The sequence below is a fragment of the Bubalus kerabau genome, chromosome 4 (genome assembly GCF_029407905.1).
Source record: "Bubalus kerabau isolate K-KA32 ecotype Philippines breed swamp buffalo chromosome 4, PCC_UOA_SB_1v2, whole genome shotgun sequence".
NCBI classification, from domain to species: Eukaryota; Metazoa; Chordata; class Mammalia; order Artiodactyla; family Bovidae; genus Bubalus; species Bubalus kerabau.
Window position 1 is genome coordinate 137,450,091 of NC_073627.1, and position 144,179 is coordinate 137,594,269.

Here is a 144,179-nt window from a genome sequence, read left to right on the forward strand (position 1 = left end):
GCGACCCCATGGACTGGAGTCCGCCAGACTCCTCTGGCTGTGGAATTTCCCAGGCAAGAATACGGGAGTGGGTTGCCATTTGCTTCTCTAAAAGATTTTCTGACACAGGGATGGAACCGCGTCTCCTGCTGCTCCTGCACTGGCAGGCGGATTCTTCACCAGTAAGCCTCCTGGGAAGCCTGTTGCCTTGATGACCATAGCTTTATAGTGAGTGTTGAAATCAGGTAGTTTAAGTCCTCCAATTGTTCTCTTTTTCCTCTGAAATTGTTTGCGTTTCGATATGTTTTATATAAAATAATTTTAAAAGTCCTGCTGGGATTTTAATCCATATTGCATTGAAAGTGATGATTGACAAGAATTAACATTTTAACAATATTGAGTCTTGCAATCAATGAGATGGTTTTATATTAGACCTTTCTTACTTAATCTTGACAACATTTGGTAAGCTTTCTGTGTACAGATTGTATACATCTTTTGTAAATGCATTCCCAAATGTTTTTGATGTTACTTTCAGTGCAATGGTTGAGATTATTGGTTTTTCTTTTCAGTCCATGGGTCCCAAAGAGTGGGACGTGACTGACTGAGCATGTCTTAGACAGCTTATAATTTCAGCTTGCTTTTTTCCAGTTGGAGAATCTTAGCCTTATAAATGACATGTTTATTCTAGTTACATTCATTGTTGTAGCTTTATTCAGAATATATGATTTGCCACAATTTTTTCATTTTGCCTTTGTTTTTTTAACAATATTTTCACTGGGTATAAATGAGTAATGAGTCAACAGGTTTCTTTCACCACTTTAATTCTTAGCTCCATTGTTTACGTCAGGTCATTCATTGGTCTTTTGAATGCAAAAAAAATGTTTTTTATGCACAAAATTTTCTCTTTGTTACTATGATGTGCCCAGGTGGTGTTTTCTTTATATTTATCTTTCTTTGGGGCTTTCTAAGCTTTTTGAATTTGTAAATTGGTGTTTTGTACTACAGTTGAGAAAATTACGGCCATTTTTTTTCTCATTTGTTCAGTTATTTCTTTTCAGTCTTCGATCCCAAACATATTCCATGGTGTTGTCCCGAAGGTCACCAAGACTCTGTTCCTTGTTTTCTTTCAGGTTTTTTTTAACCTCTGCTCTTCAGATTGAATGCTCTTTAGATCTATCAAATCTCTCTTCAAGTTCACTCATTATGTCTTCTGCAGTGTTCAAACTCTGTTAATAACATTCAAGTGAATTTTTAATTTCAGATAATGGGATTTTCAGTTCTAAAATTTCCTTTTGGTTCTTGTTTTATAGTTATCACTTCTGTGCTGAGATATCCTAACTTTGTTCATTTTAATACTTTTCTACAGGCCAAACATATATTTTAAAGCTCCCCAAAAGAGATTCTATTATGAATTAGAGGTGAGAACCAGTAAAAAGATATAAACTTTACCCGGAAGGAAGAGATATGTAATGGGAAGTATCGGTAGCAGAAAATGTTAAAATCCCTCTGTCCATGGGATTCTCCGAACAAACATACTGGAGTGGGTTGCCATTTCCTTCTGTAGGGGATCTTCCCAACCCAGGGACTGAACCTGGGTCTCCTGCATTGCAGGCAGATTCTTTACTGTCTGAACCACCAGGAAAGTCGACAGAGAAGGTATTATACTTGATTGACAAAGAAGTCTAAAGGGAAACCCAAAGACAACAGAGAATAGATAAACAAGCACAACAAGGGAATTTTAGTCTCTGACAGCAACCGCTATCACAAAAATAAATAAAACCTCACCCTCAACACCTACTTAGCTCAGTTCCCTTACCAGTTACATTATGTCTAACTTTAAGCAGAAAATTATATGGCATCCTAAAAGACCAAAGCCAAAAACACTCATTGAGGTTTAAGAGATAGAGCCAGCACCAGAATGAGACACAGATATGGTGGAGATGTTGGAATTATCACATCGGGAATTTAAAACAACTAGGCATAATATGCTAATGATTCTAATAGAAAAGTGGGCAACATGCAAGAACAGATAGGAAATGTAAGCAGGGAGATGGACACTTCAGGAAAAAAATTAAAAAGAAATTCTAGTAACAAAAACCCCCACAATGTAACAGAAAAAAAAGGATGCTTTTCATGCGCTCATGAATAGAATCAGCGGAAGGGGAAGCATCAGTGAGCTTGAATCAATGTCAACAGAAACTTAGAAACCTAAGTACAAAGGGGAAAACAAAAGAATTAAAAGGGCAGAACAGAATATTCAAGAACTGTGGGACAATTTAAAAAGGAAGTAACATAAACATAAGGGGAATACCAGAAAGAAAAGGAAAAGAGAAGAAAAAGAAGTATTCGAGGAAATAATGACTTCACATTTTCAAAAATAAATGATAGACATCAAACCACATATGTAGGAAACAAGCAGAACACCAAGCAGGAAAAATGTTAAAAAAAAATTTATGCATAGGCATCTCATACCCAAGCTACAAAATACCAAAGAAAAAAAAGAGACTCTTAAAAGAGGCCTGAGGCTCAAGAGGGAGGGGATATATGCATATATATAGATAGCTGATTCAAGATGTTGTACAGCAGAAACTAACAACATCGTAAAGCAATTATACTCCAATTAAAATATTTTTTTAATTATATGGTTTCATGATTGATTGTGAATAAACTGAATTTCAATTCTAAAAAAGAAAAATCCTGAAGGAAAAAGCATTTTTCCTGCAGAGGATGAAGAATAAGAATTGTAAAAAAAAAAAACCAAGAAGAAAGTGAGGTAAAATACTTAAAGTGTGAAAGGAAAGAAAATCCCACCAACCCAGGGTTCTTTGTGGAAGAAAATTGTTCTTCAGAAGTAAAAGAGAAGTAACAACTTTCTCAGACAAACAAAAATTGAGGAAACTTGGGCCTTGCAAGATATGCTTTTAGGAAGGTGTTTTGTTTTTTTTTTTCCAGAAAGAAAGGAAATGATAGAGGTCAAACACTAAGATTTGCATAAAGAAAATAGCTTTAGAGAAGGAATAAAATAAGACAAATTTTTTAAAAAGGCAAATTAAAATCTTGTACTTAGTTTTTGAAAGAAGGTCTATATATTCAACAGTTCTTTATTGAACACCGACTATGGACCAGTAACTCTTTAGACTTTGGACAGCCAGAATGTCATCCTGGAGCTTATCCACTAGTAAATATATCCACAAACCACTTTCTGATTCTTCAGTGAAAACTATATTAATTATATTGCTATGAAGTTTGACTATTTAATCCAGATTAGAGACAAATGACATTCTAAGATTACTTATTCTCGTTTGGTCCAACAAAAACTCTGGAGTGAAGTCACTCAGTTGTGTATGACTCTCTGTGACCCCATGGACTGTAGCCCACCAGGCTCCTCTGTCCATGGAATTTTCCAGGCAAGAATACTGGAGTGGGCAGCTGTTCCCGTATCCAGGGAATCTTCCCAACCCAGGAATCAAACCCGGGTCTCCTACATTGCAGGTGTCTTTACCGCCTGAGCCACAGAGAAGCCCATTTGATGCCACAGATAATAATTTGTTCCAAATGATACTAGCCAAAAAGTATGTAGTGATGATAACTTCTTGATAAGTGAAATGAATGAAAGCAGTATTATGAAGGATGGGAGGGAGGGATTGGGATGGCATTGCTGTTGAGTACTTGTACTGCCTGTGAAGTGATAGTGTTATTAGAAAAAGGACTTGGATTAGTTTATTTTTAAGTTCTTGTTATTTGTGTACGTGGCTGCACTGTCTTAGTTGCAGCAGGTGGGCTCAGTAGTTTTGGTGCACAGGCTTGGTTGCCCTTTGTAAACCAAAGGACAGCTACTTAGAAAGTACAAAAAGAAAAAGAAGAAGTAAAACTTATATGCCAACAGAGGTTAAAAATGAAATCACATAAAGTGTTCAATTAAACCCACAGAAGCCAGAAAAAGTGGAAGTCAATACAAGAAACAAACAACAAGGCAATGAATACAGAACAGTAACAAATATTTTAGATTTATAACTCAACTATATACATAATAATTAAAACATCAGTGGTCGAAATACCCCAACTGAAAGGCAGGGACTGTCAAAGCGGATAAAAACAAACAACACTCAACTGCATGATGTTTGGGGGAAAAAAAGGCAATGGAGATACAGACAAGCAGTAAAAGTGTAGAGAAAAATATGCTAACACTAAAACTAGAAAGGTGGGATGCTTATATTAATTTCGGACAAAGCAGACTTCAGAGTAAGGAAAATTATCAGGATTACAGAGGGGCAACATGCAATGAAAAAAAAAAAAGTCAATTCTGCATAATTTTTCCAAAGACATAACAATCTTTAATGTGAATGCACCTAACAACAGAGTGTCAAAATATACATGAAGCAAAAATTGATAGAAAGGCAAGGAGAAATAAAAGAATCCTCTATTATAGCTAAAGACTTCGATAGCCTCCATCAGTAACAGATAGATCCATCAAGCAGAAAATCAGTAAGATCCTAGTTGAGCTCAACAACACCATCAGTCAACTGCATCTGTGACATCTATAGTCTACTTCATCCAAAACCAACAGAATACATGTTCTTTTCAAGCTGACATGGAATATTCACCAAGATAGATCACATCTGGGCCATAAAACACTCCTTACCAAGTTTTAAAGAATAAAAATCTTACAATGTCTGCTCTCAAACCACAATGGAATAAAACTATAGAAATCGATAACAGAAACAACTGGAAAATCCTAAAATATTGGAAATTAAATAGTGATTTCTCAATCACACATGGTCACATGAAAAAGGATTTAGAGAAATGGAATATTTTGAACTAAATGGAAGTAAAAATAAAATGTATTAAACTTTGTGGGCTGCAGCACAAGCAGTGCATGGAGGCAACTTTGTAGCAATGAATGCACAGGTGAGAAAGGAAGGCAGATCTAAAATCAATAGTCTAAGATTTCATCTTAGAAAACTAGCAAAAAGAAGAGCAAGTTAAATTCAAAGTAAGAGAAAGAAAAGAACAAATAAAAACCAGAGCAAAAATCAACACAACTGAAAACAGGAAATCAATAAAGAATATCAACCAGACCAAAGCTGGATGTTTGAAAAGATCAGTAAAATTGAGAAATCTCCCATGAGGTTCATGCGATAGAGAGAAGTGGGGGGAGGTGGTGGAGAGAGAAAGAGAAATGACAAATTTCAAGGAAGAAGCAGAGACCATAACAACTAATCCCAGGGATGTTGACAGAATAATCAAGTAATATTATGAACTACTACTATGTCTATGAATTTGATAACCCTGATAAAATGGACCATTTCCATTTGGTAGATTGGAAATCTACCAGAACTTAAACAAGAAGAAATAGACAATCTGAATAGGCCTATATCTGTTAAAGAAATCAAATCAGTAATGAATAAAATACCCAAACAGAAAGTACCAGGCCCAGATGGGTTCACTGGTGAGTTCTACCAAACATTTAAAGAAGAAATTCTACCAATTTTCCAGTCTCTTCCAGAAAATAGAAGCAGAGGGAATATTTCCTAACTCATTCTATGAGGCCTGCATTACCCTAATATCAAAATGAAAGACATGACAAGAAAAGACAACTACAGACTAATATCTTTCAAATGTCCATGCAAAAATCCTCAACAAAACATTAGCACATCTAATCAAGCATAAGAAGAATTATACACCATGACCAAGTGGGATGTACCCCAGGTATGCAAGACTGGTTTAATATCGGAAAATCATTCAGCATAATCCACCACATCAACAAGCAAAAGAAGAAAATGGTTTGCTCATATCAAAAGATGCAGAAAAGCATTTTTGAGGAGCGTATGTAGGGACTTCCTTCATACTGTTAAGATGCTGAAACTTTGAAATCCTGATTTTGCCCACATCTTCCTGGATGCTACTTCCCTGGTGGCTTTGACGGTAAAATATCTGCCAGCAATGCGGGAAACCCAGTTTCGATCCCCAGGTCGGGAAGAACCCCTGGAGGAGGGCATGGCAAACTAATCCAGTATTCTTGCTGGGAAATCCCATGGACAGAGGAGCCTGGTGGGCTACAGACCATGGGGGTCACAAAGTGTCGGATACAACTGAGACTAACACTCCCAGATCCTATTGTACTTGAATGGTTAATAAAACCACACTTCAGTCCAGTTCAGTCACTCAGCCATGTCCGACTCTGCCAACCCATGAATCGCAGCACGCCAGGCCTCCCTGTCCATCACCAACTCCTGGAGTTCACCTAAACTCATGTCCATCGAGTTGGTGATGCCATCCAGCCATCTCATCCTCTGTCGTCCCCTTCTCCTCCTGCCCCCAATCCCTCCCAGCATCAGAGTCTTTTCCAATGAGTCGACTCTTTGCATGAAGTGGCCAAAGTACTGGAGTTTCAGCTTTAGCATCATTCCTTCCAAAGAACACCAAAAAAAAGTTTCTCCTAAACCCTGTTTCAAATTGCTAGTGTCCCCCTCCTCCCTTCGGGAAGCAACAGGATTTTTTTTTTAATCTTCACTGTGAGAACCTGGCAGAGCTCCTGGAAGTAAAACTCCTCACTTGGAGGGATTCCTTCTAAGACTGGCCTTTTTGGTGTTTTTAATTTTCAGACTTATCCACATATAGTTTTTTGATACTTTGATACTGGTTTCAAAGGAGGATTTCTCTTGCAGGTGTCTGCTCTAGCAAGTGTGATTCTCTGTAGCTTATCTGTTTCCCCAGTTTTGGTGATAGAAGTTTGCCCTTTGACCTCAGTTCTCTGATGGGTCTAAGAGTTGTTCATTTATTGCTTTTTCAGATCTTTGTTAGGACAAAATGATGGCTTCCAAGTTACTTTTATGCTGGACTGGAAATATAGAACAATTTAGAAGGAAAGAGTGGAAGAGAAGACAGTGAGATGAAAAAGTGATACATTTGGATTGCCTGGTGATCCAGTGGTTAAGAATCTGCCTTCCAATGCAGGGGATATGGGTTTCATCCTTGATCAAAGAACTAAGATCCCACATGTGACTAAGCCTCAACTACTGAGCCCAGGTGCCCCAACAAAAGATCCTGCATGCCACAGCTCAGACCCAACACTGCCAAATAAGTAAATATTAAAAAAATAAACGGGGATCAATTCTTTGGAGTGAAATTGAACAGAATCACAAATGGTCACTGAGTCATTCTAAAGAGTCGTGGTTGTTAATAGGTAGATAGCAACAGCCTCGTGGTCTGGGTGCTTTGAAGAAAGAAAAGGGATTTCCCACACCTGTTCTTTGCTCAAGCTTCTCAGTCTGAACATGGAGGCAATTAAATTTAGAGGTATTTCGGCCCCAAACAGCTAAGAAACAAACAGTCATTCGAACAGATCAAAGATTCAACTATTGTATTAATACATTGTATTCAGGTAAATATTGTTATGCAATAAAGGATAACATTTTGATTAAATTGTTTCTTTATTCAGAGTTTGGTCAATTAAATTCATTCATTTATTCATTCAACAAAGTCCTCCGGATATGCCAGGCACTGTGCTAGAAACAAACATAATTAACAACACAGTCCCTAACAGGACGGCACTTCAGCTAGTCAGAGATACAGGCACAAAAACAGAAACTTAGAAAACAACATGGGGGACTTCGCTGGTGGTACAGTGGAAAAGAATCCACCTGCCAATGCAGGGGACATGAGTTTGATCCCTGGTCTGGGAAGATCCTAAGTGCCTCTAAGCAACTACACCCGTGTGCCACAACTACTTAGCCTACACTCTAGAGCCCAGGAGCCGCAACTACTGAAGCCCATGCCCCTAGAGCCTGTGCCCTGCAACAGAGATGCCACCTAACCGCAGTGAGACGCTCATGCATTGCAACGCAGAGTAGCCCCCACTTGCTATAAGGACAGAAAACCTCCCACCCGCCCAACAACAGAGATCTAGTGCAGCCAATAATAATAAAGTAAATGAAAGCAAACAATCTGGCACAATAAATGATAGGAACACAAGGTTACAGAAGGATAAGGAGCGACACCTAATCCAGCCTAGAGCAGGAAGGAAGGAAGAGGAAAGAAAGAGATTGGGAAAGTCTCCCATAACACAGCAGTGCCTGAACAGAATATTAACAAGCCTGCCTTCTCCCTCTGTAAACCTCACAGTTCAGTTCAGTTCGGTTCAGTTGCTCAGTTGTGTCTGACTCTTTGTGACCCCATGAACTTCAGCACACCAGGCCTCCCTGTCCATCACCAACTGCCGGAGTCCACCCAAACCCATGTCCATTGAGTCGGTGATGCCATCCAACCATCTCATCCTCTGTTGTCCCCTTCTCCTCCTGCCCTCGATCTTTCCAAGCATCAGGGTCTTTTCAGATGAGTCAGTTCTTCGCATCAGGTGGCCAAAGTATTGGAGTTTCAGCTTCAATATCAGTCCTTCCAATGAACACCCAGGATTGATCTCCTTTAGGATAGATTGGTTGGATCCCCTTGCAGTCCATGGGACTCTCAAGAGTCTTCTCCAACACCACAGTTCAAAGCATCAATTCTTCGGCGCTCAGCTTTCTTTATAGTCCAACTCGCACATCCATACATGACCACTGGAATAACCATAGCCTTGACTCGACGGACCTTTGTTGGCAAAGTAATGTCTCTGCTTTTTAATACACTGTCTAGGTTGGTCATAACTTTCCTTCCAAGGAGTAAGCATCTTTTAGTAAATCTCACAGGCTAAGAATAATGTATTTTCCTTCTCATTACTCTTTTTGCCAAGTCCTAATGGCTGTAAATCATAGGAATGAGAACTAGAAATAAATGGGGAATGCAACAGGGTATGCATATTTATACAACAATGATGAGGCATTGCCAATAAGCAGGAGAAATGACATGGGGCATTGTGCATCATAGAGGCATTGCAGTGTTTGAAATATCTGCAATGTTTGTACTTTATGGCTGAAGTTAGGCTGCTTCAGTATCTGGCCAAAAACATATTGGGGCATCAGTATAGAAATAGCACAGCCATGACACACTGATGTTTAGGTGATACTCTGTTCTTCAGACTCCCCAGAACCAAAGGATCTCTGCAATCACACATTTACAGGAGATACTACATTTAAAATCAGAAAGCAGGAGCTAGGAAAAAAACTCAAGATCATAATGTAGAAACCTTTACTTCACAGAGGAGGAATCTGAGAGGAAACCTGCCTCTCTGAGTGCCTGCAGCTCTTTACCAATAGAGATGAAACCAGAATGCAGGTCTAGGTGATTTCTTTCTTTCTTTTTTAATGGAATAATATCTAAGTGTTGAGCTATGTGCTGGGTACAAAATATGAAATTTATACTCACTGATACTTCTCTACTGTCCTCCACCCAACCTCCTGCCACAATATCATACAATCTCATTCATAAATATTTTTCCCACAAAAGAAACACTACGTGTTTTAGGGATACAGAATTTTTCTAAGTTATAAAATACATCACCATATACTGTGGAGAAGGGGTGTAGACATGAGCTGGAATGGGACCTGAAGAGGAAATAAAATTAAGACAAAGCTGGAGGAGGAGAGCAGATGATAAATGAGCTGCCTAGGCAGACACCTCTCTTCCCAGGAGAGTGGGGACCAGCCCCCGAGCAGACTCCGCCTTGGGATCTCTCTCTGGCATTCCCCAACCAGAAGCCCTGCTGCTGGAGGATGGAGACACCAGGAGGAAGACCAGAGATTCACCCAGTGGAGCTGTGCCTCTCAGCCTGAAGGGACTCCTGTCTCCTCGGGCCCCTGTGGAGCCTGTGCCCGGAAAGCTACCCACTCCCTTGTCCTGCTCTCTGCTCAAATGCTCAGAGAGGGGGCAGCCCCGGCAGAGAAGAGCTGCTGGCCCTGGCCCTCAGGGGCTGGTGTGCGAAGTTGTCTTGACTGCTTCTCTTCTCTCCCTCAGGTCCCAATTAATGGATTCTGACATGGATTATGAAAGGCCAAACGTAGAGACCATCAAGTGTGTGGTGGTGGGGGACAATGCTGTGGGCAAGACCAGGCTTATCTGTGCCTGGGCCTGCAATGCCACCCTCACCCAGTACCAGTTGCTTGCTACCCACGTGCCCATGGTTTGGGCCATTGACCAGTATCGGGTATGCCAAGAGGTAAGGTTGCAAGTCTATGGCCTCACTCATCTGGGCTTCTTCCCCAGGGATCTCTCCAGAGGGGCCTTATGCTGAGCTCACGGAAGCCCTTTAAAGGTTGAGTAGAGGCAGCTGAAGAGCACAGATCCTTGGGAGAGGCCTGAAGGGAGCCCACTCCAGGGGAGGAGTCCCCAGCCTTTTGTGTTTGTCTGAGCAGAAGCCTGGGGCATCTTGTGTAACATAGACCCCAGTAATGGGAAGCCCTGGAGCTGGGAAAGGGGTGGTGCTTTGGAGAGATGAGAGCTGCCAGGAGAAAAGAAACTGCTGGCTAATGATACCCAAAGACCCAAGGCTGGGAAACATCTGATGGCAGGTACAGCTGGGAACAAGGATGGGCTCCTTGGGAGATCGCATCACTCCCGTGACTGTCTGCCCTCTGGAGTCTCTTCTGTCCTGGCCAGCTCTTGTTAGGGGACTCAGGTGTTCTAGGACACACAGAGGGAGACACTAGTTGTCCCTCCAGCCCCCATGCTGTGGGACCCAGGAGTGAGCTAACCCCACCCCAAGTTGGCATGCAGGGCCCCCAGGAACCATTGCCTTCGCTTCCCTCCCCTCCCTGTCCCACCTCGCCCCCTCCCACCCCCACCAGATGCTAGAACGTTCCCGAGACGTGGTGGACAATGTGAGCGTGTCTCTCCACCTCTGGGATACCTTCGGAGACCACCACAAAGACCAGCACTTTGCTTATGGGAGGTAGGGAAGGCCCCCGCTGCCTGCAGGGAGCCAAGTGGGTGGGGTTTTTCCCCGAGGTATGAGGACACTCTGTGAAACTGAGTTAAAGGAATTTCACTCTGTGAAACTGGGAGGAAGGAGTGGAGAAAACAGCCTTGGGAGACCCTTGACAGGAAGGCAGCCCGGGCTGGGCAGGGAGCCGGCTTTGCAATCAGGAGGCCAGGTTTCAGTTCTCCCCTGTTAACCAGTAACGCTGGGACTTTGAGCAATTAGGAAGGCTGTTCTGAGATGAGTTTTCTCAGATGAGATGGTAAAAGTGGTGATGTCTAAATCTCAAGAGAGCTGTGAGGTCAACCCAAGAGTCTTTGAAAGCTCTCAAGTGCTAACTTGGGGGTATAGAAATAGGAGGTGCTATGATTAAATGTTTTGGGGAAGATCATGTGAGCCGATCCATATGACACTTGTGGGATTGCAGTGTAGGGGTGCCGTTGGGTATGTGTTCTCCCTTGTTCCAGCAGCAGGGAACCTATCACTAGCTTTTTTTGCCTATAACCTCACTCTCTCCCACCCCCAGATCTGATGTGGTGGTTCTGTGCTTCTCCGTTGCCAACCCCAACTCCCTCCACCATGTCAAGACCACGTGGTACCCAGAAATCAAGCACTTCTGCCCCCGAGCACCTGTCATCTTGGTGGGCTGCCAGGTGGACCTGCGTTACGCTGACCTGGACGCTGTCAATAGGGCCAGGAGACCCTGGCTAGGTAGGGAGTCCTGGTGCCTAGGGAGGGAAAGGTGGCAGATGGGGAAGGGGAAGAGGGGGTGGAGGGAGGTTGTGTGTCTCTCAACTCTCTGCTCAGCCCTGAGAGAATGCACAGAGCCTCACTTCTCTCCCTCCATTTGAAGCAGATTCACATAGGGGGCCAGTTAGAATGATCATTCTTTCATCCATCCATCCATCTATTACACACTGAGTGGGCAATACTGGGCTAAGCATCATGAGGAGAGAAGGAGAAGGAGAGGTAATCTTTGTATGAAAGGAGCTTATAATCTTGCTGGGAGACGAACTGGATAGGTGAATATGTTAAAAACCAGCATGCTAATTGCCAGAGAGGCAGTCAGCCCTCCCGCTACTCTGAGCCGGGGAGATCACCCAGGCCTGCCATAGAGGCCTACCTACCATGGAGGGCTTCCTGGAAGAAGAAGGGCTTAGAAGTCAGCCTTGAAAGAATGGTAGGATCTGGCCAAACAGAGGAGAAAGGGAGTGGAAATGAGCAGGGCAGGAACGGGGCTTAGACCCAGATCCTCAGCAGGGACGCCCCCAGTCAGGAGAAAAACACACAGGATCGGGGGAATGCATCTCCCTGCCCCCCAGCCCTCCACCACCGACATGAATTTGGCTTCCCTTCTTGAACGTGCCAGGCCCATGAAGCCCAATGAGATCCTTCCCCCAGAGAAGGGCCGAGAGGTGACCAAGGAGCTGGGTATCCCCTACTACGAGACGAGTGTGGGCGCAGTTCGGTATCAAGAATGTCTTCGACAACGCCATCCAGGCAGCGCTTATCTCCCGCCGGCACCTGCAGTTCTGGAAGTCCCACCTCCTCCATGTGCAGCGGCCCCTGCTGCAGGCACCTTTCCTGCCCCCCAGGCCGCCGCCCCTGCTCATTGTGGTGCCCGACCCCCCCTCCAGCAGCGAGGAGTGCGCTGCCCACCTCCTGGAGGACCCGCTGTGTGCAGATGTCATCCTTGTGCTTCAGGAGCGGGTGCGCATCTTCGCCCACAAGATCTACCTCTCCACATCCTCCTCCAAGTTCTACGACCTGTTCCTCATGGACCTGAGTGAGGGGGAGCTGGGGGACCCTCGGAGTCAGGGGGTCCCCGCTCAGAGGACCACCGGGGTCACCCTGATCAACACCACCACCACCTCCACCACCATGGCTGGGACTTCCTGCTCCGGGCAGCGAGCTTTGACGTGTGTGAGAGCGTGGAGGAGGGCGGGGGCTCTGGGCCTGTTGGGCTCCGGGCATCCACCAGCGACGGGATCTTACGGGGCAATGGGACAGGGTACCTGCCTGGGCGGGGTCGAGTGCTGTCTTCCTGGAGCCGAGCCTTTGTGAGCATCCAGGAAGAGATGACAGAAGAGCCACTGACTTATAAATCCCGGCTGATGGTGGTGGTGAAAATGGACAACTCCATCCAGCCAGGGCCGTTCCGGGCTGTTCTCAAGTACCTGTACACAGGGGAGCTGGACGAGAATGAGCGAGACCTCATGCACATCGCTCACATCGCAGAGCTGCTTGAGGTCTTTGATCTGCACTTGATGGTGGCCAACATCCTCAACGAGGCCTTCATGAACCAGGAGATCACCAAGGCCTTCCATGTCCGCCAGACCAACCGGGTTAAGGAGTGCTTGGCCAAAGGCACCTTCTCAGGTATGAAACAGGCTTAGGAGCTGGTGTCCCAAAGGCAGGGGACTTCCCTCCAGGCTCTTTCTGCAGAATCTGGGTTGGTCCGAGTAGCATTCTGAGTCATCTCAGCCACTGATGTCCTGGAGATACTGTGGCTCTGCTCCTGAAACCTAGAGTCCCCAGCTTGAGATTGTGGTCATGTGGTGCTCACAGAGTGTGGCTTCAGGAGGAAGCAGTCATCTGGGAGCAGTGTCGACCCGTGGGGCTGGTTGTCCCCTATTCTTTCACCCCATCCTCACGTGATGCATCTTCTCTCACCCAACAGATGTGACCTTCATCCTGGATGATGGCACCATCAGTGCCCACAAGCCCCTGTTGATTTCTAGCTGTGACTAGATGGCTGCCATGTTTGGGGGGCCACTTGTGGAGAGTTCCACCAGGGAGGTAAGGCTAGGATGGAAACGGCTGGGAGGGAGAGAGGTTTACTCCCTTTCCATCTGAGGCATCTGTTACTTCACAGTACTTCCTTCAGCCTTGACTCTGTACAAACCACCAAGTGATGGGCCCAAGAGAAGTTTATGAGATGGCTCCTATAGTCATGGACTTTGCAATATACCAAGATGGACCATTATGGTCACATCCTAGCTCTATAGTTGAGAAAAAACTTGTTTCTTAAAGCAGTAAGAACAGATTTTTATTCAGAAACTATTGCAATAGGGGAAGAGAGACCTCAGTATAGAAGTGGTTTTAATTCTTAATTGAGCATGATCAAGTGGGGTTTATAGTCAAGGTGTAGGGTGGGAGTCAGTGGGTAGAAAATTACTAAGAGGAAACATCAGGAGTCAGTGGGAGTTCTAGCCAAATCAAGACTGGCGTTCAAGTCTGATCTCCTTTCTGCCCTTCTCTGAACTGTGACACTGACTGTCCATCCCTCAGCCTTGTAGTTAACAGTGTCCTCCTTTGTGAATCTACTTAAAGTTCCAAGGGTCCACACCAAGTTTCTCCAGCTGATCTGAGGTTTCCCTTGAGTATGCGGATGAGGTCTTTTATTTCTGCTGAGTACCCTTCTCAGCTCTGGTCCCTTAGTCAGTGCTCAGCAAACACTTGAATGAAAAGCTGAACAAAGAATGTTAGAGCATAGCATCCTATAACCCTGAGAAGGGATTTCCTAAGATTTCTGGGTCTGGAAGATCCTTTGGAGGAGGGAAGGGCACCCCTTTCCAGTATTCTTACCTGGAGATTCCCGTGGACAGAGGAGCCTGGCGGGCTACAGTCCATAGGGTCGCACAGAGTCGGACATGACTTAAGCGACTTAGCACACACTGGAAAGGGAGTCCTTCTGGGAGGTGAAGAGGAGAGTTCGAGGTTTGAGTTGCCTCTGCTCCCTGAAGCATGAGTGGGTTGAGATGTGCAAAGTGTGAGATGGGAACTCTTCAGAGCCACAGAAGCAGCTGTAAAGTTCCAGCCAATTCCCAGTGCAGCCTGGAGAGGCTGGCGGCTGATGAGAAAGCAGTTTTTGTGTTGGTCCCGCTCTGGAGAGATCCCAGAGGCCCAGAGCTGTAGCTTCGAGCAGCCCAGAGAGACCAGCTGGTGTTCGCTTTGTTCATCCACATCCCACTTGCACTGCTCCCTGAAGGATAGAGTGGGGCTGGGTGCAGGTGACCGGCAGGACTCCTTCATGGTTCCTCCAAACCAGAAAGATGCTAACGCGAGTCCAGGTCCTTTTAAAAGCTGTTGGAGCCCTGCTCACAGGTGCTTAGCAGATGGGTTCATTGCAGGCTGTTGGTGTGGGAGATTAGCCTTTAGGGAAGGAGGGGTTCTGAGCAGGTCCAGGGACCGCAGAGGGGTGGCAGCCTGTCTATGGGAGACCAACTGTCCAGGCCAGAGCCTTCTGAGTTCTTCGGAACTGCTGCTCTTTCCCTAAAGCTGGACCTTGCTGCAGCCTGCTCCATTCCTTCCCATTCACAGGTGGTATTTCCTTAAACAAGCAAAAGCTGCATGTGGGCCATGCTGGAGTACCTGTACACTGGCATGTTCACCTCCAGCCCCGACCTGGACGACATGAAACTCATCATCCTGGCCAACCGCCTCTGCCTGCCGCACTTGGTCACCCTCACAGGTAGCTAAGCCCAGGGGAGGAGCCTCCAGGGAGGAGGAGGAGGAGTCAGGGGATCCCCTGGGAGTCATGATTTCTTCTCTCACCTGTCTCCTCCTAGGGGACAGGCCACCAGCACCAAGGGGATATGTTAACATAGCGTGAGATACATCTGTGCATATTGGGGTTGCGGTGAGGACATGGATGTAAAGAAATGTGTGAGAGGGATGCTTGGTGGGGTCACCTTATAGGTCTCTCTAGAGGTTATTGCGGTGCAGCAAGTGGGCACCAGTAGATGCCAGGGCTCGAGGTTCTCAGCTTGGCCACACTCAGGCAAGCTTAAGAAGCCAAAAAGAACAGAACACCATTCCTCATTCCTACCCTTGCATCTCCTCCTTCTGCCTTTCGTTTTTCTTCCCCTTTCTCATTTCCTTCTTCTCTTCCACCTTCCCTTTCTCTTTCTTCTTCTAGAAACACAGTAAACATTGACCTAATTGTTGGTCACTCCTAATTCTTTGATTCCTGGAAGATCCTGTGAGCTAGAGCTCAGGTTTCAGGATGGACCAACCCCAGAGGCTTGGGTGGAGCAGGGACTGGGGCAGGAGGGAGACAAGGAGCAGCACTTGGGGTGCCAGGGCAGGAGGAGAGATGGTGCAGTGCAGATGAGAAGCCGTCTGGAGCCCTTGGTGCCCGCCGACAGGTGGAGCTCCTGAGCTGGAGTCAGCATGTGCGTTCCATTGATGTTGGTGTTGGTACCTGTACTGGCATTGATGTCCAGGTTAATGTCCTTGGGTGGGTCGGCGGCAGATAGCAAAGCCTCAGATACTGAGCTGAGGTTCAGGGAAGGACCTGGTGTTAGACCTGCTGTGGCCCTTGGCAGATGATCAAGATTGGGACTTGGCTATGAGGGAAGCAGCGATCCTATGATGATAAATGAGTTGAAAAGTGGCGCCTGGTCCCTGGAAGAGGTGGAAATGATAGGCCAGAATCAAATATTAAGAGCTGAGCCTGCAGAGGCAGGCCAGGGGACACTGAGGGCTTTAGGGCAGGGAGTAAGAGGCTTCTAGAGATTTCAACTGCAGAATTCCCTGGTGGTCTGGTGGTTAAGGCTGCACTTCCACTGAAGGGGGCACAGGTTCGATCCCTGGTAAGAGAACTAAGATCCCGCATGCTGAGTGATGCCACCAATAAGTAAATAAAATAAATAAGATCACAGCTGCAACAATTTGAAAAAGTGGTACAGCATTCCCAGAACACAGAAAACAGTCTAAACTCTTAGACTAAATAACTTTTGAAAGACTTGCTGCAAAGAAATGGCCCAAATGAAAAAAAAATGTATTCAGGTGTTTCTTTAAGTTTGTTTCATCATAGCAAGCAATCAGAAACAAGTCAAACAGGCACACTGGTTAAGCACACGTGGATGGATTTTGCAAGGTAGCCATTAAAAATGTTACCTCTCACTGCTGCATGGAAAGGCTTATAGAAAATAACATTGAATGGCCTTTCCTTTGAAATGCTTCATAATCGCTAAAAATCATCTTTAAAAAATACGTTTCTATGTACCTTGTCAAGGAACAGTGGAAAATGCCAAATGTTGTATAATAAGTGACATGTTTTGTGATATAAGCTTACTATGAAGTTATTAGTTTAAGCTTAATTTTAAAATGTTAAATATTGCACAAAACATGTCATATGTGTTCATCTTAATAAATTATTACAAACCAAAGTGGCCCTTGCTCGCCACACCGGAGCCCCCAGTCTGTCCCTCTCAACCATAGGCCCTCCCCACCCCAGAGTAACCGTTCTGCCTATTGCGCTAAGATTTGATGAGAGCTTTTCCTTACTCTTCTTCATAGTTATGTCATCCAAGTGTGCATCCTGAAACACTATAGCATGATTTTACTTTTTGTATATCTTTTAAGGTTTTTTTTAATCTGTAAGTACCTTGTCTGTTAAAAACAAAAACAGAAATTTCCCTTGCGATATGTTGGAAAAACCCTCTGATCCAGGGAACCTAGATTTATTTACTGATCGCCTTTCTGTATCCACCATGTTTCCTTCCTTTCAACTGGCCTTCAGGTCTAGAGGCTAGATTAGATCCAGTCTTCTTTTGGTGAGACTACATTTTGTAGGCTGTTTCTGCTTTTCATCAAGAAACATAGATCATCTGCTTTTCTCTCTTTTTGTGGTGTTAGCAGCCTTTGAGTTTTATTGCCTGGATCCATTTATTTATTAACTGTTGTGAAATGGTAATATTCCAGGTCTTTTTTTTTCTTTTTTAATCTGTTAGAATACTTTCCAAAGGAGGGAAACTTTCCCTCACCTATAGTTTGATTTCCCAGTAGAATAGTTCATGTAGGAAAGGCAGGTGAATATGTGGCATTTTAATTTACCAGTTGTTTTTCTTTTCTCTCATATTCATGTACTTATTTGGCTGCAGTGGAGTCTTAGTGGTGGCATGAAGGATCTTTAGTTGTGGCATGTGGGATCTAGCTCCCTTACCAGGGGTTGAACCTGGGTCCCCTGCATTGGAAGTGTAGAGTTTTAGCCACTGGACCATCAGGGAAGTCCCTGTTTACCAGTTTTCAAGACACACATTTGTTTCCTATCATCCTTTGAGAGTGACCAGTTGATTTTTTGTTATTAATATTACATGTGATTATGAATTTTTGGACTTGAACATACTCTATTGGCTTTTAGTTCAGGTCACTTGCTCAGTCGTGTTTGACTCTTTGTGACCCCATGGACTGCAACATGCCAGGCATCCCTGTCCATCACCAACTCCTGAAGCCTACTCAAACTCATGTCCATCACGTTAGTGATGCCATCCACCCATCTCGTCCTCTGTCGTTCCCTTCTCCTGCCTTCAATCTTTCCCAGCATCAGGATCTTTTCAAATGAGTGGGTTCTTCACATCAAGTGGCCAAAGTATTGGAGTCTCAGGTTCAGCATCCGTCCTTCCAATGAATATTCAGGACTGATTTCCTTTAAGATTGACTGGTTGGATCTCCTTGCAGTCCAGGGGACTCTCAAGAGTCTTCTCTAACACCACAATTCAAAAGCATCAATTCTTTAGCACTCAGCCTTCTTTATAGTCCAACTCTCACATCCATACATGACTACTGGAAAAACCATAGCTTTGACTAGATGGACTTTTGTTGGTAGAGTAATGTCTCTGCTTTTTAATATGCTGTCTAGGTTGGTCATAGCTTTTCTTTCAAGGAGCAAGCATCTTTTAATTTCACGGCATCAGTCACCATCTGCAGTGATTTTGGAGCCCCCCAAAATAAAGTCTCTCAGTATTTCCATTGTTTCCCCATCTATTTGCCATGAAGTCATGGGACCGGATGCCATGATCTTAGTTTTCTGAATGTTGAGTTTTAAGCCAACTTTTTCACTCTCCTCTTTCACTTTCATCAAGAGGTTCTTTAGTTCTTTGCTTTCTGCCATAAAGATGGTGTCCTCTGCATATCTGAGGTTACTGATGTTTCTCCCGGCAATCTTGATTCCAGCTATCGGTTTTAAATCATTGCAATTAGCTTTATGGAAACTCAGATACTCTGCTGTTCCTTTAACCTGTAGAAGTCTTCTCAAGTTGGCTGCAGAGTCTCTAGAGGAGCTTTTGATGCTCTGGAATGACAAGATGTGCCAGGTTCATTGTGTACATTTCCTGCCCCATACCCGGTATCAGCCATTTCTCTAAGAAGTCTTGGCTTCCTGTAGTTGGAAATGGGATTTCAAGGCTACAGTATTTGCATTAGCAATGCTTTTGCTATTGGGATGGCTGTTCTTTCTAGGTCTTTTTCCATGGACTCAGCTGAGACATATTACTTTTAAAGATAAAATACTTTATCAGTTTATACTGATACAGTTAAAATTCAGAACTCAAAGTGTTTACTTCTTCCCTAGAAAGGTCTTAACATGAAATGCAAGGTTAGTACACAATTTGTTACAAAATTTAAATTAAAATGAACAACTTGATTTAATCCTTAGTTCTAATCGACAGTTCTCAGCAAATTTGAGATTTAATACCCCCTCCCATCAGTATCAATGGCTGATTCTCAGGGGTGGGGGCTTTCACCCCACCTGTATAACTCCTTGCTGCAACATATGTAGCTTAAAAAACTTCATAGGTTATTCTAGTCTCCGCCTTCACTTCCCACCTCCTCTCCAGTGGGAAAGTCTTGCTCCAATCCTGGTTTTCTCACTGGTAGGAGCCGACTTAAATCTCCTGTGGCCTTACCTGGCCTGTTGAGACTTGCCCTGGACCTCTCTTTGCCCTGCTGTGGGCCCCTGCTGGGGTCGGGGCGGGGATAAACAAGTGCCTGTCCACTCCTGTGGTTCTTCAGCCCATTCCTGGCTGTGTGTGTGTCACAGAGCAGTACACAGTGACTGGGCTGATGGAAGCAACTCAGATGATGGTGGACATCGACGGGGACGTCCTTGTGTTCCTGGAACTGGCTCAGGTAGGATGGCAGGGAAGGAATCTCTCCAACATTCTCAGCTCTGGGCTCTGCCTGTTGGCAGCAAATGGGGAGGGTTCGGGAGGTGATGGGTAGGAAGGAAACCCATTGACAGACTTGGTTCCCCCAGTGGGCAGACCCATCTTATCTTGCAGGCCAGAGGATTCACCCCAACATGCCAAGAGAAGAGGCTGGCTGTGGCAGGAAGGGACGGAGACTTCAGGCAACCGTTGGGCCGGAGAGGGAAACCAGAGCCCTGTATAGACGTGGTTGCTGCCTGCTGGGGTCATTTAAGGCACACTGGGGACTCTCCATCTAAGAGGGACTTCCTTCCTCCATTTTCCCAAGTGATAGTGTCAGTTGCTCAGTCATGTCTGGCTCTCTGCAACCCCGTGCACTTTAGCCTGACAGGCTCCTCTGTCTATGGGATTCTCCAGGCAAGAATACTGAAGTGGGTTGCCATTTCCTCCTCAAGGGGATCCTGCTGACCCAGGGATTGAACCCAGGTGTCCTGCATTGTGGGCAGATTCTTTACTGTCTGAGCCACCCAAAACAGGCAAGCAAAATCTCCCCTACGAGCCCTCAGGGTGCCAAACATTCTAAAGATTAGTTTATGAAGTTAAAATATGGCAGATATGCCTGGGAGGCCAGCTCTCTAAGCCCAGTTGTCAGCACCTTAATGCAGGCTGCTCTGGTCCAGCATGGAGGATGAGGGGTCAGATCTGAGGAGGGCAGACCCAGTAAGAGGCTACCTCATAGGACTGTGGGTTTCTGGGGCTGCTGGGGGCAGGTCACGGGTGAGGTGGTGGTGGTGGTGGGGCCAAGGAGCAAATCCATGTCATTCCGTCATGGTTTTGTGTGGCCTTGCCTCTCGAGGTGGGTTCTTTGTGACTCAGGGCCTTTGCCCACCTGCGCCAAAGCTCTGGCTCTGAAGGCAAAAGTAGACATCTGTGTGCAGACCTTGGCCCAGAGGTCCCAGCACAGACATGCTGCTGTCTGTTCCCAGTTCCACTGTGCGTACCAGTTGGCTGACTGGTGTCTTCACCACATCTGCACCAACTACAACAATGTGTGTCGCAAGTTCCCCCGAGACATGAAGGCCATGTCCCCAGGTGAGCATCCCCAGCGGCATTTGTCGCCTCCCTCTCCTTGGGTCCAAGCCTCTGACCCAGGGCACCCAGAGGCTGCCAAAGACCCCTGTGGGTGGGGAGTAGCCTGCAAACATGCACCCAGACCAGCGGAGGGGGTCCTGGAAAAAGCACTGGTGTGGAGGGCGGCCCCCCCGCCCCGGCCCACCAGAGACCTTGGGCAATTCACTCTGCCCCTCTGAGCTCCTGCTTTTCACAGGTACAGTCAGACTAGAGGTGATATTTTTTAGATGTTTGTGGACCAAACTCCACATTAAGAAAAACATTTTTGTTTGTTTGTTAATTTTTACAATGTTGGTTGGTTTCTGCCAAACAACAATGCAAATCAGCCATAATTATACATATATCCCCTGCCTCTTGAGCCTCCCTCCCATCCCCACATCCCACCCCTCTAGGTTATCAAGAATTACATTGTATCTTGTGACCTAGTACACATATTGAAAAATTCATCAGTTGTTTTTAATACTGTTCACGACTCATGACATTAATTTCATAACCTAGGAATGGGCACAAGTCACAGCTTGGACAACACAGATCTGGGCATCCTCTGGGGTCCCTGCAGCTTGGTCTCTGCTTAATTGATGTCTCAGGTCCTGGGGCCTGACAGGAATCCAGGGGTCCAGGATTCATGGGATCCAGGGAGAGGTGTGGCTGGCCTCCCCCAGTTTCTTCACCGGGCACCGTCTGCTCTGCTGTGACCCTCCTCCCCACTAGTGCTCTACCAGGTCTCCCACTCCTGCTCTCTCCTCGTCACCCTTCTAGCATTTTCTTTCTAAAGCACAGCTCCAACTGCCTCACTTCCCTGGCCCCAAACTTTCGTGGAGCCCCCACACCTTCTAGAAGAAGTCCAAACCCCTCAGCCTAGCCTTCCCTCCCATCTGACCTCCTGCATACCCCCACCCCCCACACCTCCCCTCTCAGAACCTCATCTCTGCCAGCTGCACCTGCTGTCGGCCCAGCCAGGCTGAGCATCTTCTTGCCCACAGCTCTTCTCACCGTTTCTCCCTCATCCGTTGTTGCAGCCTGCTTTATTCTCCAAGCCTTGATAGGATCTTCCCTCTGCCTTTGAAGAAAAACGCAAGTGGAAATGCCTTTCCCCAGTGTGGACTGTCGGCTCCACTCCTTGGGCAACTGACTCTCTTTGGGGGCTCAGTGAAGGCAGGGCTTCCGCTTCTGGTCCCCAGGGGTTGGCATGTGGGCCTAGGAAGACCAGAGGCATGTTCCATGGCAGCGGGGCAGGGTTGGGAGTCCCTCTGCCCCTCCTCCTGCGTCTTCCTCACCCAGCTCTACTGCCGTTCTGCCCCAGAAAACCAGCAGTATTTCGAGAAACACCGGTGGCCACCCGTCTGGTACCTGAAGGAGGAAGACCACTACCAGCGGGCCTGGAAGGAGCGTGAGAAGGAGGACTATCTGCACCTGAAGCGGCAGCCCAAGCGGCGCTGGCTGTTCTGGAATAGTCCGTCCTCTGCGTCCTCTTCGGCCGCCTCCTCGGCGTCCCCATCCTCCTCCTCGGCTGTGGTCTGAGATGCTGCCACCCTCTTCTGACCCTGCTGCTGTTGTCCCCACTTGTCTTTGCCCCTCTGCTCCTCCGCATCGCCCCTTCCACCTCCCAGGGACAGAGGACTCGCATAACCAGGACCCTTTGGGTGGAGCTGCCCTCACCAGCCAACATAGCTCAGCACAGAGAGGAGGGAGCCTGGCCTCGTGGACCAGAGCAGTGGCCCTGTGCAGAGGTCCTGATTCCATGGCTGGCCGGGAGACAACTCTTGGAGGCGGGCATCGGGGAGAGAGCTGAGGACTGTGGCATCTTGTCTGTGGGTCGCAGAACCCTAGCATCAAAGGGGAAACTCTCCTGCTGGGAAGCTGTGTGTCCTGGTCTGCGCAGGCGGCCCCCTCCCAGGGAGCAGCAGTGGGCAGGCAGGGTCCTACCTCTGTTGGCCCCACGTCTCCATTTATGGACTTGAAGGGTTATAGAGGCTTTGTGGGCCTTTCCACGTGGAGCCTACTCAAACCCTCACTGGAAAAGTCAGGGTAGAAATTAAGCCTTCAGAGCCCAACTCCAGGCTTCCACCTCTGTGGTGCAGCTGCCAGAAGCCGCAAGCAGAAGGCTTGCCCTCTGCCAGCATTGCTTCCGGGGCTGTGGGCAACCAGGCCTGAGAAGGTGGCAGAGGTTTTTCAGAGCTTCAGCCCTGGAAGCAGTGCTTCTTGGTGCAATGAGAAACTTCTCTTTCCCCCATCCTTTACCGCTCAGGTTTGGAGATGGAAACAAAAGGAAACACTGGAACAGGGGGAGAGAAAGTAGAGGGTGATGGGACCTGAGTACAGCAATCCCATGCTCCTTTGGGCTCCTCCCCCCAGCTGCTGGCCAGCACAGCTTCTAATGGGGAGAGGGTAAATTTTGCAAAAATACGCAGACAATGAACAAAATCACTACCGACAAAAACATTGTGGCCTCTGTCCCCTCAAAAGAAGAAAAGCAGAAAAAGACCCTGGATGGCTCTCATTCTTATAAAGCCAAGCAGGGGACCCCATGTGGATGAGGCAATGGTCGAGGTGGGAGAATTGACTCCGATGCTTTTCAGGAAAGCAGTGTCACCGGCTGTGACCGAGGACGTCCTGGCCCCACTGACTGACTCTGGAGGGCACGGTGCAGGCCTTCAGCATGCTGGGGATGAGGTTGCAGGGGCAGGGAGGGTGGGCTCGGGAATCACCATGGTGTTGGACCCATCGTGAGAATCAGTCTGTTGTCAACTTCAGCAGGTAACTCCATAGGATATGACCGTGTTGAAGGGGTGGGATGCGGTAGGGGTCAAAGGTCAGGGCAAAGGGCACTGACATGGAGAATAGGAGTCTTTGTAAAGAAGGATCATAATGAAGTACGTGACCTTACCCGGTGCTGGTTGGTGATAACAGGGAAGAATGGGGGAATTGAACAGGAGCAAAACCAAGGTCAGTCCAGAGAAGAGGAGGGAGGAGACTGGAGGATGGTGGAGGATTAAGACAGTATCTTGCAGCCCCATGGGGGAAAGCTGGGCCACAACTGACCCTGTCCCCCTTTTCTGATTCTGATTTGTATCTCACTCCACACACCCTTGTTAGATTCAGAACACAGGGTCCCTCTGATGAAGGTGGAGCCAGAGAGACTGAGCTCCTGTCCTCAGCACTCAGGAGTCATCTCATCTAAGAAAGATGCTTTAGGGAGAGGAACTGGGTTTTGGTCCCAGGGCTCGGTGTGGGGGGCTCCACCTCCAATAATCTGGCATAGAGCAAACCCCCCCCCCAAAATGGAACCTCTGCATCAATTTTGTGGTGCCAAGACCTAGAGATTTGAGGTCAAGGCCTTGTCAAGAGAAGGAGCAGGAGGTGGCCGGTAAGTGGGTCTTGAATGACTGTGACCCTTGGTGTCTGAGCCCTAGACCTCAAGGCCATGGCTGCCTGGCCTCCAAGTTCTCCAGGTGGCAGGCTTGGAAACCAGACATGTGCTGCCCTCTACTGGCTGGTCAGCTCACTTCTGCTGAGCTCAGGCTGAAGCTGAGGTGAAAGGGACAGAAGGGGAGCCTCCGAGGTGGGGTGTGCTGCTCTGCACCAGCCCCTTCACTCTGGAAAGGGTGTAGGAGGGGCCTTGGGGGCCTCTCAAGAACTCTAGGGGGATGGGAGAGCCAGGACCTGAAATCCAACGGCAGGGGAATTAGGTCTCCATGAGCTTGCAGGCCTGAGTCGTCTGGCCCAAAGATGAGGATGCAGAAAGGCCAGCAGGGACAGAAAGGAAAGGCGGCTCAGGAGTGGCAGGAGGCTCACAAGTGAGAGGCCACAGCAGGATCCCAGCAGGCAGGGTCTCGGCACCCCTTCCCAATAGCTCCGTCAGAGCCAGTCCATACCTCCAGGAGCCCAGCAAGCCCAGGTGGGACTCAGAGATACCACCTGGGGAGGCTTTGAGGGACCTGGGCCAGCCCAGTCAGGGGAAGGGCAGGGAGGAGAGGGATGGAGGAGGGGCTGAATTCCAGTCCCCCAGGAACCTGGTGCCCAGAAATCTTGAGTCAGAGCGGGAGACACATTCATACAGGGCAAGCTTGAGCCTGAGGCATAAAAGCAAGAAGGAAGGAGGAAGAACACACACACCTGCACCCGTATCACTCAGAACTCTAGAGGAGAATGGGAGGATGGGGGAGAAAAACACACACATGCCTCTTTTTATATAAAATTGCATATTTAATTTGGTCATGAATTCATAAACACATGAGTATTTTGTACCTAATGGCCTTTCTTGTACTGTTTGATATTTCCAACAGACTCTTCTAAAATAAGAACTTCCAACGGAGAGAAGAGTAAAAAGATAAACCACCACTAGTGAAAAAATTAAGTGCCTATCTTGGGTCAGGTGCTCTTTGGATTGGATATAAAACAAGGCAACTTCATGCTCTCACCAAGCTTACCTTAAATAAACATGATGAACACTGACAAGGCTAATACTTTAGGTGGGCACTAAGGAAGTCCTCTGAGAAAGGGATAAGTGACCTGACACTTGATTGAGAAGAATTCATTTCTATCTCCCTCTGAAGATGAAGGCAGAGTGTCCTCCACAAAAGGAACAACAAAAGCAAGAAACACGTGACTTCCGGGGAACAGAGGGGCAGTAGGGCAGGACCTCTGAAAGGAAAGAGGAAAGGGCTATTGCACCAAGGCCACTGAGGTAGGACCCCTACCAAACTCCACTGGAGCACCATACCCTGAATGTCCCTAAATACTCAGCCAATTCTAGTTTGGGTCCAGCCATGCCAGTCTTGGGCACACAAAGTTTTGAGATGGAAAAGATAAACTGAGGAGTACTACTTTCATAACATCATCCTGCCATGACTGGAATACTATAGAGATAGGTGTGCTGGAAGGAGGGCTGAAGTGCTTACAAAGTATTTTTTACAGTAAGAGGAAGTGATCTGCCCTCCCTGAGCTGAGGGTGCTGCAGTGCATCTTCCACACTAAGAGTACTCAAGCAAGGAGACCTCCCACCAAGAACTGGGAGGGCAAATGGAGGAGGAGCCAGAGAAGGGGAGGAGACACCAGGAGAGGCCCGCTTGCATGTGTTTATTCTGAAAACCAGATCACAATACAGACAGGGCAAGATGGCAGAGCAGAAAGACCCTGAGCTTGGGTCCTCTCACGGGCAGCCCAAATTACAACTATTTGCAGAGCAAGCACTGATAAAAAAGACAGGAACCCACCAGCATAGATCTTCTACAACTAAAGACATAAAGCAGGAACCACACTGAGATGGTTGGAGTGGGCAGACTCACACTATCATCAAGTACCATACTCCTGGGTGGACAACCCACAAAGTAGGGAATTATATTGCAGGGTTTTTCCACCGGAGAGTTCTGAGCCCCAGGTGGGCTCTCCAGCCCAGGGATCCTGCATCAGCAAGATGAACCCCCAGAGCCTTTGGCTTTGAAGGCAAGCAGGGTCCTAATTTTGCGTGTCCCACAGGACTGGAGGAAACAGACACTTCAGTCTTCAAGAGCACACACATGCACTGGGACCTAGGGCAAAAGTGGTCACTTGATGGAAAGCTGGGTTAGAGCTGCCTGCTGGTCTTAAAGAGTGTCCCAGAGGGGCAGTGGGTGGGTGTGGCTCAGGCTGTGGGTATAGACACTGGTAACAGCTGTACTTTTCACACTGTCCATGGGATTCTCGTGGCAAGAATACTGGAGTGGGTTGCCATTTCCTTTTCCAGTGACCCATGTTTTATCAGAACTCTTCACCGTGAGCCACCCATCTTGGGTGGCACTGCATAGCATAGCTCATAGCTTCATTGAATTACGCAAGCCCCTTTGCCATGACAAGACTGTGATCCATAAAGGGGATTGACAGAGGAGCCTGGCAGGCTAGTCTATGGGATCACAAAGAGTTGGACACAACTTAGCGACTGAACAGTAACAGCCATACTTGGAAACTTCTTCTGTTGGTGGACACGGGTGCTTATAGGCACTATTGTGGGATCTTCCCCCTAGCTCATTAGCCCCAGTAGCTAATGAGTTGGGTGGGGTTGATCAGCCCCACCCAACAGCCTGTAGGCACCACTGCTGGGATGTGGTTATTGTTGTTTAGTTGCTAAGTCATGTCTAATGCTTGCTGCTACTGCTAAGTCGCTTCAGTAGTGTCCGACTATGTGCGACCTCATAGACTGCAGCCCACCAGGCTCCCCCGTCCCTGGGATTCTCCAGGCAAGAACACTGGAGTGGGTTGCCATTTCTTTCTCCAATGCATGAAAGTGAAAAGTGAAAGTGAAGTCGCTCAGTCGTGTCTGACTTTTCGCAACCCCATGGACTTCAGCGCACAAGACTCCTCCATCCATGGGATTTTCCAGGCAAGAGTACTGGAGTGGGGTGCCATGTCTAACACTTTGCAGCATGCGAATGGACTGTAGCATGCCAGGCTTCTGTGTCCTTCACTATCTCCCAGAATTTGTTCAAATTCATGTCCACTGAGTCAATGACGCCATCCAACCATTTCACTCTCTGTTGCCCCCTTCTCCTCCTGCACTCAATCTTGCCTAGCATTACGGTCTTTTCCAATAAGTCAGCTCTTGCATCGGGTGGCCAAAGTATTGGAGCTTCAGCTTCAGCATCAGTCCTTCCAATGAATATTCAGGGTTGATTTACTTTAGGATTGACTGGTTTGATCTCCTTGCTGCCCAAGAGACTCTCAAGAGTCTTCTCCAGCACCACAGTTCAAAAGCCTCAATTCTCAGCCTTCTTTTTGGTTGAACTCACATCTATTCATGACTACTGGAAAAATTATAGCTTTGACGATACAGACCTTTGTCGGAAAGTAATGACTCTGCTTTTTAACACACTGTCTAGGTTTGTCACAGCTTTTCTTCCAAACTGCAAGTGTCTTTTAATTTCATGATTGCAGTCACTGTCCACAGTGCTGGGATGCTTCAGGCCAAACAACTAACAGTCCCACCCATCATCAGACAGCTGAGTAAAGACGTCCTGAGCCCACCACCACCTCTAGGCATGCCTGTAGACATGGCACTGCCCACCAGTGGGCCAAGACCCAGCTTCCCCCGCCAGTGGGCAGGTAAGGGTCCTGCCCTCCAGGAAACCTTCACTAGCCTCCGGACAGCCTCAGCCACCAAGGGGCAGAATGCAAGAAAACCACAGTCCTGCAGACTGTGGATGCAACCTGTACACAGCAGGTGACACCCTGTCCTAGGACCAACTGGGCCCCAACCCTGCCTGTTAGCAGGCCAATACAAGCTTCAGGACATGCCAGATTCGATCCCCAACTGTGTCAGGAACTACCCCCAACCCCCACCCTGCCCCAGTGATCTGACCCCAACTCGGGATACCTGGGCCCTGTAGCCAGACTCCAGGGCATGGCTCTGCCTGCCAGTCATCTGGCACTAACCCCAGGACCTGGCTTCACCCACCAGTGGGTGGGCAACAGCCTTGGCGTTCTCTGGACCCTGGCCATGCCCACCAGTGAGCCAGCACTAGCTCCAGGTCCCATGGGGCTCTGCAGCCAGCTTCATGGGACCAGGCACCACTAATGAACCGCTGGCAGCCTCCACACAGGGTAGGCCCCAGCAACCAGGCCTGTGACACCGCCTACAGAGCCCACCCCCAACAACAGAGGGAACACCCCTAGAGCAGGGGTCCCCAACCTCCAGGATCGAATGCCTGATGATCTGAGGTGGAGCTGATGTCATAATAGCCAAAATAAAGTGCATAGAATTGCCAATAAGATATTGAAGAGAAGTAGTAAAACAGCGCATCCTGGTCTTATTCTCGATCTTACAGGAAAAGCTTTTTGTCTCACTACTGGAGAAACTCTTTGAAAAAGCCCTTTGATTTTTTTTTTTTTTTTGATGATTACTTTTTCCTTCTAAAACCCAGGAACAATATTAAGCAAAATGAAGAGGCCAAGCCTCAGAGAAACGTGGCTCGGTATTTTAAGAAGTATGAATATATAGTTGGTCCCTCAGAGGACTTACAGAACAAGGGAGCTTGACCACAGCTTAGTTTGCCACTTCAAGCAGAGCTGTATTGGAGAATCCCAGAAGTTTTAAAAGCAGATAAGTTTTCTGGACTCTTGGAATCTCTTACCAAAACTTCGAGATCAGCTTCGAGAAGTCTTACAATAAGTAGGAATGACTTGTCAATATTACAAAACTTATTTCCTAGCTTCCCTTTTATTCTGGTTTGAAAACCAATAGCCAGGTCAAGATTCTAAAGTAATGGAAAAGTATGTTTAGTCACTGGAAAATTCTTTCAGGGACAATATAAGCATATGTATCGTACAAAGCAACCAATTATCTATTTCTTTCTTGGGAAAGGTAATAATATGAACAGACTTGTTCACAAAGGAAAAATCGATCAACGTTTTAAAAAGACTGCTGCTGCTAAGTCGCTTCAGTAGTGTCCGACTCTGTGCAACCCCATAGATGGCAGCCCACCAGGCTCCTCCGTCCATGGGATTCTCTAGGCAAGAATACTGGAGTGGGTTGCCATTTCCTTCTCCAGTGCATGAAAGTGAAAAGTCAAAGTGAAGTTGCTCAGTCGTGTCTGACTCTTAGTGACCTCATGGACTGCAGCCTACCAGGCTCCTCTGTCCACGGGATTTTCCAGGCAAGAGTACTGGAGTGGGGTGCCATTTAAAAAGACAGCTGATATGAATTCCTTGTGGCAGAGTGGAGATGCACAAAAGGAGGGAAAAGCCCAAGAACTTTTGCTTTGGTTCAAGGGACGAATGGAAAATAATTGTTTGTGCAAGGATATAGATCAGTGGAAAAAAATTACAATACCCATCATACCTGCTTTTTTGGATCAACTTAGAAGTGGTAGAAGCATAGAAAAAATAATCTTTTTATAATACCTGGGGTTTTCCACTGGAGACCCACAGGCTTCTGACAGGTTATGTGAAAGTCTAATCTTCTCCCTCCAGTTATGTGGACACAATAGCACTTAATTTTTTTTAGACCCAAGATCTATCCTTTAATTTGACAGATTTATAGATACAGCCTCTGACTTTTTGCCCCTGTATGTGCAATATTTATATTTCTTCTTAAGCATGCTATGAGTCCCATACGGACTGTGGTGAAAAAGGAAGGAATGAGAGATGTGGAAGCTATCAAATGTCTTCCTTGGTTTGGACAACACCACTGAAGGCAAACTAAGGGGGAGTTCTGGATGGAATTGAGCTTCCCTGGTGGCTCAGATGGTAAAGAATCTGCCTGCAGGGCAGGGGACCCGGGTTTGATTCCTGGGTCGGGAAGATCCCCTGGAGGAGGAAATGGCAACCCATTCCAGTATTCATGACTGGGAAATCCCATGGACAGAGGAGCCTGGTGGGCTACAGTCCATGGGGTCACAAAGAGTTGGACATGAATTAGCGACTAAAACAACAAGCTCTTCCCTTTTCCTATCCTGACACCTTGACGAGCCCACATTGTACATGAAAAGGAAAGGCACAAGAACCTTTCCTGTGATGTGAATGGAAATTAAACCACAATACTGTGGTGCCCCATTTTTACTTCTTAGACTAGCAAAGGATTTAAGTTCAATGTGGCGAGGGTGTAGGGAGACAGGGAAACTTGTTTACTCTTCAGTTCAGTTCACTTGCTCACTCGTGTCCAACTCTTTGCGACCCCATGAACCACAGCATGCCAGGCTTCTCTGTCCATCACCAACTCCCAGAGTTTACTCAAACTCATGTCCACTGAGTCAGTGATGCCATCCAACCATCTCATTCTCTGTCATCCCCTTCTCCTCCTGCCCTCAATCTTTCCCAGCATCAGGGTCTTTGCAAATGAGTCAGCTCTTCACATCAGGTGGCCGAAGTATTGGAGTTTCAGCTTCAGCATCAGTCCTTCCAATGAACACTCAGGACTGATCTCCTTTAGGATGGAGTGGTTGGATCTCCTTGCAGTCCAAGGGACTCTCAAGAGTCTTCTCCAACTCCACAGTTTAAAAGCATCAATTCTTCAGTGCTCAGCTTTCTTTATAGTCCAACTCTCACATCCGTACATGACTACTGGAAATACAATAGCCTTAACTAGATGGACCTTTGTTGACAAAGTAACGTCTCTGCTTTTTAATATGCTGTCTAGTTTGGTCATAACTTTCCTTCCAAGAAGTAAGCGTCTTTTAATTTTCATGGCTGCAGTCACCATCTGCAGTGATTTTGGAGTAAAAAAAAATAAAGTCTTTCACTGTTTCCACTGTTTCCTCATCTATTTGCCATGAAGTGATGGGACCAGATGCCATGATCTTAGTTTTCTGAATGTTTACTCTTAGCGTGAGTTAAAATGGTCCAGCCTTTTTTTTTTTTTTTTTTTTTTTGAGGGCTTTATCATTATCTGAGAAAAAGTATAAAATTCTCTAACCCACTGACACAACAATTTCACTTCGAAGCATTTACCCAGTAGACAATACACATACATGTATGACTCATACAAGTATATGCTACCCACTCCAGTACTCTTGCCTAGGAAATCTCATGGACAGAGGAGCCTGGTGGGCTACAGTCCATGGAGTCACAAAGAGTTGGACACGACTGAGCGACTGACACACACACACACACACACACACACAGACAACAGCTATTATCTCTCCTACTCACTTGACACAAGCATGCATTGTTGCTGTTGTTCAGTCGCTCAGCCGTGGGCAACTCTTTGTGACCCCATGTACTGCAGCACACCAGGCTTCTCTGTCCTTCAGTATCTCCTGGAGTTTCCTCAGACTCATGCCCATTGAGTTGATGATGTCATCCAACTGTGCATTACCTTCTATTTTATTTTCGTTTTGTAGACTGCTTGTATTCTGACCAGACAATTCTGTCAATATAATAGCTTTCTCATTCTCCCTTCCCATTTTTTACTTCCGAAGTCTTTTTCTTTTCCATACTGTGTCTTACATATGTTGTCTAACACAGAGTTTGTTCAGTGGTCATCGATCTTGATTTTATGGAGACATTTTTCATTTCCTGGGTCTATTTAAGCTTCCCATATGGCTATTATTAGGCCTCCCAGGCTGAGTCAGCTGGGGCTGTGTCTGCCGTGCAGAGAGGACAGTAGACTGGAGCAGGTGTGCTGCGTCTGCAGTGAAGTGGGTGCGAGTTTCCCAGGCTGGGTAACTTGAGATGTCTGCCTTTACTCTGTGCTGACGTATCAGCTGGAGTCGGGTTCCTCTGTAATTCCACTCCGTCCCCCTTGTGCCCAGATCAGACTCAACCCAGAATGACAGGGCTTTTCACTCATAGCCCAGCACCTGCTTGAGAGAGGGGCGCCCCCCACGACCAGAGTGTCATCCCTGCTTCCTGCAGTGTTCTGCCTGGTGCTGACTGTCTAATAAGAAATAGAGTCTCGTCAGTGTAAGACCAAGGCCAATCTGGGGGAGAAAGCTGTTTTGATCAGAAAGTTGGGAGAATCGCTAAGCTTTCACTCTGGCCACATTTTTGGAAGAGTTTGCTCTGACTTCTTAGTGATGAAGAGTCATGCTGGGGGATCCTTTGGGTGCTGCTGCCTCCATGTTCCCTTGTTGATGTTTTCCGGGTGAGACCCCTGAAGCTGCAGATGGGTGGTCTCTGCCACAGGTTTTTGGAGGTCGCGGTGCTCTGGATTGGCTGTTAACTGTGGGCATTGGATCCAGCCTGGGAGGGAGAGAAAGTAACAGCTCCAGACTGGAAAGTGAAACCTGTTTTGCTCCCCGGCTGTGGAAGAACGCGCTCCCTGAGCTGCCTGCAGAGTTGTCAGAAGTGGTGATGACCCTGTGGGGGTTGGACCCTAAGCTGCCGCTGAAGTTCCAGATAAACAAGTGGGAGAGGAGTTGGTAGTGGGCCGGCAGGCCCCTTGCTTTATTGTAGGAGGGAGCCAAGGTGGGGGTGACCCCCTAAGTAGGAACTAGGCTTTGGACGAGCCGCCTCCTCGCCTGGCATTGGTCATGCGTCAGTCATCTGTCCTGTGTCCTCAGTGTGCACAGAGAGGTCCATGACCACTCTCCATTCTGCCGAGGGAGCCTGGTGCCTTCCTCTAAGGGTCGGGCCTGGGCAACTAGAGCAGCACGGGGCCACTCAGGGCTCGGGGTGTAAATATTTTTAGCTTCCTGGCCACCACAGGGTCTCGGGTGGCTCCTGAACTAGCTGTAGTGTCTTGACACAAAGTTAGGCATCGATTTTCTGTAAACGAACAACTGTTCAGAAACATATGTATGTTCCAGAAAGCTTTATTTACAAAGAATCTCGGTGCTGGATGTGGGCATGGGCCATGGCTTGCTGACCACACAGCGCAAAGCTCGGGGTGGACTGCTCAGTCAGCATGTGGGCTTCGGAAGTCACCAGACCCACTTCCCTGACTGGGATCTGATGAGGCGGTGGCAGGCCCCACTGCACACCTGGGCGGGCTGGATGTGTGGCAGGTGTTGACCCTGAACGTGGGGTGTGCCTGAAGCATGTCATCCGTGTTCCAGTTTGTGCCCTGATTCCTGGGTCACGTGCTTTGACAGTGTCCCACCTGAAGAGGGTGATCACTGCCAGCAGTCTTCCTGGAAGTGGGCTTAGGAGTCGTTGGCAGGCTGCTGGCTCTGTGGTTCCGGTTGGGGGCTGGCCTCCTGTTTCTTCATGCTCAGGCACCTCAGAAGGCTCTCTATGGCTGGGGTTCTTGGGAGACTTCTGGGGAGCCTGGTGTGGAGAGGGTTCAGGAACACCTGACTAGGGGGCCCTGGTGTTGCGATGCCTCCTGGAGTTACCTCCCTCTGGGCCGGCTTCCACGTTGAGTGATTTTGTTTGCATCACCCACACTGAGCAGAAGTGCAGGCTGCCTCAGGGTTGGGGGGCGGGTCCAGTTTGGCAATGCTGGTGGCGTCTGATGCTTCACTTTTGCCCCTGTTCCAGTCAGCTGTCGGCCATGAATACCAGTCAAAGCTCTCCAAGCACTGCTTTCAGGTCGACTCCGTCTGGGGGTTTGGAGGCAAGTTTGGTGTCCAGGTGGACAGGTGAGTGAAATAGGTGAGTGAAGCGTTGTGAGCAGACAAGAATCGGGGTAGTGGCTTACCTTGGGGATCAGGAAGGGGGCTCCTGGGTGCTGGCCGTGTGCAAGTGCTTCATTACCAAAAAGGTATCGTGTGTGCCTGTCTCTGGCACATGTGTGAAGCTCCCACAAGATGGTTTGAAGACATCAGGAGAGGGCAGTGCCGGAACCCACCCCTGCTTCAATCTACCTCCGCATTCTCACCAACCATGTAATCCCACCATGGAATTATCCATAACATGACTTCTGTCTACACGGGGTATCCTGTGTTGAGCTTGCTGCCAAACCCTACACAAGGGTGAGAGACCAACGGCAGGGCGGTTAGGACAGATGTCAGGCAGCTTCCGGGGTCTTCTCTTGCAGAGGTTGTAAAAGAGCCTTGGTCAGAGACCTGCTTCTCAGGTACAACACCAGTCTCAGACACCAAAACTCACTCTTTATCAAGCAAAGAGTTGGCATATGTTTTAAGTAGGGTATCCAGTAAACTAAGAGGTCTATGCTAGTGGGATCTTAGAGCAGAGAAAACTGTGCCAGAACCTTGAGTCCATGAAAGAGAACAAGTTGACATGGATGAACTGACCACCCAGAGCCACCATAAGAAGTATATTAGTTAGCTTGCACTGTGTAACAAACAACCTCAGATCCTAGTGGCTTAAAATAACGTGTATTTGTTATCTCAGGTTCTTTCGGTGGGGTCAGAAATTCAGAAATGGCTTAGCTGTGCGATTCTGGCTTGGGAGTCCCTCATGAGGTTATCGTCAAGATGTCATGGAGGGCTGCAGGTTTCTGAAGGTCGTTCTGGGGCTGGAAGATCAGCCTGCAAGATGGCACACTCACAGGGCTGTTGGCCGAGCCTCAGCTCCTCCCCACACGGACCTCTCCTCAGGCTGCTTGAGCGTCCTCACAACATGGCGGCTGGCTTTGCCCAAGGCAGGAAGTCCGAGAGAGAGTGAGGAAGAGTCTGAAATGCCTCTGATGGCCCTCTTTTCAGTAGTTACATGCTGTCATTTCTACCTTATTCTATTCATTAGAAGCGAGTCACTAAGCTCAGTCCATACTTAAGGGGAGGGAGATTGGGTTCCCTTCTGAGCAGAGGAACACCCCAAAACTTGAGGACATAATTTAAAACCACCTCAGCAAAACCCCAGGGACAGCAGTATTCTGGGAGCTTCTTTCGGCTTAGACTTTGTGACGGACTACGGGACGGTACCAACTGTCGCTAGCCCCCCTCCCTCCTCCCCAGTCAGAAAGTGGCCTCAGCTGGCTGTGTCTACAGGGCCTAAGACCTCTGGGTGTCGGCCACCGTGTCCTCACTCTGGAGATCACACTCATTCTCCTCTAAGCATCGCACACCTGGAACCCAGCATCCTGGGCAACCCAGGGAGCATACCACATCCTCTCCCACAAGTTGGCTCCAGCACCAGTTTTTAAATATTTACTAATTTGGCCATGCTGGGTCTTAGCACCAGTTTTTAAAGAGTTACTTATTTGGCCACGCTGGGTCTTAGCTGCATCGCGCTGGATCTTTTAGTTGCAGCATGTGGGATCTTTAGTCGTGGCATGTGGGATCTAATTCCCTGAGCAGGGATCAATCCCAGGCCCTTTGCATTGGGAGCATGGGGTCTTAGCCACTGGAGCATCAGGGAAATCCCAGTAGCATCATTTTTTGAAGCAATAAGACAAATGGAGCCTTCGATTTGATAAAGTCTCAGCCAATTCTGATAAAGAGTGCCTGATCACATTTCTGAGTTTTGGGCAACTCGGCAGGATGTCAAAAAATTGGGCCCAATCACACGTACAGGCTCATTCTATGATTTCCAGGACACAACAGTAAATAACAGTTCATGTTCAACAGGCCCAAAGAGAACAGCCATTGTGGGTTATCTACTGTTGCACAGTGAACCACCCAGAACTTAGTGGCTGCAAACAGCCACACATTCTCTCTCATCAGGCTGTGGGTCGGGGGGCTGATGGGGGCCTGATGTGTGGTCGATCTCCAGTGGGGACACTCCTGCGTCCACAGTCGGCTGGTGGGTTAGCTGAGGTTGGCTGCTCCAGGGTAGCCATGGTTCATGATGGACAAGCTGGCTGTTGGCAGGGATAATGATGGGAGTCTTGTCCTCCAGCAGGCTGGCCTGGGCTAGTTCACAGGGAAGTGGCCAGAGAGCAATGCTCTCAAGGCCCTGGAAGCTTGTCACTTTGCCTCTTTCTGTTGGCCAAGCCAAGTCACAAGACCAGCCCAGAAGCTGTAGAAATATGCCATGCCTCTTTACAGGAAATGTTGCGAAGTAATGTGGCAAAGGGGGCAGTTACAGGCCAGGGCAGGAGAATCATGGCCTCCTACAATCCCCTCCATGTGTGGTCTTCTTGACTTGAAGCTGAAGAAGAGATTGGATAGAACGCAACATCTTCCCGCTGTTGTTATTGTTGTTCTGTTGCTAAGGCGTGTCTTACTCTTTGCAACCCCATGAACTGCAGCACCCCAGGCTTCCCTGTCCTTCACTATCTCCTGGAGTTTGCTCAAACTCATGTCCATTGAGTCTGTGATGCAACCTGACCATCTCATCCTCTGTCTCCCACTTCACTGGATAGAACTGAAGATCTTCCTGCTAAAAACTCTTTAAAAGCAAAAAAGGCAGCTTTGAAACAGAGTTAGAAAGATCTATTTCAAGCCAAGGGCCAAAATCGCACTGAATAGTGATGTGTTACTAGTGGTCTCATTAAAGTCAGGGACAAGTCAAGGATGTTGTGATCACCTCTGCAAATTATCAATGCTCTGAAAGTTCTAGAATGTGCTATCAGAGAAGAAAAGTCAATAATAATTGTAGTTGCTGAAAGAGGGAAATAAAATAGCCACTGATTGAAGATGATATGATGGCCTACCTGAAAAACCCGAAAGTATCAGCTGAAACATGGTGATAATAGAACAGCTCTGTCAGGGAGTCAGATGCTAACAACTCTCCAGAGTTATTGTTGGCAAAAGAATCAGTGTACCTGCTGGAAACTGCAGCGGAGAAAGGATGCAATCCAAAAAAGCAAGGTGCTGGGAGAAATAGAAATACCCTATGATTAAACTTAAGAGGAATAAAATACCAATATGCACAAAAACGTAAAGTTCTACTGAGGAACGAAGGATGGAAGGAAAGGATTGGGGGTGGGAGGGAGGAAGTTTGTATAGATGGATGGATGGATAAATGAACAGATAAATGGATAAATGAACAGATGATTGGATGGATTAATGAGTTGATGGGTGGATGGATGGATGGGTGGTTGGATAGATGGATGGACTGATAGACAGATGGAAGATGGATGGATGAGTGGATGAATGGATTAGTGAGTAGATAGATGGCTGGACAGATGACTGGCTGACTGGATGGACAGGTGGATGCATGGATGGGTGGATGGATGGATGGATGAATTACTGAGTGGATGGGTGGATGGATAGATGAACAGATGGCTGGCTGGCTGGAAGGGTGGATGAACGGAGGATGGAATGAATAAAGCAGATGTTTACACTCCAATTCTAAAAACATATTCTACAAAATTGAGTAGGAGCTGGGCAATAATTGTTTTCCCCAGAACAGTGACAAGTGTTTGGAAACGGCCTAAGTGCTCATCAGTGAGCGGGGAGGTACAATCTGTGGATACCCCACAAGGAACAGCCCTCCCCCTCCTTCCTGCCACCTTCCCCATCCCCAGGAGCTCATCAGGATTCTTCGCATGCCCCACCCCCAACCCCATCCTCACGGGGGTGCTGCTTGAGTTCACCACCTGTTAAACTCAACTCATAAGAAGCTCCCTTTACTGAGATACTTTAATAAAACCTCCGGGGAACCCTCAGCACCTTCATTTCTAAAAAGGTGGCTCTGGTGAACCCTCGGGCACAGAGAGCAGAGCAGACACGCTAGGAACAAGGGTGATTGACCACCCTCACGCTCACACTTAGAAACAAGGAAGACAAACGGACGAGAAAGCCTTCACGCTTTTTGTGTAAAATAACTGTGAGCCTGAGTCAGGCTCCACCTGCTCCTCAGGGCAGGTACCTCTGGGAGGTCACGTCTCCTCACCAGGGTTCCTCTCCAGAGTGGACACACCAAGCGTGGGGACTGAGCTGTGTCCTGAGTCTGCACTCGAGAAATGAGGAGCTGGCCGGCCCTGATCTCCTGGCAACAATCCACGTTTCCACCAGATTCGTTTTAATTTTTCCAACTAGGAGGACCCTCTTACAGGACTTTCAAGGTCTTCCCACGTGGAGGAAACTTGGATGAGCATGACACGACTTGGTGCGACCTGGCGGATGTATGGACTCTTAAACCCTGAGAGCCCAGGGTCTACAGCTCCTGAAAAGGAATCTGCTGAAGAGGACAGGCCTGACAAGTCAAATGAGGGAAAAACAATGCAGCCTGGGGGCTAAGCCTTTTCTCTTTCACTTTCTTGACATTTATATTTACATTTCTTTTAATACATTTTCAAAAACTTCCTTTTTTTTTTTTTTTTTTTTTACAATTTTCACGTTTGCAGAAGTCCCTTTTTCATGCTTTCAAAAGCTCCCGTTTCTCTATTACACTGCCACTGCAGCCCAGCTGTTACAAAGGTGATCTGTCTGAAGTATTCAATCATCTATCTTTTAACAATACAACTGCCGCAAATGAAAAGCTGTCATGGTTTTGAATGCTAGAACCTTATTTAAGCTGGAACAGTGGACATCTGTATAGAGAACCCCGGAAGCGACACAAACGGGGCGCGAACTCTCCCTACGGAAGGAGGGAGGTGCACCGTTCTGGACGTGGGAGGGGCGGAGGGGCCGGTCAGGGACATGATCTCCTGGATCGCCAGCGCAGCTTCAGCAGGTGCAGCGGGTTGCTGATGCCGATCTCACGCTGGATCTCCGTGTCCAACAGGGCAGGCACGATGACGCCGCTCTTCACGTTGGCTCGCAAGCAGCCACGTACCAGGCTGGCATCCCGACTCAGAACTGGGACGGGAGACAGGAGGCAAGAGGTTATGCATGGCCGTGGAGGGACTGACACACGGGGCCCAGGACGGGGGTGCGGGTGCGGGTGGGGGTGGGGGGGCGCATACATACCTCCAGCCAGACCACAACAGTTGGCCCGTCCCACTGTGGGAAGGCACGCCTTGTCTCCAGGCTTCCTCCAGAAACTCATGCCTACAAGTAACGAAACATTCAAAATTCAAGAATCACTACTACACACGGGTATAAAACAAGTTAACCTAAGTATTTATTCTCTTTATAAATTTGCAAAAGTGAAATAGTATGCATCTCATCATTTTCCTTTAATCTTCTAAGCCATCTACTTAATGAGAGTTCAGACATATTACAAAGAACCCTGAGTCATGAAATGCTGAATGAGTCCCCGCAATTCCTTATAGAATCACATCCTTCCCGATGAAAGAGTTATTGCCAACCTTAAAGGATTCAGAAGTCTGCACATCCAAGGGAGGAGGGTAGTCAAGGAAAAACATCCACTCTTCCCTTTCTAAACAGTGAGGACAGATACATAGAAGAAGAAACCACACCGGGGTCTGAGCAGAGGAACCTGTCCCTGAGAGAGCTTCAGGGATGCACAGCATTTCACACCAGACACACAAAGAGCAGCGCAGACTTTCAACACAGAACACTCTAACACAGCAAGCAAGGAGAGGGGTGGATGGGGGCTGTTTCTATCCTACACTGCTGTTCAGCCAATTAGCTATGTGCTAAATTAAGATACTGGTCATTCTTTTTTGACTAGGCCCCTGTGTGGCTTGTGCGACCCTAGTTCTCCAACCAGGGATCAAACCCCAGGCCCCATGCAGTGGAAGTGCAGAGTCCTAGCTATTGGACTGCTAGGGAATTCCCTAAAGGTACACAGTGGCTTTTCAATACACTCAAATGGCATTAGACTTTACTTAAGATTGTGAAGTCTATGTGTGGTTAAAGCTCGAAATGGTTCACATCAAATTTCAAGTAACTGTTCCTTTAAGTCAACCTTAAGTTTCCTAGAATAGTAAATATTCTGTTTTCTAGGAATAATTATACCAGAAAACACAACAGGTATCTTAATAGCTCAAGAAGTGAAAGTGAAAGTGAATTCACTCAGTCCTGCCCAACTTTTTGCAACCCCATGGACTGTAGCCTAGCAGGCTCCTCCACCCATGGAATTTTCCAGGCAAGAGTACTAGAGTGGGTTAGTTACCATTTCCTTCTCCAGGGGATCTTGGATCTCCCAGGGATCAAACCCAGGTTTGCCACATCGGTGAAGGCAGATGCTTTACCGTCTGAGCTACCAGGGAAGCCCCTTAATAGCTCAGGGAGAGTTTTTAAAAAAGGCAAACTTTTTAAATTCCCATATCCCAGGGGAACAAGGCATGTATCACGTGCCTGGAGTTTGCGTCCCAACCACAACCACCATCCAGAAGCAAATGGAAGACTCGCTTGGCTTCTGCTGGGGTTTATTTCCTTCCTCGGCTATAGGATACTGCATCACTCTGCTGTCACCGGCTCACTCTCAGCTGAAACCTAGCTTTACAGAGACAGCTTCAGAGACGAGCCTGGGGGGCTACCTGCTCTGCGGAACGCTGTGATGACCCTGCTCGGGCCACCCTGCGGGGCTACTTAGCTCAGACCTCCTCTGCCCCCTCGAGGGTCAAATTTGAGACCCCAAGTACAATTCGTTAAAACACTTGCTTAGCAGTCAACTGACGTGGCATGCTTCCTTGCCTTAAAGTTAGAGTCACAGGAGAAAGACATTCGGAAATACCGTGAATTCTATGGGGAACAGACACGCCCGAGAGAAAGCCACACCATCTGTGGATGACAACGGGCACTTTAAAGCAGGACATGAGCACCAAGGTCAAGCTGTCTTTCCTAACAAGATGGCTGTGTGAGCTTCTTCCCATCAAGTGCTACACACGTGGCACCACCCAGACAACAGGTGTGGCCTTGTTTTCAGAGACTGACCGTCCACACAGCCCAGCACCTCCTACGAGGGTTCGCTGGGCTCCCCTTCACCAACACCATGCCCCACTCCTGCAGCGCTGCTCAGCTCAGAGCCTGGAGCTGGGGACGAGCCCCACGGGGAGGCTTCAGGACACACACAGCTCAGCACACCTGCTGACTCGGCTTCCCCTGGAGCTGGCGCGTGACAGTGTCCACCAAGGGGAAGAGGAAAGACAGCATTTAGAGCAGGAGGTACGTGATGCCTGAGGGGAGTCCCCGCACGCCCGGGACACTGCGATGACCAACAGGGATGCGGACGGTCCCGCGGCCTCGGCCTCCCTTCCTCACGGAGCGTGTCAAGCACGTGGTGAGCCTGCAGTGCTCTCCCTGCGAGTTTCCACACAACGTGAAAATCTGAGATTCACCAACCCTCAAAAATGCTCTGAAAGTGGATGCGTTGGCTGTGTACATTTAGCAATTAAAAGAATAACTTTGAGACAAATTGGGCTTAATAGAAAGAAAAGAGTTTTGAGAAACAAACTGATTCTCACATCTATAATGCCAAAAATGTTAAACTATATTCAAGTGATTTTTTTTCTGGAATACTAAAACATTTTTTCACGTTTTATAGATAAGGCATTTTACCTGAGTCAATGTTGTCTCTGGTTGACTGACAGAACTAAGATTATCCTCTGTGGTCAGAAAATCTTCGTACTTTGAATTGTTCCCTATGAAGCCACCAGAACCTCCTAGAGTTTGCCACGTGTAGCAACAGAGCAAAGAACAACCCACTTGTGCATGTGCGCACACACACACAGAGTTAGACATCCACCTTAACACCAGATCCAGAGAAACCTGCCTACCAGAAGACACACACACGCACACACACACCCCTAGACACAGGCACCAAATCCACTGGGATTCCTTTAAAATTATCCTACCATCACTTTCAAGAGGCACAGGGCTCCTGAAACTGACGACGAGGCGCACAGGCTCCTTACTTGCGGGCGTCCCTCAGGTCCCCGTGGCTGGCCGTGCACAGCACCCCGTCTGCAGCCGGTCCAGCCGAAGGGACCGCAGAGAGGTGGGGGTCGAGGTTTCACATTTGATGGTGGTCTTGTCATCTCGTACCTCTTCCCGTAAAGCTGGCAGCTGAGGGAATGAGGTAAGTGTAAAACTGGGTAACAATAGACTGTGTCGAATATGTGAATCTGGAGCTCTGTGAATCTGGAGGTCTCAGGAGAGACTGGCAGCTAGCTGGTCACGTGGAGTAGCTGTCCCCATGACGGCGTTTCTGTCATCGAATGTGCCGGTGCTGCTCTAGTGTGACCACCCCGCCCCCCCAGGTGGCAGGGACCCCCACGTGACAGCCCCCAGGCTCGCTCTCTCCGCCTCATCCACCCTCTAAAAGTTTCCCCAGACCCTCAGTAGGAGTGGGCGCTGCTGCGGGTGTGAGTGTGAGTGTCCTTGTGCCCCATGTGACGTTCCACGACTAACCGCAGTCTGTGTTTGCACGCTTCCTCCCGCACTCTTGGGACCAGGAAGCGTGGCGGGAACGCAGAGGCTGGATTCTGCTACAGTCAGGACTTACTCCTGCTGAGTTTCGGGGTGAGTACAGGCTGGCCTGGTCCCGCAAGGGCATGGAGGCGACACCCTAGGACTGGAGGGTCAGCGGGTCTCTGGAGGTCAGCCCGGGAGAGCCCTCAGCAGCAGAGAACATGACCTTGGCACCTGGCTGCCGCCGGAGTAGTCAGAGCACGGCCCGAGTCTCCCTCGCGTCCGTGCACACGGGTGTCCCTCCCACAGCAGCAGTGCTGCTGGCCACGCCCTGCGTGCACGTTCTCAGAGGGCACAGGGCCCAGAGCATCAGGGTTCACGAGGCTGCCCTGCCCTGGGCCTCTCCGTCCGGAGGCCAGTGTTTAACACTGAAGTGCACCAGCATTTGGGGGTCGGCCGCCGCTGAGGGGCCACCGTCCCTTGCAGGTGCTGCTCTGGGTGGTCCTCTGGTGGGTCCAGCCCGGGAGCCCAGCCCTGCTCCAGCCGCTCTGAGAGCACGAGGCTGTCTGCTCTGTCCTGTTCAGGGCTCAGCTGGAAAGCTGGATTGAGTTTTAAGTTTTTTTACCAGCAGCGTTTAGCTATATGTCAGAATAAAGTCAGCCACAGAGTTCTCTCCTTGATCTGCTTGGTCCTTCGTGTTTCTCTGGATTCTCAAAGCAGCTGAAGCCCAGAAGGGGGTGGGGGTGGGGTGTCTGAAGGGGCAGGGGCTCCGGCACCAGCCGCCGTCCCTGGACTGACTCGTCTGTTTGTTTCCAGTTTACCTGCACTAATTCTGCAGGCGATTATACAGCGTCCAGAATACGACAAAGACTACATTTTGAACTCAATGCAATCTTTAATCTGTTAATACTTGTTATATGGACCCTAAGATATTTTATTACAGAGTTTTTAATTAGTGAAAAATTCATGAATACCACAGAGAAAATATTTTAAAATTTAATGTTTCTTATATTTATGTAAACTTATGACTTCATTTATATACTTACTTTTTCTTGTATATCCGGGCTATGAATCTCCTTTCAGATCAGTTCATGTTCTGATACCTGATTTTAGTCTTTCAAATGAATGTACTGTAATGCTTGTCTGTATAAATCCTATGAACAAATATAGGGCTTTTGTAAATGATGCATTTCTTGTAATTATTCTTGTTTAATTTTTAAATGTTAAACCATGAGAGAAGGGGTTTTACTGCGATTGTAAAATCATCATGACACGGTGTGCATTATCCTTCCAGAATGTAACCAAGCTGTCCAACAATCACTCTGAAATGAGCGAACTTAATTTCAACCAATTGTTGTATTTTAACGACTGACTTAAACTGTACTTTTTTTTCTAGGAAGACATGCTTTTTGTCTGCAGTGTGAAGCGATTTAAAAGTACTGGGTGTTAAATGTGAGCTTCTAATGAAATTTGGGCTGAAAGGATGACTAGAAGACGACTATGAAAATCTCTCCTGTAACCTAGTCTCTGTGGACCTGGATCCCTCGCCTCCAGTGAGACTCTTCGAGGACCAACCGCGGTGCCCTGCACCCGCTGCGGAGCCATCGAGCTGAACACTGAGGGCGCCACATCCCAGACAGACAGACAGCAGAGTGCAGCTCTGACAAAGGCCTTATTTTTCTTGTGTAAATCATCTCTTTACATCTGTTTGTAAACATGTTTAAAGAATGGACCTAGGGGTACATTTTTAGATTTTGATGACATAGCCATTTTGGATAGTTTAAGTAGCAAAGGTAACTTTTACTTTTTCGGCAGCACATTAAAAAAGCTAGTAAGAGATGCGTTCAGATGATGCTGCCTTATGCAGCTGATATCTCGGTAGACAGAGACAGCATGTCTCTCTACATGTGGGTTCTGCCTTTAATTTCCTTGTACAATTCATTGTTACCATTCTGTTTTTCTATTAATCTTTTGTGATCTTCCTGAATATGTGACAAAGTATGTCCAGTCTACTTTTGAACTATTTTTATCACAGTATTATTTATTGTTTTCTTTCAATAAAGTCAGAGCTTCCCTGGTGGCTCAGAGGATGAAGCGTCTGCCTGCAATGCCGGAGACCCGTGTTCGATCCCTGGGTTGGGAAGATCCCCTAAAGAAGGAAATGGCAACCCACTCCAGCATTCTTGTCTGGAGAATCCCATGGACAGAGGAGCCTGGCGGGCTACAGTCCACGGGGTGGCAAAGAGTCGGACACGACTGAGCGACTTCACTGCACTCACTGCTTCAATAAAGTACTGGAGCAAAATTTCCCGCTGCCAATAGAGAGTGCCGAGGGTAAGCTGTACTCTCAATGAGAACAGACCAGAGCTGGTAATGGGAGCCCGTGTCATCACACGGACATTCTGTTAAGAGAAACGGATGGATACAATGGAAAGGCTAGAAGGCGGAAGTATAGGTGTCCCCAAAGGACGACCGACTAGGTGTTCGTACCCTTGGCTCCGGAGACAAGAGGCTTCATCACTTCAGCATCTGTGGGGACAGGGCCCCTCTGCTGCTGAGGCGTGGGCAGCGGGCCGAGGGTGGGAACAAAGTGCAGGTGTCAAGGCTCACCGTGGATCCCAGGGCGGGGTGGCCGAGGGCAACCCTGATGCGGACCCGAATGATGCACTAGGGAGTGTGCGTGTGCATGCTTGTGTGTGGGAGCTTTTTATGTTATTTTAGTCAACAGTCTTTATTATTTATATATCCATAGAAACAAGAATGTAGCAAAGGGAGGTGGGAGGGAGATTCAAGAGGGAGGGGATATATGTACACCTATGGCTAATTCATGTTGATGTATGGCAGAAATCAAATCGATATTGCACAGCAATTATGCTTCAGAAAAAAGAACATAGCAAGGTGGTCAGGAAAGTATGAAAAAAAGATTTCTCATATTTATAATCAACTCTGCGTACATCTGGGAGCAGGCTGCCCACCATCATCACACCTCCCACCAGCATTAGACGTTTGCCCCCAGCATCAGGCCCTAGTCCAGGATCAGGACCTCCCCCAGCATCAGGCCTTAGTCCAGCATCAGGGCCTCCCCCAGAATCAGACCCTAGTCCAGCATCAGATGTTCCTGCCCCATCATCAGGGCCCTCCTACAGCATCAGGTCCTCCCCCAGGACCAGGCCCATAGTCCAGCATCAGACGTTCCTGCCCCAGCATCAGGGCCCTCCTCCAGCATCAGGTCCTCCCCCAGCATCAGGCCCTTCCCCAGCATCAGGCGTGGCAGCCCCACTTGTTGGACACTCCTGAGCACACTTAGGCAGCCCCAGAGCAGCAGGACGATAGCTCTTGCAGGAGGTGCATCTTTAGGAATCACCTGCGGAACAACAGTAGCAGCTGGGGTCTGTTTCAGGCCAAGGAGAGGCAAAGAAGAGGCACTTGTGCCGGAAGAAGCGGTGGGTGTGGGCACGTTTCAAAGCTCTGCTTCCTCCCCGAGGGGGCTTTGCTCTCCAGCTCTCTCACGTGGTCACTCGAGGGCCCCAGGGCTGTGTCCTTCCAGATTCACGGTCTCCTCGATATCTCAAGCCCAAGTCCTGAGTTGAGTCCCGGTCTGGTGTGGCAGAGGGCTGGGAACACAGAAGCTCAAGGGCTGAAAGGATCCCAGGGGAACAGTCGGGCCCCAGCGGGTGGCAGAGCAGGGGATGAGGGTGGCCGCCCACAGAGGGCCCCGCAGCAGCACTGGAAGGAGAGCAGGGATGCCTTAGCTCACTCGGGGACGTTGCCCGGCCTCAGCGCCCAGATGTTACCACCAGCAGCTCTGGGGACTCAGAAAGCTCACTCGGGCCGTGTGAGTGGGCTCTGCTGACCATGGCCTCGGTTTTCATTCCGGTTCCATTCCGGTTCCAACTGTCCCTCCAAGGGCTCCTCTTCCGAAGGGCGCATTTTCTTGATGTGGGTGAACGCATCCCTGCTTGTTTCTGTCAGCACTGTTGTCGGTCATCGTGTGTTTTCCTCTTTACAATCTGTGCTTGCTGCTCTTCTAACTTAGGAGCAGCCCTTATTTTCTGCATTTCCTAGTTGTCAGCGTTCACTGGGGCTTTCCAGGTGGTTCTAGTGGTAAAGATCCTGCCTGCCACTGCAAGAGATAACAAGAGATGGGGTTTGATTCCCCTGGAGGAGGGCATGGCAACCCACTCGTCTTCTTGCCTGGAGAATCCCATAGACAGAGGAGCTAGTGGGCTACAGTCCCTGGGGTCACAGAGAGTCAGACACGACTGAAGCAGTTCAGCACACACTCAGGTTTTAGTTCAGTCGCTCAGTTGTGTCCGACTCTTTGCCACTCCGTGGACTGCAACACTCCAGGCTTTCCTGTAATTTACTATCTCCTGGAGTTTGCTCAAACTCATGTCCATCGAATCAGTGATGCCATAGAACCATCTCATTCCTGTTGCATCCACCAGAGAGGTGGCTGGGGCTCGGCAAAGTGCATGGTCACACTGCATGGGTGTGAACCTGCCCTCACCACTCCCTAACCGCATGACCATCACTGTCTCCTCCTCTGTAAATAGGGAGGTGGCAGCACCTGTTTGGTAAGGGGCACACACAGCATCTGGTATATAATCAATGCACCATCCATCTCAGCGTTATATTTATTAATAATAAGGATAGCATTTAATAATCTGCTTTTTCTCTCTTCTCACTTAACTGTGCTCCAGACCATATCTGTTTTACTTACCCCTATACATCCCACACCCAGCACAAACAAGACACTCAACAAATCTCTGGCTGAAGAGGCAGGAACATACCCTGTCCTTCAGGAGATGAAGCCGAGTGAGATGGGGGCCTGATAACACTGTGTGATGAGGAGACGCCAGGAGGACCTGTGTGGCTGTGGGATGGAGTAGGGGGCATGGGCAGAACCCATGATGAGCTCCTGGGGATGGGGAAAGTGGCAGGAAGAAGAGGGTGCTGTTCCTTGTGGGGTGTCCACAGATTTTACCTCACCCCTCACTGATGAGCCCTTAGGCCGTTTCCAAACACTTGTCACTGTTCTGCAGGAAACACTCATTGCCCAGCTCCTACTCAATCCATTTCGTAGAGTATGTTTCTAGCACTGCAGTATAAACATCTGCAATATTCATTCCGTGCTCTGTTCATCCACCCATCTGGCTAGCCATCTGTTCATCCATCCGTCCACTCACTAATCCATCCATCCTTTAACTCTTAATTCTTCCATCCATCCACACATCCATTCATCAACTGATCCAATCATCTCGGACCCTAAAGAAGACAGACGCCTCCTCTGCTCCTCCCAGGAGGACACCCAGCGTGAGTGACAGGAGCCTCGTGGGGACAGTGGGGGAGACACAGAAGAGACACGCATGCAGACCCTCCTCCCTCTGAACGGTGAGGCACCCACCTGGTCCTAGCGCCTCCTTGCCGGGGTGTCCAGGCCGGCCCTTCTCCTTCTTGCCAAACAAACGACCGATGGAGGACTTGATGCCCTTCTTCTTTGGGGCTTTCTGCAGTGAGTCCTGGCTGCTGCTGGGGTTGCCCCCGGGGCTGTCTTGAGAGCCTGTCGAGCTTTGGGGAGAGAAAACAACCTTTAACCGGTGCCCTTGTGCAAACACACACCCCTCCACAAGACCTACTGATAGAACTGGCCACCCAGCAACACCCGTGCCTCAACCTCACAGCAGACAGTGGAGTCTGCTTCACCAGCCACACTCCACACGAGCAATGCAGGCTTCCGGCCACAAACAACGGCCCTGGGAAGCTGAGATTCTCTGCCTGGAGCTCTCCCCTGAGGAGGGCTTCACTCCAGACGAGCTGGTGCAGAGGGCCCTCCAACCCTCCCTCAGGGTCGCTGCTTGCAGGTGACGACCCTCCCAGAGAAGGCGAGCTCCCCTGCTCTGGGCAGTTCCCCCCGCCTCTCACAGGGTGACCATCCCCGGCCGTGGCAGGAGAGTGACGGTCACCGTGCGCAGGGCTGCAGGTCAGGTGACCACATGTGCCCTCCATCGAGTGCTGCCTGGCTCACGACGGGAGCTCAGCAGGTGGGGGTCTGAATGAGGACAGGGTCAGTCACAGGAGGTGACAGACAGTCTCCTGAGAGGAGACCCCTGAGAAAAAGGGAGGGACCCTCAAGAACAAATCCGAGAGGCACGGAGCCATAACCATCAGGAACGCGTCCCAGACTGGGCAGACCTCTAGCAAGAGCAGGAAGAAATCTCCCACAGGAGTCAACACATAGAGACGGATGTTTTTTAAAATCACTGAGGTCACTGAACTCTTCTACCCCGGCACCTGAAGTTCACCACTAAACACAGGCACCGAATCCAGTGGGATTCCTTTACAATCATCCTTGCAACTCTTTGAAGACAAGAGGCGCAGGGCTCCTGAGACTAACGACGAGGCGCACAGGCCCCTTACTTGCGGGCATCCCTGATGTCCTCGTAGCTGGCTCTGTGCTGTGACCCCCTGTCCAGCCGGTCTAGCCGAAGGAACCGCAGCAAGGCGGGGGTCGAGGCTTCACATTTGATGGCGGTCTTGTCATCTTGTACCTCTTCTGGTATAGGTGGCAGCTGAGGGAGTGAGGTAAGTGTAAAACTGGCTAACGATAGACTGTGTCAAAAAAGGCAATCACACAGGCTTTACATTATAACCAGAAACTTATTTGAAAACATATTAGCGATGCTATCCGCCAAGTACAAAAAAATGTGTTGTTCTAGCTTAATGCCATCTTAAAGGACTGTCTTGTTCAAGAGAAGCAGGGCCATGGGGCAGCGAGAGCACCCTACTGAGTGCAGAGATCCTGGCCAGGAGCCTCCCTGCAGCCAGGCTCCGCCCTCCTTTGCATCCAGAGACCAGATGGCCCCGACAGGCAGGACAGCGGAGCCACGCCAGCACTGTGAACCCTGCATGGCATGAACTGCCCTGATGAAAGGACTGTGTTCATCGCCAGATGCTGCTCAGGAGCACTACTAGCAAGAGTAAGAAACCTCTCAGCAAAGCCGTCCAGACCTTTCTGTTTGAAGGAGAAAAGGAAACAGCTTGTACCACCACCCAAAATCATGTTTAGTGATGATGCAGGTTACTGAACCCATGACAGCAAGTGAAGTACAGAAAAGGTACCTAACCCCTCCATGCGAACACCATGTGTCTGGCTTGTATTTCTCAGTAACATACAGACTGGGGGCTACACACTGAAGTACTTGCAGTTTGAGTGTAGTTCGCTCACTGTGGTTTACATAAAGTAAACTGCTGCTGCTAAGTCACTTCAGTCGTGTCCGACTCTGTGTGACCCCATAGACGGCAGCCCACCAGGCTCCCCCGTCCCTGGGATTCTCCAGGCAAGAACACTGGAGTGGGTTGCCATTTCCTTCTGCAATGCATGAAAGTGAAAAGTGAAAGTGAAATCGCTCAGTCGTGTCCGGCTCGTAGCGACCCCATGGACTGCAGCCTACCAGGCTCCTCCGTCCTAGGTCTTCACTAAGAACTGATTGGTTTCAACCTAGAGGGGTGGGATGGGGAGGGAGATGGGAGGGAGGTTCAAAAGGGAAGGGATGTATCTGTACCTATGGATGGTTCATGTTGAGGTTTGACAGAAAAGAACAAAGTTCTGTAAAGCAATTACCCTTCAATTAAAAAATAAACTAATTAAAAAAAATGATCTCGCCTGGACTCCCAGCTTTTCCGCTGGTCCTGGGTCTGAAGACAGGAAAGACAGTGGTGGCAACAGTGTGGGGAACAGATTAACCCCTTCGGGGTCCAGACAGGTCTCACTTATACAGTTGCTACTGGGTGTGCGAGCCTGGGCACGGTGCCCGGCCTCTCGAAGCCTCAGTGTCCATGTCTGCTGAATGGGGATAACAGCAGCCTGGACCTCACCTGGGTGTCTGCGGGATTACATGACAGACTCGGAAAGCATTTGACACGGTGCCTGGCGCACAGAGTCACCTGCACACTGCTACCCACCATCATTAAATTGGCTTCCTCCAAATCTAACATCTATGGCTCTGAGTCAGTCATTTGTTTTTAAAAAACTCTAAGCGGAGATTCCATGGTAGTCCAGACATTAGGACTTGGCATTTTCACTGTCGGGACACCAGTCTGATCCCTGGTTGGGGAACTAAGATCCCATAAGCTGTGCAGCATGGCCAAAAAAATAAGTAAAGAAAATTTTAAAAGTAATAAATAATACTATGTCTACTATAAATAAGCATGAGATGATTAGAAGGCAAACAAGTGGGATATAGGCAAACTGTTACAATGGTCCCAACGAATGACCTATTTCCAACAGAACCATCAACATATTTTAAGTGGTGGGTGAGTTTCATTACTTCCATTAAAATGTCAATTCTTCACCAGTACATAACCACACAGTGTTCATTCACGTAAAATGATAAGGACTCTCTAATACTTCACAGAGAAACAAAGGCATGCTAAATTACTAAATAGTTTACCTTTTAACAATGCTTCCTTAAATCACTAGGCTGATAGATGCATGCAAAGAAAGGAAGAGAAACCAGATTTATTGTGACTTTGAAACTAAAACTTCAAGAATCAGCATAGACAAACACAGTATAGCAAAAATGATGGCAAACATAGAAGTGAGATGACGATTTAGAGAACGTGTAACTGGAAACAGAACATTTTTTTTGACCACAGAAATTAAATAAGCTATTCAAGATTTACTAAACACTATAAATTATTACTCAGGAAGATACAATTCTATTACAACATCATGATTTATTAAAGCACAGCATTCTCTACAATAAAGGGCCTTAACAGTTGTCTCTTCTCAGCCAAACTTCTCTATACGTTAGTTTCTCTTAATAAAAAAGATGTTATACTTTAAAATAGTGATTTAACTGATGAGGAAGTTACCATAATACCTATTTTAACACTGAACAAATCTAACCACCTATTGGATATTAATGTAAAATGCTTACCTAGAATTTGATTTAAAATTTCTCAAAATAAATTGATTAAAGCAGGTGCCCTGTGAAAATATGTAAGAATGGAAGCTAGCATAATAGCAGGTGCAGTCTTTACATTTTATTCACCAGAGAAGATAGTTTTTTAAAGAGTCTAGTAGAGACATTAACTGTGCAAAAGCTGATGAGATTTATAGTCTTAAATACAAGCACCAACATAGAAAGGATATTGTGTCAAAAGTCCATTAATTCTACACTTAAGAAGATCATTTCTATAGGTAAGGATAATCTCATTTATGAATTACACATGATATGTAGTTGAGGATCCATCTACATTACGCTTCTAAGTACATAGTGATAGGCTAATTCAAACTTACTGCTCTGGGGGAAAAACACCATTTAATGAGACATGAAGACAAAGCACAAACCCGACTAAGCACACCCACAGCATTGCTATGACCAGAGCAGGTGGGAGGACGGGGAAGGGGAGATGGATGGGTAAACTACAGCCTCGGGGGCGAGGGGGGGCAGTGGTGGGAAGCTGCGCTCTGAATTGACAACCACTAAGCAGACAACAGGATGAGCCAGGAAATCAAAACCAATGATGAAAGCAGACGCACCGTCAGAGAACTCCAACAACAGGACAAAATATACACAACTGTTCTTTTACAAATACTCGGAAGGAAATCAAGCATGAAACCACAGAGAAATCGTCAAAGAATTTTAAATATCAACGAATTAGCCAATGATGCAAATTAGAAAAACAGTGTCTCCAAAGACCACACAATGGACTAGTTACCACTTCACATGCCGCTACAATGATTCACACTTAATTTAATGATATGCTGACTAACAATGCAGCTAACATGAAGTGGGTGGAACACCAAAAAAGGGACAATACAAGTGCAGTGACAAAGCAGAGTGTTGTGAACCTGATTTCATGGGTAAACAGCGATGCACTCACAAAACCTAAGCAAGCAGGGAAGAAAGCTGGGACACGTGCTTCAGAGCTGCACACTCTGTCACCAAAAGCCCTAGGTCGTCATCCCGTTTTCAGACTCGGAAGAGTGAAGAAGCCCGACCTCTTCCCTGGGGCCCTGGGGCACGGGCTTTTAACCTGGTTTCACACGCAGAGCTGGCCTGAGCGCACGGCCAGGCCCATCAGCAAGCAGACCAGTTTAGATTCCTGGTTTGGTTCCCGCCGCACGCCCTGCACCCTGCAGCCAGGCATCCCCAGTGGGAAATGTGCTGCCCGGTTTCCACACGCCGTGAGAGCTGCCTATGGTTACTCTCACGAAGCGGTCTGCTCCCTGAGAACAGCAACTTCCTGCAGCTGCTGTGCCCAGCACAGGCCAGGCCCAGCGTTACAGAGGCAGGCTCTGGCTGAGTTCATGATGACGTGCTAAGCCGGTGGTCCAAATATCAAGACTAATTTGTCGCTGTGCGATTATGGAATGATCTTGCTCAGTTGTGTCCAACTCTTGGCGACCCCATGGACAGTGGCCTACCAGGCTCCGTGGTCCATGGGATTTTCCAGGCAAGGATACTGGAGTGGGCTGCCATTTCCTTCTCCAGGGGATCTTCCCAACCCAGGGATCATACCCGGGTCTCCTGCATTGCAGACAGATGCTTTACCGTCTGAGCCACTAGGGAAGCCCGATGAAAGACTAGGCAGTTTTAAAAATCTTAGACCTCTGAGCGTAGCAAATGTACCTGATTTTCTTCTGGGTAAAAAGAGAAAAAACAAACAAAGAAAAGAAAAATAGTGTGCTCGGGGAGGGACGCGGCATGGAGGAGGCCGACACATACCAGAGTCATGATGCCCTGCTTGTCTACCTTCCGTGCAGGGCTGTGCCGCCTCCTTCGGGGCTTGGAGCGCCCTCTGATGCGCGTGCAGGAGCCGGCATGCGAGGAGGCGGGATTCAGGTTGAGGGAATTCAAGGATTTCAAACGACGAAGGTTGCTTGAGCTCCCCTTGCCCACCCTGCTCTCAATCCCCTTGGCCCGCTGCTCTGTGTTCTCCTTCTTTTCTTGGATCAACCTAAAATAGAATAAAATCATCACCTGCCTTTGTCAGCAGAGGAATGTGTCTGGACAACAAATTTGGGCTTGCATTCTGTGTCACGATTAGCAAATTCCAGGAACAGTTGCTCAATTAACATCTCAGCAAAAAGGTTCAACTCTCCCTCTTTGGAATATTCTCAAACTTAGAATAACTTATCATTGAGTCTTACAAAGTGGCCCCCGATCATTCACGTTTGATTTGACTTATTTACTCTATCTAACATTCTGATGGGGTCTGGGTGGTGACTCTCTCTGTGTCAGAAGACACCTGAATTGACAACCTTTACCTTCCCTGCTCTCAGGGCAGAGATGCACGTCAGTGCTTCAGGTCTTTTCCATTGGGAATCGGGAACTCTGTATAACCAAAACAGCGATTCACGAGTAAGCTGGAGTTTCTAATCACGAGTCTCCAGACCAGATGAAGGGTTGAGTTGATCTTTTAATTTTTTTTTAAGGTTGTATATGTACAAACGCATCACTTGATGAAGTTCTCCACCAGCTTTGTGTGAGTTTCTGGATTCATGTCAATGTGCTGCATTAACCTAGAATTCACAGTTACTGCTCTTCTCCCCTAATGTGTCGTGGATGATTTTATATACAGGTTAAATACATGATTATGCAAATAAAATGGTTTTCAAATTAAAATACAAGATCCTTACAGGTAGTAAACTCTTCAGTTTCACTTCTACTTATACATCTTGAAAGTTTTTCACTGTTGACAAGCTGATAGACAGAATTTACCTTTTACATCAAGTCAACTTGTTGCATAAGAAAAAATCACTTTTACCTGACCACTTGCTGTAAAAACAAAAATATTAATATATAACCGTTCCAAATTTCCTATGGGGATGGGGAAAGACAGTCTTTCTGAGCTTGTCTGTGGCTCAAACACGGCCCATAAGGCAGTCTGTCTCGGCATCAAAAGTGCAGGCGGCACCATCTGCGTTTGCTGGCTGTGCCGTTCACCCCTGCCTTTTGCCCGAGCCCCCCGCACTCGACCGGCAGAAACAGGCACCTCGGCCAGGGCTGACGGGACGAGAACAATCTGAGCAGCAGCTCTGCCAGGTCCTGTGCAGGGTCACCGGCCTGCGGCCACTCTGAACGTGGACTCGGGACGGGAGGCACAGGTGCGCGGGTGTGGCACCAGGCAGGCCTCAGGGCCCCCAGCCACCCCGCTGCACCCAGACCCAAGGCCCCCTGCTCACCACAAGGCAGGCCTTTGGGTTCTATCCTGTTTTGTAAACTGTTAGAACTGCCAAGACTGTGTCTAAAGAAAACATTTTAAATATATTGATGAGATGAGAAAAACTCAAACACATGTCCTGAGAGTAACATACAGTAACATATCACTATCTTACAACAAGCCAATCTTCACACTGTATTAAGTTAAAAAGGAAATGCAGATCTGAGTGGGAATTTGCCAACCCCAGAACCCCAGCTTTTCTGTTCCAGGTTGCTTTTCACCAGAACGTGGGAGGCTCCGAGGGACACACGAGGGCGAACCCTCAGTGCCGGAGGATGCACGGGCCGCAGGAGACACCGCCTCGGCACCTCACCCACCTTGGGGCCCAGAGCCGAGAGGGGGACACCCCACAACACCCGCCCCCGCAGAGTGCCGACACCACACTGTGGACAGAATGCCCTGGCTGACTGAGCTCTATAATCAAGGGCAAGCTCAGAACTGAAACTTCTGGAAGCAGACCTGAAGTCCGTTTTCTTACTAAGGAACACTCAGACTTCTCTAAGCAGAAGACAGCTCCTCAGAGGAACCGAGTTTCTGGGGAGTTGGGCTCAGGCACACCCACCGGATCTCTTCGTTGATCTTGTCCAGCTGCTCCTGAATCAACACGGCCAGAGTCTCGGCATCGGCCTGCCCGCTGGGCGACAGCAGAGAGGCCGAGCTGAAGAGGGTGACCCCGTCACCCTCGCCGTCATACACTCCCTCGTCACTCTCGAATGCCTGGGCCACGTTGGCTAGCACGCTGGCTTGCTGCCCGTGCTCCCGGTCCTGATCCTTCAGGGGCTGCACCTGGGCACGACAGGACCACGTCTCGTCAGCGACATTCTGGGCAGCTCAAGTCTATCAGGAACTGAACACAATTTTACATGGAAGCCCTGACTTTGGGCAAATGGGCCATGCTTATGAGACACTGCCATCTCTTAAGCGAGCAGTACTGAAGAAACGGGCAGGAGGAGAATCCAGTTCCTAGATGGCCTGGTGACACTCAGGTCTTAGTGTGGACAGAAGGCAATCCTATGAGGTTATTCACAAGGGTGGGCTGATGGAGTCAGAGACAAAAACCGAAAATTAAAAAAATACATTCATGCTTCCGTCAGCCAGGCTGAAGGAAAATTAGAAAAAAATCCTTCAGCTCTGCAGCCGCTGGGTCCCCCTCAGCGGTCATCACTGGTCCTAGTTCACCGGGGAGTGCCGTCCTCGCGGGTTCCCAGCCCTCCATTTCCCAGGCTGGTCTGAACACGCACAGACAGGAGCGAGCAGGGGCAGCCAGGGGATGGGAGGGCCAGCCCCCCGCGGCTCTCTTCTCGGGGCACAGGCCCTTGGGCTGTTCTGGGGATGGCCCCTCACACCGCGAGGGTGGCTCTGTCATCTGAGATGCACGGGAGAGTGCCTGCTGGGCCCCGTGCCGCCCTCTCGCTCTCAAACCTCACACCCTTCTCTCCACAAGTCTCCCCCCACTGCCCCACTCTCACCCACGTCCTGCCTTGATTTCCCAGATATGACCTCAAAGCAACCAAGGGGCAGCCTCGAGGTGCTGGCTTGCCGGCTCCCTGTCCCCCGTGGCCAGTACCCGCACCCGCTGTCTTTGTCACGACCCCTCCCCAGGGCTGGGCCACCCCTTTTTGAGCCCATGGAAATAAAACCTGTCACGGCTTCCCCAATAAGGCATCGGCATTCAAATATTTTTAAAGCAAAACAAAAATTGACTTTGAATTGGCTTAGTCATAAACAGCATCCCAATCGCAACAGCCTCTGAATAGCAGTTCTGAAAGTAAGGAAGTGCACCCCCGATCAGGAGACCTTGTCCTCTCTGCCTAAGCAGGGAGGGAGCCTCACTGCAGGTCTCAGGATGGGAGTCAGAACCACAGCCCCCCGGGAGCCCGCGTGTGAGGCTCTGCAGTCAGGCCCAAGAACACAGGTATGGTGGGGACAGTACTGACACTTGAGGCTGGACCTGGGATCCCCACTCCATTTCCTGAATGGTCTGCATCACTGTGTGGCCAACCCTTCTGGGAAACCTCTCTCAGGACTCTCTGATGCGAGCCCCCACCATCGCCCTTTCCTGACAGGCCTTCTGTCACAGCAGAACTATGGTTCTCCTCCTGCCTAGGAGCAGCCATCCTACACACACACACCATGTCTGGACCAGCAGTTGGGCATGTGGGACTCCAGCGCCATGTCCGAGGCAAGCACCTCCACAGCTGGGCACCATAGGCCTCAGGCTGTCACCCTTAGGTTTGTCTGAGGGGCACTAGTAAGGTCCAACTGTATCCCGAGCAGCTCCCCGGCCTGGCTGGTCAGAGCAACAAGCAGCCTCTTTGAACGTGGGGACCCCCTGGCCCCTGCCCACCACCTACGGGTGACCACATCTGGCCCTGCTCCCAAGGTTGGGTGCCTGGACCAGCAGACAGGGCTATACACACACACTCGACGGCAGAGACCTGAGCGGCAGAGACAGCAGAACTGGCCCCCGCCCAAGCCACGTCTCTGGCCCGGACGCGGCCTCCCCATCAGCACACGCACCCACAGCAGCTCCTTCTTGTTCTCCTCCAGTTGGGCCTCCATCTGGCGCAGCCTCTCCTTGATGTTACGGTGTCTCTCTTCCACCTGTCGGCCAAGAACAGCGTCAGCTCCGCTCGCAACGACCCTGTCCTGATGACACGCGGGCTGTGACCGCAGGGGTGGCAAGCGGGCTATGCTCTGTGCAGACCACTGGCTCCGGGTTCGCGGGGGGCACGCCCGCTCGCCTGCTCACGCAGCCAGCGCAGCTTCGCGTGTGACACGTGGCTGACGGAGGGTGATGGTGACCGGCTCGTGAGAGGAGACGTGCTCGCCCCCGCCCCGGGCCCCGCACCCGCGGCCGCTGCACAGCCTCCTCAGACTGCCTGTGGCGAGCCAGCGCGGGCAGGGCAGTGGCAAGCACGGGACGCACAAGAGCACACATTCTACCTTCCTAAGCTGGGAGGTCAGTTCCAACAGTTTAGCCTCCTTAGTGACAGAGCTTCCGGAAGACCAAAGTTCAGACTACAAGGCCGACCGGGGACAGACAGCAGAGATGTCAGGGGAGAGAAGAAACCAACCCTTGAGAGGAAGATCACAGGCAGAAGGGTGCCCCCTAGGCGGCTGTTAGTGATCCTGCTCTGGGAGGGTTTGGGAGCACCCGGCACCACCGGCCTCCCGCGAATGGCAGGCCCCTCAGCCGCTCACTGAGCTCTGGGCAACGCTCCGGACAGCCGCACCAGCACAGGCCCACCTCTCCATGCCCAGCCAGTACCCACCAGCAGTGTGGGGCAACACCTTTCCCACCAGAAGGACGGGGTGGCTGGCGGGCTGTGGGGAACATGCCCCCAGCAGCGCCACGGGTCCGGGACGCGGCCTCTCACCCGTGGGCTCCCGGGGACTGCAAGCTGGGAGTGGGGCCCCGGGTCTGCACCGTGCCCCGCTGTGACTTACTCAACAATGTATGAATCAAGACTTAAAACTGTGTTCATTACAGAGCTATTTTGGCCATCTCTTAAACGAGAATGGGATTTTTCTAGCTCTCTATCCTGCTAGGCTTTGAGGTGCTGACTGAACTCTGAGCAGCAGTGACTTGGAGCTGAAGCGTCCTGGGGACACTCAGAACACAGGACAAAACTGGAGGGAAATTAACGGAGGGATGACACGGGAGCCGGGACTGTCTGACACTCAGGGCGTGCTCCCATCTCAGCCGGGCAGCACGCTCCCCGCGGCTGCGCTCCTTTGTGGACTGAGCAGCACGGGGAGGGGCACGGTGGGACAGCATGGAACAGGCCCTCCCCGCGCCAGCCCCGCAAGGACCCAGAGCAGCACCTTGGAGAGCGCGGCCACCCGCTGAGCCAGCTCAGCCTCCACTTCTGGCAGCGTCTCCGCCCTGGGCAGCGTCTGCTGCAGCTTCTGCTCCTCCAGCTCCAGGTGCTCCTGCAAAGGTCGGTTTTTATCCTCCTCCTACAAAGGGAGAGCAGAGCATCCAAACAGGCCAAGTGGTGTAGCCGCTGCCGTTTTTAGTAAGCTGAGACAAAACCTAAATGCACGTGTCTACTGGATTAGTTCTGTTTCGGAAGCTGCGTCACGGGAATTTTTCTCTCTGTTCCTGGGCTTGGTCTCAGTGGGCAGAACACCTCCTGCCAGAGTATTTGCTTTTCCTAAACGTCCCCATGAATAGTATGAAAAGGCAAAATGATAGGATACTGAAAGAGAAACTCCCCAGGTCAGAAGGTGCCCAATATGCTACTAGAGATCAGTGGAGAAATAACTCCAGAAAGAATGAAGGGGTGGAGCCAAAGCCACAAGAATATCCAGCTGTGGATGTGACTGGTGATAGAAGCAAGTTCCGATGCTGTAAAGAGCAATATTGCATAGGAACCTGGAATGTCAGGTCCATGAATCAAGGCAAATTGGAAGTGGTCAAACAAGAGATGGCAAGAGTGAATGTCGACATTCTAGGAATCAGCGAACTGAAAAGGACTGGAATGGGTGAATTTAACTCAGATGACCATTATATCTACTACTGCGGGCAAGAATCCCTCAGAAGAAATGGAGTGGCCATCATGGTCAACAAAAGAGTCCGAAATGCAGTACTTGGATGCAATCTCAAAAACGACAGAATGATTTCTGTTCATTTCCAAGGCAAACCATTCAGTATCACAGTAATCCAAGTCTATGCCCCAACCAGTAACGCTGAAGAAGATGAAGTTGAACGGTTCTATGAAAACCTACAAGACCTTTTAGAACTAACACCCAAAAAAGATGTCCTTTTCATTACAGGGGACTGGAATGCAAAAGTAGGAAGTCAAGAAACACCTGGAGTAACAGGCAAATTTGGCCTTGGAATACGGAATGAAGCAGGGCAAAGACTAATAGAGTTTTGCCAAGAAAATGCACTGGTCATAACAAACACCCTCTTCCAACAACACAGGAGAAGACTCTACACATGGACATCACCAGATGGTCAACACCAAAATCAGACTGATTATATTCTTTGCAGCCAAAGATGAAGAAGCTCTATACAGTCAGCAAAAACAAGACCAGGAGCTGACTGTGGCTCAGACCATGAACTCCTTATTGCCAAATTCAGACTTAAATTGAAGAAAGTAGGGAAAACCACTAGACCATTCAGGTATGACCTAAATCAAATCCCTTATGATTATACAGTGGAAGTGAGAAATAGATTTAAGGGCCTAGATCTGATAGACAGAGTGCCTGATGAGCTATGGAATGAGGTTCGTGACATTGTACAGGAGACAGGGATCAAGACCATCTCCATGGAAAAGAAATGCAAAAAAGCAAAATGGCTGTCTGGGGAGGCCTTACAAATAGCTGTGAAAAGGAGAGAAGCGAAAAGCAAAGGAGAAAAGGAAAGATATAAACATCTGAATGCAGAGTTCCAAAGAATAGCAAGAAGAGATAAGAAAGCCTTCTTCAGCGATCAATGCAAAGAAATAGAGGAAAACAACAGAATGGGAAAGACTAGAGATCTCTTCAAGAAAATCAGAGATACCAAAGGAACATTGCATGCAAAGATGGGCTCGATAAAGGACAGAAATGGTATGGACCTAACAGAAGCAGAAGATATTAAGAAGAGATGACAAGAATACACAGAACTGTACAAAAACGATCTTCATGACCCAGATAATCACGATGGTGTGATCACTGACCTAGAGCTAGACATCCTGGAATGTGAAGTCAAGTGGGCCTGAGAAAGCATCACTACGAACAAAGCTAGTGGAGGTGCTGGAATTCCAGTTGAGCTATTCCAAATCCTGAAAGATGATGCTGTGAAAGTGCTGCACTCAATATGCCAGCAAATTTGGAAAACTCAGCAGTGGCCACAGAACTGGAAAAGGTCAGTTTTCATTCCAATCCCAAAGAAAGGCAATGCCAAAGAAAGCTCAAACTACCGCACAATTGCACTCATCTCACATGCTAGTAAAGTAATGCTTAAAATTCCCTAAGCCAGGCTTCAGCAATATGTGAACCGTGAACTTCCTGATGTTCAAGCTGGTTTTAGAAAAGGCAGAGGAACCAGAGATCAAATTGTCAACATCCGATGGATCATGGAAAAAGCAAGAGAGTTCCAGAAAAACATCTATTTCTGCTCTTTTAACTATGCCAAAGGCTTTGACTGTGTGGATCACAATAAACTGTGGAAAATTCTGAAAGAGATGGGAATACCAGACCACCTGATCTGCCTCTTCAGAAATTTGTATGCAGGTCAGGAAGCAACAGTTAGAACTGGACATGGAACAACAGACTGGTTCCAAATAGGAAAAGGAGTACATCAAGGCTGTATACTGTCACCCTGTTTATTTAACTTATATGCAGAGTACATCATGAGAAACGCTGGACTGGAAGAAACACAAGCTGGAATCAAGATTGCCGGGAGAAATATCAATAACCTCAGATATGCAGATGACACCACCCTTATGGCAGAAAGTGAAGAGGAACTAAAAAGCCTCTTGATGAAGGTGAAAGTGGAGAGTGAAAAAGTTGGCTTAAAGCTCAACATTCAGAAAATGAAGATCATGGCATCTGGTCCCATCACTTCATGGCAGATAGATGGGGAAACAGTGGAAACAGTGTCAGACTTTATTTTTCTGGGCTCCAAAATCACTGCAGATGGTGACTGCAGCCATGAAATTAAAAGACGCTTACTCCTTGGAAGGAAAGTTATGACCAACCTAGATAGCATATTCAAAAGCAGAGACATTACTTTGCCAACAAAGGTCCGTCTAGTCAAGGCTATGGTTTTTCCTGTGGTCATGTATGGATGTGACTTGGACTGTGAAGAAAGCTGAGCGCCAAAGAATTGATGCTTTTGAACTGTGGTGTTGGAGAAGACTCTTGAGAGTCCCTTGGACTGCAAGGAGATCCAACCAGTCCATTCTAAAGGAGATTAGCCCTGGGACTTCTTTGGAAGGAATGATGCTAAAGCTGAAATTCCAGTACTTTGGCCACCTCACGCGGAGAGCTGACTCATTGGAAAAGACTCTGATGCTGGGAGGGACTGGGGGCAAGAGGAGAAGGGGACGACAGAGGATGAGATGGCTGGATGGCATCACTGACTCGATGGACATGAGTCTGAGTGAACTCTGGGAGTTGGTGATGGACAGGGAGGCCTGGCATGCTGCGATTCATGGGGTCGCAAAGAGTTGGACACGACTGAGCACTGATCTGATCTGATCTGATCTGAAACGTCCACAAAGAAGTCTTTAAAAAAAAAAAAAGTTCTTATATATTAAAGAAGATCAGTTTTCTGTACAAGCATATTCATTCTTATTGACAAGTTAAGGGAATAAGGGTTCAGTACTGACCCTTCTTAAAACATCACCAGAATCATCATTTGAAGGGAACCCTACCGACCGCAGATGGCCACGGGCTTGTAAGCCACAACACGGCTTTCATCTTCTCTGAAATACAGACCTGATCAGAGTGTGCCTGGTGAAATGCCAGTCAACTAATATTTGTAAATGCACGATTATTCTTTTAACAGATCTTCTTACTCTGAAAAACTTTCAATGTAGAACATTTAGATTCTTGTTTGAAAAAGAAAAAAAATTAAGTTATCTATACGCTCGGGTTCCTGAGAGGTTAGCATTTGCTTCTAAGCAGTTTTCTTATGCTTTCTGTGTGGGTATTACTCTATGTACACACATAAACAATATGATATGCTTTAAAACCCTCAGAAAACAACAGCATATGGTACATAGTATTTTCTTATCTGCCTTTTACAGCCATTATTTTGTATATCGTAATGCTCTTAATTAGCATTTCGCATCATAAATTTCAATGGCTTTCTAGGATTTTATTTTTGTGGTGGGGCCAATGATACACTTTGTCACACACACCAGACTGACTCACTTTGTTTTGGAGAAGCCAGATTTGGTTTTCCTGGGTAAGTCCTGATTATCTGAGACCACACGGGAACAGGAGCGAGTAAAGCTCACCAAACCATAGGAAGTACACACCCTAATCAGACTGGAGCTCTAACCCTGCCTTTTGTCACAGAGACCCCAGTTCCCAACAGGCAGCCAGCTGCCCTGAAGTTCCCTGCTGCTCTCTGCTCTTTCAGGAAAAATGCTAACAAGCCAACAGATTCAAGTCAAGTAAAACAAAAGAGTCAGGAGTGGAATTCCACAAAATGGTTAAACCAAATCCCAAACCATTCAAACCTGTAAGTTGCAGTCACCCTCAGTTTTTAAACATTGTATTTCTTTTCAGTACAGTTGATTTATCATGATGTACATCCACACTTTCGAGCACAGTATTTTCAGGTCATAAGAACTTTACACTGGGACTTGATTTCCAACATGGGAGTCACATGAAAAGGTCTTTACCTTCCTTCCTCAGTATTCACTACTATAAAAGTCAGACACAGGTCAGTAAAGGCCATTACCTGTCGATGCAGAGAATCCTTATTTGTGATTTCATTTTCAGGTTTATCATCAAGGTCATGCACAGAGGAGGCTTTGCGCTGTGCGGCAAGGTAGCGTTTCTCAAGTGTAGTGATTCTCTTCTCCATGTCCTCCTTCTGGGCCATGGCCTACACCGGGCATTACAGAGGAGAAAAGTAAGTCATTATCATGGAATACTCCAGCACACTTAAGAGTAAAAAAGCTGGACTAAATCCTAAGTTTCAAATCAAACACAAAATTAGCATCCTCAAAAGTAAACTACTAGACATGGCAGTTTTCTTAGACGTGAGCAAAATCGCGCGTACCTCAAATGTCACATTTGCCACAATGGCACCCATCTGTCTTAATGTCTGTCTGGCCACTCGATTTACCAAGCTTCTTTTCTACATAATAAACCCAAACAGCAAACAAAAAGTACACTAAACTACCCTGTCATTGCAAGAATTCCAGGAGGGAAGGGATCTGGCATGAAACGAGGACCTCTGTCTCCTACACCATACAGGCGTGCTTGACCCAGAACAGGGAGGGACCTTCAACAGATCCAACAGGGAGCTCTGAGGTTCATTTCCTCAGGTAAAGTGGGAAAAATCTCATGCAATTTCCTCAAAATTAAAGTAAGAATATCAATGAGTGGAAACACAAGTCAAAGTGTAACACAACTGGAAGCAGCCTTCTCAAGCCTAGTTCTTCTAAAGCAGAGTTACACCACATGTGTGAAACGCTCACACCAGGACCAGAACTTGCTGCCGGTGCAGCTCCTGTCCGCCAGCTCAAACTCCATTTCAGGTCCCTCCGTAGTCACTAAGTAACCAATGTAGTCCTGACATTAAAAGTGAAAGGTTCTAAAAACGCTTTTTCCAGAATTCTCTACATATTAAACTCTGCCACCTAATCTCCTCCTATTGCCAAAGAGTAATGTGAACAGGTTATACAAAGATGTGCAAATATTTCTGTTTTGAGTTCTCACACAGAATTACTCACACCAAGCTACTAAACAAGTCCACCTGCTGGAAAACATGTTGGAGGGGTTCTCTCTGAGACGGTCTCACGGTGGAGGGGTGGGGCAGGGTGGGCTGTCTGCCTGTGTACAAAGGAAAGCTGAGGAGGAGGCCTGAGCCCCCAACACTCTTCTGTTTTCACAATCACTGTTAGGTAGTTTCTCATAAATCATGATACCCGCAGACATGACCACCAGAAGCATCATGATTCTACATGGTTACACAGCACGGGCCTGAGGATCTGAGGGTGAGCAAATGCCACTCGTCTTGTCTGACCGCCGTATCACTGTCACACATCCCTTCAAGGAGCGGAACCTCAGAAACTAGAGAAGATGGCCAGGCAAGCTGCCTCAGCAGAGCCCACACAGCATGCTCCCATCTCTCCGAGAGAACGGGCTCCACAGACGTCACCAGGCTCGCCTGAGTGAATCAGAAGGAAATTTCAGCATCATCGGGAATACATTCAACAGGCAGGTAGGGGGATGAACTGGGAGACTGGGGTTGACACATATACACTACTGATACTATGCATAAAGTCAACAATGAGTAAGGACCTACTGTACAGCACAGGGAACTCTACTCAGTGCTCTGTGGTGAAGTTAATGGGTAGGAAATCTAAAAAAGGAGATGTGTGTGTGTGTGTATATATATGTGTATATTTATGATTGATTCACTTTGCTGTACAGCAGAAATTGACACAGCAGTGTAAAGCAACTATACTCAAATCAATGAATGAATGGATGAATGAACTTTTTAAAAAGGAACACACTAGGCCCCCTAGAACTTGTAGAAATGAGCAGCCCACACCCAGGGTGCAGCACAGCGCTAGGGCTACCCTTATGTTGGTCCACTGCCAACGGACCGCCTGGACCAGGCCTCTTCTACCCCGAGACCTCGACGCAGAGGTGGGGAGGCAGCCAGTTGCGGTCTCGCCAGAGCTCTGCTCTTGCTCACGCAGCCATCCCCAGGCTGAGACCACCGGGAGAACAAGGGACCCACATTCCACCTCAGGACAACAGACACGTCCACCGTCACTCACTTCGCGCAGGTCCCGCTCTAGTTTCACGTTTACTTCCTCGGACTTGAGGAGGTCCTTCCTGGCCGTGTCCAGGTCCTCCTCCATCTCTGTCACCTGGGCAGAGAGGGCTGCCAGAAGCTCCTTCATCTGGCTCAGGAGCTCCTTCATCTGGCTCTCCCGCAATTGGTTGTTTATGATTTCCTGGAGCTGGATCACCCGAGCCAGAGAGCCGTCGCGGGTTCTCTAAGGGGGAAAGGAAGCCTTAGACAGCCTTGTTTTGGGAGGCAGGGAACACAGCACTTCCGGGCAACCGGTGAGGTCAAAACTGCCTTCTGTGCTCTGGAGCTCACACGACTGCCACAGTCTCACAGAACTACATGGTGCTTTGGTGAGAGGTCCCAACAGCCCTGCACAGACTGGATGGGAAGACGAGAACCAGATCGAGTGGGACCGGGGACTTGCCTTTCCATCGGCGCTTGGCATGTTTTCTTGCTTGGGATTTACATCAAGCACCCCGTCCATCAGTATCTTTTCCGGGTTTTTCTTCTCTTTAAGAATCATCAGCTAAAACCAAAAGTTTGAATCAGAATAAAGAAATAAGTCAAGACAGCAAAACTCCATTTGGAAAAACTCAACTCAAAACTGAAATACAGCATAAAAAGAAAATACATGGTGATGCTATCCATCCCAAAGAGAACCAGGTGATTAGAGTCAGAATTTTGTCTTCTACTGGACAAAGGGGTACTTAAGAGATCCTGCAGCTCTGAGCCACAAGTCTAGGTTACTAGTCATTAAAATAACCCAAGTGGGAGGGTCCTCAATCAGAAAGATAAATAACATCTGATGTCCACTACAGCCTTCATACTTCTTTTAAATGAAAGGATACAAATGACAAACCCTTCACGGAAATTACACGATGACTGATCAAACTTATCTCTTTATGTGTGGCACCTAATTCTTCTTCTAACAAACTACACCTTTCAAGTGCTCCTCGTAATCGCTCTCAACTGAAATAAAAGGGGCCGAGTCACTGTGTGTTGAAGTGTGTATATATGTTAGTGCATGTCTTAGTGTACACTCACCCTAATTTAACACGGCTACTGTAACAGAAGACATTTAATACATCTCATTGATCTTAACGTCAAGAAAATCTGCTTATTAACAGCTTTAAATTCTAAGTTAGAGAGGGAAAAAAAAGGTCCTAAAATAATCCTATTACCTAGTTTTTAATTGCAAATTGATATACAGAATACAATAAATCTTGAGACATTTATGCCAACTAATACTTTTTACCTGGGGCTTCCCAGGTGGATCAGTGGTAAAGAATCCGCCTGCCAATGCAAGAGGGCAGGTTCTATCCTTGGGTCGGGAAGATCCCCTGGAGTAGAAGATGGCCACCCACTCCAGTATTCTTGCCTGGGAAGTCCCAGGGAGAGAGGAGCATGGTGGGCTACAGTCCACAGGGTCGCAAAGACTTGGACATGACTGAGCATGTACACAGGCAACACTTTTTAACCATATAACATTCTGACTTCTTACAGAAAAAATGTATTTACAAGAATTCAAGAAGCTCAAAAGTCAACCAGTTACATAAATACATGCATCATCCACCTAACAAGGCAGCAAGTGTCCAAATCCAGGACGGCCGGGTGGCGGGTACCTTCTCGTCCAGGGCCTTGTGGTACTCAAACAGTGATTTCAGGGCCGTGAGCACCTCCACCTTGCTTCTCATGCCGGCCGGGGACTGCGCCTTCTGCTTGCCCATCTTCCTCCGGAGGGACGGCACATAGCGTGAAACCAGGCATTCCAGGTGCTCCAGCAGCAGCTGCAGGGCGGGGCCAAAGGAACACCTTCAACCTCATACTTGAATTCAGGGCCGATAACTCCTCTCAGCCTCATGCTAACACCGAAACCATGCTAAGGCAAGTCGCAATCCCGCCAGTTCAGTCGAAAGTTAGAGTGGACTTCCCCAGTGGCCTAGTAGTTAAGACTCCACACTTCTGCAGGGGTCCTGAGTTTTAATCCCTGGTCGGGGAACTAAGACCTCACACACACTGTAGCATGGACAAAAATGTAAGTTAAGAGAACTCCCCCCTCAAATGTACTAAAATTATATTAGCTCTCATCATCAATTTGAAGCAAAGTATGAGAACCCCGATCTGATCCACCCCGGTCTGCTCAGTGGGAAGATGTGAAAAATGACTTGAAAACCAGACAGAGTTTAAAGACAGCAACACGGAACCCAGTGGTGACCCCCGTGGGGCAACTGTCCACACGTGAGAATCCCCCTACTGACCCTGGTGTTGTTCCTTTCAGCTCTCATCTCGGCAATCTCTTTTCCTCTTGCTAGAAGCTGCTCTTGGCATGCACTGACTTCTTCCGTAGGTGATGCCAACTCCTAGAAAACAGTTAAATGAGTAAGTAACTAAATGCAAACACAAATTAAAAAGAGAGCGAGACTGAAGACTGACCCTGTCAAGTCTCTCCAGCCTCCACACAGAGGGTCTCCCTGCCCCTCCAGAGAAGAGGGGTCCGCTGACCCCAAGACCACACAGACCACCACAACTCAGACCAGCCTTTAGCCTCCACCTCGATCTGGCAGGCACGCGGCAGGGGAGAACCTGGAATCCAAGCCTGCCTTCTCAAGACCCAGGGAAGTCTGAGAAACTTTCCTAAACATAAACCTAACAACAAACTGGACAAAGAGGTTCTTAAACGACACACAGACCAGTGACCTAGAACCACTGGGGACAGGGCAGAAGAAAGGGAAGATCTACAAGGCCACCAGGCTTTGGAGTGTTCCTCTGGGAAAAAGGCTGATGGCACCCCACAGCCATCTGTTAGCCTGACCCCACTGAAGTCACACAGTCATTCAATAAACTGGTTAAAGGGTTAAATTCATGTTTTATGTATTTTATCACAATTTTCGTGCACACGGTGCCATCTACGTGGTGAACTTGCTCAAACTGAACCACACGGCATCTTTCATTCTTCTATTTTTCTTCACACACATAAAAAAATCCTGGGCTGCATATCCTCTACTACACACAGCATTCAGCACCTAGAACACTGCCCAACACTTGTAAGAGGCATGTAGTAGACATGTGAACTATGAGGGTGTATGTTATACATGTAAGCAGTAGGTAGCCATCATTAAAATACTGGACACACTGTTCTGTGCTTTGTAAGATGGGAGACGATAAGGGGCTTAGCCTTTCTGCTTCAAGGACTGACTCTATAGCTCAATCCACGTGCCCCAGTGACTCCTCCAGCCAGCGTTTCCCTTCAGAAGGTGGGGCCCCCGGCCATCCTCCACGCAGCACCTGCACAACCACTTACAAGGTCAACCTGCTGGGGTCGATCTTGCCCAGAAGACCAAAACGCCCTGGCTGGCAGGGACCCCCGGCAGGGCCCACAACCATGCTAACAAAATGAAACACAGCCCCAGTGCTTCACTGGGTAAGGGACAATCCCACGGGCCCAGCCCCCAGCTGTTCTCACGTCAGTCCGCTCCGCTTCCAGAACTTGGGCCGAGGCCGAGGTCTTCCTTGTCTTGGCTTTTGCCTTGGGGTTGCAGCGCTGGAAAAGTGCCCATAGGCGGGCCCTTCTGCGACCCATCCTCGCGTATGGGGGCAGTCCCCCACTCGGGGGCAACTGCTGTTTCACGGTTAGATAGCTCAGCACTGGAGCTATCACCACTGATCTCACACTACGGCCACTGCTATTCACACTACAACCACTGCTCTCACACTCACCACTCTCAGACACCACTCTCACACACCACTCTCACACACCACTCTCACACACCACTCTCACACACCACTCTCACACACCACTCTCACACACCACTCTCACACACCACTCTCACACACACCGCTCTCACACACCCCGCTCTCAGACACCACTCTCACACACACTGCTCTCACACTATGACCATCAGCACTGCTGTCTCTAGAAGAAATGGCATGAAGGCTCTGCCTCCAGCATGTCTCCCAGGAGCCCAGAACCTGAAACCCACTCAGTCACAAGGGGCTCCATGGCAACAGGGGGGCTGGGCTCAGGCCCATCATCAGGGGTGCACAGAGGGGGGAGGGGCTGCCAAAAAGACGTCAGGGGAGTGTGGTGTGTGGGAGAAGGAAAGCCATGCCCACAGCTCAGGCCCACCGTCAAACATAACCCTGCAAGGATACTGGTTCACAGTCGAACCAAATAGTATAAACTGCTTCAGAAACCACCAGCACTAGGAATGAGCATGTCTTCTAAGTGGGCTTCTGCCTCCTTCACCCCCCAAACAAGTCTCCAGTGAGGCTACTGAAAGGGCACCCCTGAACTCAAGGGTGCCCCCAGAACCCACTCAGGTGAGGAGGACTCACCGCGCTAGCTGCCCCTCACTCTCACCCTGAGCTCGGTCCTCCCTGACTGACTCCCTCACTCGAGCTCAGCAAGGGCTTGACCAACCTCGCTCCAGGCACTTAAAATGAACCCACAGTGGATACAGGAGTTCCGTCAATCTGCTGTGAACTCGCCCTCTTAACTTCGACCCTGGGATGCCAGACAACTCTGCCCTGTGGTGGCTGCACGGTGGAGGTTCAGGGGTGTCCCTGCCTCGAGCCGTGACAGCCCGCGCCTCCCAGACCCAGCCAGGTGCTGCCCCTACCTCCGCGCCCGAGTCTCCCACCCCCTCTCCTGGCCCCACTCCCAGCCTCGCGGCTCTCCACTCACCAGGGCACAGGCCACACTGCTCCTGGCTCAGCTGGGACCTCAGCTCTCAGTTGAGGACCTCGGTCCCCAGGGTGCTTGGGACCCTCTATCCACCCATCTCAGCAATTACAGACTCTGGGAGGGACAGAGTACAGTTTGGGGTCCCGCCCGCAGTTCACGCTGAACACATTCTCTTTTTTTTCGCTTTATCTGCTGGAGTTCTCGGAGATGTCTTTTTAAAACCTCAACTGTTGCTTTCAAAAAGACTGTAAAATCACTGTGCTCAACTTTAAGAATAAAATCTTCATTTTCAACCTTAAATTCAAACTGGAGGGAAGACTAAAAGCAGTCATTTTTTCAAACTGAAAAAGGAAACACGCATGTGACCACGTCACAGAATACAGTTCATGCAACCCTTGCCTCCTCAGCCTTCTCCTGGACCACAAGCAGCCCGTCATCACAAGGCCTGCCCTGGGCCGTCAGGGGCAGGGGAAGAGGGCAGACCGGCTCCTCTGTCCCCAGGCCGCATGGGCCGCTTGCTCCACCTTCTTCCCAAGTTGAAGTGGCACTGACACAGCCCAGGGAAGCTGGGGATTCTGATCAAAAACACAACCGTGGGTACTAAGCATGGACCTCTGGTTCTTGTTTTCCCCGGTATCAAAGATGATCAATATAATTACTGTGCATTTTACATGTGGCTTCAGATGAGAGAAGACACCCAGGGCTTCCCCACTTCCAGTTATAGACACAGGCAGCTTGTGGGTCAGCCTACCAAGAGCTAGAGAAGCTAAATACACTTTAAAAAGAGGTCCTTAGGCAGCCACAATCCAAGATTTCAAACAAAAGCCCAGTGAGGGAGCTGGACACTGAGAGGGCCACTCCTTCCCTCGCGGCATCTGAACAAAGCTGACTCTTGGAAGAAAAGGCAGGGGAAAAGTCAAGCAGAGGGTACTGGCTAACACAGCTCTGGATGGTTCCTTGGGCTGGGAAGACAAAAATTCGAGCTCAGGCCTGACAAGTCAGTCCGGATGTTAGAGACTAAGCTCCCCAAGAAAAGGGAGGCACAGAAAACGTACCCAACACTCTGCCCAAACCGGCTGAGCACTGAGTATCAATCACCTCGTGATGCTCGGGAGACAGATGGTGGGCCTCAGGACTGGCCGAGAAGAGGCCATGGGAGGCATCCCAGGCTTCCAGATGGACATGCTGGAGGGCTCCTCCCTGCGGTCGGGGGGAAGGTGGGTGAAGGCTGCTGAGACTCAGCTTACAAGGACACCCCAGCCTCAAGTCACTCAGGCCCTGAGTGAACAGACGTCTCTGTCCCCACTAGAGGTCTGCCTCAGAGGAACCTCTGGGGAAGACAGCATCACCAGAAACTCTAGGGTTTTCCATAGATAATGTCCAACATGCAACCAAAACAAGCAAAAAGGGTGTAACAACAAACAGGACCAAGAGAAAAAGAACTGAAACCGATCCAGAGGTATCAGATGTGTATCAGCATATCAGAGGTATGCTAGAGGTATCAGATGCAAACTTCACCAGTTCAAAAATATACTTGACAAAAGGAAAAATTTCTGAGAATCAAACCCGATTCTAGAACTTTCAAATAATAGTGACTGAATTTAAGAACCCAGTCTCTGGGCTTAACATCAAATTGGACGTAGCTGAAGAGAGGATCAGTGAACTGAAGAACAGATAGGTTAAAATATATATATATATATATGAGGGAAAAAAGTATAGAATATAGCGAAGGAGCCTGTTGTTAAACCACATTGTTAAAATGTGGCCCCTCATGGTAGAGAAAAGACAGAAAGGGGAATAAGAAATGCCTCCAGGGGCTGAAACTAAAGAGCCTCTTAATGAAAGTGAAAGAGGAGAGTGAAAAAGCTGGCATAAAACTCAACACTCAAAAAATGAAGATCAGGCATCCAGCCCCATCTGCTGCTGCTGCTGCAAGTCGCTTCAGTCCTGTCCTACTCTGTGCGACCCATAGACGGCAGCCCACCAGGCTCCCCCATCTCTGGGATTCTCCAGGCAAGAACACTGGAGTGGGTTGCCATTTCCTCCTCCAGTGCATGAAAGTGAAAAGTGAGAGTGAAGTCGTTCAGTCGTGTCCGACTCTTAGCGACCCCATGGACTGTAGCCCACCAGGCTCCTCCATCCATGGGATTTTCCAGGCAAGAGTACTGGAGTGGGGTGCCATTGTTTTCTCCTAGATCCATCACTTCATGGCAAATAAATGGGGAAACAATGGAAACAGTGACAGTCTTTATTTTCTTGGGCTCCAAAATTACTGCAGATGGTGAAATGAAAAGACGCTTGCTCCTTGGAAGGAAAGCTATCACAAACCTAGACAGCATATTAGAAAGCAGAGACATTACTTTGCTGACAAAGGTTCATTTAGTCAAACCTATGGTTTTTCCAGTAGTCATGTATGGATGTGAGAGTTGGCCCATGAAGAAGGCTGAAGGCCAAAGAATCGATGCTTCTGAACTGTGGTGTTGGAGAAAACTCTTGAGAGCCCCGTGGACTGCAAGGAGATCCAACCAGCCAATTCTAAAACAAATCAGTCCTGAATATTCATTGGAAAGACTGATGATGAAGCTCCAATACTTTGGCCACCTGACGCGAAGAACCGACTCATTGGAAAAGATCCTGATGTTGGGGAAGACCGAAGGCAGGAGGAGAAGGGGACGACAGAGGATGAGATGGTTGGATGGCATCACCAACTCGATGGATATGAGTTTGAGCAACCTCCAGGTATTGGTGATGGACAGAGAAGCCTGGTGTGCTGCAGTCTGTGGGGTTGCAGTGGGTCAGACACCGAGCGACTGAACTGACTGACAGGGACAGTGGCAAGAGTTGGTTCAAGAATCAGAGCATTGACTCAAAAATGAAAACTACACATTGGTTTCAGCAGCTCTGTGGGTGTCTAAGGGAAGAAGAAAATGTTCAAGCGCTCAGAGGAAAAAAGGAGTGGCTTTTAATGGCACAGCAACACTGAAAGCTGACTTTTCAAGTCAAAGGAAGTCAGAAGATAATGGACTGGCATCTGTAAAATGCTGAATAAGAAATAACCACCAACCTGGAATTCTATACTCAACAAAAACACTCTTCGAAAGTGAAAGCAAAATGAAGACTTTTAGGGCAAATGGAAATGAGACAACTCATCACCCACAGGCATGAACTAAAAAAATATCAAGGCAGTGCTTTGGGAGAAAGAAAAGTAGTCTCTGACTGAAATATAAAAAACAAGGAAAGACCAACAATGAGGGAACTGTGAGGGTAAATATTAACTCTACAATGATGATAACGCCAAAAATATATCTAAAATTTTAAAGGATAGCAGTGACAAGGAGGAAACAGTCGTGTCAGGGAGGCAGTAAAAGTGCTAAGTTAGACTTCAATGTAAAACACGCGCTGTGTGTGCGAATGTGCCCCCAACAACCTGACAGAGGAGCACAGAACCAGAGAAACACCTCACACTTCTAAAGGACGGCAAGAGAAAGGAGCACAGACTAGGTGGGGCGAACAGAAGACACACAGTCACATGGCATCTACAGACTGAAATATCAACACTATAAATAGAGCAAATATTCTCATTAAAGGATAAAAAGTGTCAAACTGAGGAAAATGAAAACTATACACTATTCACAGAGGTACATGTTAAGATGGAAGACCACAGACAGGTGAAAGTAAAAGATACCCAGGCCAACAAGGACAGAAAACTGACGTGGCAATATCACCGTCAAATAGTGTCTAAAGTAAGAGGCATTACTAGTGATAGAGAGGAGCATCTCATACTAATACAAGTTCAGTCTACCAAGAAGATGAGGATTCTAAATTTGAATGTACCTAATAACATAACCTCAAAATATCAATACATAAAAACTGACAGAAATAGAAAAGGAGTGACAGCCAAGTTCATAATTGCAGTGGGAGACATTAAAGGCACATATCCCATGCAGCTGGGCTCCCTGGTACGTAGTCACCTGCAGCCACGAAGTACCTGAAATGCGACTGGCTCGACAATGAGATGTGCTGCAAGCATGAAACACACACTGGATTTGAAAGGCTTAGCATGAAAAAATGAATGTAAAATATTTCATTAGGTTTTATTATGTTGCTTACACAGTGAAATAATCATATGTTGAGAGTGTAAAAATAAAATATATTACAGGTAATTTCGCCTACTTCTGCTTTATTCAACATGGCTACTGAAATCTGAATTACGATTGAGAAACCTGATCTAACTGATAGGCACGTAACACTGCATTCCTACTGATACATATTATTTTCAAGAGCCCAAGGACATATAACAAAATGAATATGTATTGGGTCCTTAGGAAAGCTCGAATTATTTCAAAGCACTGAACGAATGCAGGGTATACTTACGGATTGCAATGGGCTGATGGTTTATGTGCCCTCAAATTTCACCCTGCACGTGGTGATGATCCTAGGAGGCAGGGACTCTGGGAGGGGTCAGGTGAGGAGGGAATGGGCTCCCGTGCTGCGAGGACAGGGAGAAGCAGCAGGCAGTCTAGGAACCAGGAAACAGGCCTCACCAGACGTGGCACCTGCTGGTGATCTTGGGACTCTGCAGCCTCCAGGACTATAAGAAACAACTTTCTGTTTATCAGCTAGTCTATGGTATTTATAACCGTAGCCCCAAAAGACTAAGACGGGGCTCTTCATGGAATTCATAGAGATCAAAAAAGGGTCACTAGAAAAACCTCCCCAAACATTGGGAACATAAATGACATACTTCTTGTAGAATTTCATGAATAATCTTTAAAAACACAATGTAAATTAGAAAATACTTTTACATAAAAGATAATGAAAATTTGGCTTATTCAAGCTTGTGGGACCCAGCGAACTGTGTTTAGATGGTAACTTAAAGCCTTAAACACATATACTGGAAAAGAAGGAAGGCTAAAATCAATTGAGCCTCTCCCTCAAGAAACCAGAAAAAAAAGCATAGCCAACGAAACACAAGGCAGATGGAAGAAAAAGGAGTAGAAAATAAGGAAACATAAAGCAAATATGAAATTTTTTAAAAAACAAAGCCAAAAGTTGGCTCTTTGAAAGGACTGATAAAACTGATAAGCCCCTAGACAGACTGATTAAGAAAAAGCGACAAAGCACAAATCACCAGTATCAAGGATTTTTAAAAGGGGAGACAACACATCTTGCAGATAAGAAAGATATCATGAACCACAGTTCACTTACTAATAGGAGAGTCTGCTGCCTAGCAAAGGGGAAATGCTTTACCTAAATATACCCAAGAAGACATACAAAATCAGAACATTTTATTTGCATGAAAAAAAATAAATCTGAAATTAAAAGCCTCCCCACAATGAAACCAACTGGTTTTGCCAATCAATTCTTCCAAAAATCTAGGGACAAAAACAGCAAGCTCACAGGAACTCTCAGGGTAAACAAGGAACACTCTCCACCTTGTTTTATAAGACTAGCATACTGCTACTGCTGCTAAGTCACTTCAGTCGTGTCCGACTCTGTGTGACCACATAGACGGCAGCACACCAGGCTCCCCCGTCCCTGGGATTCTCCAGGCAAGAACACTGGAGTGGGTTGCCATTTCCATCTCCAATGCAGGAAAGTGAAAAGTGAAAGTGAAGTCGATCAGTCCTGTCGGACTCTTAGCGATCCCATGGACTGCAGCCTACCAGGCTCCTCCGTCCATGAGATTTTCCAGGCAAGAGTACTGGAGTGGGGTGCCATTGCCTTCTCCATGGATTATAAGAACTTTAAACATACACAAACACACAGAGTTAACTGTGTGAGGCGATGCATATGTTGGGCAATCATTCCATGATGTCTATGGGCATCAAGTCATCACAATGTAGACCTGAAATACACAAAAACTGTATCTGTCAGTGACTCCTTAGTGAAGCTAGGGTTCTAAAATCAGGGCCTGGCACCTTATAGCTGGCAGGTGTGGGAACTCGGGTTCATGTGCAGGCTGTACACACTCTTAATCACAGGTGAGACCTGAAGCAACCAAGCCACTCTCCATTTTTCTTTTTCTGTTTTTCTTTGTTCCCCTTGCCATTTGTATTTAACAGATTCCCAGTATGGAGTGAGCAGTGTCAATGCAGCAATAATGTTCCCCATCTAAGGCAGGAGCCTGTAACACCAGCAGACTTCCCAATCGCCCCGAGAGTAACTGGGGTGCTGCATCACACAAAAAAGCAAAGAAACACAACATTTCCCGAGACAGAGCTGCCCAATGGCAGTGGGGACTATGGTCCACCAGATGTCCCAAGGGGACCCCCAGGGGCTAGGAGCCCACGCTGGGCCCCCCAGCTTGAGGCCACACTTGCCTTTCCACCATTCTGAAGGTCCTGGCAGAAGAAAGCCAGGCCATGGAAGGGGGATGGTGTGGCCGAGCCGTGGGACTCAGGGCAGGACTGACTTGGGTCTGTGCTGGGCTCCACATCCAGTCACCACCACCCTTGGAGTGTACAAAGTTCTTGGGATCATTGTAGGTTTCTGGCAAAAAGCAATGGAGCCAAAGTCACTTAGGATGGTTTTTAAGGAAAAAACCTCACTGAAGATTCACTCAGTGCCAGCCTCGCCCCTACTGAGATGCACACTCCTGGTGGGGAGTCTGGGTGGGGAGTCTGGAGGCCACAGAACCGCAGGGACCTCGAGCCTTGGCGTGGGCATGGGGAGGGCCAAGAGGCTCGGGGAAGGGACAGGGTCAGGGCCCTTGCAATGGACCGCCACCAAATGCTGGACAAAGACAAGAAATAACAAACCCCACACCTTAAAGTTCCTAAAGAGCCAAGAAGGCCCAGAAGAGTGACCAGGACTGTGCCGTCCGAGGTGGGGGAGGGGAGGGGGAAGGCTTGCCCATGGCAGACTGGATGGGGTTCAACCTCTGCTCCCAGCTCAACTCACCGGAACAGCGACCTCACCACAGTCATTCCCAGCACTTTCCTTTTAGAAGGAAGAAGGGAATCACAGGACAAGCAAAAACTTGCCCGAGGGGGATTCCTGGTGGCCGAGGATGCCAAGGCTCCCTCTTCATCCCCACGGCTGCCTGAGCCGGCGTGTTGTGTGTCACGGTCACCCGTTTCTGCTAAAGGGCAGCCACCTAGGTTGTTGGAAGGTTGGCCTCAGTGAGGCCGAGCCTGGGGTCCCTAGCTGCCCCCAGAGGGCTCCTGGGCAGCACACCTCTCCAGCCCAGCCTGACCCCACAGCTGCCGCCCACCACAGAGGGCCCTGTCACTGCCATCAGGGAACTATGGGTGCCAAGTCTCAGGCCCGAGGGTGGTGTGGGAGCCTCCATGGCATCCTGTGTGTACACCCGTCCCCGGCTCATGGTCCAGCAGGAGCTGCGGGGAGCGTGTGTGCACGGCAGGTACACACAGGACGGCTCCCGAGCACCGCCGGGCCAGGAAGCCACGGAGCCCCAGTGGGAGGCCTGGGTCGGACTTCTGACCACCACAGGGGCCTGGTCAACTTCCCCCCGTGCCCTCGGCTTCCTCAGCTCCAATGATAATACCACCACTCGGAGGGCCTCTGATGCCAGGGCTCCTCTGTTCTCCCCAGACGTGTTCAAGGCACGTGATGCCTGGTCAGTCCCTAATGACCGGGTGCATTCTTGGTAGCCCTGGGTCCTGCCTGCTCTTCCTGTTGGCACTGGGGTCCCACATGGGTGTGAGCTGGAATGCTGGTTCCAGGCTGGGTCTGTCTGCTTAGGTGACCGACGGGCCCCCCAAGAGGGAGAGTGTCTGGCATGGGGTGGGCCTCACCCCCTCCTTCTCCTGATCGGCGCCAGGACCACCCTCCTTCCAGTTCCCGGAGTTGGAAGACAGGGGCCCTTTCTGGGTCACTGAACGTGTCATCTCATGGGAGCCTTGATTGATGATATTTGCTGAGTGATCCAGGGGGCCGGGGGGACAGTCCTGCTGAGCTCCTACTGTGTGCTGGCCAAGGATGTTCCTGCGGTCCTTCCCCAACCTCTGGCAGCATCCTCGAGTTCATTTTAATACTCATGGACGAGGGGGCAGGCTGGGACTGCCACTGGTGGCTGACCCTGACTTGCTCACGCCTGCCCTCCACCTGGACAGCTCCTGAAGGCGACAGCAAAGTGCTCAGTCCCTGGGCAAGGGTCTGCAGGGAGGCATTTCTGCACCGTGGTTCCTGCTGACCATGTCTGCACCCCCCGGGAGGAGCGGTCACATGGGGTGCTGGCATAAGCATGCCTTCTACACATCCTGGACATGGTACCCTCGACTGTCTCCAGTAAACCAGGACCCAGAACGTGGTCTCTGAGGGAGCTGGGGCTGCAGGACTGGCTAGGGCGGACTTACCCCTCAGCTTCGGCATAGGGTCTGGCTCTCAAGGCCTGGCTTGTTGAAGGAATAAAAGACATGTATTCATTCACAGTTCTGCTTTGATGATTGGTGGGTAGGTTACTCAGATCCACCCTCTCATGGAAAACAACAACAACAAAAAGTGTCACGCCTTTAAGTTGCTGAAGACCTGAGAAGACCCAGAGGGGCAACTGCCAAGAGGAAGAGTCTAACAGAAGACCCCTCCCTCCCCATGGAGCTGGACTCCCAGGAGACGACACTTTCAGGTGACCCAGAAACCACCTCCCTCCTCCAGCCACGGGAATTACAAGGAAGGTGGTTCCGGTGCTGAGCAGGAGAAGGAGTGGGTGAGGACCCCAGGGGGTCCAGGCATGTCACCTTGGTTCAAGGTGATCCTATTCATAACACCCTCAGATGAGTGGAGAATGCAAGTGCCAAGTCTTTCTGGATAAAGACACCTTCTTCCCAGGCTTGGGAACTGCCCCACGGGTTATGGAAGGGTGGTGGCCATTGTGGAAGAGCATCAGGCACACCAGGATGAAAGACAGCTGGAGGAGAACCAGCAGAAGTGACCCCTCAGCTTTGGGATTCTGAGAGGATTTGATGGATAATAAATCTAACCAATCAGCTAAGCTCACCTCATTTAGAGAAATTAACCTCAAGATAGAAAGGTCCTGCACAGGACAGGAAACCATTAAAGAAAATCACACAGCCAACTTGGAAGAGAACCAAACAGAACGCGCAGAAATAAAGAAGTGTCACAACGAGAAGCGAAAATACAACAGACACGTTTGGAGACACTTGACCTCTTCAGGAAAAGGAGACACGTGGCCACACAGCAGGGGCATGCTGATAACGTATGCAGCCCCCTGCCCAACCCCTTGCTCTCCAGGAAGAAAAACCAACTCTGATCTGTAGCTACATCATTTGCCAGTTTCCGTGGTGTAAATACTCCTGCCGTGGCCTGTTTCATGTACCAAAGGGTTAACACCCAGCTGGCAGAATTCCCCATGAGCCAGAAAGAGCTGACTCTGGCACACAACGACCTAGAGACATGGGAGGACGTCAGAACCGCAACCAGAGGGGCACAGATGTCAGCCCGACTACCTGGGACCGGGAAGAGCCGTCCTTAGGAACTTTAAAGACAAGACTCTTAAAACATGTCCAGAATTCACTTTATAACTTTGCCATTTCCTTCTCCAGTTTATAACAAGTACGCTTCCACAAAACCAAGAGAGGCCCAAAGGAAGCCAGGTGGGGTGTATAAAAGCCTCAGCACTTAAGACTCAAGAGACATAAAAACGTTATGGCCAAAGAAATGAATGTGTAATGGTGGAATTATGAATAGAGATATGAATAGCTTCGGGACTAGACAATGGCCCCTGAAACCTCAATGTAGGAGAGGCTCATGGCATAGGCACTAAGCCTGGGGGTAGGAGTGAGATGCGGGCTGAAGACCACATTTTGTTGTTTTTCAGTCACTAAGTCACATCCAACTTTTGAGACCCCATGGACTGCAACACACCAGGCTTCCCTGTCCTTCACCACCTCCCAGAGCTCACTCAAACTCATGTCCATGGACTCAGTGATGCCATCCAACCATCTCATCCTCTGAAACCCACTTTTCCTCCTGCCCTCGATCTTTCCCAGCATCAAGGTCTTCCAATGAGTCAGCTCTTCACACCAGTGGGCCAAAGTATTGGAGCTTCAGGTTCAGCATCAGTCCTTCCAATGAATATTCAGGGTTGATTTCCTTTAGGATTGACTGGTTTGATGTTCTTGCAGTCCAAGGGACTCTCAAGAGTCTTCTCCAACAACAGAGCTCAAAAGCATCAATTATTTGGTGCTCAGCCCTCTCTGTAGTCCAGTTCTCATGGTTCAGGGAAAAGAGTCTTGACACGAGGACCCAGCACCCAGGTTCAAGTGCTGGCTCTGCCCCTGTCGGGCCCAGTGGCCTTGATCTCCTTGCCCCACCTCTCAGAGCCTCAGTGCCTTCCCTCGGTAAAGGGATCTGACCCCTGTACCACAGGCCAGGTCAGGATGCCCACAGAAGGTGGGGTGGGGATGCAGCTTTGCATCCAGGCTGACAAGTCCCTGAGAACATCTGTTGCTGCATTATCCTTACATACGGAGTTGTTGAAATTAGACTTGAGGTGCCTCCAAGTCGAGAACCCCCACCCCAATGTCCAGGCTATGAGGAGGGACCCCTGCCCCCCAACTCCATGCTTATCACCACACTTAGCCAAGTCTGGGAACTGTCTCGGACACCAGCTCATGCCCACTAGGCCTCAGCTGGAAACTGCAAGAAACATCCCCCTCTACCTTGTTCCATGTCCATGGCAACCCTTCCCACCCCCAGCAGATGAAAGCCCCTCCATTCTAAGATGGAAAAACCAAGGTCCCAAGTGGGGAAGCCACTTGCCTGAGGCTGCTCAGCCCCCAGGAAGTGGCCAGGCTGGGTCTGGACCCACACACGTGGCCTCAGAGGGGCTGTGCGCGGTCTGAGCCTCCCTGGGAGCTCAGGTACCCTCACCGCCTGACCAGCCATCCTGGAGTCTGGTGTGGAGGCGGCTCCCATCCTCCAGCAGGTAGTTGCTCGCTTGCTTTTCAAAAAACAATATCCACGAAGACGGGAAACAGATACCGCCACGGCCCACACCAGCTCCGGGGAGGAATGAGGAGAAACTACAGCGTGCCAGCCCTGGGGTGCCGTGGCGAGCCCTGAACTGCAGCTTGAAAGTAAACTGACCGTGTAGGGTTCACGTGTCTGCGGCCTTAACAATTCTGCCAAATCTGGAGTCAAGTTCAACATCAGGGAGGTGTGGACCTCGGTCACCCCCAGTACACAGCCCCAGTACACAGCTGGGAGTTTCCTGTGTGGCCTTTTCGGCAATTACCAGTGGACATAAAAATGCCCTGGCTTTGAGTTTGCACTTGAAAAATGCTGATGGGTTTCAGTTACAAGGAAACATGTTGGCCCACAAGCTGCTCCTTTTTTTTTTTTTTTTTTTGAGTACTTGGGCCCCCATGGACCAGACGTGGTTGATTCAGTGTGTGAGAAAGGAAGCTGCAATACTTTGGCCACCTGATGCAAAAGAGCCAATTCATTGGAAAAGACCCTGTTGCTGGGAAAGACGGAAGGCAAAAGGAGAAGAAGGCAGCAGAGGATGAGGTGGTGAGATAGCATCACCGACTTAATGGACATGAATTTGAGCAAACTATGGGAGTTAGTGGAGGGATGGAGGAGCCTGGCGTGCTGCAGTCCATGAAGTCACGAAGAGATGGACAGGACGTAGCGACTGAACAAGTGAGGAGGGCAGAAAGGACACAGGTGAGCTCACAAATAGGCCCAAGGACTCCCCAGGGCTGTCAGAGCCTCTCTTAGCTCTGACTCCTTCCAGCCCCTCCCTGCCCTCAGGGAAGACTGCAGGGTCACTGGGCCTCATGGCTTAGGCCCAGGGCAGGCAAGGATGAAACTCCAAGCCAGCTAGGCACAGTCCAGGGGTGGGAAGAGAGCCAAGAGCACTGACCCACGAGGCCCTACATGGCAATGGAGCCATCCCGGAGTCCGTGCTCCCGACGAGGATGCTGACCACAGCCGGGGGGCTCTCTTGGCACCGCTGCTGGGCGTCACGCACCCTGACCACCTGATCCTCACTCTTGCGTGAGAGCAGCAAGCCCTGGGCCCCCAGTCCCTGGGCTGCCTTGTGATAATCAGTGTAAGCCAGGCTACAGGCCACATTGCTGCCCAGAGAGGGCACCTGCTTCCTGGAAATCTGGGTCCAGCCAGCATCATTTCCTATCAAGGCCATCACTGGGATCTTGTGTCCAACGAAGGTGTCAAATTCGATTAGGCTATAGCCAAACGCTCCATCCCCAAACAGGCACCAGACCTCAGCATCCGGCCGACACAGTTTGGCCCCAAGCGCAAATCCGGCACCAACCCCCAGAGTCCCGAAGGCCCCAGGATCAAGCCAACACAAGGGCCCACGGGGCTGCACCAGGTAGGCAGCTGTGCCCACAAAGTCCCCACCATCGACCACCAGGATGGAGTTGTCAGGCGGAGTGTCCTCCACCAGCTGCAGGACCCGCACTGGGTTAAGATGCTGGGCTACGGGCATCACTGCCTTCTCCCGAAAGTTCTGCTCCTTCTGTTGGTCAGTTTGCCGAAGCTCCTCTGCCCAGTCTGAGGCCCACATCCGACTCTGGAGGCCCTCCACCAGCTTCACCACGAGGAGCCCACATCTCCCTGCACAGCCTCTTGGGGCTTCCAGAAAATGTCTGAGTTGATCAGCATCTCCTTCCGGTCACGGTTGACAACAATGAGTTTGCTGCTGCAGCTGAGGACACGCCCACAACAGGCGGAAGTCACACACTGCTCCTGCCAGGACAACCACGTCTGCCTTCAGGGCGGCCCTGTGGTTCTGCCGGAAGTGGAGGGGGTGGCTGCGGCCCAGCAGTCCCTGTGCCATCCCCGCCAGGAAGCAAGGGATGCCCAGGGTCTCCACGGCAACCCGAAGTTTGTCTGAGGATGTCGAAGGCAGCAGGGCCTGGCTCCCAATTAGCATGAGGGGCCTTTTGGCCCGACTCAAGATCTCCACATATTGCTGAACCTGCTGGGGGGAGGCCTGGGGAATGTCCAGGGGCAGAGGCCCCTCAGGCTGAGGCTCCCAAGCTCCTGCAAAGAGGTTGGCCAGGGAATTCGCTAAGTACCAGTGGACCGCTCGACTCATGAGGCCCTTGGGCGGCTTACCTGGCACCATCTCCTTCTGAACGAGGAAGTAGGGGTACAGCACATCCAGAGACAGTTCCACAAACACCGGGTCGGCGGTGCCCGACTGTGCAGCGGCCATCGCGGTGCTCAGGGTGGGGATGATATCCCGCACTCTCCACACAGAAGCACAAAACTTGCAGAGCGGCCTGAACAGGGCTATCTGATCAACTGCCTGGAGTGCACCCTGATTCGGCAGCAGGGTGCTGGCCCCACCACCCAGGAGCAGGACTGGGGACTGGGCTACCGAGCATTCTTCACCGCAGTCGCTGCGTTGGTGAGGCTGGGGCCGGCCGTCACTGCTGCCACGCCCACCGCCCTGGTCAGGTGGGCTACAGCATCAGCGGCAAAGACAGCTGTGACTTCGTGGCGGGTGTCCGCCACGCGGATGCCCAACTTCTCACAGGCCACCAGCAGTGGCGAAATGTGCCCGCCGACCAGCGTGAAAAGGAAGCACACACCGTGGGCCTTCAGCACGGCTGCCACATTCTCCCCACCATGCCGGATGCTTGCCGTGTCCACCTTGTGCATCAACTGATAGAAGAGCCCCAGGCGGTGAGCGGCGCCCAGCAAGGCGGCCACTAGCGTCCCAAAGGCCAGGAGCAGGAAAGAGGAGAAGCAGCCCCAAGTTGGGGCGGCAGCTGCCGCGGTCTCCATGAGCTGACACCTGCTTCTCAATGGGTCGGCGGGAAGCCCCGCCTCTCTTTGATATCAAGGACCCGAATCTTCGTCCTAGTGGTGAGACCACCCCACGACTACACCCCCAAGTCAGCGTGCCCCTTCTCCTGAAGCCGAACCCTCCGCTGCAGCGAGTTCCTGGACTTCAATCTGACTCCGGACCCCAGGCCCTGAGTCAAGGTCAGATCGTTTCAGGATGCTCCTCCTACCCCCGTGGCACTTTACCCTTCATCCATAGGAAATGGCGCTGGCTCCAGAGGAATTCCCCACAAGCTGCTCTTGTCCGTTTCCTGGGAACCCTGGCCACTAACCCCACCGCCATCGGAGGGACAGAGCAGTGGGGGATGGGCGGAAGAGGCGCTTCTGCAGAACGCAGGCCTGGGCCGCCTGCCTCCAGGACCTTTCCCCACCATTTCCATCCTGTCTGCCCCCCAGGGGTCTCTGGTATGACACCCCTCCTGGACCTTCATGCATGAAACTGACTTCGGGGCCATCTTCTGGATCAAGGTGTCAGATCCTAATTTGACAATGAGGGCCCCTCTTGTGGGTGGGTGGGGAAGCAATTTTTAAGCTGAGTTCCTCTGGGCCCACAGTGCCTGGCAGAGGGTGGGGGGCAAGTGGATCACCTGTGGTCACAGCCAGTCAGCCAGGCTCAGCCTCCATCTGTCCTATACGCAAAGTTATGAGCACATTTCTTCCAGACCCACCACTTCCCCCTCCACTGGGTTCCTGGCCCGGGCACCCAGTGTTGTGTACAGGTCTCTGTCTGGGGTACCTCTGGGGCACTGGACAGGGGATTGGGGACTTGCGTGGACAGTTAAGGGGGGGCTTCCTTGGGGAAGTTTCTGACAGCTCCTGGGAAACAGGCCTGCACGCTCCTTGCACCTCTAAGCATGGACCAGGGTCATCAGTTTATACACCCTGGGAGCAGGTGAGAAGCGCACTGTGGGGCACTCCTAGACCTGCTAAAAGTCAGAACCTGCATCTTGATGACATCAGGGGATTCCATGCACAGCCGGGGACCCTGCACTGAGGCAGCCAGGCCAAGGCTTGGTCCCCGACAGACCACCTACCCTGCTCAGCCCTCCAACCACGCACCATGTCTCCCCCACCCATGGCTGTACTCGAGGGGTCCCGTGTGAGCTCCCCCTACTCCTGGGATAACCGCTCGTGTGTAAGGGCTCAGCTTTGTGGCAGGGTGAATGGTGCCCTCCAAAAGAGACACCCACATCCCAACTCCCCATATTTGCCAGGGGGCCTTTTTTTGGAAATGGGGTCTTTGCAGATGAAATCAAGTTAGATAAGGTTACAGTGGATTAGGTGGGCCTTATGCAGGATGATGGGTGTCTTTATAAGAAGAGGAGAGGCACACAGAGACAAGGAGGCCGTGTGAGGAGGAAGCAGAGGTTGGGGGATGTGGCCACAAACCCAGGAACACCTGGAGCCCCAGAAACTGGAAGAGGTGGGAGTGATGCTCCTCCAGAGCCCAGGTCGGGGGGCCCGGTCCTGCTGACCCTTGACTTTAGACTTCTGGCCCCCAGAACTGGGAGAGAATCAATTAGTATTGTTTTAAGCCTTCCTGCCACCCCAGTTTGTGGTCGTTGGTATCAGAAGCCCCACCTGGGACACTCAATGTTCTGTGTCCCTAAGATCCACCAATCGACCACTACCTCATCCAGGCCAGTCTTCCCCCGGTCATCGTGGGGTGTCTTCTCAACAATAAATCTCCTGACTCGGGAGAAAGGCTCACGCTGCACACAGGGGCCCCATCTGTGTGGGGCTTGAAGCCCATGTTGCCTCGGAGCGGCTCAGCCTCACACACCTGCTGGCCCAGAGGGAGCAAAGGGGGTCACAGACCTCTGAGCCCCTGTGACCTCCACACCCTGCCCAGTCATAACTGCAGACGACCGGGCCAGCAGACATTTCAGGAGGGCAGACTTGCTTATCTGCCCCCATTCCTCTTGCTTCACTGTCCTTTTGCATCCCCCTACCCCTGCTCCTGGGCTTCCCTTGGGCCTCCCTTGGGGCTCAGCGGGTAAAGAATCTGCCTGCAATGCAGGAGACCTGGGTTCGATCCCTGCGTTGCGAAGATCCCCTGGTGAAGTGAAAGGCTACCTACTCCAGTATTCTGGCCTGGAGAATTTCATTGACTGTGTAGCCCTTTGGGTCACCAAGAGTTAGACACGACTGAGCAACTTTCGTTTCATTCATCCCTGCTCCTGGTCCAGCCTGTCGAGCTGGCCCTCATGTTTGGGTCCGGGGGACACTGGTGACATCTGGGGACATTTTCAGTTGCATTTATGAATGCTGCAAGATATTAAATGCCAACAACGCCAAGGCTGAGAAATCCCACTTTAAGACTCTTCATCTTTTGGGGGTCATTGTTTGAGGATCCAATGGAGCCCATGGATTTCTTTCTCCCTGGGGAAGCACGCATAAGCCCCAAGTTTGTTTCACAGCGGGCAAGGTCGTGTGGCTGGGCTCTCTCCGAGGCTATCTTGTTCCCCAAACCCTCTCACTTCTTGGAATCAGAGCACACCTGGGAACGAGTCATCCCGGACATCTCTCCGCTAATCCGGCTGGTGTGGACCTGCACACACCCCGCACGCTGCCTGTGCCCAGCGGCCCCTGAATAGACTCTGGTCTCGAGCAGGGGCAGGCAACAGGCTTCCTGGGGCCTGACTCATCTCAGGGGAAAGCTCGGGGTTGCAGGGGCCATGGAAAAATCGGTAATGATCTGAAGACACCACAAGAAGATGGCTCATGCTCAGCTCCAGCTTTTCAAAATCTTGAACAATTTAGTTTATGCCACGATAACAGTTTCACCTAAAAAGGGCCCAATCAGGGACTTCCCTGGTGGTCCAGCGGTTAACACTCTGCCTTCCAATGCAGGGAGTGTGGGCACAATCCCTGGTTAGGGAACTAAGATCACCGCATGCCTTGAGATGTGGCCCCAAAGTTTTTTTTAAAAAAGGTCCAATCAACTGCTGAAAAACTTTTAAGGCTACAGAACCAAATCATCACTGACATTTGGGGTCACTGGGAGCTTGTGATTTGTATTAATAATAAGAAATACATTTTTGGCCTTTGTCCCCCGGTCCTGGCACAGGGCTCCTAAAACTCTGGGAATTATCTAAGTGGGGAGAACAGTCAAGGTGTCTCTTGTTAGGTGAATGAGGTGACTTTTCGAAGAGTGCCTCCTTTCCAAAGAGGGGCACTGCTTGCCAGGGTAACTAAGCACATGGTTAGACGACTGAAACTTTCGGTCCCTCCCCTGCCCCCGCCCACTATGTCTGGGAAAGCCAGAAGGGCTTCTGCTTGAAGCAATCACCAACAGCCAGTGATTTAATCAATTGTGCTTGTGTGATGACTCCTCCATAAAAACCCCCAGAGTCTGGATAGCTTCTGGGTTGATGAACACATGCAAATTTGGGGAAAGTGAGGCTCAGAGAGCGTGAAGTTCCGTGCCTCCCCCCCACACACCTTGTCCTGTGTATCCCCCTCCATCTGCTGTTCCTGAGTTTATTACGTTTTACAATAAGGCTGTGATCTACCAGGCAACATGTTTCTCTGAGTTCAATGACCATTTGACAAATTAATAGAACCCAAAGTCATTAGAATCTCTGAACAGGTAGCCACTGGGTCAGAGCGCAGGTGACAATCTGGGCTTGCAAATGATGGCTGGAGTCGGGGGAGGGTCTTGTAGGGCTGGGCCTTTAACCTGTGCGGTCTGGAACTACCCCCAGATAGGCAGTGTCCACACTGAGTTAAGTTGCAGGACCCCCAGCTGCTGTCACAGAAGTGCTGGGTGGTGCTGGGGAAACAACTCATGCATGTTGGAACTGGAAGAAGCCTCGTCACTGATTAGTACAACTCGATCTTTCCTGGTGGCCATAACCAATGTCTTTAAGCTTGATGTTTATTTCAAAGTCAGAAGTTTTAAAGAAGATATGTGTGGTGAAGGATTTAATTGGACTTGGAAAGGCTATTCTTTCTCCTTTGTGAGCATGGCCATTCCATTATCTATGAGCAATAATGACATATGACTGAATATTCACATCACCAGTGAGAATGTCCTGAGTGCCAGACTCTAAGTTAAGTCCTTCAGGATACCCCGTGATGTACTGACTTGTTTCCCAGGTGGTTCAGCAGAAAAGAACCCACCAGCCAATGTAGGAAGTGCAGGAGACCTGGGTTCAATCCCTGGGTGGGCAAGATCCCCTGGAGGAGGAAATGGCAACCCATTTCAGTATTCTTGCCTGAAAAATTCCATAGAGGATAGAGGACCTTGGTGCTACAGTCCACAGGGCTGCAAAGAGTTGGACACGAATGAGCAACTGAACATGCACACTGTCGAGCAAATACTGTTGGTATCTCTGTTGCACAAATGGTGAAACTTCATGGCTGTTGGTGTTCAGTCATCCGATTTTGTCTGATTCTTTGCCACCCCATGGACTATACACTCCAGGGAATTCTCTAGGCCATAATACTGGAGTGGGTAGTGTTTCCCTTCTCCAGGGGATTTTTCCGACTCCCCACATATTGTAAGACTATACTTGAGAATTCTTGTTTTTTATTTCATTTCAAACAGCCTTTGGGTATCTGAAAGGACAGTGTAGGTACTTTCAAGATGTCTTCTGCAAAACAAAGCCCTTTTGGCAAATATGCTCATGATATCCAGGTAAGTGTTGCTGTTGTGTCACATCTCAGCCAGAAGGCAGATCCTAAGCTCTTCCTCTGGCAGAAACAAATTCACAAAATAAGCCAGGAAAGACAGCTGGAGAAACAAACCACACCAACAACTGGAAAAGCATTCCTCATGAGACAAAGCTAGAGAAAAACCCAACATCCTGGTGGCCCAAAAACCCTCTTGGCAATGAATGTTCAGTAAGGAAGAGATGAAACATATCAAGTTCTAAGGAGAGGAAATGCCCATGGCCAGTGTAGTTTAGAGATGGCCTGACTGCTCAGATGTAGACACACACCAATGTAAACCCTTTGCAGACAGGAGTGATGGTCATCACCATAGTGTTTACTCTGGTGACAACCTGCCCTGGGCACCACATAAGACAGCAGACCTGATGCTCTTCCTCTGCCCCCACACCACTCACTCATGAAGGCAGCTCAGGCGCTATCGTGCCCTGCCTGCCTGTCTGGCTCGTCCATGAGCTGTGACCACCTCCAGGGAAGGACTCTGCCTTCTCTTCTCTCTGCACCATGAACCTGCACACAGGGGGCCTTCAGAACCTCAGGAGATTCACCACACCCCAAGTATAGCCAGAACCCTCCCCAGGCATTAAAACGGCTATGGAGTCACTTTGGCCCAAGCCCTGGTTATGGATCCCTGGAACCTACTACAGCCTCTACAGTGTGAATAATCAGGTCCTTTATGCACAGATTCCCGGCTGTGAGATCTGAGCTTTGGATTCATTGTCAGCTCTGTCCCTCCTGTGGCAGCCAGGTGGGCCGTGATATAAACAAAGGAGCTCATGAGCTGAGTTTCAAGGGAGGCATTGAAAGGACAGTGATGGATGGAACCTGTTACAAACTGAGGGAGGGGCCCTACATGTCTCAGAAGAGGCCTCTGGTGTGCAGGTGTGGAGGAGGGCCCCCACACTGCAAAGGAAAGAGAGGTACTCAGGGGCAAAGGCTCGTGGCCTCTCCTGTAGCAGCTCCAGTTGGTAGCTCGTGCACAGTGGACAGCCAATGTGGTCACATGAGTGTGACTCTTATTCCCTCACAAAGCAAGAGAAAGGGGGCAGGGTGTGGGAGTACCTGGAGGGTGTGGTGGGGTGGATGAAGGGAGGTGTCCTTCTTCTCTTCAGTGCAAATTGCTTTTGTGAGTCTCAGAGCTGCCAGAAGGCAGTCAGCAAATCAGGTCCCCACAGTATCCAGTGTGGGCTGGGTGCCTTAGCCCCTGTCAAGCCACACCATATGGCTTCCCTGAGTTCTAACAGCAGGATCTGGGGATTTTGTCTAGGTACACACTTCCTTGCTGTAGCTGTGTTACCTGTTACCCCCTTCTTTGAGCCCCAGTTTTGTCCTCTAGAAAAAAGACATCGATTGCTACCTTAGCAGGTTGCTACCTTAATCCTGTGAAGTCTAATTAGGGTAATCCTACAATTAATAGCTCGCCTTAAGAGATATCAGTGAATAGCTGGCCTTAAGAGATACTGGGCTTCCCTGATAGCTCAGCTGGTAAAGACTCCTCCTGCCATGCAGGAGTCCCCGGTCTGATTCTTGGGTTGGGAATCCTGATCCACTGCAGAAGGGACAGGCTACCCACTCCCGTATTCTGGCTTTTCTTGTGGCTCAGCTGGTAAAGAATCTGCCTGCAATGTGGGAGACCTGGGTTCAATCCCTGGACTGGGAAGATCCCCTGGAGAAGGGAAAGGCTACTCACGCCAGTATTCTGGCCTGGAGAATTCCATGAACTCTATAGCCTATGGGGTCACAAGAATCTTCCACGAATGAGGGACTTGCACTTCACTTGCAAGACATATGACCTGAATCCAGATTAAACTGGAGTCTCCAAGTGTCATCTGGCATTTCTTCTCTGAAGCCAGCCAAAACCCACACAGTTGCATTTCCAGGGTCTCCACTTAGCCAGCTGGACAGAAAACCCAGCGTGGTTCAAACAAGCTGACAGACAAGCAGGAGAAGACTCACAGGCAGAAGGCTTCCCTCCGGTTTCAGGTGGAGCTCCGGGACCACAGCAGGAACCGGCGCTCTCAACCCCTGGGCTCAGCAGCGGCCTCATTCTCAGGCCAGCAGCTCTACCCTGAGGGGCTCAGGAAGGCCACCAACCGCCCCAGGCTGACCTCACGCCCCTCCCACTGCTGTAGCCTGACCTCATCCAGCCCCACCCCTTCTGGCAGAAGGCCAGCTCCTCTTCCCTTGATTCCAGCGTGAGGCCCGGCCCTGGGCCCCGATTGGTCATCGCACCAGTCCTGAGCCAATCACGGTGGCCAGGGGGGAGAGAACACACCGATTGGCCAGGGCCAGGTCATGGGCCCATACTCTCCAGGACACGTGTGAGGTGCTGCCCTTGTGGCCGCGGTGGAGACAATGCGATACCCCCAGAGCAGAGCTGAGAGTCCAGTCACTGTGTCCATGTGCTCAGTGTCCTGGGACGTGCCTGCTCATCCTCTCTCCACACCACTTTGTCCTCTGCAGGCACAATACTCATGACACACCTCTAACCTTCCCAAGTGCTGTTTCACGCACCCACATTCAAGGGAGCAGGTCCTCCTGTTGGAAGATAGGTTTGGAGATCCTCTCTTAACCTCTGGCCTTGTTTCTTCTGTCATGGTAGAATAATTTATTCATTCTAAAAACCCCCACAAGCACCACCACAGGCTGCTTTGCGTATTCAGGATTCTTAGCTGTTGTGAGTGGAGGACATGGCCCACGGGCCTCCCAAAGGGAATGAATTTTGTCCAAGGAAGCACCTGAGAGGCTAAATCAGTGAATCACTTTGCTGTACACCTTAAACAAACAAATTATTGTAAATCAACAATATCTCAACTTAAAGAAAAGATATTCCTTCATCAAAAATTGTTCAAAATTTTGTAAAATTTTTCTTTCAATTGTTGGTTCTTCAGTTCAGTTCAGTCACCCAGTCGTGTCCGACTCTTTGCGACCCCATGAATCACAGCACGCCAGGCCTCCCTGTCCATCACCATCTCCCGGAGTTCACTCAAACTCACATCCATCGAGTCCATGATGCCATCCAGCCATCTCATCCTCTGTCATCCCATTCTCTTCCTGCCCCCAATCCCTCCCAGCATCAGGGTCTTTTCTAATGCGTCAACTCTTTGCATGAGGTGGCCAAAGTACTGGAGTTTCAGCTTTAGCATCATTCCTTCCAAAGAAATCCCAGGGCTGATCTCCTTTCGAATGGACTGGTTGGATCTCCTTGCAGTCCAAGGGACTCTCAAGAGTCTTCTCCAACACCACAGTTCAAAAGCATCAATTCTTCGGCGCTCAACTTTCTTCACAGTCCAACTCTCACATCCATACATGACCACTAGAAAAACCATAGCCTTGACTAGACGAACTTTGTTGGCTAAGTAACGTCTCTGCTTTTCAATATGCTATCTGCTGCTGCTGCTGCTAAGTCGCTTCAGTCGTGTCCGACTCTGTGCAGCCCCATAGATGGCAGCCCACCAGGCTCCCCAGTTCCTGGGATTCTCCAGGCAAGAACACTGGAGTGGGTTGCCATTTCTTTCTCCAATGCATGAACGTGAAAAGTGAAAGTGAATTCGCTCAGTCATGTCCAACTCTTAGCAACCCCAAGGACTGCAGCCTACCAGGCTCCTCCATCCATGGGATTTTCCAGGCAAGAGTACTGGAGTTGGGTGCCATTGCCTTCTCCAATATACTATCTAGGTTGGTCATAACTTTTCTTCCAAGGAGTAAGCGTCTTTTAATTTCATGGCTGCAATCACCATCTGCAGTGATTTTGGAGCCCCCAAAAATAAAGTCTGACAGTGTTTCCCCATCTATTTCCCATCAAGTAATGGGACCAGATGCCATGTTGGTTCTTAGTATGTGTCTAATTGGTTTGGTGGTGTTTTGTGAGGTAGGGATCCAACTTACTTTTCCATATGGATACCAAATTGTCCCAATGGGACGATTCCTTTGTCCTTTCTCCTGGAAATGTCCTTTCTGGGTTTACATATTAAGAAGCTTTTTTTTAAATGCCAAGTATCAAGAACTTCAGAATTTTTTTAATTTGTAGAGCACCCCAGAGACATGTTTCCATTTCTGTGTCTTCTCTTTGCATTTCACCATTGCCAGTTTCTAGTATACACAAGTACCCTCAGAGGGTTCTCTGTAGTGAACCGTGTATGTTTCTGTGAGAACAGAGGATGTGAGCATGGAGGAGGGTCTGAGTCCATAGTGACCATGTAACTAGGCTCAGCAACCCCAATATTAAGTCTGGCTGAGACTTCCTAAGGCAAGGTCTGTGTTTCTTCCTCTCGGTGTCTGGATACGGAAAACGATGTTGGTGGATTGGGACTTGGGTCTCTGGGTCCAGCAGTGTAGAGATATATGCATAGCCTGCTTTTCCATTATATTTTCCTCCTGTGGGCTCTGCTGAGATGGTGTGGAGATATTTCTGCTAAAGGCTTGAGAGGTAGTCAATCCTTCTGCTTCTCATCCCCTGCCTCATCTGTACTTCTGTCATTTTTTTTTTTATATAGCTAATTTTCAATGTTGTTAGTCCTTGTGTCATTCTGACACTCAGGCACCTGTAGTTTAATAGACCTCCAGCTCCTGAGAGCTTTTTGCCTGGTGGAGACATGGAGAACTCAGGGAGCAGCACCACATCACACTGGAGCCTGGACCAGAGAGAAGGTTCTTGCCAGGAAGGCTCCATCCCTGCTGTGGGGGGTTCGGAGTTATCACTTCTGATTGTGCATCCACCGGGGCCTCGGTGCAGGCCCCACTCTGAGATCTGGAAAGGAGGTGGCTTGCCTCATTGACACAGAACTAGTACTTTTTGTACTCGTCCTTGTCCAGTCCCATTTGGTTCCCAGGCTCTACCCTTAACCCTCACCCACCGGATCAGGAGAGCCCCGTTCTAGAGGAGTTTCATACAAGGAGAGACTCCTGGAGACACTCTAACCCCCAGGCCTAAATAAGCATCTCCTTGGACTTTCACAGCCCTGGAAGGAGATACTGGGTTTGTGTCCATTTTACAGTTGAATATGTTGAGCCTCAGATCATGGTGCAGTTTGCCCTGGGTCACTCTGCAGGTCAGTAGGTGAGCTGGGATTTGAACCCAGACTCTATGTCTTGGAGCCCATAACTGTACAGGTGTTTCTGCCCCTCGGTTAAATTTATTTCAGGTATTTTTTTTTTTTTTTGGATGCATTTGTATATGGGACTGTTTTGTTCTCTCTCTGATGGTTCATATCTTGCTATATTGCTGAGTTTACTAGTTTTAATAGTTGTTACTGGTGGAGTTTTTAGGGTTTCATATAAATCCTGTCGTAATTGAATAGTGACAGTGTAACTTCATCTGCTCCAATGGGGATGCCTTTAATTTCCTTTTCTCGCCTAGTTACTCTGGGTAGGACACTTCCACTACTATGTTGAACAAGACTGGGGAGAGTGGACATGCTTGTTCTTTCCTAATCTTTTAGGAAAATCCCTGTTGGCTCAGATGGTAAAGCGTCTGCCTACAATGTGGGAGACCCAGGTTCGATCCCTGGGTTGGGAAGATCCCCTGGAGAAGGAAGTGGCAACCCACTCCAGTACTCTTGCCTGGAAAATCCCTGGTAGGGGGGTGGCCAAGAGTCGGGCACAACCGACGGACTTCACTTTCACTTTTCACCTCTTTGCCACTGAGCTGGATGTTAGCTGTGGGCTTGTCTTATATACCCTTTAGTATGTTCTATGTATAACCACTGTATTGAGAGATTGTATCAAAATTGATGTTACCCTTTGTCGAAAGCTTTTTCTGCAATTATTGCGAAGATCATGGGATTTTATTCTTAATTTTGCTCATATTGTGTATCACAGTGATTGATGTACAGATAATAAATCATGCTTGAAGGCACGGAATGACTTACATTTGATCATAGTGTATGATTCTTTTAATATATTCATCAATTTGGTTTGCTAATATTCTTTTGAGGATTTTTACATCCATGTCCACCAGGGTCAGGGTTCTCTGGTGGTTCATATAGTAAAGAATCTGCCTGCAATCCAGGAGACCTGGATTTGACCCCTAGGCCAGGAAGATCCCCTCAAGAAAGGAATGGCTACCCACTCCAATATTTTTGCCTGGAAAATTCTCTGGACAATGGACCTGGTGGGCTACAGTCCATGGGTCACAAATAACTGGACATGACTGAGTGATTCACACTTACAAGACTGCTTCTTGACATTCTTAATATCTAAATTTAAGATTTTATCTCAGTCAAAAATTACAGTCAAAGGCAAAATGTCAAAAGTCCAAGAGTCCTTAGAAATAAATGACAATAAGGCATAACAGATGAAAGCAAGAAGGACTCCACATAATTTACTTTTCATAAGAATTTTAGATCTTCAGAGGAATTCTCATTAAGCTGAATTAAAATGCAAGCTTTAGTTTACAATGGAAACCTTTTTTGGTATTACGTTTCTATGTGGAGACTGAAATTTCATTATTTATGTATGATATCTTAAACAATACTTTGTGGCTATTAAAATCATATTTTAAATACCTTTAATGACATTTCTAAGCACTTATAGTGGAAAAATAACTAGGAATAGAAAATGATCCCATATAGCTTTAGATGACAGTACAGATGTGTTGAATGATAGTTTTCAGATTGTATTTATTTTTAATCGAAGAATAACTACTTTACAATGTTTGGTTGGTTTTCCTCATACAACAACACAAATAAGCCATAAGGATATTATCCACTCTTTGGTGAGCCTGCCTCCCACTTCCCGCTATCCCACCCTCTAGATCGTCACAGAGCTCCATGCTGGGCTCCCTGTATTATATAGCAACTTCCCACTAGCTAGCTATTTTGCATATGGTAGTGCCTATGTTTCAATGCTACTCTCTCAATTCGTCCCACCCTCTCCTTCTCCAGCTGAGTTCACGAGTCCTTCCTCTACATCTGTGTATCTATTCAGTTCAGTTGAGTTCATTTCACTGGCTCAGTGGTGTCTGACTCTATGCAACCCCATGAACCACAGCACGCCAGACCTCCCTGTCCATCACTAACTCCGGGAGTTTACCCAAACTCATGTCCATTGAGTTGGTGATGCCATCTAACCATCTCATCCTCTGTCATCCCCTTCTCCTACCTTTAATCTTTCCCAACATCAGGGTCTTTTCAAATGAGTCAGCTCTTCGAATCACATGGCCAAAATATTGGAGTTTCAGTTTCAACATCAGTCCTTCACACCCAGGACTGATTTCCTTTAGGATGGACTGGTTGGATCTCTTGCAGTTCAAGGGACTCTCAAGAGTCTTCTCCAACACCACAGTTCAAAAGCATCAATTCTGTGCTCAGCTTCTTTTTATAGTCCGACTCTTACATTCATACATGACTACTAGAAAAACCATAGCCTTGACTAGACAGACCTTTGTTGACAAAGGAATGTCTCTGCTTTTTTAATATGCTGTCTAGGTTGGTCATAACTTTCCTTCCAAGGAGTAAGCGTATTTTAATTTCATTCCTGCAATCATCATCTGCAAGGAAAGATATAAGCATCTGAATGCAGAGTTCCAAAGAATAGCAAGGACAGATAAAAAAGCCTTCCTCAGCGATCAATGCAAAGAAATAGAGGAAAACAATAGAATGGGAAAGACTAGAGGTCTCTTCAAGAAAATTAGAGATCCCAAGGGAATATTTCATGCAAAATGGGCTCGATAAAGGACAGAAATGGCATGGACCTAACAGAAGCAGAAGATATTAAGAAGAGGTGGCAAGAACACACAGAAGAACTGTACAAAAAAGAGCTTCATGACTCAGATAATCACAATGGTGTGATCATTCACTAGAGCCAGACATCCTGGAATGTGAAGTCAAGTGGGCCTTAGAAAGCATCACTACAAACAAAGCTAGTGGAGGTGATGGAATTCCAGTTGAGCTATTTCAAATCCTGAAAGATGATGCTGTGAAAGTGCTGCACTCAATATGCCAGCAAATTTGGAAAACTCAGCAGTGGCCACAGGACTGGAAAAGGTCAGTTTTCATTTCAATCCCAAAGAAAGGCAATGCCAAAGAATGCTCAAACTACCGCACAATTGCATTCATCTCACATGCTAGTAAAGTAATGCTCAAAATTCTCCAAGCCAGGCTTCAGCAGTACATGAACCGTGAATTTCCAGATGTTCAAGCTGGTTTTTGAAAAAGCAGAGGAACCAGAGATCAAATTGTCAACATCCGCTGGATCATCAAAAAAGCAAGAGAGTTCCAGAAAAACATCTATTTCTGCTTCATTGACTATGCCAAAGCCTTTGGCTGTGTGGACCATGATAAACTGTGGAAAATTCTGAAAGATATGGGAATACCAAACCACCTGATCTGCCTCTTGAGAAACCTATCTGCAGGTCAGGAAGCAACAGTTACAGCTGGACATGGAACAACAGACTGGTTCTAAATAGGAAAAGGAATACGTCGAGGCTGTATATTGTCACCCTGCTTATTTAACTTCTATGCAGAGTACATCATGAGAAAAGCTGGGCTGGAAGAAGCACAAGCTGGAATCAAGATTGGCGCGAGAAATATGAATAACCTCAGATATATAGATGACACCACCCTTATGGCAGAAAGAGCAGAGGAACTAAAAAGCCTCTTGATGAAAGTGAAAGAGGAGAGTGAAAAAGTTGGCTTAAAGCTCAACATTCAGAAAACGAAGATCATGGCATCCGGTCCCATCACTTCATGGCAGATAGATGGGGAAACAGTGGAAACAGTGTCAGACTTTATTTTTGGGGGCTCCAAAATCACTGCAGATGGTGATTGCAGCCATGAAATTAAAAGACGCTTACTCCTTGGAAGGAAAGTTATGACCAACCTAGATAGCATATTGAAAAGCAGAGACATTACTTTGCCAACAAAGGTCCATCTAGTCAAGGCTATGGTTTTTTTAGTGGTCATGTATGGATGTGAGAATTGGACTGTGAAGAAAGCTGAGCGCTGAAGAATTGATGCTTTGAAACTGTGGTGTTGGAGAAGACTCTTCAGAGTCCCTTGGGCTTCAAGGAGATCCATCCTAAAGGAGGTCAGTCCTGGGTGTTCATTGGAGGGACTGATGCTGAAGCTGAAACTCCAATATTTTGGCCACCTCATGCGAAGAGTTGACCCACTGTAAAAGACTCTGAGGCTGGGAGGGATTGGGGCAAGAGGAGAAGGGGACGACAGAGGATGAGATGGCTGGATGGCATCACGGACTCAATGGACATGAGTTTGGGTGAACTAGCGGAGTTGGTGATGGACAGGGAGGTCTGGCGTGCTGCGATTCATGGGGTCGCAAAGAGTCGGACATGACTGAGTGGCTGAACTGAACTGAACTCAACTGAATGTGCTGAGTGTGCTATATCTAGATGATGGAAAAACAGTGAGGGTTCTATATATATGTATCATTTTAATCTTCTGCAGCAAATATGTCTAACAAAACATATAATAAATATTATTTTAAAATATACAATGTTTGACCCTGTTTATAAGAGAGGTCTTTTTAATATGATTAAATTTACTTTAGTGTAATTATTTCTCCCAGCAAACCAAATGCTTGTAAGCAAGCATTTCCTTGAACAATGCTAATTTTTTTTTAAACATGAACTAATCTTTTTTTATTTTTTCACGTATTGATTTATTTTTGGCTGCACTGGATCTTATTGCTATGCTCAGGCTTTCTCTAGATATACTGCATGGGCTTCTCATTGATGTGGATTCTCTTGTTTTGGAGCATGGGCTGCAGAGCGTGTGGGCTTCAGTAGTTATGGCACACCGGCTTAGTTGCCCCATGGCATGTGGGATATCCCTGGACCAAGGACGGAACCTGTCTCCCCTGCATTGGCAGGTGGATGCTTAACCACAGGCCCAACATGGAAGTCCTAAAGAAAAAAAAATTTTTTTTGAAAGGGGAATTCCAGCCAGTTTCTACATTTGCAGTAATCACAGTGATTCAACAGTAACAGAGTGAATTTATTCAATGGTCCCATACACTGAGCATCCAATGTCCATGACCTTAATCCTCATTTGTTGCTGTTGTTCCATCACTCAGTTGTGTCCGACTCTGTTACCCCATGCACCGCAGCATGCCAGGCTTCCCTGTCCTTCACTCTCTCCCAGAGTCTGCCCAAACTCATGTCCACTGAGTCAGTGATGCCATCCAAGCATCTCATGCTCTGTCACTCCCTTCTCCTCCTGCCCTCAATCTTTCCCAGTATCAGAGTCTTTTCCAATGAGTCAGTTCTTCCCATCAGTTGGCCAAAATGCTTGTTGTCCAAAGGACTCGCATGAGTCTTCTCCAGCACCTCAAATGATCTAGAAAAATAATTAGGATGAAATTATTGCCATTTTAACCATCTCCTGAACGTGCCTTGCTTTATTTTAGAAAACTCATTTCCAGATTTTCTGCTTTTGCTTAGAAGAAGGTAGGAGAGCAGGCTGACCAAGAAATGCATCCTGGCCTAGGTCTCTAGCTAGGAACTGGGGTTTCTTTTGTGGGGTGAGAAGGTGGAGCTCTGCAGAGCCTTTGTGTAATTGTGGCTTTATAGGGTAGTCACGGGTCTAGAACAAGCTTGACTTTCGGCCAAAGCACCTCATGTTATTTTCAACTATTATAAAAGGAAATGAAAGGGAATAAGATGTAGTGTTCTGGTGCTATACTCTGTTTTTTAAAAGCAGGATGGTTATGCAGAGTCTTTGAGCACAGCAAAAAGGTTTTCTTATTTATTTATTTATTTCCTCATTTCCTCCTCCTATTTATAGCTAGATCAAATTCTTGAGAAATCTAGGTAAGGGGCCGAAGTTGAGGTTAATTGGTGTTAAATCCAGGAGAACTGGAGGAAGCCAGGAAGATGGAAGAAGTGGATGGGGCTGCAATCAGTAAAACCGGCACCCTCCTCCTGCAGCACACCCCTCTGAAGTGTAACCCACGGCGCTTTGTCTTCAGTCAGTCCCTCCCGCTGGCCCCACGAGGACAGGAGAGCGATCAGCTTTGCCCACTGAGCACAGGGGTGGTTGGCCCAGTTAATCTGCCCTGTGTTAAGAAATTGGGCCTGCAGCCCAGCACACAGGGCACCAGACCCATTCATTCTGCGTGTTTTGGCAAAAGTGGCTGAGGATCACAGTCCTACAAATACCAAAGCTGCTTCTGTTTCCAGACTCATTCCTGAGTGCATTTTCTTTTAAAGTATAATCAGGCTCCCTCCTGATTGCACTTTGTCTCAGATTGCATAATAAACATGCTTTTGTTGAAAAAATTGCTTTGCATTGTCACTTCTGAACTATGTTGATAATATCCTATCTGACATAGCAACAGAGTTTGGTTTTTTGTTTTTATTTTCACTCAAGAAGGGTTCTGTCTTCAAAAGACAGAAGAATGACCTGAGAAGTGTCACTCTTTTGGAGGCCAACGCTAAGGTGAAGGGTATTGCAATATCCAGGGACAGGAAAATTCTAAAAGATGAACTTCAATAAGGTACTTTTGAGCATATTTTCCATGGGGTTTTAGTAGATGAAAAAGATCCAAATATGGAGAAGGAATGGCAGCCCACTCCAGTGTTCGTGCCTGGGAAATCTCATGGACAGAGGAGCCTGGTGGCCTATAGTCCATGGCATCACAAAAGGACAGACACAACTTAGCAACTGAACAACAACAATACAAAATCAGCAGATTGTGATTTGGGGAAACACTGCTTGATGGAAATGTAGAATAAAATGGAGAGCGAAGTGACCTAGCAATATGGAGCATAGAGTTTTGGAAGAAATTAAAAGTGTGTAGAATAATAGTTGGAGAAGGCAATGGCACCCCACTCCAGTACTCTTGCCTGGAAAATCCCATGGACGGAGGAGCCTGGTAGGCTGCAGTCCATGGGGTCGCTAAGAGTCGGACACGACTGAGCGAATTCACTTTGACTTTTCACTTTCATGCATTGGAGAAGGAAATGGCAACCCACTCCAGTGTTCTTGCCTGGAGAATCCCAGGGACGGCGGAGCCTGGTGGGCTACTGTCTATGGGGTCGCACAGAACCGGACACGACTGAAGCCACTTAGCAGCAGAATAATAGTTGCAAATATTCAAACAATAAAGTCTGTGGCTAAAGGAAAAAAAGAAAAAGATTCAAATAAAGAAAAGCAAGTATTTGTAAAAACAGTTAAAGATCAAGCTTCTGAAATTCAGGTGACAATGATGCTCACTGAGAGTTGTAAGCTATGAGGTCTTCATCACAGAAATCTTCTTCCTATCACCAGGGTGTGTATAGAAGGAGAAAAGCCCATGGGGATATTGGCTTACATGAATTGGGGGAATCTTAGATTGTTTTTACGGCAGTGCCAATTAGTAGAGGCCCATAATCCACAGGCGATTTCTTAACAAGACTTGGTTCACATGACTGTTCAGATTGCCTGAGGAATGAGCTGTCTGTCCAGCAGGGAAGTCATCCACCAAGATGTGGCTGTTAGGACCTGTATCGCTGAGGACACACTTCAAGTTAAGATCGCACACAATGCCGTCTGCAGAGACTTGTTCCCCGTGGACTATGTCATTGCCTGGGGGACAATGAAAACAGGCGGGTTTGGTGGACGGCCCTTGAAAGTCTGGTTAATAATGAGTTCTCCAGTGCCAGTGACCTGTGGGCCTTCAGAGTGATGCTGTGGGAGCTAGCTTTTGACTCTGGGCCAAATGCCCTACGTGGACATGGACCCCTTTGACATGGCTGTGTGCCCTAAAAGACGGTTACCGCACTGTCCTGAGGACCTGTTTGCTGTGCTGGCTTGTTGCTGGCCCTTCGATCTGGAAGGGAGAGCCCAGTTCTAGCAGCTGGTCATGTATAGCCACCTCTGCCATGTCCTGATGATTACAGATGAGTCACTAATTGCACCACATGTTCAGCTATATATCTTGAAAGAAAAAGATCAAAGAATTTGTGCACCTGCCTTAAAACCACCACAGGTAAATACTATTAATAATCTTGTTTTTCCTTCTTAACCTTTTTAAACACTTTTTTAAAAACGTTTTTTCATTTCATTAATTATTTTGCTACGTTACTTTTGATAACTCCCTAACATACTGTATGGGTCTAACACCAGTAACTTAACCAGAATCCCATTGGGAACATTTTAATTATTTTGAAGTTTTTGACATTTGAAGAATACTACAAAAACATTTTGTCACATAAATGTCTATATGTGTCTTAGTCACTCAGTTGTGCCCAATTCTTTGCAACCCACCAACTGTAGCTTGCCAGGCTCCTCTGTCCAGGGGATTCTCCAGACAAGAACATTGGAATGGGCTGCCATTCCCTTCTCCAGGGGATCTTCCCAACCCAGGGATTGAACCCAGGTCTCCTGCATTGCAGGCAGATTCCTCACCATCTGAGCCAGCGGGGAAGCCCAAATGTCTCTATAATCCATGATTATTTAACAAGGCTAATAGGTAGACAAATGGTCATTAGTGTGGAAATGGTTTCAGCAACTCAGAGAATGGAGCAAAAGCCAAGCGCTTAATAAGACATCGTCTGGACACTCTCCAGGGAGGGAGGGGTGGAAATCCTGGGAAGTGGTTTGCATCAGGAAGATTCCAGACTCCTGTGGGATCGTAGCATAATGGAGGACAGAGACAGCTGTCAAAGCCGGAGGCCTATTGCTGTGATTCAGCAGGGAGAGCATGAGGTGTGCCCGAGGGGACAGAAAAGACAAAAGAAACCAGAGGAAGAGCAGTCAAGTGCTGAGACACGGTAAAACCTGAGTCTGAGGAGTCAAGAAAAAACAGGCCAAGATGACTCAGGACCCAGGAAAGGGATGGGTGAAAAGTCACTTCATGTTCTTGTGGAAATCTATTCCAAAAACTGAGTTTTGTATTTTCTATTTGTCCAACTCAGACTATTGGGGGATGTCAAAAAATCTTTAAAAGTTTATATGTATTTAATGAAATTCCATAGAGTGAATGTTTAACATCCAGGCAGAGAGACTGTGTGCACCCTGCTTATCTTTACTACTGGGGACAAATTTCTGGCCTTTAATCCTATTATCTTCAGTTTATAAAATGGACATGACATTTTTCAGATTTGCTTAAAGTTTAAGTTTTTTGAGCAAAGATTGTGGGCAACTTTGCTTAAAGGCTGTTTGAATGGTTAACAGGACTTTTCAGGTGGTGCTAGTGGTAAAGAACCCTCCCTGTCAATGCAGGAGACCTAAGAGATGCTGGTTCCATCTCTGGGCCAAGAAGATCCTCTGGAAGAGAGCATGACAACCCACTCCAGTATTCTTGCCTGGCGAAGCCCATGAACAAAGAAGCCTGGTGGGCTAAGGGCCATAAGGTTGCAAAGAGTTACACATGACTGAAGCGACTTAGCATGCAGCAAGCACAAATGGTTGACAGGCCTTAAAGGGAGAAGTTGGCTACTGCCCTGTAGGGACTAGAGGTTGTCCCCTGCCGATCAGGGCCGTGTACTCACATTCTAGGCTTCTTTCCTCCAAAAGAGGCTTTGTTTCTATTCCAGAAGAAAATACAGGATCTTTCTTACTGAGGAGAAGAGCAGGAGTTGATGTGTCAGCCATCTATTTAAGCTCTGAGTTTCATAACCTGGAATTGATGCATAAACCCCACTGCACACAGGTACACGTGCCTCTACCCTCTCCCGCTGTGGGGAACCAGGGCTAAGTGTACTCGGCAACGAAACAGTCTGATCCTCGATCCAGAGATCTCACGACAGGATGGTGTGTGCACAGTTGGCTAGCATGTATGTTTGTATGCATCCATATGCACTTGTATACTGGTATATACATGCTACCCAGGTGTACATGCACACTCATAAAGACTCACATAAATAATGTGGTAAGGTAACTCAATAACTCACAAGTAGGATCTCAGACCTGTCAGAATTTCAGACAAAATACCGAGAAATGGATCAACAGAAGCAGTGGCATGTCTCAAGATCAGGGTAAAAGGATGGTGACTCCTCCCCAGCTCCCACACCCCACCCTCCTTTGCCGAGTTGCTCACTTGCTCTGATGAAACAAGCTCCCATGTTTTGTTTAGCCCTATGGAGAGGCCTGGGCTTCCCTGGTGGCATTGGGGGTAACGAACCCACTTGTAATTGCTAGAGACCTAAGAGATGCCAGTTCAATCGCTGAATCAGAAAGATCCCCTGGAGGAAGGCATGGCAACCCACTCCAGTATTCTTGCCTGGAGAGTCCCATGGACAGAGGGAGCCTGGTATAGGGTCACAAAGGGTCTGACACAGCTGAAGCGACTTAGCATGTACACACACACATATGGAGAGGACTGGGTTCCCTGGTGGCTTAGCCGTGAAGAATCCGCCTGCCAATGCAGGAGACTTGGGTTTGATCCCTGGGTTGGGAAGATCTCCTTGAGAAGGAAATAGCAACCCACTCCAGTATTCTTGCCTGGAGAATTCCATGGACATAAGAGCCTGGTAGGCTACAGTCCATGGGGTTTCAAAGAGTCTGACATGACTGAGCAACGACTAAACAATAAATGGAGAGGCCCACATCACAAGGACAAAGGACAGCCTCCTGCCAACTGCCCCCAAGAACTGAATCCAGCCCCCACCTCACGTGTAAGCTTGGAAGCACGTCCTTTTCCATTCAGGCCTTGAAGGGACCACAGCCCCAGTCTGGTGAGACTCAGTATCAGAGAACCAACCTACACTGAACCATTAGAAATGGTGATGTAATAAAGGCTGTGACAAACCTAGACGCCGTTTTAGAAAACAGAGACATCACTTTGCCGACAAAGATCCGTCTGGTCAGCGCTATAGTATTCCCAGTAGTCGTGTACGGATGTGAAAGCAGGACCATCAAGTAGGCTGAGCACCGAAGAACTGATGCTTGTTTAACCGTGGTGTTGAAGAAGACTCAGGAGAGTCCCTTGAACAACAAGGAGATCAAACCAGTCAATCTTGAAGGAAATCAACCCTGAATATTCATTGGAAGGACTGATGCTGAAGCTAAAGCTCCAATACTTGGCCACCTGATGGGAAAAGCTGACTCACTTGAAAAGACTCTGATTCTGGGAAAGACTGAAGGCATGAAAAGAAGTGGTCGACAGGATGAGATGGTTGGATGGCATCACCGACTCAGTGGACATGAGTTAGAGCAAACTCTGCGAGATGGTGAAGGACAGGGAAGTCTGGCATGCTGCAGTCCATGGGGTCACAGAGTCGGACATGACTGAGTGACTGAACAACAACAATAAGGCTGTAGTGTTAAAACTCTATGTTTTAGGTTAATGTCCACTAATACGTGCTCTTACCTATCCTGTAAAACTGCTCAGATGCATCCCATATGTGAAATGTTAGTCGCTCAGTCATGTCCGACTCCTTGTGACCCCATGGACTGGGACTTGCCAGGCTCTTCTGTCCATGGGATTCTCCAGTCAAGAATACTGGAGTGGGTTGCCATTTCCTTCTCCAGGAGATCTTCCAGACCCCGGAACTGGACCCGTGGGTCCTGCATTGCAGGCAGACTCTTTATCATGTAAGCCACCAGGGAAGCTCAAGCCTGTTGATTATATAATATTGCCCCTAACACCCTCAGCCCCCCACCCCTCAGCTTCTCATAAAGTGTTAACAGACACACAAAAAAATGGAGGCCCAGTCACTCTTCTCCATTCAAGGACAACATAGGTGATCTGATATAGGGGTCTCACACAGGCACCACTGCTTCTCAAGAATTTATTTTCAAGTAATTATGAATTCACCTCTTCCTCCTGATTTGTGATCTAAAATATTTTTCTTCCCACTCCTGATGTAATATGTTCACAGGCAGGAGTAGGGGCAGTCAGGGGGTGTGCAGCTCTGCTCGAGCACCTTTGCTCTGGGAAAGGGGACAGGGCTGGGACCACGGGGCTCCCCCAGGAAATCTAGGTGGGTGGGGGATCCTACCCTAAGGTCCAGGGGAAGGGAGTTGTGTCTCCATGAGGTTGCAGGGCTGAGCCACCAGACCCACTGTGACGAGGATGCAGAAAGGACAGCAGGGACAGAAGGGGAAGGTGGCCCCAGAGTGGCTGGAGGTTCACAAGTGAGGGGCCACTGAAGAACCCCAGCAAGCAGGGCCCCACCAGCCCTTCCCAACAGCTCTGTCAGAGCCAGTCTGCACCTCCAGGGAGCCCAGCAGGCCCAGACAGGACTCAGAGACACCACAGCGGGGAGGCTGTGCAGGAGCCTGGCCAGGCTGGGGCCTCTCTCCCAGGGGAAGAGCAGGGAGGAGGTGACAGACGAGGGGCTGTGTTCAGGTCCCCCAGGAATCTGGCATCTGGAAATCTTGAGTCAGAGCAGGAGACACACCCATGCAAGATGAGCCTGAGGCATAAAGGGAGAAGGAAGGAGTGGGTCACACAGCAAGAACACACCCCTGTACCCTTCACTCAGAACTGCTCCAGAGAACCAGAGGATGGGGAAAAAACACACACATGCCTCTTTTTATATAAAATTACATATTTAATTTGGTCACAAATTCATAAAATTGTATATTTCATAACAGTTTGATAGTTTTTATACTTTTTATAACATTCCACATTTGTCAAAATGTATAAAACTATATAAAATTATAATATTTGTATATAACATCACATATTTAATTTAGTCACAGTCATAAAATTGCATATTTATATAAAATTGCAAAATGTTTATGTAACTGCCATGTAATTTGGTCACAAATTCATCCAATTGCTTATTTATATAAAATTATAAAATTTGTATATAACATTGCATATTTAATTTGGCCACAAATTCTTTAAATTGCATGTTTATAGAAAATTGCAAAATTTGTATATAACACTGAATATTCAATTTGGTTCAAAATCATAAAATTGCACATTTACATAAAATTATTTGTATATGACATTGCATGTTTATTGATTTTTTTATATTTAATGAATTTTAATTATCCAATTTTTAGATGAGATATAGTATTATGGTTCTTTTTTATTTTTTAATTTAAATTTATTTATTTTAATTAGAGGCTAATTACTTTACAATATTGTATTGGTTTTGCCATACATCAGCATGAATCCACCACGGGTGTACACGTGGACATAACATATTAAAATTGGTCACAAATTCATTACTGAGGAGAAACCTGAACAGGCATCCAGTCTTCAAGTAAAACTTTAAATTGTCACATTTGCACTGGCATAAAGCAGTAATGCTTCCCGGATGGCTCAGCAGACAAAGAACTCGCCTGCAGTGCCGGAGACACAGGACACGCGGGTTCGATCCCTGGATCGGGAAGATCCCCTGGAGTAGGAAATGGCAACTCACTCCAGTATTCTTGCCTGGAGAATCGCATGGACAGAGGAGTCTGGCAGGCTTAGTTCACGGGGTCGCAAAGAGTCAGACACGACTGAGCGACTAAGCACCCACCGGGAAGCAACAAAGGAGTCAAGTTTCACGTTTCTTGAAGGTTCTCATTAGTAAAACACACAAGAAACGGGTACAAATGAATACACATGACAAATACTGACAAGGCTGATACTCTAGATGGGCACTCAAGGAAGTCTTCTGCGAAAGGGACAAGTGACCTGACACTTGACTATTTATTTTCTTAAACTGTTTTACAAATGCACATGCTTTTTGTAACATATAGGTGACAGTTTCAAATTTTATTGTATCTTATTTATTTTAGCTGTGCAGACTCTTCACTGCAGCACACAGGCTCCTCTAGCTGTGATGTGCAGGCTCTACAGCACATGGGCTCAGTTGCGGAGCACATGCTTAGTTATGGTATGTGGGATCTCAGTTCCCCAACCAGAGACTGAACCCGGGCTCCTTGCATTGGGAGTGCAGAGTCTTAACCAATGAACCACCAGGGAAGTCCCAAGAATTCATTTCTATCTCCTTCTGGGGATGAAGGCAGAGTGTCCTGCACAGAAGGGACAGCAAAGACAGGAAACACCTGACTTCCAGGAAAGGGAGGGACATCAGGGCCAGAGGGATGTAGCACCAAGACCACGGGGGTCAGCCCTTCTAAAAACACAAGTGAACTCCACCCACTGTATCCATTTGTACCTAAATTTTAGGCAATTCCAGTTTTGACCACACCAGTCACATCAACCTTAGGGAAGACAACATATAAGCCTTGAGATGGACTAGACCAAAAACCTCCCTGAGAATTGCTTCTGCCATTAAATTATCCTGCAGTGATTGGAATACTACAGAGAAGGGTTTAGCAGAAGGCAAAAAAAAAAAAAAAGTTTTTAATTAAAAAAAAAAAAACCTAATATAGCAGGCATTTTAGGTCAGTTCTCACAGTATTTAAGAATCAGCGTTTCTGTGTCTTTTCTGCAGAACATCAAAGCTTACAGAGGGGCTGAGATCCTTAATCAGCCAATTCAAACACAAAAAGGCAATTCTGGGCTCAGAGCACCAGTATCAAGGGGGGCCCATCTAGTGCGGAGCAAGCCAACACTGAACATAACCCAGGAGCCCGTCCATTCTTCCTCCCAAAAACTATGGCAGATCCCTGTCCTCTCTTCCTTGAGCCCAGATGCAATGAAGGTCACTGATAAGAGCAGACATGACACAGAAACTATCTGACACTCATATCTAACCCACGTCCCACCCTAACCTCCCAGATGAGCAGGAGGAAGCCCAGGGAATGACAGCCCAGTTCACGGTCACCAGACACAGCACGGGGGTGCCACTTCCCCTCCCTCTCTGCTCACTTGTTAACATCTCCCTAGGAAAAATACAAATATTCACCCAACTATAAAGTTGACATGTTTAAAGCCTGGACCCTAAAGAAGTCGCCAGGCAATCCCAAAGTGGTCAAATTCCCCCAGCAGTGGGCTTGCTCTCCTTTATTGTTGTTGTTGTTTTGTAGGTTTTTGTTTGTTTGTTTTTGCCTCATGGCTCGTGGGATCTTACTTATTTTTTTTGCCTCATGGCTTGTGGGATCTTACTTTCTGACCAGGGATTCAACTCAGGGCTCTCAGCACAGAGTTCTAACCACTGAACAGCTAGGGAATGCCCTCCTTTTGTATTTCTAATTGCTTTGGATTGCCAGTACTCAACCAGGTAGCCCACATAAACCTAGAAATTATATTTGCAAAATGTTTTTCTACACATATAAATATATGCACAAACATAAAAGTACCAAGACATACAAGATGTTTGCACTTTAATCATGTATATTACAAGTTACAGGGCCTCCCTGGTGGCTCAGTCGGTAAGGAGTCTGCCTGCCCAATTCCCTAAGGTTGATGTGACTGGTGTGGTCAAAACTGGAGACCTAGGTTCCATCCCTGGGTAGGAAAGATCCCCTGGAGAAGGAAACGGCAACCCACTGCAGTACTCTTGCCTGGAGAAACCCCATGGACAGAAGAGCCTGGTGGGCGACAGTCCATAGGGTCGCAAAGAGTTGGACATGACTCAGTGACTAACACCTTCATTATAAGTTACATCATTAAATGCATACATACTAACATGAATGACAAATTTCAAACAAATACAAATAAAAACTAGAAGTCTATTAGGAGTGTGTCCTGAAATGAAAGATTGACATCCTCAAACAGTCAGGGCACAGCAGAGCCTGTCTCCCTTTCTTCATAAACATGTTAATACTTTCCTGAGTTCAGCAGGCGCTCTTGAATTGTCTCTTTTGTCAACCTTTGCCCCAGAATTTCCAAGGCATCCATAAGGGTGTTGACTGAGGTCCCCTGTCCCTTCTTGGTGACCGGCAGCATTTCACACAAGGCATCTGGAGAGACCCAGGCCTATTCTCTGGTCACAAGGATCTCATTTCATGTGAGGCCCAACTGCATCAAGAGCGAATCACAGAAATCACAAGGAAAAGATAGCTGCAAAGTCACTGAAGAATAGCTTCAGGCCTAGGTTGGGGGAAAGTCACAGAGACAGAGTTGGAACAGGCTTCCACAAAGGCCAAGGACCCTCAATTCAGGCCTAGACTTCAGGATGGGAACCTGAGGAGCTCCCCCTGCTGGTAAGCCTGCTGCTCTGCGCCCCTGACCTGCTTCCCAGCAGCAAACAAGCCACACAGGCACTGGGCATTGGACTTTGCCAGCACCCAGAGCAGTTGGGGACAGTCCAGGTCAGCAGAGAGTCCTGCCCCAAGCAGGGGATGAGGGCGCATCTGGAAGAGGAGACTGCTGTCACAGAGGGAGAAGGCATCTGTGAGAGGAGACAGAGGGTGGGACAGTGAGGGGCAACAGACCTCAGAGGAGGGCACCTGTCTTTCTCAGGAGGGTGGGGCACCTGCCTTTCTCAGGAGGGTGAGGCCCCCTGGCTGCCACCTCTGCACTGGGGACAAAGCAAAGGCCTGGAGGGAGGAAGGTCTCCGGCCTCACACCCCGCTCGGCCTCACTGCCTGACACTGCGGTAGAGCTGGATGGGGACAGACTCTGAGCAAGAATTTAACCCTAAAATGGAGCAAACACCACCTGCCTCATGGACTGTGCTGCAGATTCAATGCTGTGTGTGTGAAATGCTGTGCACACCACCATCCACAGTACATAAGGAGGGCACCCGACACAAGTTTATATTCTCTAACAGTTACACTGAAAACATGAAACATAACAATACTACTTTTCATGAAATATGGTACTAACTCAAAGTATTCTAAAAAATTTCATTTCAATATGTAATATAGATAGCTAATGGGAAGTGGCTTTATAACACAGAGAGCTCAATCCGGTGCTCTGTGATAACCTAAGGGAGGTGGGATGGGGGTGTTGGAAGGAGGCTCAAGAGGGAGGGGATATATGTGCACCCATGGCTGGTTCAGGTTGCTGTACAGCAGAAACAAGCACAACATTGTGAAGCAATTATCCTCCAATTAAAAGTAAGTTAAGAATTTTTTTCACTGCAATACGTAGTGTTAGCTGCTCAGTTGTGTGTCTGACTCTTTGTGACTTCATGGACTGTAGCCTGTCAGGCTCCTCTGTCCATGAGATTCTCCAGGTAGGAATACTGGAGTGGGTTGCCATTCCCTTCTCTAGGGGATCTTCCTGACCCAGGGACTGAACCCTGTTCTCTTGCATTACAGGCGAATTCTTCACCATCTGAGCCACCAGGGAAGCCCCTCAACATGTAATGAATATACAAAAAAAAACTGTTAACGAGACAAATTACAGTCCTTTTTTCTACCAACTCCTTGAACTACAGTATCGAGTTATATACTACAGTTCATCAGATTTAGCCACAGTTCAGGCGCTCCTCAGGGCTTCCCAGGTGGCACCAGTGGTAAAGAACCTGCTTGCTAATGCAGGAGATGTAAGATATGGGTTCGATACCTGGGTTGGAATGATCCCTGGAGGAGGGCATGGTAACCCACTCTAGTATTCTTGCCTGGAGAATCCCATGGACTAAGGAGCCTGACAGGCTACAGTCCATGGGGTTGCAAAGAGCCAGACATGATTAAAGAGACTTAGCACGCATGGACAGGGGCTCCACAGCCTCCCTGGGCCAGGAGGTGCCCTGCTGGACAGCACAACCTCTCGGATGTCTCAGAGTGGGTCAACCTGGCCCTGAGCAACCAGGGAGGAGAGAGGATGGTGGAGGAGGGAAGGACCGGGAGGTGTTAGGGGCCACTGTTAGAGGACAGAGGGGTGCAGGGTGGGAAAAAGAGGAGGGGGCAGGGAGGGAATTAGAGTCCCGATGGTTCAGGGACAAGCCATCCCCTCTCTGAGTTGCCCTAACCGCTATGGAGACAGAAATTAGGACACTGTCCCTCCTCCCTCTACTCCTGATCCCCTGCCCAGGAAAAAAACACTTTCAGTGCCGTCTGTTGGAACCAGCAGCCATCTTCTCCTCTGAGATCCTTCAGGTGCTGCTGGTTTCTGTAAAACACAATGGAGAGCAGCCTTGGTCTTAACCGGGGTCCTAGGTTACAGAACTGAGCCTAGTAAACCTTGTTCTGAAATTCTGGCAGATGCAGCCGTAAGCAAAACAAAACCAATGCAGGATCTTTGAAGGGAGCGGACAGAAGAGTCATTATTTTATATACGATTGTATTCTTATAAAACTCTAATGGTTCAACAATAATACGTAAATGTGAGTGTGTGGATGGTGAATGTTAAAAATTATGACAATAAATTCTATAATGAATTATGAGTTGGATAAACTCATAAGGTTATAGAACATTGTAATACAAAGATACAGCCTCAGCAAGAAATGAGCAATTTACCAAAGGAAAACACACATGGAGTTGAGGTATTATAAAACTCTTAACTTAAAATGCTAACTCTTTTCATAAGAAAAATATAGAATAGCTAAAAGATCTCAATTCCTCCTAGATTAATTTATAAATTAAGGTAAAACTCAAAAACCTCAAAACTATTAAAATGATATGACCCCAAATTGTAAACGTCTCTGTATGTGTGTGTGTGTGTGTGTATGTATACATATATAATATACGTATGTTTAGTCACTCAGTCATGTCTGACTCTTTGCGACCCCATGGGCTGTAGCCTGCTGGGCTCCTCTGTCCATGGGGATTCTCCAGGCAAGAATACTGGAGTGGGTTGCCATGCCTTCCTCATACATATATATATATATATATATATATATATATATATATATGTACACACACATACACATAGTGAAAATACTTCTATATGTTGACAAAGAAATTTTACTTCAAGTAGATTCAACTTAACAATACTTTTGAAATAAATGTGAAATTCCCACTATGATGAGGAATGGCTTAAAAGTATGTAACAGTCACATAGAAAATTATTATGTAGCTCTGACTCCATCACTGGGTCAGTCATGGGAGGAGTGATTACCCTTCGCCTGCCCTGTTCTAGACGAGGGATGTGGTGACAAGACAGATGAGAAGTAGCATCAGAGCTGCCAGTGGACCAGAACACGGGTTGGGGCTCCCTTCCCCTCCATGCCCTGGTCTCTCTCCAGAGCAGGGGGTGGGCTCCCTTCCCTCCATGCCCCGGTCTCCCTCCATCACCACCTGCCCAGAGAAGAGGAGACCTGACCCACTGCCTCTCCCTGTCTCTACCACAGTCCCAAGCAAGCAGAAGGGCCAGAGCCCCACACTCACCAACAGGCAGTCTGCTTGCTGCATCTCGGGACTGGGCGTTGTTTTCTGCAGCTTCTTTTTCTGCCAAGGGACCAAAATGGAAAGTCAATCTCCATTGGTCAGCCTGTTGTTGTGTGCATGGTCCAGAGCCCCAGACCTTCCTGGGGGACATAAGTGCCAGAAAAGGGCCTCGAAAAAGCAAGGCACTGACCCAGGAGTCACAAACCCACAAACCCCTACAGCTTCTGAGGGGACACAGTAGGTTCTGCCTTCCCACCTACACCTGTGCTGTGCCCCCCAAGTGGGCATAGACTCAGCACATCTGGGCTCTGCTGATGGCACCCAGACTCTGGTGTGATGCTAAGGGGAACTGAGCACCCCTGTCTGACAGCCCCCACACCCCAGGGCTACAGAGTGAGGGTGTCTCAAACAGTAAGGACAGGGCCAGCGCTGCCAACCAGCCTTAGGACAGCTCTCAGCAGGCCAGTCTCCCTCCTACATTCAGCCTAGAGCCCCCAGGCCAGTTGAGAGACTCAGGGACAACAGCATAGGACACACCGGGGACCGTGTCCACCCTGGGCTTTGTTGTGATGCAGTTACTGAGGGTCTGAGGCCACCAGATGCTGGAGAAACCGATCACCTTGTGCCAGCACTCATTAAAGAGACCTAGAAGAGAAGAGACATCCACTGAGTGGTGGGGAGGGCGCTCTTGCCGCACCTCCCTTCCTAGGGACAGGGTGCAGGGTGGGGGCTCAGACACTGAACAAACAACCCCGGGCCTGTGACTGCAAGCGGGATATTCTGAATCTGGAGAGCCCTCAGGGAGGAGAAGAGAAGGGAGAAAATGAAGTAAAATGAAACCCATGTAAAATCTCTGTGCAGTGCTACTGAACCACCCTCTTCTCCTGCCTCCTCCCACCAAACTCGGCCAGGGGGAAGAGGGGACCGTCAGCTGAGTTGGGGGCCCGATGTGATCAGTTTTGTAGGACCAGGTGAGGTGGGAGGAGGAGGGGTTTCCTGGGGAACAAGAGCAGAGACAAGCCAGGAGGAACAGGAGGATTGGGGAGATGGAGGAGGGAGCCAGCACCTCCTCCTTCCCTTCTAGAATCTCACCTGTAAAGTAGCACCATACACATCCGATTAGGACAGCAGCAATTACAGATACAATTTTAATCACCAGCCTTGAAAGGCCTGATGAGGGAGAGAGTGTGATGGGTAGTCTCTGGCTCATGGTTGCTAGCTCTCCAGGAACTGGGGCCTCCCCATGGGGCAGGGTACTTGATTCTTGGTCCACACACTTGATGTTGCTCCAGGGGGTACATTTCATGACCATGACCTTCCCATCAGGGCACCTGGGTACAGACACAGGAGGACCCATCAGGGACAGCTGGCTGGATGAGGAGAAAGAGGGGGCAGCCTCCCGTCCTGGGTCCCCTGACAAGACAGTGGAGGGGAGACAGGCTCTTGCTGTCTGCAGGGGAGGGTCCCCTCACTCCCCATCCCTGGGCGGGAGAACGATCCAGGATTGTGTACTGCGGCTCCCGGGCTCCTACTGAGTGTTCAGAGCTGTCCTTCAGGAGCTGGGCTTCCTCTGCAAGGCCCGCCTGGCTTCCCTGGGCTGCACGGGAAGCTCTGTGGGGGGTGGGGGGGGGGCCTCATCCAGGTCAAGGGTCACAAGTTTGACTCATCCTCCAGTTAAATTGGAATATGAGGCCCTCTCATCCACCTGTTGACTCTTCCTACCAATCTCAGCCAATACTGGAGCATCAGAGGATAGTGAATTACTATTGGCCACCGAGTCCCCAAATAGGAAAGATTCAGGTGCTACTGGGGAAAAAGGGGCTGGGTGTGAGGCCTGTCGAGTTGGCTCCGGTTTTATAGGAACCTTGAAGGAACACACACGTGGCCTCCTCATGACTTCTGTCTGCTGTTAGCACTTCGGTCTTTCTAGGCCCCTCCCGAGGAGACGTGGGAAGGGGCCACTGGGAAAGCCGTGCAGGACAAACAGTGGTGGTAGGGAGCACTGCTGCAGGCTCAGGAGACCCCACAGGCACAAGGGAGCTCTGGGAGGTGGGAGGGGCTTCACGGAAGCAGGAGAGAGAAATGGGTACAAGGAAACTCGGGTCTCCTGTGGGTTGGAAGCCCCCCTAGGCTCCTGTGTCTCACCCGGTGCTGCATTTTTGACAGAATTCAGGGGCATCTTCTCCACGGAAAGTGCCAGGTTTGCACTGACACTCAGTGTCCTTGGTCGGGGTGCAGCCATTTTTTTCTTCTTCTCCTAGGGACCAAAGATAAGGTTTTGAGGGTGTGTTTCCCTCATATGTCTCTCAACCCTTCTTCACCACCCAGATCTCCATCCACTCAGTTCAAGAAGTAATTCGGAGGGCTTGCTGGGTGGTCCAGTGGCTAAGAATCCGCCTGTCAAAGCAGGGGACACAGGTTCCATCCCTGGTCTGGGAAGACCCCACATGTTGCGGGGCAGCTAAGCCCGTGTGCCACAACTACTGATCCTGTGCTCTAGGGCCTGTGCACCACGATGAGAAGCAACAGGGAGTAGCCCCCCTCACCACAGCTAGAGAAAGCCCTTGTTCCGCAACGAAGACCCAGAACAGCCAAAAATAAATGAGTTAATCTTTTTTTTAAAGTAATTTTGGGGGCATTTTCTGTGGCAACACACATACACCATCCATAGAACAGCCACTGTTCACGTGTCACCAACCGAGGCATACAAAAGGCACTGTGCATCATTACAGATTGCATCAGGGTTAGGAAGCAAAATGTTTTAGATCACAAATAAGGAGCAAGAAGTGGGCTGGGGTGAGGTGTAATCTGAGATGCTGTGGATGGAGAGGAACCCTTGGTTGATGTCCCAACGGGTGATGCCCTGCTGGAGAGGCAGAGGGACCTCAGGTCATGAAGGCTGAAAGAGGCTGAGACCCCAGAGTAGAGGGCATGGCGCCCGCAGGAGCCTGGCCCAGGATCAGACACATCACACAGCTCAAACCCAGCCCTGCCCCACTCCCCCAGGCCTTCTGCACTCTTACCATCCAGCCCCCTCCATCAAGGGACACATTATTCTCCTCTTTCCAGCTGATGTTCTGAAAGACTTCCCTACCAGTTGAAATGCGTTATGCAAGTAACTTCTGTTTTCATTATTTTACTGACCTAAGACAGGATGAAGACCTAGCTGGGCTGGAAATCAGGTCTCTGACTCCTCGTCCCATTTAAATCCCATCTCATCACCCAGCACCCTAACTGCAGGCATGCGGGACCACAGGCTCTGTACCTGATTTGCAAGTCGTGCAAGGTAAGCAAGAAGGGAGGGTGTTTGAATGACTGGTGTAGTCTATCCCATCGGTGCATGGGGCACAACCTCCAATGGCTTCTTCCATATAGAATCCTGGGAAGGAAGGGAAAAGCTGGTGAGAAAATCCCCACAGCATTCCCTGAGGCTGGCAATGTGGCTGCGGAGGCCTCTTTTGGCCATCTGTGGAATCCACAAGGGGAACTCTCCTCAACTGGGCTTTCATCTTTTGATTCTTCATCTAACACATACCCTAGACCAGTACTGCCGACAGAAATATATTACAAGCCACACATCCAAGTCACACTCATAGCTGGCACATTAAACAGTAAAAAGAAAGGTCAGGAGCTTCCCTGGTGGCTCAGTGGTAAAGAATCTCCCTGCCTATGCAGAATACATGGGTTCGATCCCTGGTCTGAGAAGATCGCACATGCTGCAGAGCAGCTAAGCCCACGTGTCACACTGAGCCTGCACTCTACAGCTCGGGAGCCACCACCACTGAGCACACAGGCTGAAACTACTGCAGCCCGTGCACCCGAGAGCCTGTGCTCTGCAACAGGAGAAGCCCTCCAGGGAGAAGCTCAAGTACCGCAACTGGAGAGCAGGCCCCGCTCTCCACAACTCGAGAGAGCCCATGCAGCAACACAGCCTCAGCACAGCCAAAAATAAATACACAGACATGAAGACAAGGGTTGGAGACCAGTCTTATAATCTACCTGGTGGACATAAGTTCTGCTGGGGGCTCCGTTCCAGTGGGGCTGATGACTGCTGGTGAATTTCATCCTTCCTTACAGATATGGCTGAAGCAGCTTTGACCTATGGGGACAAAGAAGGGACAGGCATGAGTGGCTTCCACACTCTCACCCCTTCTAGGATCCACCCCACATTTCCTTGACCACTACCTGCAAAATGAAACAGAACTGGGACCTTTCTTCCCAGCTCTCAACTCTCATTCATGTTTGTTCTTTGGCCTTTTGTGCTAGCAAGTAACTTACACTTAAGTTTTTTCCCCTGTATTTTTTCCTCTTAAAATGTTTATTCCAGAAAGTATGTGCTCAGATACGTCCAACTCTTTGCAACCCCATGGACTGTAGCCCATCAGGCTCCTCTGTCCATGGGATTCTCCCAGCAAGAATTTTGGAGTGAGTTGCCATTTCCTCCTCCAGGGATCTTCCCGACCCAGGGATCAAACTTCAGTCTCTTGCATCTCCTGTGTTGGCAGGCTGGTTCTTTACCACTAGCACCACCTGGGAAGCCCAGAAAGTATGGGCAAGGAAAATTTTTTTTATAAGGACACAGAAACCATAGAGATCCCCTTGATTAGAGAAAACATCCATTATTTTGTGTCTTGACTTCTTCTATTTGACCACGTGTGAATACTCTCAGGCTCTCTCTTTCTTTCTCACAGTGCGTGCACACACACACACACACACACATTTTCACAAATGAGGGTTCTGCCATGAATACAATTTTTCATAATCAGGATATAGAATCACATATTGAGTAATGGACTTATGGCTTTAATCCAACAAGCGGTCCCCAAAAGGCAGCTGTCAGTGTTCCACAAAATACCAGAACCACATGGAGAAAGAAGAAATTGCAATATAGGGTTTTTAGCCAAGTCTCTGTGCTAAAAATGACAGAATGGGGCCAGTCTGAAATCACTGGAGTCTGAGGATTCCACCAGGATTAATGTGTTGATTATAGTGTTCTGACGTTCAGGATTGTCTTGTCATTTGGGGGGAGACTGCCCTCATTTGTGGGAAATACACATTCAACTGTCCAGTCATGGGATCTGTCATGTCAGCAGCTATGTTTCAGATGATACAGGAAACAAAGGGTTTTGTATAGTTTTGTAACTTTAATCTGGGAGTGATTTAAAGTAGAAAATGACATGAAGAGGAAAAAAAAGAAAGAAAAACAAAGTGAAAATGGAAACAGCTTATGTTGAGCCCAGTTCAACTGCCTGCATCTAAACAAGATAAAATGCCACCAGTTAAATATTTGGGGACAGCTAAGCTCATATGTGTCCCCTAATCATCCTTTCCCCAGTCTGGGCCTCCTCCGAGTCACCCCAAATTGGTGGACTCTCCCTTCCCTGCCCTCACAATCCTATGCCTTCCTTTCTTCCCTGGTTCTCCTCTCACAGACTCTCTCCCTCAATGTTTTGTTACGAACAGTTTCAAACATCCAACAAAGTTCTAAGATTCATTCATTAAACTCTTATATGCTCACCACCTAAGTTCTGTAACTTAGGTGTATCACATATTTCTTTCTCTATCCATCCCCCTCTGTCCATTCTCCTGTCTTATTTTTATGATGAAATTCATATCTGCAACTCTTAATACATCGGCATTATGTCAGTAACTCAAGCTCAATATTTCTTTACAGTTTACGTCAATGTTAAGATTTCCAAAGAAAGACGTGCACAATCTTACGGGAACCATTCAAAGAGTTTTTTGTTTTTTTTTCAATGCATACAGTTGGGAAATCCAAACCCTCTATCTAGATCATGGAAATTAGCTTGCTTCAAAACATTCCCTCATGCCCCTTCCTCAGTTATCCTAATCTCTAATGTGACCCCAAGAGGGAGTGGCCTTCATCATATGGAGGAAGGTCCCTTTTCTGACAGTAAAGAATCTGCCTGCAACGCAGGAGACCCAGGTTCAATCCCTGTGTCAGGAAGATGCCCTGGAGAAGGGAATGGCAATCCACTCCAGTATTCTTGCCTAGAGAATTCCATGGACAGAGGAGCCTGGCAGGCTACAGTCCATGGGGTTGCAAATTGTTGGGACACGATTGAGCAACTAACACTTTCCCCTTTTCATTACAGGGGGTTAAGTGTCAGTTCAAATTCTTTTTCTGCATCTGTTAAGCTGTTCGTATAGTTTTTCTCCTGTACACTGGGGTGTGTGTGTGTGTGTGTGTGTGTGTGTGTGTGTGTGTGTTTTAAATTTTTAATTAGAGGAGAGTTACTTTATGTGACGTTTCTGGCATAGTTTTTAAAGATCTATTTATTTATGAAGCCACTGCAATGAGAAACCTGGGCACTGCACTGAAGAGCAGCCCCTGCTCACTGCAACTAGAACAAGTCCACGTGCAGCAATGAAGACCTACTGCAGCCAAAAATCTAAATAAATAAATGGATCATATGAAATATTTTTTCAGTTAGGAAAAATAAAACAAAGACCGACCCACAACATCAGATCAAAACTACTGAATTCCAGGAACCAAAGCTGGATGCACCTGTGCCCAAGTGTGTGTGTATAGCTGGGTTACAGTAAAAATACACTTGTATATTTACAAGTACAAAATATGCTTGGTGGGTTGACCCAGATTCTACCCTTCTAGAAAGTCACCTACTAACGTCATCAGAAAACATATATGGTTTTGTTTTCAAATATATTCAATGTAATAATTTTGAAAAAAATCAGAAATGTTTAGTTTTAGGAGGATTATTACTAAATATTATAACCACCACACAGTGGAATACATGCAGCCTTTATTCAATCATACAACAACCATAGGAGCACCCGCTCTGTGCTGCCTGCTTGAGGTTTCAGGAATATATTGACAGCTAGTGAAAACAAGACAGGTAATAAGTAACACAACATCTCTTAGAGCAACCAGTCTACCACAGCTGGCTCCCTTCCCCTCCATGAACCTGATCTCCCTCCTTCACCACTTCCTCTTGGGGCAGAAGATCGAACCAGAACAGCCTTTTCCAGTTTCTACTGCAGTCCTGGGCAAGCAGAAGGGCCAGGGCCCCACGAGGTCCATCACACGCTCATCAGCATGGACTCTGTTGTTTTTCTAGCTTTAGTTGCATTACTTTCTGTTCGAATCTGTACTACTTCCTTCCTCTGTTTACCTTTAGTATGTTCTTCATTTTCTAGTGTCTCACTGTATAGTATTAGGTTATTGATTTGAGATTTTTCTTCTTCCTGAATGCAGTCATTTATAGGCATAAATTTCTTTCTAAGTTTTCAGCTGCTTTAGCTATATCCCATAAGTGTTGGTATACGGTATCTTCAGTTTCATTCATCTTAAAAGATTTTACAATTTCTTTTTTGATATCTTCTTTGACTAATTGGTTATTTGAAAGTGTGTTGTTTAAATTTGATCATAGCTGTGAAGTTCCCCAATTCCTTCCTGTTTGTGATTTCTAATTTCATTCCATTGTGGTGGGAGGGTATGTGTTCTATTATGGCTCTCCTTTTAAATATATTGATATTTGTTTTATGAGCTAGTATATGGTTTATTCTGGAGAATGTTCCATGCACACTTGAGAAGAATGTATTTTGTTATTGACTGGAGTATTCAATAGATGTCCGTTGGTCTAATTGTTTTATAATGTTGTTCAAGTCGACTATTTTCCCGTTGATCTTCTTTCGGTTTATTATGAATCCTTACAGATTAAGGAAATTACATTTCTAAGTGTGATTTGTGTTCTGAGTACTTTTTTTCTAGTTTGTTTTTATCTTTGTCATGATTTCTTCCCTTTGGCTTTCTTCTTAATTTTTATATAGCTTTGGGCAAGTTTTATCATTTGTTTTCATACTGAAGAAGTTCTTCCCCTCTCCAAAGTGGTAAGACATTTTTTCTCATATTTTTGCAGTACTCTTCTGGTTTCATATATTGCAATTCATTCATTGATCCACCTACTTTTAATTATCCAATAAGAAGAGCATAAGGAAGAAACATCATTCTTTTTCAGAAGGCATCCTAGTTGCTGTATCATCATTATTGAAGAGTGAATTTTTTATCATTAATAGGAAGTGTCATCACCATAACCCATTATTAAGGAAAGGTTTTAAAGGTTGGGTGTTTTAAAGAGCATCTTTCATTATTAATAAATATGAGTTAGATGAGAGAGACAGATCCTGCAAGGAAGACTGAGGTCATCTGAAGGAGGCGAGCCCAGGAGGTGAAGGTCAAGCCTAGGGACATGGGGTCCCGGGTTGCGACAGCTCTTCCACGTCTTCAGCTCCGTTCCAGATCACAGAGCCCCTTCCTGTGGGTCACTGTTTGACTCGCTACAGGTCGGACCCATTTTTCCTCTTGTCTTCCCGCCAGGGCCCAATGGCATGAGCTTTGTTTGAAGGCTCTTCCCTCATCACTGTATTTTTTCTGTGCCTCTTTGTGTCTCTTAATGACTAGGAGCTCCTTGAGAACCAGAATTAGGACTTCCTTCTCTAAGTTCTAGAGGCCCAGGTGGTGCTGTTCAATAGAGTAATCACCAGGTCCTTATGGGAATGGAGCACTTCAAACAGCTTCTCTGAATCAGGATGTGTTGCAAGTGAAAAATACATTCTGAATTTCAAAGACAGTATTTAAGAAAAAAAGTCCAGCAATGTTTTATATTGATTGTTGTTGTTTAGTCACTAAGTCATGTCCAACTGTTTGCGACCCCATGGACTGTAGCCTGCCAGGATCCTCTATCCATGGGATTCTCCGGGCAAGAATACTGGAGTGGGTAGCCACTGCCTTCTCCAGGGGATCAGGGGATCATTCCCTTCTCAGGGGGTTTTCCCGACCCAGGGGTGAAACCTGGGTCTCCCGGGTGGCAGACAGATTCTTTATCATCTGAGCCACCAGGGAAACTCCTGAGCTTCCCTGTACCCCATTTTCTCCCCTCTTCCTATAGAGCCCCAACCGCCCCCAGGCTTTCCCATGCTGGTGGGCTCTTCTGAGGCTGCAGAGGCCCCTCCTCATCCGACTGTGTGGCCCCACACTGCCCCTTGCAGTGTCCATCCCCACACCTCTTCAACACATTTCCCCTTAGGCCAAGCTAGCTTCTCCACTGGGCACAGCAGGCTGCAGGTTAGAGCCCATGATCCCATCAGTGGCCCATGAAAAATTTTTCAGTATATATGTACAATCTAGAGAAATGGTACAGATGAACCTATTGCAGGGCAGGAGGAGAGACACAAATGTATAGGACACACATCTGGACATGGGATGGGGGTGGAGGTGGGGGAGGGAGGGATGGGATGAACTGGGAGATTGGGATTGACATATATACACCGCCACGTGTAAAATAAATAACTAGTGGGAACCTGCTGCATAGCACAGGGAATTCAGCTTCATTCTCTGTGATGACCTAGAGGATTGGGGAGGTCCAAGAGGGAGGGCTATGTGTATACATATAGCTGGTTCATTTCATTGTACAGCAGAAAATAATACAATATTGTAAAGCAATTATACTCCAATTTTTTAAAAAAATCTTGAAATCATACAAAACTATTTGCATAGAGTTCAGTCTCAGGTATATTCATCTTTATACCTATTGAGTCCTAAATATAATCTTTAATTATTTTTGTAAGCAAGAAGGGGCCTAGAAAGACCAAAGGTGCTGACAGCAGACAGAAGTCATAATGAGGCCACGAGTGTGCTCCTTCAAGGTTCCTATAAAACCCTGAGCCAACTTGACTGGCCTCACACCCAGCCCTGTTCTCCAGTAGCACCTGAATCTTTCCTATTTAGGGACTTGAAGGTCAATAGTAATTCGCAGTCCTCTGACACTCCAGTGTTGGCTGAGGTTGGCAGGAAGAGTCAACAGGTGGAGGACGCGAGGGCCTCGTATTTAAAGCTTGACTGAAGCATGAAGCTCAGCTTGTGCCCACACCCTTGTGACCCTTGACCTAGATGAGGCCTCCCCTCACAGGACTCCTCCTGCAGCCCAGGGAGGCCAGGGTGGGCCTTGCAGAGGCCCTGCAAGGACAGCTCTGAACACTCAGCAGGAGCCCGGGGGCTGCAGGGCACAAGCCTGGATCCTCTTCCCGCCCAATGAGGGGGAGTGAAGGGATCCTGACCTGCAGACAGCAGGAGCCTGTCCCCTCTCCACTGTCTTGTCAGAAGACCTGGGACAGGAGGTTGCCCCTTCCTTCTCCTCATCCAGCCAGCTGTCCCTGATGGGTCCTCTACGTCATCCCTGTGTCTGTACCCAGGTGCCCTGAGGAAGCTCGTGGCCATGGCCTATACCCCCTGGAGCAATGTCAAGTGTGTGGACCAAGAATCAGGTACCCTGGCCCATGAGGAGACTCCCTCTCCCTCCTCAAGCAGTTCACACACACATACACACACTCACACACACACTTTTACAAATAAGCATTATACATAGTGCAAACAAACAAAAAATCAGATTACAGGATCAAATGTTAAGGAACTATCCTCAGGTTTTTAAAAGACATTGATCTTTTGTGTATTAACTATAGGTTTTGTTTTGTGAAGCCCAAGAATACTGAAGTGGGTAGCCTGTCCCTTCTCCAGGGGAACCTCCCAACCCAGGAATTGAATCGGAGTCTCCTGCATTGCAGGGGAGTCTTTACCAGCTGAGCTACCCAGGAAGCCCCACATATGACAACTTATATCTATAACAGTCTATTTTAAGTTGATAACAAGTGCGACCCCATTCTAAAGCTCATCATTTTTAGTCTCCTACGCCCAACATTGTACATTTTTGATGTCACTTTTCACATCTTTTCATCTTGAATATTCCTTTGTTAATTACTGTAATCCTAGTTATTTTTACTGCTTTTGTCTTTAAGCTTCATATTAGCTTTATAAGTAATCAAACCAGTACTGTTACTAAATACTTACCTTCCAGTGAAATTTATTCTTTCTTATCTGTTCTTGTTATTATTTAATGGCTTTTATTTTCAGCTTAAAAAAATTTTTTTTAACATCTGTTTTAAGGCCAGTTTAGTGATTAACTCCTTTAGCTTTTGTTTGGTAACCATAACCATAATGTCCTCAGTCATGTCCGACTTTTTGGAGCCCACCAGGCTCCTCTGCCCGTGGAATTTTCCAGGAGAGAACACTGGAGTGAGTTGCCATGTCCTCCTCCAGAGGATCTTCCCCACCCAGGGATGGAACCTGCATCTCCCGAGTCTCCTGAATTGGCAGGCGAGTTCTTTACCACTCTTGACCATTCTTTAGGGCCAGCTGTCTGGAAAACGGTTTCTCTCTCTTCGATTAATGAATAATCACTTTGCCATGTAGAGTATTACTGGTTAGATGTTTTTTTCCTTTTAGCATTTTGAATATATTGTGCCACTCCCTTCTGACTTGCAATTTTTGTGCTGAAAAGTCTGTTGATAGCCTTATGGGGGTTCCCTTGTATGTAACAAGTTGTTTTTCTCTTGCTGTTTTTAGTATTCTCTCCATTATCTTTAACTTTTGACATTTTAATTATAATGTGTCTTAGTAAGGATCTCTTTAAGGCAGCAGCAGCAGTAGCAGCAAGGATCTCTTTAAGGTCTTTATTTTGAACTTTCTGAGCTTCCTGTATCTAGATGTCTGATTCCTTCCCCACATTAGGTAAGTTTTCAGCCATTATTTAATCAAATAAGTTTTCTGCCCCTTTCTAGTTCTCCTTTGGAGCCCTATAATGTCCTTTAATGTTGTCCCATAAGTTCCTGAAGCTATCTTCACTTTATTTCATTCTTTTTCTTCTCTGATATTCTGATTGGGCAAGTTCCACTGCTTTGTCCTTTTTTAAAACATTTTGAAAAATATATATTTGTCTATTTGGTTGCATCAGGTCTTAGTTTTGTCACGTGGCTCTTTTGTTGCAGTGCATGGACTCTCAGGTTGTGGTGTGTGAGCTCAGCAGTCGCAGCGTGTGCTTAGTTGCACCGTGGCATATGGGACCTCAGTTCCCTGACCAGGGATTGAACCTACATCTTCTGCATTGCTTTCTGGTAGCTCAGCTGGTAAAGAATCCATTTGCAGTGCAGGGGACCTCAGTTCAATTCCTGGGTCGGGAAGATCTGCTAGAGAAGGGATAGGCTACCCACTCCAGTAATCTTGGGCTTTCCTGACGGCTCATCTGGTAAAGGATCCGCCTGCAATGCGGGAGACCTGGGTTTGATCCTTGGGTTGAGAGAAGCCCCTGGAGAAGGGAACGGCTACCCATTCCAGCATTCTGGCCTGGAGAATTTCATGGACTGTATAGTCCAGTTCAGTTCAGTCGCTCAGTCGTGTCCAACTCTTTGCGATCCCATGTATTGCAACACGCCAGGCCTCCCTGTCCATCACCAACTCCCGGAGTTCACTCAAGCTCATGTCCATGGAGTCAGTGATGCCATCCAGCCATCTCATCCCCTTCTCCTCCTGCCTCCAATACCTCCCAGCATCAGAGTCTTTTCCAATGAGTCAAATCTTCGCATGAGGTGGCCAAAGTACTGGAGATTCAGCTTTAGCATCAGTCCTTCCAAAGAACACCCAGGACTGATCTCCTTCAGAATGGACTGGTTGGATCTCCTTGCAGTCCATGGGACTCTTAAGAGTCTTCTCCAACACCACAGTTCGAAGGCATCAATTCTTTGGCGCTCAACTTTCTTCACAGTCCAACTCTCACATCCATACATGACCACTGGAAAAACCATAGCCTTGACTAGACGGACTTTGTTGGCTAAGTAATGTCTCCGCATTTCAATATGCTATCTAGGTTGGTCATAACTTTCCTTCCAAGGAGTGTCTTTTAATTTCATGGCTGCAATCACCATCTGCAGTGATTCTGGAGCCCAGAAAAATAAAGTCTGACACTGTTTCCCCATCTATTTCCCATGAAGTGATGGGACCAGATGCCATGATCTTCGCTTTCTGAATGTTGAGCTTTAAGCCAACTTTTTCACTCTCCTCTTTCACTTTCATCAAGAGGCTTCTTAGTTCCTCTTCACTTTCTGCCATAAGGGTGGTGTCATCTGCATATCTGAGGTTATTGATATTTCTCCAGGCAATCTTGATTCCAGGTTGTGCTTCTTCCAGTCCAGCGTTTCTCATGATGTACTCTGCAAAGAAGTTAAATAAGCAGGGTGACAATATACAGCCTTGACGTACTCCTTTTCCTATTTGGAACCAGTCTGTTGTTCCATGTCCAGTTCTAACTGTTGCTTCCTGACCTGCATACAGTTTCTCAAGAGGCAGGTCAGGTGGTCTGGTAGTCCCATCTCTTTCAGAATTTTCCACAGTTTATCATGATCCACACAGTCTATGGGGTCGCAAATAGTCAGACAGGACTGAGTGAATTTCACTTTCACTTTCCCCTGCACTGTAAGCTGGAGTCTTAACCACTGGACCACCAGGGAAGTTTCCACTGCTTTGTCTTTGAGATGACTGATCCTTTCTTTACTTTACCTAGTCTGCTGCTGAACCCTTCTATTGTTTTTCAGTTCAGTTATTGTATGTTTCAGCTCTGTGGCTTCTATTTGACAGTTTCTTATATTTCCCATCTCTTTCTTGAAGTTCTCACTGTGTTCATCCATTCTTCTCCCCAGTTCAGCAAGCTTCTTTATGACCATTACTTTGAACTCTTTATCAACTAAATTATTTATCTCCATTTCACTAAGGCTTCTTCCTAAGGCTTTATCTCATTTAGTGACTTGGAACAGGTTTCTCTGTTTCTTCATTTTGCTTGACTCTCTGTGTTTCTTTCTATACAGTAGATGAAACCCCCTCTCTCCCAGTCTTGAAGGAGTTGCCTTGTGTAAGAAATGAATTTTTCATTCAGCCTGCTCTTAGTCATCTCTCAAACTCTTGGGATTGTTGAAGCAGCCTACTATATTTTTTAAGAGTTCCCAGTAGTTGAGCATGTGCCAAGACCTGTCCTATTGCAACGGAGCAGGACACTATGGTCCTTGCCCCTCCCCCGACTACGTCCTTTGCCTGCCTCTTGTCTATGGAAAACTTCAGTCCAAGAATAAGTTTCATCAAAGAAGTGAGAAATGCAGAAACTAAAGAAAATAGTCAAAGGAGACCAAATAATAATAATGTAGTCATTAAGCTTAGTCAAGGATCTTTCTTTCTTTCTCAAGGGCTATAGATAATATTCTGAGCCATAACCTGTGAGCTGTCTTTTTTTTTTTAATTAATTTAATTGGAGGCTAATTACAATATTGTAGTGGTTTTTGCCATACATTGACATGAATCAGCCGTGGGTGAACATGTGTTCCTCATCCTGAACCCCCTCTCACCTCCTTCCCCATCCCATCTCTCAGGGTCATCCCAGTGCACCGGCCCTGAGCACCCTGTCTCATGCATCGAACCGAGACTGGAGATCTAGTTAACTATGATAATATTCATGTTTCAATGCTATTCTCTCAAATCATCCCACCCTCATCTTCTCCCACAGAGTCCAAAAGTCTGTTCTTTATATCTGTGTCTCTTTTGCTGTCTCCCATACAGGTTATCGTTACCATCTTTCTAAATTCCATATACATGTATTAGTATACTCTACTGGTTTTTTTCTTTCTGACTTACTTCACTCTGTATAATAGGCTCCAGTTTCATCCACCTCATTAGAACTGATTCAAATGCACTCTTTTTAATAGCTGAGTAAGATTCCATTGTGTACCACAGCTTTCTTATCCATTCATCTGCTGATGGACATCTAGGTTGCTTCCATGACCTAGCTATTGTAAACCGTGCTGCGATGAACATTCGAGTACACATGTTTATTTCAATTCTGGTTTCCTTGGTGTGTATGCCCAGCAGTGGGATTGCTGGGTCATATGGCAGTTCGATTTCCAGTTTTTAAAGGAATCTCCACCCTGTTCTCCATAGTGGCTGTACTAGTTTGCATTCCCACCAACAGTGTAAGAGGGTTCCCTTTTCTCCACACCCTCTCCAGCATTTATTGTTTGTGGACGTTTTGATAGCAGCCATTGTGATCCGTGTGAGATGGTATCTCACTGTGGTTTTGATTTGCATTTCTCTGAATGAGTGATGTTGAGCATCTTCATGGTGAGCTGTCTTACAGATACTGAAACCCCAAGTGGGGAAGTTAACTACATGATGACCAGACTGTACCCAGGATATGAGCTGCCACAATTCCAAGAACTGGCCTCAGAGAAATGGAAACAAATGGACCCTGGAACTGGACCTAAAACAATCAAGATGATGCTGGTCAGACCACCGATGATCAATTTGAAGATGACTATCAGAGCTGACTCTGCTGTTTCTGTATGTGGCTCCCTCCTCACTTCTGTCTATAAAAGCTCTTGCCCACAGGCTGCCGGTGGGGGCGGGGAGTTGGCCTTCGGAGAGATGTTCACCACTCTCGCCCCCAAGTTGTAAGCATCTGAAATAAAGCAAACTTTCCTTACCACCAACCTGGACTGTTTATTGGCTTTTGGGCAGAGAGCAGCCAGACCCACACACACACTTGCAGTACCACTATCCCAAAGGGGAAGATCTCAGTGCCTAGATTCAGGTTGACTGGAAGTCAGCCACATACACACACAAAGAAATTTACAGGCCAATATTCTTGATGAACACAAATGCAAAAGTCATCAACAAAATTTTAGAAAGCTGAATTCAACAATACATTAAAAGGACCATACAACATAATCAGTGGGATTTATTCTAAGGATGCAAACTATGGTTCAAATTTTACAAATAAAAAAAAAAATCACAGTCAATGTGATATACCACATTAGTAAAATGAAGAACAAAAGTCATATGATCATCTCAATGGGTACAAAAAAAGCATTTGACAAATTCAATATTGATTTATGATAAAACTCTCAACAAAGCAGACATAGAGGAAATACACCTCAACAAATAAAACCCTATGTGACAAGGCCACAGCAAACACCACATTCCATAGTGAAAAGCTGAAATTATCTCCTCTAAGATCAGGAACAAGATAAAGACACTCACTTGTGTCATCTTTATTTAACATAGTATTAGAAGTCCCAGCCAGAGCGATTAGGTAAGAAAAAGAAATAAAAAGCATCCAACTTGGAAAGGAGGAACTAAAAGTGTCACATTTTGCAGGTGACATGATATTATGTATAGAAAATGCTAAACACTCCATTGAAAAAAAACCTCTTAAGACTAATAAATGAAGCCAGTATAGTTACAGGATATAAACATCCATATGAAAACATATGGTGCATTTCTTTACATGAATAACAAACCAGCAGAAAGAGAAATAAGAAAACAATCTAATTTACAGTGGCATCAAAAAAATAAAATTCCTATGAATAAGTTGAATAAATTTAGCCAAGGAGGTCAAAGACCTGTACATTGAAAACTGCACAAATAAATGGAAAAATAGTCCATGCTTATGGATTTGAATAATCAATATTTGTAAATGTCCATATACCCATAGAAATCTAGAGATTCGATGCAATTTTTATCAAAATTTCAATGGCACTTTTCACAGAAATAGGACAAAGAATTAAACTTTTTACAGAACCACAAAAGACTCTGAAGAGCCAAAGTAATTTTTTAGAAAAGATGAGGAAGGCTGGTGGCATCTTGCTTCTTGATTTCAAACTATGCAAGTGAAAGTGTTAGTCGCTCAGTTGTGTCCAGCTTTGCGATCCCATGGACTGTAGCCAGCCAGGCTCCTCTGTCCATGGAATTTTCCAGGCAAGAATAATGGAGTGGGTACCCATTCCCTTCTCCAAGGGATCTTCCCAACCCAGGGATCAACTCTGGGTCTCCCCCACTGCAGGCAGATTCTTTACCATCTGAGTCACCAGGGAAGCCCTGTATTGGAAAGGGAGAGTCTTAACCACTGGACCACCAGGGAAGTTCCTTAATGAAGGATTTTTGCGTGTATAATAGATGTTGGTCAGTATTTTTTTTTTTTTTGGTAATGTCATTGTAAGTTTTTGATACCAGGGTTGTGCTGGCTTTATAAAACAGTGAAGAACTGTTGCCTGTTCATATTTTCTGAAAGAATTGGTATAAGACTGATATTATTTTTTCTATGAATATTTATAGAATTCCTCAATGAAACTACATGGGCCTGCAGTTTTCATTGCTGTAAGATTTTAAGTGATGAATTCTAATTCATAAAAAGATAAAGGATTAATCAGATTTTCTTTTCATCTTGTATTTGTTTTGCTAAGTAATATTCTCAAGGAATTTGTCCATTTTATTCAAGTTCAAATTTATTTGACATTAAATTATTCCTAAGTTCCCCTTATTGTCCTTTCTATGGCTGCAGAGTTTGTTATAATATCTTATCATTAATTGTTGATACTGGTATTTTTTGTTTTTTTGGCCTTTTTTCTTTTAAAATTTGGTTTGTTAATTTTGTTCATCATTTCAGAGAATCAACACTTGGTTTGTCAATTCCTTTCATTATTTGTATTCTATTTCATTGATTTCTACTCATAGTATTACTTTTTCCCTATTCTTCTGAGTTTAATTTACACTTATTTTATGGTGATTTAAAAATGTGAACCTTCAGGTCGCTTTTTTTTCTTTACTTTAAAAAAATTTTACTCCCCACTTCTCCCAACCCCCTATTCTTTTTAATAGAACATCTTTAATTGGAAGAGCTTCCCAGGTGGCACCAGTGGTAAAGAACCCACCTGCCAATGCAAGAGACTTAAAGACTTAAAGAGATGTGGGTTCAGTCCCTGGGTCGGGAAGATTCCCAGGGGGAGGACACAACAACCCACTCCATTCTTGCCTGGAGAATCCCTTGGACAGAGGAGCATGGCGAGCTACAGTCCATAGGGTTACAAAGGCTAGGACACAACTGAAGTGACTTAGCATGCACTCACACTTTAATTCGGAGAAGGTGATGGCACCCCACTCCAGTACTCTTGCCTGGAAAATCCCATGGACGGAGGAGCCTGGTAGGCTGCAGTCCATGGGGTCACTAAAGAGTCGGACACGACTGAGTGACTTCACTTTGACTTTTCACTTTCATGCATTGGAGAAGGAAATGGCAACCCACTCCAGGGTTCTTGCCTGGAGAATCCCAGGGACGGGGGAGCCTGGTGGGCTGCCGTCTATGGAGTCGCACAGAGTCGGACACGACTGAAGTAACTTAGCAGCAGCAGCAGCAGCGCACTTTAATTGAAAACTGCAGTTTAAGCACTGTGTTAGCAGCTTTTCACAAGTTTCCACTTAGTATGTATTCATTACTATTTGTTTTTAAATTCAAAAAAAATATTCTTTTGATTTCATGTAAGAACCATAATGATTTGAAGGATGTTGCTTAATAGTCAAATTTTGGAGTCCTTTTCTAGAGATCATTCTTGACTAGCAATGTAATTTCATTAAAGTCAGAGAATAGAGTTTATATGATTTCATTGCTTTTAAACTTATTTAGACTTTTTAAATTGTCTAGAATGTGGTCTATCTTAGTGGAAGTACCACATTCATCAAAAAAGAATGAGTCTTCATTAGATGTTGCAAGCGTGCTCTCTGAATGTCAATTAAATCAAGATGGTTGATTTTTCTTTTTCTTTTTTTATTAATTTGGTCTCTCTGTGCAGCTTCGAGGATGTTAGTTCCTCAACCAATGAACCTGCTGTGCCCTCCATAAGACAGCAGAGTCCTAACAACTGAACGGTCAGGGGAATTCCCGTTATGGTTAACAGCATTACTTTTGCTGTTGTTTAGTGGCTAAGTTGTGAGAGACTCTGAGACCCCCTGGACTGTAGCCTGCCAGGCTCCTCTATGGGATATTCCAGCAAGCATGCTGGAGTGGGTTGTCATTTCCTCCTCCAGAGGATCTTCCCCAGCCTAGGGATCTAACCTGTGTCTCCTGCATTGGCAGACAGATTCTTTACCGCTGAACCACTGGGGAAGCCCGATAATGTTACTACCCTTTTTCATTTTCATTAAAGGGTGATATGATAGTCCTTTGATTTCATCCATTTTTGCTTTATGTATTTTTAAAGCTCTTTTATTAGGCACAATATATTTATGGTTAAGATGTCTTCCTGATGAATTGACACTTGTAACACTACAAATACACGTTTAAAAAATCTTTGGTAACATCAGATGAAAACTTGAAATAGTCTTCTATGGACCTGGGCAATCCTTCAGCATTGACATTCAGTTATCTCTATTCTGTCCCCAGCTTGCCGGTCACATTTCCCACCACCCAGATCAATACCCTCCATGCCCCTCAGAGCAGGACACAACACTAACATTAGTGCAGGCATCTTAGAACCCACACCACCCACGCATTCAGGGGGAGTCCTGTCTGCAGCCTGCTGAGTAGCCCTGTGCAGGGGCTGTGGGGCACCGGGGACAAGGCGAGGTCCTTGCTTTCCTCAGGGCAGTTCTGGCCACAGGAACCTGAGGCAGAGACAGCGATTCCCATAAAGTCACCAAGGTGAAAAGAGCCTGGAAGGGCTGCAAGGCAGATGGGACAAGACTCCCAGTGGCAGAGAACAGGTGTGGACATGGAGGGAAAAGTCCCACAGTGCCAGGATCACAGACAAGAACGAAGTCAAAGTAACGGGAGTTGGGGGGGGGGGCTGGGATGGACGAGGAGGAGGCTTCCTGGTGTGTAATCTCCATTTCGGGCTGTTGGAGAGACAAACACTGGGGTGCACCGGGTGCGGTGGAGATGTGAGACTTTGCCACTCACAGACTTGTGGTGTGTGTGTGTGTGTGGAGAGTGGGTTGGGGGTGTGAGAGAGAGAGAGGAGGGAGACAGGAGGGCTGCGGTGGAGCAGCAGCGTGGGACAAAAGAGAGAGGGAAACGAGGGAACTTCCCTGGTGGTCCAGTGGTTAGGGTGCCGCACTTTCACTGTGGGGGTCAAGGCTGGATCCTAGGTTGGGAACTAAGATTCCTGCAGCCTTTGAGCCTTGGCCAATTAAAAGAAAAAAAGGAACTGAGAACGGAGGATGGGTCGTGGAAGTGTCTTCAGTTCGGCTCAGCAATTTGTCCACCGCTACCAAGCTGGTGAAGTTAGAGCTGAGTCCCGAGTAGGGATTTCCTTTCCTGCTTCTTACCACTTACTTCCTGCAAGTGATGCAATACTGTTAACTGGGTTTGCAGAGTCTAGTTGGACCTTGCTGTGTTCCCATGTGACTTCCCGGAGCTGATGTAACTGTTTTAGGGTCTAGCTTGATTTTCACTATCCCTTGATAGGTTACCCAAAACAACACTACTCTTTCCTCCCTGGGGACAAATGGGCCCTAAAAGCTGCACCGTTTCGTTTTTTTGTTTGTTTTGGTTTGGTTTTTTTTGAACAAAAGATTCTTTAAATTCTATAGTGCTTTACAATTTTCAAGCGATTCACACACAGGATTTCATATAATCTCACAATAACTCTTCTTTTCCCCTCATCCCTATCTTGACTCTCCCTGCTTCTCTCTCCTCACTGGTAACCACCAGGTTTTCTCTGTATCCCTGAGTCTGCTTCTTTTTTGTGTGTTACTCACTAGTTTGTTGTAATTTTTCTATTGCGCGTGCAAGTGTAAGTAACGTGTAAGTAACATCATACAGGGTTTCTCTTTTACTCTAAACCTCATCAGCTGTGACAAAGCCATAGTGTCAGACTTGTTCTCAAGGTCTTCCTGTGCTCTGAGACCTGTTTCTTCTAAGATTTGTGTGACTGTGGGGTTGTTTTTACAAGTAAAAAGACAGCTAGGTTAACAGTAGACCCTTCCGCCTGGAGTTCAGGGCAGCCATTAAATAGTTTTTTCAGGATGCATGCCACACCTGTTTCAGACTCAAAACAGAAATCAAAAGAACATCTTCAGACCCTTTCCTCCTAAACTAGGCAGAGCCCCTGAGGCTAGCCGCCTGATTACTGGGGATTTACCCTGTAAGCCCTGTGGGTTGCTGCGGAAGAAAGTGGAAGGAATTTGCAAAATGACTGACTTCAGCCCAGAAGGGGTGCTGAATGCAAGGGAGGGTGGGAAAGCTACTTTTCTGTACAAATCGAGGGGAAGAATAGATGCGATGAGCATATTCTAGAATCTCAACAAAAAAGGGGAGGGGAGAGGAAAAAGAAGAAGGGACACGGGAGGGAGGAGAGGGGAAGGAAGGGGAGCGGAGAAGCTTGCAAAAGAGTTTTCCATTCTTTTTCCTTTGGAATTTACTTCTGGGACAGCCAGACAAGCCTAGGACCGGGACAGAGAACACAGGCTCTTCTCCCTCTGGGCCCGGGTCGGTCCCGCCAGGCCCTGAACCTGCTCCTTCCCCGCATTCAGCCCACGGTAGATCTCGCTCGGACATGCCCCGGCCGCAGCTGACCCGGGCATGCACACCGCCGGGTCTTTTCCCGCCGCCATTTACCGGCCACCCGGCGCGCGTTCCGGAGTGGTACCCGCGGTGGTACTCACCCACAACACGACACCCATGACGAAGACGAGGTACCCGAACCGAAGTTTGGGGCCACCGGAGCGCCCTGCACCGGCGCTCGAGGAGGCCGGTGCCTTCCGTCCCCGCTGCCGCTTGTGGTCGGGCAGCGTTCGCTGTCGAGGTCCCCGCAGGTTGATGGCAGGCACAGTCATGAGGAATCTTCACGGTCGTCCGTGGAACTTGGAAACCCGCCTCTGATGGCCAGACGTCGGGGCTCCTCTGTATACCGCCGCGGGGCTCCTCTGTATACCGCCGCGGGGCTCCTCTGTATACCGCCGCGGGGCTCCTCTGTATACCGCCGAGGGGCTCCTCTGTATACCGCCGCGGGGCTCCTCTGTATTCCGCCGCGGGGCTCCTCTGTATTCCCCCGCGGGGCTCCTCTGTATACCTCCGCTCCTGCGCACTGTACTCACGCTTTCAGAGAAAGCAGGCGGAGGTGGCCCCGCCTTGTTTTACTCAGGATATTGCTCAATCAGTGCCGGAAAAATAAGAATCTCCGTCTCTCTCTCTAGACGGCCAGTTGAACGCAGCCTGTGCGTGCTCAGTCGCTCAGTCGTGTTCCACTCTTTGCTGACCCCATGGACTGCGGCCCACCAGCCTTCTCTGTCCATGGGCTTTCCTAGACAAGACTACTGGAGTAGGTTGCCATTTCCTCCTCCAGGGATCTTCCCGATCCAGGGATGGAACTCTCCTCTCCTGCATCTCTTGCATTGGCAGACGGATTCTTTACCAGGGAGCCACCTGGGAAGGCCGAAGCACGCAGAGTTGGCATTAAAGGTTCTTCTTGAACCGGATCCCTTCTCAGGAGCAACGACCCTCCTGAGCTACCTCTGGTCCTCTGACTACCGCTCTCAGCTTCTGCTCCTCCCAGGCTCATTGACAGTGTGGGTGCAAGGGAGGGGTATCACTGTCTCCAGAGTCACATGGCAGCTCTGTCCCAGGGGAAAGTTGTTGAATCAGAGGTTTGCTCTTAGCATCTTAGTAGCCAGGTGCCTGACTGGAGTAGATACTCAATGAACAGGTGGGTGGACAGAATGAAGGTCACAGAGAAGGCCATCGGTGGGTCTGAATTCAGGTCACAAATAGGCTTCGGATCTCCTCCATCACTACCTGTGCGTTGCAGTAATGCCAGGGTCAACGTCTGCCTTTCACACGCAGGACTTCATACCATCTCCTCTCGACCCTACTGCTCTTGCAGTCAGGCAAGCTAGAGGAATCCACTCCATTCAGCCTTTCTTGGAAATTTTTCTTCCCCGTAGATTCTTTAAAGCCTTTGGGAAACAGAACTGCTGGACGCTAATTGGCATATGAAACCAAACGGGCCAGGAGGAGGAGGTCCCCACGTGGGTCAGGCGCGTCCAGCTGTCCCGAAACATCCGCGCTCTGCTGGACTTAGGTTGTGGGGAGTCCAGTATTGGGTAAGCGGCTCAAGCCTAGGTCCTACAAGGCTAGGGCGACTGTGGGCTGGGGACTGGGCAGGGGAGACACGAACCGGGAGCCTCCAGCTCCACCCTTTTGTATCCGTTTTGTGAGGCCGGTGTGGTAGGAATTAAAATTCCTTTTTCCTCCATATGTTTATCCAGCGGTTCCAATACCATTTATTGAAAACACTTTCTTTTCCCATTGAATAATATTTCTGCCTTTGTTGAAATTCAATTGACCATCTGTATGTTCCATTTCTGGACTCTATATTGTGTTCCATGGGTCTATTCATTTTCTGTCCTGTGCCAATACCACGTTACTTGATTGTGTGTGTGTGTGTGTGTTCAGTCGTGGTCCACTCTTAGCGACCCCATGGACTGGAGTCCGCCAGACTCCTCTGGCTGTGGAATTTCCCAGGCAAGAATACGGGAGTGGGTTGCCATTGGCTTCTCTAAAAGATTTTCTGACACAGGGATGGAACCGCGTCTCCTGCTGCTCCTGCACTGGCAGGCGGATTCTTCACCAGTAAGCCTCCTGGGAAGCCTGTTGCCTTGATTGCCATAGCTTTATAGTGAGTGTTGAAATCAGGTAGTTTAAGTCCTCCAATTGTTCTCTTTTTCCTCTGAAATTGTTTGCGTTTCGATATGTTTTATATAAAATAATTTTAAAAGTCCTGCTGGGATTTTAATCCATATTGCATTGAAAGTGATGATTGACAAGAATTAACATTTTAACAATATTGAGTCTTGCAATCAATGAGATGGTTTTATATTAGACCTTTCTTACTTAATCTTGACAACATTTGGTAAGCTTTCTGTGTACAGATTGTATACATCTTTTGTAAATGCATTCCCAAATGTTTTTGATGTTACTTTCAGTGCAGTGGTTGAGATTATTGGTTTTTCTTTTCAGTCCATGGGTCCCAAAGAGTGGGACGTGACCGACTGAGCATGTCTTAGACAGCTTATAATTTCAGCTTGCTTTTTTCCAGTTGGAGAATCTTAGCCTTATAAATGACATGTTTATTCTAGTTACATTCATTGTTGTAGCTTTATTCAGAATATATGATTTGCCACAATTTTTTCATTTTGCCTTTGTTTTTTTAACAATATTTTCACTGGGTATAAATGAGTAATGAGTCAACAGGTTTCTTTCACCACTTTAATTCTTAGCTCCATTGTTTACGTCAGGTCATTCATTGGTCTTTTGAATGCAAAAAAAATTTTTTTTATGCACAAAATTTTCTCTTTGTTACTATGATGTGCCCAGGTGGTGTTTTCTTTATATTTATCTTTCTTTGGGGCTTTCTAAGCTTTTTGAATTTGTAAATTGGTGTTTTGTACTACAGTTGAGAAAATTACGGCCATTTTTTTTCTCATTTGTTCAGTTATTTCTTTTCAGTCTTCGATCCCAAACATATTCCATGGTGTTGTCCCGAAGGTCACTAAGACTCTGTTCCTTGTTTTCTTTCAGTTTTTTTTTAACCTCTGCTCTTCAGATTGAATGCTCTTTAGATCTATCAAATCTCTCTTCAAGTTCACTCATTATGTCTTCTGCAGTGTTCAAACTCTGTTAATAACATTCAAGTGAATTTTTAATTTCAGATAATGGGATTTTCAGTTCTAAAATTTCCTTTTGGTTCTTGTTTTATAGTTATCACTTCTGTGCTGAGATATCCTAACTTTGTTCATTTTAATACTTTTCTACAGGCCAAACATATATTTTAAAGCTCCCCAAAAGAGATTCTATTATGAATTAGAGGTGAGAACCAGTAAAAAGATATAAACTTTACCCGGAAGGAAGAGATATGTAATGGGAAGTATCGGTAGCAGAAAATGTTAAAATCCCTCTGTCCATGGGATTCTCCGAACAAACATACTGGAGTGGGTTGCCATTTCCTTCTGTAGGGGATCTTCCCAACCCAGGGACTGAACCTGGGTCTCCTGCATTGCAGGCAGATTCTTTACTGTCTGAACCACCAGGAAAGTCGACAGAGAAGGTATTATACTTGATTGACAAAGAAGTCTAAAGGGAAACCCAAAGACAACAGAGAATAGATAAACAAGCACAACAAGGGAATTTTAGTCTCTGACAGCAACCGCTATCACAAAAATAAATAAAACCTCACCCTCAACACCTACTTAGCTCAGTTCCCTTACCAGTTACATTATGTCTAACTTTAAGCAGAAAATTATATGGCATCCTAAAAGACCAAAGCCAAAAACACTCATTGAGGTTTAAGAGATAGAGCCAGCACCAGAATGAGACACAGATATGGTGGAGATGTTGGAATTATCACATCGGGAATTTAAAACAACTAGGCATAATATGCTAATGATTCTAATAGAAAAGTGGGCAACATGCAAGAACAGATAGGAAATGTAAGCAGGGAGATGGACACTTCAGGAAAAAAATTAAAAAGAAATTCTAGTAACAAAAACCCCCACAATGTAACAGAAAAAAAGGATGCTTTTCATGCGCTCATGAATAGAATCAGCGGAAGGGGAAGCATCAGTGAGCTTGAATCAATGTCAACAGAAACTTAGAAACCTAAGTACAAAGGGGAAAACAAAAGAATTAAAAGAGCAGAACAGAATATTCAAGAACTGTGGGACAATTTAAAAAGGAAGTAACATAAACATAAGGGGAATACCAGAAAGAAAAGGAAAAGAGAAGAAAAAGAAGTATTCGAGGAAATAATGACTTCACATTTTCAAAAATAAATGATAGACATCAAACCACATATGTAGGAAACAAGCAGAACACCAAGCAGGAAAAATGTTAAAAAAAAATTTATGCATAGGCATCTCATACCCAAGCTACAAAATACCAAAGAAAAAAAACAGACTCTTAAAAGAGGCCTGAGGCTCAAGAGGGAGGGGATATATGCATATATATAGATAGCTGATTCAAGATGTTGTACAGCAGAAACTAACAACATCGTAAAGCAATTATACTCCAATTAAAATATTTTTTTAATTATATGGTTTCATGAGTGATTGTGAATAAACTGAATTTCAATTCTAAAAAAGAAAAATCCTGAAGGAAAAAGCATTTTTCCTGCAGAGGATGAAGAATAAGAATTGTAAAAAAAAAAAAACCAAGAAGAAAGTGAGGTAAAATACTTAAAGTGTGAAAGGAAAGAAAATCCCACCAACCCAGGGTTCTTTGTGGAAGAAAATTGTTCTTCAGAAGTAAAAGAGAAGTAACAACTTTCTCAGACAAACAAAAATTGAGGAAACTTGGGCCTTGCAAGATATGCTTTTAGGAAGGTGTTTTGTTTTTTTTTTTCCAGAAAGAAAGGAAATGATAGAGGTCAAACACTAAGATTTGCATAAAGAAAATAGCTTTAGAGAAGGAATAAAATAAGACAAATTTTTTAAAAAGGCAAATTAAAATCTTGTACTTAGTTTTTTGAAAGAAGGTCTATATATTCAACAGTTCTTTATTGAACACCGACTATGGACCAGTAACTCTTTAGACTCTGGACAGCCAGAATGTCATCCTGGAGCTTATCCACTAGTAAATATATCCACAAACCACTTTCTGATTCTTCAGTGAAAACTATATTAATTATATTGCTATGAAGTTTGACTATTTAATCCAGATTACAGACAAATGACATTCTAAGATTACTTATTCTCGTTTGGTCCAACAAAACCTCTGGAGTGAAGTCACTCAGTTGTGTATGACTCTCTGTGACCCCATGGACTGTAGCCCACCAGGCTCCTCTGTCCATGGAATTCTCCAGGCAAGAATACTGGAGTGGGTAGCCGTTCCTGTATCCAGGGAATCTTCCCAACCCAGGAATCAAACCCGGGTCTCCTACATTGCAGGTGTCTTTACCGTCTGAGCCACAGAGAAGCCCATTTGATGCCACAGATAATAATTTGTTCCAAATGATACTAGCCAAAATGTATGTAGTGATGATAACTTCTTGATAAGTGAAATGAACGAAAGCAGTATTATGAAGGGTGGGAGGGAGGGATTGGGATGGCATTGCTGTTGAGTACCTGTACTGCCTGTGAAGTGATAGTGTTATTAGAAAAAGGACTTGGATTAGTTTATTTTTAAGTTCTTGTTATTTGTTTATGTGGCTGCACTGTCTTAGTTGCAGCAGGTGGGCTCAGTAGTTTTGGTGCACAGGCTTGGTTGCCCTTTGTAAACCAAAGGACAGCTACTTAGAAAGTACAAAAAGAAAAAGAAGAAGTAAAACTTATATGCCAACAGAGGTTAAAAATGAAATCATATAAAGTGTTCAATTAAACCCACAGAAGCCAGAAAAAGTGGAAGTCAATACAAGAAACAAACAACAAGGCAATGAATACAGAACAGTAACAAATATTTTAGATTTATAACTCAACTATATACATAATAATTAAAACATCAGTGGTCGAAATACCCCAACTGAAAGGCAGGGACTGTCAAAGCGGATAAAAACAAACAACACTCAACTGCATGATGTTTGGGGGAAAAAAAGGCAATGGAGATACAGACAAGCAGTAAAAGTGTAGAGAAAAATATGCTAACACTAAAACGAGAAAGGTGGGATGCTTATATTAATTTCAGACAAAGCAGACTTCAGAGTAAGGAAAATTATCAGGATTACAGAGGGGCAACATGCAATGAAAAAAAAAAAAGTCAATTCTGCATAATTTTTCCAAAGACATAACAATCTTTAATGTGAATGCACCTAACAACAGAGTGTCGAAATATACATGAAGCAAAAATTGATAGAAAGGCAAGGAGAAATAAAAGAATCCTCTATTATAGCTAAAGACTTCGATAGCATTCATCAGTAACAGATAGATCCATCAAGCAGAAAATCAGTAAGATCCTAGTTGAGCTCAACAGCACCATCAGTCAACTGCATCTGTGACATCTATAGTCTACTTCATCCAAAACCAACAGAATACATGTTCTTTTCAAGCTGACATGGAATATTCACCAAGATAGATCACATCTGGGCCATAAAACACTCCTTACCAAGTTTTAAAGAATAAAAATCTTACAATGTCTGCTCTCAAACCACAATGGAATAAAACTATAGAAATCGATAACAGAAACAACTGGAAAATCCTAAAATATTGGAAATTAAATAATAATTTCTCAATCACACATGGTCACATGAAAAAGGATTTAGAGAAATGGAATATTTTGAACTAAATGGAAGTAAAAATAAAATGTATTAAACTTTGTGGGCTGCAGCACAAGCAGTGCATGGAGGCAACTTTGTAGCAATGAATGCACATGTGAGAAAGGAAGGAAGATCTAAAATCAATAGTCTAAGATTTCATCTTAGAAAACTAGCAAAAAGAAGAGCAAGTTAAATTCAAAGTAAGAGAAAGAAAAGAACAAATAAAAACCAGAATAAAAATCAACACAACTGAAAACAGGAAATCAATAAAGAATATCAACCAGACCAAAGCTGGATGTTTGAAAAGATCAGTAAAATTGAGAAATCTCCCATGAGGTTCATGGGATAGAGAGAAGTGGGGGGAGGTGGTGGAGAGAGAGAGAGAAATGACAAATTTGAAGGAAGAAGCAGAGACCATAACAACTAATCCCAGGGATGTTGACAGAATAATCAAGTAATATTATGAGCTACTACTATGTCTATGAATTTGATAACCCTGATAAAATGGGCCAAATCCGTTTGGTAGAACTTAAGAAAAATAGACCATCTGAATAGGCCTATATCTGTTAAAGAAATCAAATCAGTAATGAATAAAATACCCAAACAGAAAGTACCAGGCCCAGATGGGTTCCCTGGTGAGTTCTACCAAACATTTAAAGAAGAAATTTTACCAATTTTCCACAGTCTCTTCCAGAAAATAGAAGCAGAGGGAATACTTCCTGACTCATTCTATGAGGCCTGCATTACCCTAATATCAAAACGAAAGACATGACAAGAAAAGACAACTACAGACTAACATCTTTCAAATGTCCATGCAAAAATCCTCAACAAAACATTAGCACATCTAATCAAGCATAAGAATTATATACCATGACCAAGTGGGATTTATCCCAGGTATGCAAGACTGGTTTAATATAGGAAAATCATTCAGCGTAATCCACCACATCAACAAGCAAAAGAAGAAAATGGTTTGCTCATATCAAAAGATGCAGAAAAGCATTTTTGAGGAGAGTATGTAGGGACTTCCTTCATACTGTTAAGGTGCTGAAACTTTGAAATCCTGATTTTGCCCACATCTTCCTGGACGCTACTTCCCTGTGGCTTTGACAGTAAAATATCTGCCAGCAACGAAGGAAACACAGTTTTGATCCCCAGGTCGGGAAGAACCCCTGGAGGAGGGCATGGCAAACGAATCCAGTATTCTTGCTGGGAAATGCCACGGACAGAGGAGCCTGGTGGGCTACAGACCATGGGGGTCACAAAGTGTCGGATACAACTGAGACTAACACTCCCAGATCCTACTGTACTTGAATGGTTAATAAAACCACACTTCAGTTCAGTTCAGTTGCTCAGTCGTGTCCAACTCTCTGCGACCCCATGAATCACAGCACGCCAGGCCTCCCTGTCCATCACCAACTCCCGGAGTTCACCCAAACTCACGTCCATCGAGTCGGTGATGCCATCCAGCCATCTCATCCTCTGTTGTCCCCTTCTCCTCCTGCCCCCAATCCCTCCCAGCATCAGAGTCTTTTCCAATGAGTCAACTCTTCACATGAGGTGGCCAAAGTACTGGAGTTTCAGCTTTAGCATCATTCCTTCCAAAGAACACCAAAAAAAAGTTTCTCCTAAACCCTGTTTCAAATTGCTAGTGTCCCCCTCCTCCCTGTGGGAAGCAACAGGATTTTTTTTAATCTTCACTGTGAGAACCTGGCAGAGCTCCTGGAAGTAAAACTCCTCACTTCAAGGGATTCCTTCTAAGACTGGCCTTCTTGGTGTTTTTAATTTTCAGACTTATCCACACATGTAGTTTTTTGATACCTTGATGCTGGTTTCAAAGGAGGATTTCTCTTGCAGGTGTCTGCTCTAGCAAGTGTGATTCTCTGTAGCTTATCTGTTTCCCCAGTTTTGGTGATAGAAGTTTGCCCTTTGACCTCAGTTCTCTGATGGGTCTAAGAGTTGTTCATTTATTGCTTTTTCAGACCTTTGTTAGGACACAATGATGGCTTCCAAGTTACTTTTATGCTGGACTGAAAATATAGAACAATTTGGACGGAAAGAGTGGAAGCGAAGACAGTGAGATGACAAAGTGATACATTTGGACTTGCCTGGTGATCCAGTGGTTAAGAATCTGCCTTCCAATGCAGGGGATATGGGTTTCATCCCTGATCAAAGAACTAAGATCCCACATGTGACTAAGCCTCAACTACTGAGCCCAGGTGCCACAACAAAAGATCCTGCATGCCACAGCTCAGACCCAACACTGCCAAATAAATAAATATTAAAAAAATAAACAGGGATCAATTCTTTGGAGTGAAATTGAACAGAATCACAAAAGTCACTGAGTTATTCTAAAGAGTCATGGCTGTTAATAGGTAGATAGCAACAGCCTCTGTGGTCTGGGTGCTTTGAAGAAAGAAAAGGGATTTCCCACACCTATTCTTTGCTCAAGCTCCTCAGTCTGAACATGGAGGCAATTAAATGTAGAGGTATTTCAGCCCCAAACAGCTAAGAAACAGTCATTCAAATAGATCAAAGATTCAACTATTTTATTAATACATTGTATTCAGGTAAATATTGCTATGCAATAAAGGATAGGCTTTGATTAAATTGTTTCTTTATTCAGAGTTTGGTCAACTAAATTCATTCACTTATTCATTCAACAAAGTCCTCCGGATATGCCAGGCACTGTGCTAGAAACAAACATAATTAACAACACAGTCCCTAACAGGAGGGCACTTCAGCTAGTCAGAGATACAGGCACAAAAACAGAAACTTAGAAAACAACATGGGGGACTTTGCTGGTGGTACAGTGGATAAGAATCCGCCTGCCAATGCAGGGGACATGAGTTTGATCCCTGGTCTGGGAAGATCCTAAGTGCCTCTAAGCAACTAAACCCGTGTGCCACAACTGCTTAGCCTACACTCTAGAGCCCAGGAGCCACAACTACTGAAGCCCATGCCCCTAGAGCCTGTGCCCTGCAACAGAGAAGCCACCTAACCGCAGTGAGACGCTCATGCACTGCAACGCAGAGTAGCCCCCACTGGCCATAACGACAGCAAACCCCCCACCCGCCCAGCAACAAAGATCTAGTGCAGCCAATAATAATAAAATAAATAAAAGGAAACAATCTGGCACATTAAATGATAGGAATACAAGGTTACAGAAGGATAAGGAGCGACACCTAATCCAGTCTAGAGCAGGAAGGAAGAGGAAAGAAAGAGATTGGGAAAGTCTCCCATAACACAGCAGTGCCTGAACAGAATATTAACAAGCCTGCCTTCTCCCTCTGTAAACATAACAGTTCAGTTCAGTTCGGTTCAGTCGCTCAGTTGAGTCTGACTCTTTGTGACCCCATGAACTTCAGCATGCCAGGCCTCCCTGTCCATTACCAACTGCCGGAGTCCACCCAAACCCATGTCCGTTGAGTCGGTGATGCCATCCAACCATCTCATCCTCTGTTGTCCCCTTCTCCCCCTGCCCTCAATCTTTCTAAGCATCGGGGTCTTTTCAAATGAGTCAGTTCTTCGCATCAGGTGGCCAAAGTATTGGAGTGTCAGCTTCAACATCAGTCCTTCCAATGAACACCCAGGATTGATCTCCTTTAGGGTGGACTGGTTGGATCCCCTTGCAGTCCATGGGACTCTCAAGAGTCTTCTCCAACACCACAGTTCAAAAGCATCAATTCTTTGGCGCTCAGCCTTCTTCACAGTCCAACTCTCACATCCATACATGACCACTGGTATAACCATAGCCTTGACTAGACGGACCTTTGTTGGCAAAGTAATGTCTCTGCTTTGTAATACGCTGTCTAGGTTGGTCATAACTTTCCTTCCAAGGAGTAAGCATCTTTTAGTAAACCTCACAAGCTAAGAATACTGTATTTTCCTTCTCATTCCTCTTTTGCCAAGTCCTAATGGCTATAAATCATAGGGATGAGAACTAGAAATAAATGGGGAATGCAACAGGGTATGCATATTTATACAACAATGATGAGGCA

The 144,179-nt window shown here is 47.3% G+C and overlaps 2 protein-coding genes and 3 pseudogenes across 2 annotated transcripts; 1 reads left to right on the plus strand and 4 right to left on the minus strand.

The window, feature by feature from the left end:
- Positions 1-9,761: 9,761 nt before the first annotated feature.
- On the plus strand, positions 9,762-23,232 carry LOC129650357 (rho-related BTB domain-containing protein 2-like; annotated as a pseudogene).
- Positions 23,233-38,608: 15,376 nt separating this feature from the next.
- On the minus strand, positions 38,609-68,656 carry LOC129650986 (liprin-alpha-1-like; annotated as a pseudogene).
- Positions 68,657-81,624: 12,968 nt separating this feature from the next.
- On the minus strand, positions 81,625-83,527 carry LOC129651651 (2-hydroxyacyl-CoA lyase 2-like; annotated as a pseudogene).
- Positions 83,528-111,913: 28,386 nt separating this feature from the next.
- On the minus strand, positions 111,914-114,593 carry LOC129650987 (tumor necrosis factor receptor superfamily member 10B-like). The gene is made up of 4 exons (XM_055579735.1): positions 114,569-114,593; positions 114,403-114,514; positions 113,350-113,588; positions 111,914-112,902 (listed from the first exon to the last, which is right to left on the minus strand). The coding sequence occupies exons 1-4, from the start codon at positions 114,591-114,593 to the stop codon at positions 112,712-112,714; spliced, it is 567 nt and encodes a 188-aa protein (XP_055435710.1). The 3' UTR covers positions 111,914-112,711.
- Positions 114,594-115,310: 717 nt separating this feature from the next.
- LOC129650358 (tumor necrosis factor receptor superfamily member 10D-like) lies at positions 115,311-133,968 on the minus strand. The gene is made up of 3 exons (XM_055578740.1): positions 133,604-133,968; positions 116,257-116,356; positions 115,311-115,636 (listed from the first exon to the last, which is right to left on the minus strand). The coding sequence occupies exons 1-3, from the start codon at positions 133,772-133,774 to the stop codon at positions 115,488-115,490; spliced, it is 420 nt and encodes a 139-aa protein (XP_055434715.1). The 5' UTR covers positions 133,775-133,968; the 3' UTR covers positions 115,311-115,487.
- Positions 133,969-144,179: the final 10,211 nt, after the last annotated feature.

Excerpts from the sequence above, each read along its gene's own strand:
- LOC129650987 (XM_055579735.1), bottom strand. The coding sequence starts at position 114,593 with ATGGAGATCTGGGTGGTGAAGAAGG. Across the intron at positions 114,515-114,568 it reads GATCTGGGTGGTGAAGAAGG|GAGAAGAAGAAAAAAATGGC; the intron begins GTTGAGAGACAT and ends TTTGGTCCCTAG. Across the intron at positions 112,903-113,349 it reads TGTATGGTGCTACTTTACAG|GTCTCTTTAATGAGTGCTGG; the intron begins GTGAGATTCTAG and ends CTTCTCTTCTAG.
- LOC129650358 (XM_055578740.1), bottom strand. The coding sequence starts at position 133,774 with ATGACTGTGCCTGCCATCAACCTGCGGGGACCTCGACAGCGAACGCTG. Across the intron at positions 116,357-133,603 it reads TCATGGGTGTCGTGTTGTGG|GTCAAAGCTGCTTCAGCCAT; the intron begins GTGAGTACCACC and ends TTGTCCCCATAG. Across the intron at positions 115,637-116,256 it reads GCAGAACTTATGTCCACCAG|GATTCTATATGGAAGAAGCC; the intron begins GTAGATTATAAG and ends CTTCCTTCCCAG.